Here is a 144179-nt window from a genome sequence, read left to right on the forward strand (position 1 = left end):
AAAAGAATTGTAAAATTTAAAGTTGTATTTTGATTATACGTAATGTTGACATGTAGAATTGTAAAATTATTGTAACTGTAAAATTGTATGTATAATTGTATTTTAAACGGAACTGCGAGTTGGGGGTTCGTAAGCCGTTCCATCTCATTACATCTAATTCATTTTTTACTTCATACTTTATTTTTATTTTATGTTCCCCATGTCCCGTCTTGTAATGTCCCCCTCTTCGTAGCCCCTTGTGGGTAATAAAGAAATACGTCTTAGGCTTTTAGTTCTTTTAAGAGCTAAGTCTCTGACCACACAGAGCATACTCGACCAAGTTCCAGTTCGAAAGGCAGGCGACCACCATTAATACAAGATGTTACAGATACCTCTTATACTGTTAGTGTGAAATATCACCATGAAGAACGGTTACAGGATATCTATAACTGGAGAAAAATAACCAAGCAGAACATATGATGAAGACGCAGCGAAAACCAAGCTCCAAACATCGAAGATTTAATTTGTACACAAGACGACTACAGATTCACCTATAGCGGTTAGGTGAAATTCTCGCCACGGAAAAAACGGCTACAGTAACATATCTGGAAGTATGTTCATATCAAGAGAAAGATAAACACAACGAGTGATTCAATTAATCTCAACTGCGATACGCAATATCTTGATATGGAACTCTTACGCTGTACCTCATAAACGGTAAATCAATTATCTGTTCTTGGGTTCTAGTTTCTTCTAAGAACTACCTTAAGCCATCTGTTATTACCTGTTGCCAGGCCGATACCAACAACATGAACTGTGAATCAAATTCCATCGTCATTTCACTGGTCAGTACCTTTTTACGCCTAACGAACACACAGACACAAAAACATGCTAACACTTACAAACTTCCAACATCAAGCATGATTGTAAAATATGTAAAATAAATAATGTATATATCTTAAAAAGAAATCTTGTTGTCATTCCAACCTTATGTGTATTGCCTCTGCATGTATTATATAGTCAGTAAATAAATTATTAAGAATGGGGTCGCGTGCGACTGTCTTATACGGTACGACCAAGCGTGATCCTATTTTTATAGTATACAAGAATACAAACCTACTCTCAACCGAAAGTCCGAATGGAATAACATCCAGATCCCATTCAAAAGGACTATTCTATAACCACCCCTCTCTCTCTCTCTCCCTTTTACCCGTAGTCCTTACATGCGGGTTACAGCGCGTATGTGCAGTTATATACAACGGTATGAGCAGACGTTGTTTGATACGAACAGTTGCACCTAGGCGTTGTATCCATTCACGGTTAGACGATGATGAGAGGAACAAACACACACCCACACACACATATATATATGTGTGTGTGCGTCTATACAAACATATATGTAAATATGTATACAACCTTCAGCAAAGTAAGTCATGTACACAATTTGGACGGACACATGCCAGTACACGGACATACGTTCACATACACATGTACACACTCTCACAGACACATCTGCCAATTCTCCTAGACACTCACATACATACGTAGTACATGAATACAAACATACATACATACCTACGTATGGGCATACACACGTACATACGCACGTACATGTACGCACACACATACATGGGCACATGCACACGAGCGCGTATACATACATACGCACATGCGTACGTATGTACATAATACACACATACATACATACGCACGCACATACATACATACATACGCACAATAGTAAAACAATAGTTCTGTGATATAGAGATAAAAATCTGATAATAGATTTTAGGGTATAGTTTTGGGAGTAAGCGTCATAAATTCACTTTCTAGCTTCGGCCGTAGGAAGTTGAAATTTGATAGCTTTGTGATGAGTGGTCACTCTACATCCATCCATCGCTACAGGTTTATAGCTTTATGGTTTATAGAGTGTACGTGCGTGCATATACACACACATACATATATACATACATACATACATACATGCATACACAGGCGTATGTGCGTACATGCATACGTACATACATACACACATGTATGCATACATACACACATACATACGTACATATATATGACGAACTAACTGTTACTTTCTTAGATGCAGCACGGACTTTGTCAGTGAACAGGTCGCGGATTTTAGCGACGAAAATATTTTGACAAATTAAACTTAAATGTTGAAGTGAATCGAACGGCTTTTGTGTGTTTCTTAAATGGCTTATAAACACCTTCATATATATATATACACACACACTTATATACCCATATACATACACATAGACATGCATATATATATATATATATATATATATATATATATATATATAATATATATATATACATACACACCATACATACATATACACATTTTTTTTTTTAATTTCACCGCCATTTGGTGTTGCTACATGATTTTACTTCACGAATGCTTTTTAGCAATTGACATTTGGTGCATGAGAGAGTTTGATGCAGCTGCCCTCATCATCACCTCCTGCCGCGAAGTTGGTTCATCTGGGACACCTGACAGGAAGAGGTTCAGCTTTATTTTGAAGACACCTACATCCACCCCATGCAGGTCTCTCAGGTCCTTCAGGAGGATATTGAAGGGCTGTGGACCTCTGAAGCCCAGGCTATTGCAGTATCTTGTCCTACATCTTGATGGCAAATTTGGAGTCCTTGGCACTATGCAGTGGTGCCCAGTTCTAGTATTTGTGTAACTCTCAATGCCAAAGTTTGGGACAAGTCCTTCCAGGATCTTCCAGATGTATATTATGGCATATCTTTCTCGCCTATGCTCTAAGGAATAGAGTCTTAATCTCTTGAGTCTTTCCCAATAGCTTAAATGCTGCACAGAGGCTATCTTCTTCATGTAGCTTTGTTGGATTGCCTCAAGTTCTGAGAATAATTTAACACTGGTTGGTGACCATAGCTGAGAGCAATAGTCAAAGTGGCTTAGGATAAGTTTCCTCCAGAGGACCATCATGGTTTTCTAGTCTCTTGTTCTAAAAGTTCTAAGAATCCATCCGGTCAGCTGCCTACATTTCATTGCCAATTTAGCAACATGCACATGAAAGGTTGCATCATTACTCATGAAAATACCCAGGTCTCGCACTGATTGTGCCTCTGGGATTGCAATCCCTCTAGGTCCAGTGTATTTATTAGGTATTGCATTTAGTTTTGCATGCTGATAGCACAAAGCTTGAAACTTTTCAGCATTGAATTGCATGCTAATCTTTTCAGCCCACTTGTGTATTTCATCCAGCTCACATTGCAGGTGCATAGTGTCTTCAGGGTTCTGTATTATCTGTGAAACTTTTGTATCATCTGCATAACTTGTGATCATGGCTCTCAGTGTGGCTGAGGGTATGTCTGAGAGGGCCATTATGAACAGTAGTAGTCCCAAAACAGTACCATGCGGAACACCACTCACTATTTGCGTGTCATTGGATTGGCCCCATTGGCTACTACCACCTGACTTCTATCCTTCAGAAAGTCATGAAGCCATTCTCCCAATTCTCCAACTATGCCAAGATCACGCAGTTTGACATAGCATTCCATGATCGACTTTATCAAAAGCCTTTTCAAAGTTGAGATATATCACTTCCACATTTGAGTGGTTGAATAATTGTATCAGCACCCAGTCATAGTGTTGTAAGAGCTGAGTTAGGCAGCTTCTTTCTGGTCGGAAACCATGTTGGGTGTCAGGAAGCGAGTCATTTTCTTCAAGGAAGGCGATTAGTTTTCTTCTGACTATTCATTCCATGACCTTGCTGATGTGTGAGGTTTATAGTTCTTGGCTTCCGCTCTGCTACCTCCTTTATGAATAGGGCATATTTTACCCTCCTTCAGTTTTCTTGGAAATTTGCCAGTTGCAAGGAAGCTCTGAAAGAGGAGCTGCAGTGGTCTTGCTAGGACTTGCTTACATACTTTTAGAAGGATTGCTGGGAATCAATCAGGGCCAGTAGCTGAGTTTGTTTTCATTTCATCTATAGCCCTTATTACATCGTCTTCCTTTATATTGATGTAATCAATCATCATTACCTCAGTTTTTATATCTGCAGTGGTAAAGAAGTCAGTTGGATTGCTGACTTGAAAGTGCCCTAGGGGTGGAGTGAAAATACTTTTGAACTGCTCATTTATTATTTCACTTACCCTCAGTGGATTTCCTGTGAGTGTATCATCTTTTTCAAGGAGTGGCCCTATCCTTCAGTGCACCGAATCTGTTTCTTTGGCAAACTTGTAGAAAGTTCTGGGGTTAGATTTTATATTGTCTATAGCCCACGCTTCTTTGTCTGCACTTCCTTTTTTATGGGAGAGTTGCAGACTTTTTTCAATTTCCAGCAGTTGTATTTTCAGGTGGGACTTTTCACTGCTTCCAGTTTGTTTGTTTAGGCGAATTGAAACTTTTGTACACCATCTCAAGAATTTTCCTCTCCCTGGCGATTTTGTTCATGTGTACAGTTGCCTTTCTCTCTAGGACACATTTGTAGCATATGGCTTACATTACAGACATGAATTGTTGAAGTTTCATGTCGATGTCTGGTGAGGAGAGACATTTAGGCCAGTTTTGTTTGAGGATCTCTTTCTCAATTTGTTTCCAGTTTGCCTTATGGAAGTTCAAGCTGGAAAGATTCTGAGAGTTTCTTGTAGGCTGCATGTCCATGCTTTCCTTTGGCCTGTACATGGTCAGCTCTACCATTTTGTGATCCGAGAGTTGCGTCGGTGTCACTTTCACATTATGGATGAGATCCATATTATTTGTGAAGCAGAGATCCAGTATGTTACCTGCCCTGGTTGGTTGGAGTACTATTTGTTCCATGTGCAAAGTGTTGATGAAGTTCAGGAGGGACTTCACCTGTCCTTGTTCACATCGTGTCATTCCTGTGTTGTTCTAATGTGACTAGAACTTCTTCTATTTTTGTAAGGCAGTCTTCAAACTTGCCTACATGACTTAGAGCATCTGGAGGGTGATATGTAGCACATATAACTACACCGAGTTGTCTTATATGTACAATTAGTGTGTCACATACTGAATTTGAGTGTGACAAAAGGACCTGGGGTGTGAGGTCTTCGCGGATGTACATAGCAACTCCACCATGACTCCACATATATATACATACTGTAAATCCTCAAGTATAATCTGCATTTTTTCCCAAAATTTAAAGGTCAAATTCCCTAGTGCTTACTATATACGAGGTTAAAAATGAAAAATATTTTCTAAGCAATATCTGAGTCTCTGTTTGCTGTCCGGCAATGTTTATTCAGACGCATTTTGTGATGTTGGGCATGAAAATACCTTAAGCTAAGCCTGAAAGCAATGTAGTCTTAAAAGAATCACCCATAACTTGCAGTAAGCAACATTTATTAAAATAAAAGTATTCAGAACACTGAATAACATATAACAAAAACAATTTGCAAACATATTTACATTCCCATATAACAGTTAAAAACATCACCATTATTGTATTACGCATGCGTGGAAGTGTTTGTTTGACTAGGTGCTGCTGGCTTAATTACGCACAACTCAAGTTAGAGAAGGAGTGTGTATTATACACAAGGTTTAGGCTTTTCAGAGGTACAGCCCCCTAAAAATCCTCTGCATATTATACCCAAGGGTGGGCTATACTCAAGGATTTACGGTATCATCATGCATATATATATATATACATATACATACACACACACACATACATATATACACCCATGGACATATACATATTCTTTTACTCTTTTACTTGTTTCAGTCATTTGACTGTGGCCATGCTGGAGCACTGCCTTTAGTCAAACAAATCGACCCCAGGATTTATTCTTTGTAAGCCTAGTACTTATTATATTGGTCTCTTTTGCCGAACTGCTAAGTTACGGGAATGTAAACACACCACCATCGTTTGTCAAGCGATGTTGGGGGGACAAACACAGACACACAAACATATACACGCACATACACACACACATATATATATATACATATATACGACGGGCTTCTTTCAGTTTCCGTCTACCAAATCCACTCACAAGGTGCCACGCAGTGGGACTGAACCCGGAACTATGTGGTTCATAAGCAAGCTACTTACCAGTCACTCCTATGCCTAAATGTCTACATATACACATCCACATCCACACACACATACATATATCCACACACACACACACACATATATGAAAAAATTAAATATACATATATACACAATCATCCCCACACATATGCATACAAACATTCACACATAAACATATATATATATATATATATATATATATAGATAGATAGATAGATAGATAAATAAATGGAGTTAAATGCAGGTGTTATTGAAATCTTTACACTTCCGACATTATGTTTCGAAGAAAACATTGGTATCATTCCAGAAGGAATAAAATGAAGTAAAACAATGCAATCTTCTCATCAGGCAAAATAAGAGAAAGAAAACGCATCATTTTTGGTTAAGATATCTTATTGATGCATTTTGTTCCTCTTTTTTCCCTGCTGAAAATATTGCATTGTTTTACATAATTTTATTCCTTCTGGAATAATACCAATGTTTTTTTGAAATGTGTCGGAAGATTTGAATAACACCTGTGTTTAACTCCATTTATTTATTTATCTATGTTTAACTAAAACATTTCACCAAAACCTGGAGTTTCTACATTTATATGTAGGCTGTAAATTTTTGCTACCCTGGTAACTATTTATTTATTTTTTCCGTGTTATTTGTAGACATTGAAAAAATACACATACATTTATATATATACACACACACATCAATAAGTTCCTATTTATATGCTCACATCTTTAGAATGGGGAAATATTAATTAAGTTCTATTTATAATTTTAATTATAATTATAAGTGTTATTAATTTACTTTACAATAGTTAAAGATATCTATTACGAGATATCGATATGACAGCCTATTAATTATAACTATAATGAAAAAAATCATTTATATCTAGTAAATACATATTTGTTTTTATGTAGGCAAGAAATATTTTTTTCATCTCTTGGAAATAATTTCTCATTCAAACAAAAAGGCACTTCTTATTACTTATATGTAATTAGATGCAGTCACCAAGACATCCCATTTGAAATTAAAATTAATTTTTTTATCTTTAAGTTACCAAATGAATTTACTTAGACCCGTTGAATTCCGTCTTTTCCTATTCCGAAATGTAAATAAATGTTTTGAAAGATGCTTCTTCATTTCATTTTTAGGTGATCCAATATAAATATATTTATCATTAATTTCTGTGGTAACTTTACATTGATATACTACATTTTTTAATTTACATAAATTTTTAACCATACAGCTATCTATATTTTTATAATCACATGTTTTATAAGAATAATTATTTATATATGTTGAGGAAGAGGCTTTAGATGTAACTGGTTTCTGATCATTCTTATTAATATTATGTTTATTAATGAAATACCTAGTAGTATTACTACTAATATCTTCTACATTGGCCCTGGCAATGGGAGTTATTATTAACACAATCTCTAATCAAATAAATCTAATTTTTCATTATTTATAGAAGCTATAATAGTTACTAAGTTATGAGTTAAACTATATCCTATCTTTATTCTTTTATTGTAATTAATTTCATAATACTTATTATTTATATTGAAATGCTTATTAATTAGCCTATAAATGCATTTCCCCAAATTAGTTTTATTTCCATGGCATATGGGATTATAAGCCAAAATACCTTATTAGTATCTACTTTATTATTGTTGAAACTACTAAAATTATTTTTATTCATTAAGTAGACATTATTTTTAATTCTATTCAGTTTCTTTATATATCTATGATTTTTATTATTATCATTAGTTTTTATATTATTATTCCTATTATCAAATTTACTGATTTTATTTCTGTGTGTGTCTCTCTCTCTTTCGATTACCATTCACCTCGCCAAAACTTCCTCCACCACCACCACCACCACCACCACTCTATATAAACTAGCGCACACACTCTGACTCCCCTACTTGATTTCAATACCTCGGCCGAAGAATACCAATCCCAGAAGATGCTCAGATAAGAAGTTTTGTCTTTTCAACCTTGTTCATCTACTCTTCTATTTCTGCGCAGATCATAAACCCCTTATTAGTTCTTTTCATTATTCTGTCTATTTCATTACCATGTCACCATGTAAATATAGTTTCAATAGTTTCATCTTCCTTGTTGTTGCCTTAAGAGAACCTTAGTTCACACATTTTCTTAATCACAATATATTCATTCATTCATCTATTAAAGTTTATCACACAGTCACTTATTTCTCTAATTTTGTCTTATATTGGCTCTCAGATTTTTCAATTCTATTTTACTATTATCAACATTTGCTGTCTCATTAAATTAATTATGCTGCACAAATCCCAAAAGAATATTTTTCTCCCCCTGTGTTTCTGTTCACTACCCGCCTCTCTCTGTTTGTCTGTCTCTCTCTTGGCCTCACTCTGTCTGTTTGTCTCTCTCTTTCGATTACCACTCGCCTCGCCAAGACTTCCTCCACCACCATCACCACCACTCTATATAAACTAGTGCATGCACTCTGACTCCCCTACTTGATTTCAATACCTCGGCCGAAGAATACCAATCCCAGAAGATGCTCAGATAAGAAGATTTGTCTTTTCAACCTCGTTCATCTACTCTTCTATTTCTGCGCAGATCATAAACCCCTTATTAGTTCTTTTCATTATTCTGTCTATTTCAGAACCCTGCCATCATGTAAATATAGTTTCAATAGTTTCATCTTCCTTGTTGTTGCCTTAAGATAACCTTAGTTCCACTACCACCACCACCACCCTATATAAACTAGCGCATGTACATGGATTCCCCTACTCAATTTTTAATACCTTGCTGAAAGAATACGTATCCAGAAGATGCTCTTGTCTAAATTTGTTAGTTCGCAGTACGCTCTCCCTCCCACCCATCCACCTGAACCGGAAGTCCCTATCCTTTGTCATCCTTTGGTTGTCTCCCATGAACACTTCTAAAGGCTTTACACCATCCCCACCCCTACTTAGGGTTTATCTACTATGTAAGATAGTGACAATATAGTGCAAAAATATGAAAGGGTAGTGTTATGCAGGTTGAACTTAAGGCTATTGTTTGTTTTATGAATTCTGCCAAATGCGAGCTCTCTTTTCAGGTACATGATGCTGCTGGCTCCTGTCCCAGGGTCTCAAGGGCCCATACCTCCCACACCCTCATGGTTGGCACTCTTAACGTCAGCACACTGAAAGGTAGGTCTGGTGAGATTGTTGAAATGCTTGAACGGGGTTGTGTCGATATGTACTGCATCCAAGAAGGTGGAGAGGAGGTTCTGCTAGGTTCCTCACAGGCAAAGAACACTGATGGGGTTGGGGGCGTGGGTATACTTCTTGCGGAGAAATGGGTCGATAAGGTAATCAAGGTAGTCAGAGTATGCGACAGAATACTTATGATTAGATTAGTACTTCATCATGGATTAGTTACCATTATCTCGGCAACAAGGAAGAAACCAGGCTGCTGGAGTTCTGCAATGCAAATGATCTTATGGTTTGCAACACTAACTTCAGAAAACATGCCAGTCACCTAGTCACCTACCGTTCTGGCAGACACACTAACCAAATTGACTACATCCTCACCAGAAAAAGGGAAAGATGGCTGCTTATAAATGCCAAAACCTTCCCAGGCGAACAATGTACCCCACAACATAGACTGGTAGTTAGTGATTTCAGGATCAGGGCTAAGTGGATGCCCAGAAGATGACCAGCATGAAGGAGAAGGGTCTGGAAGCTTAAAGATCCTGCGAATGGACAGAGATTTAGCGACATATTACTTGAAGCCTTTGATGAAATAGAAGGGGATATAGCTTCACACGATGTAAGACAACTGGAGGTTTCTATGGGACAATCTGCTGAGGGCCACTGACCAGATCTGTGGATGGTACAAAGTCCCCTCTTGACCCAAAATAATGTGGTGGTGGAACAATGTTGTTGACAGGGCTATCAGAGAAAAGAAACAGGCTTGAAAGGACTGGAAGAACGGTGGTAGCAAGGAATTGTATCAGACTGCCAGAAGGGAAGCTAGGAGACAGGTTTACTTAGCCAGAGGGGAAGCGGATAAGAAAAAATTTGCCAATGTTATGTGCCATGAGGACCAAAGACTTGAGATATTTCGTGTTGCAAGACAGTGTGTGAGAGAGAATCATGATGTTGTAGGAGAGAAATGTGTCCGCATGGATGATGGTTCTTTTGCACTAAATGAGGATGCAAAGAGAGAGGTTTGGAGACGCCACTATGAAAGGTTGCTCAATAAAGAAAAATGAATGGGATAAAGAGAGTCTGTCGAATGTTGTGACCCAACAAGCGGGACCAGCTATCCGAGTTGACAGTACCTTGGTAGATAAAGCAATCAAGAGTATGAAGACAGGGAAAGCCCTCGGCCCATCAGGAATGACTGCAGAGATGCTCAAAATATCTAGCAGTGTCGGCTATAGCCTAGTCACCTGTATAGTTAGCCAGGTAATACACGAAGGAATCATACCCAATGACTAGTGTAGCAACATAATAGTCAACTGCTACAAAGGTAAAGGTGCTGCTTTAGATACAAATAATTACAGAGGTATCAAGTTGTTGGATCAGGTAATGAAGGTCATAGAGAGGTCATAGCCCAACTAATTAAATAGAGAGTCAGTTTAGATGAGATGCAGTTTGGGTTCATGCCAGGGAAAAGCACCACTGATGCTATATTTCTGGTTAGACAGCTGCAGGAGAAATACCTAGCCAAAGATAAACCTCTGTGCCTGGCTTTCGTTGACATGGAGAAAGCCTTTGATATGGTCCCCCGATCCCTTATCTGGTGGTCAATGAGGAAACTAGAGATAGATGAATGGTTAGTAAGGGCTGTGCAAGCCATGTACAGGGACGCTGTCAGTAAGGTGAGGGTTGGCAACGTGTACAGTGAAGAATTCTGGGTAAATTTAGGGGTCCACCAAGGTTCAGTCCTCGGCCCCCTCCTATTTATCATAGTCCTCCAGGCAATAACAGGAATGCAAGACAGGATGCCCCTGGGGGTTCCTATATGCTGATGACCTTGCTCTAATTGCTGAGTCACTATCAGAACTAGAGGAGAAGTTTCAGGTATGGAAACAAGGATTAGAATCGAAGGGCCTAGCTAAAACCAAAGTCCTAATAAGTAGGAAGGCAGGCAAACCACAAATCCCTTCAGGTAGATGGCCTTGCTCGATCTGTAGAAAAGGCGTAGGTACAAACTCTATAAGATGTACCCAGTGTAAGCTATGGACACATAAGAGGTGAAGCAATATCAAAGGAAGGCTAACTGGGAAGATAGATTTTGTATGTGGTAGATGCTCTGGAGCAACAAACACTGAAAATGTGCAGAAAACAACTTCCACCACATTCCAGGGAGAAAAATTAGAAGTAGTTGATAACTTCCATTACCTAGGTGACCAAGTCAGTAGCCGGGGAGGGTGCGCTGAAAGTGTAGCTGCTAGAATAAGAATAACCCGGGTAAAGTTCAGAGAGTTCTTACCTCTGCTGATGACAAAGGGCCTCTAGTTCAGAGTAAAAGGCAGACTGTATGACGCATGTGTGCGAAGAGCCATGATACATAGCAGTTAAACATGACCGTGACTGCTGAGGATATGAGGATATGTGTAAGCTCGCAAGAAATGAAGCCAGTATGCTCTGATGGATGTGTAATGTCAGTGTGCATACTCGACAGAGTGTAAGTACCTTGAGAGAAAAGTTGGACCTAAGAAGCATCAGATGTGGTGTGCAAGAGAAACGACTGCACTGGTATGGGCATGTGACGAGAATGGATGGGGATAGCTGTGTGAAAATGTGTCACACCCTAGCGGTTGAGGGAACCTGTGGATGAAGTAGACCCAGGAAAACCTGGGATGAGGTGGTGTAACATGACCTTCGAACATTAGGCCTCACGAAGGCAATGACTAGTGATTGAGATTTTTGGAAATATTCTGTGCTTGAGAAGACCCAGCAAGCCAAGTGAGACCATAACTTTGTGGCCTATGCCAGGGGTGTAACCAGTCCACTTATGTGTACTTTTTCTTCATTGGACACTAAACTCTGCTTGCAAAGACCTGTTGAGGTAAGTGAAATTAAAAATTGAAATTGAAATCAAATTCGATGAATGGCATCCGTGCTAGTGGAGTGCTAAAAGCATGATTCAAGTGTGATCATTGCCAGAGATTTATTAGGACAGAGTAATCTAACCTTTGTATCTATATGAAAATTCTCCTTATGCTCCTTAATTGCAATCAGTGGTCTACTGGGTAATAATGGTTCTGTTTTATCATTTATATTATAATTTTCCATAATTTTTTTAGCCTCTATGTTAATCTGTCAAAGGGTACTATTAGGAACTACCTTGTATTTTTTTGTAATTTCTTTGTACAATAATTTATGGTATAAATTAATATCCATGTTATATAAATTCCTTGTTTTATCTGAATTAACAATAACTCCTTTTATATTTTTCAGTTCATGTGTTAACTTTTTTAGCTTCCTTTGGTGTCGGTTGTTCTGCAATGGGTGTTTCTTAAATGTTCCTAGGGGGTTATTATGTAATGGCGTCTTCCTGGTTTTAAATATTCAAGCGGTAAATTCCATGTTAATATCCTTATTGCTATTAGTGGTATCAATTTGGTCTTTATCATAATAAAAAGTTCTCCATCTTAGTCTATGTGTGAAGTCTGTTATTTTGGCAATCAGCTCTTTCATATAAACGTTTTTTGGTGGTATTGGTATGTCTTTCAGATGTGTCAAGTGTTATGTTTTCCATTATCCAGTATTATTCCATTTAAGAAAGATATATTTATAATTGTTCAATTTATTGTTTTGTTTTTCCATTTCTGATTTATATTTATGCATTAATAAACTGTATATTTTTATTTACCTATTGGAGTGACACTGTTACTGATATAGGTAATATAAACCAGTAAATTCTTCAGATATTTAATATCCCTTAGGTGTATTTTACACCTAAACTGTGTTATATATATATATATATATATATATAATATAATTTAATAAAAAATAAAGTAAAATGTATGGTTACTCACCAATAATGAATGATATTGATTTAAAATGATGATGATGAAACTAACGAAGGTAATGATTGCACAGCAAAGAAGGTTTAAAGCTCTTTAGATGACACATCTTCTTCAGGTGTTTTAGGGGATGTTGTATCTTTGTGCAAGGCTTTCTTGGTGGGCTTGAGGAACATTGTGATGGGAAGTTGCTTCATGGTGGTGTGGAGAGTTTGATATGTCTGCATGGCAGCATTGATAGCGTTTTTAAATTGGAGAGACTGAACCATATAGGGATCCTATGCTTCTACCTTCCCTTGCAATTCCTTTGCTATCCTTAAAAGGTCAGACAGACATTCGATTGCCAGGCCCACTCATCCTCCTCTTCTTCTGGATCTGGCACTCCTTCCTCCTCTTCACTGGCGAGCTTTGTCAACTCCAACAAATCTTCATCTATCAGGGTTTCAGAGTGGGCATTGATGAGGTCATTGACCTCATCTTGGGTGTAGTTGTCAAAACCTTTGACCTTTGCCACCAAGTACCTTTGCCAGTTTCACCACATTGTTGACAGCCTTGTGCTGAATATCTTCAAGTGAGAAGCCCTCATAGTCCTGGACACACTCTGGCCATATCTTCTTCCAGCATGTGATGAAGGTTTCTTTTTAAGAGCAATGTGGATGATTGACAGGCACATTGAGATTGTGAAGTTATGCCAGTACTCCTTTAACTTGAAATTTTCATCTGAATTCATTGCGTCCACAAGGTGTTGGAGAGTTCTGAGTGTAAAGTGCCTTGAAAGCATGGATCACACCTTGATCTATAGGCTGGAACTCAACTTGGACTCCGTTGTGATTGAATCCAAAGAGTGACTACCAATATTATCCATAACAAGTATCACCTTGAATTCCACGCATATGTTTTGGCTTGAGGGATGAAGCATTGGTGGAACCAAATCAAAGTTAGACTTTTGGTAATCCAGGCCTTGGGGTTGTGCACCCAGTGGAGAGACAGCTGGTTTTTATTCTTATTTTCAAAGGCCTTCAGGTTTGCGGACTTGTAGATAAATCTTGGTTTCATCATAAAGCCAGCAGCATTACCACACATAATTAGCATTACTCTGTCCTTCTGTGCCTTAAATCATGGGGCTCTGGCTTTGTATTTCATGGTGTACATTCTGGAAGGCATCTTCTTCCAGAAGAAGCCAGTCTTGTCCATATTGAAAACCTGTTCTGGCTTGTTTCCCTTGTCCTTGATGATCTTCCTGAAGGTTTCGTGGTACTTCTCAGTGGCATCTTTGTTGGCTGCTGCTGTCTCTCCATGCAAGAAAACACTTCATTTTAAACTGTTTCTAGAAATGGTCAAACCATCACTTGCTGGCTTGAAAATCTTCAGGCTCCCGTGCTGTCAATGGTCTTGGATGTGGTTTTTAGTCAGTGCCTTCTGCTCTGTCTCCTCTGTTGAACTGCTGGTATAATTTCAATTCTTTCTTGCAAATGATGATACCACTCAAGGGAATGTTTTACTTCTTGCAGTCGCCGATCCACAATGCCAAATCAGATTCCATCCTGTCGAAGTGCTTATTTCTCACTATCATTATCTTTCTGGCTCTTTCACAGAAACTTACTGCTACAGTAGTCCTGATCGCCACCTCATTCTTCTTCATATAGTGTATGGTGCTTTTGTTGATAACATAATAGGAACCTACTGTAGCATAACTTTCATCTTCCCGGAACATATCTAGCAGTTGTACCTTCTCATGGAGCATCATAATCTTTTTCTGGCACTTGGATTCACCGCCAGAAGCCTTAGATGTTAGGGGGTTGGGGCAGCATCTTATGGCTTTAATAACATGCTGTGAAAAACACAGCACTCAAAAAAATACTTGGGGTTGTGCATCCAGTGGACAGGCAGCTGGTTTTTATTCTTGTTTTCAAAGGCCCTTGGGTTCGCAGACTTGTAGATAAATCCTGGTTTCATAATGAAGCCAGCAGCATTACTACACATAATTAGCGTTACTCTGTCCTTCTGTGCCTTAAATCGTGGGGCTCTGGCTTTGTCCTTCATGGTGTACATTCTGGAATGTACACCATGGTGTGCATTCAGTAGCTACATGGTGTAGCTACTGGATGCAGTTTTTTCCCCAAAAAACCTACAAAATCTTCCTTTCGTCTAATATGTGCATACCACCAACGGGAGATTGAGCAGAGATTAAAAATAATCATGATTTTGAAAAATTTAGTTTGTATTACCACTAGATATAGTAATCAATACTATAATAATAAGAAAGAAAGAGAGAGAGAGAGAGAGGGGGGGGACCAGCAAGTAACTTAATTTCACGACCTTAAAAATTATCCTGTTGAAATAAACAATGTGTATGATAAAATGTAGCGATGATTTTTAAAAAAGTGCTGGTATAAAATTAACATTCAGTCTCGTTGCTACTTTGTGGTTCAGCTATCGTAGATTCATGACTTTGTGGATTTTTAAAATATATATATATATGAACACCTAAAATTTTTCATTAAATCCATAAAAATATGTTCTGGCAAACCTGGTTGCTGCTATAGATGCTGCCCAAGAAGACGAAAATGAAAATTTTAACTTGAAGGCATGCTGGCAGCAGTACACAATTGCTACGTGCCTCCAAAATATGCAGAAGGCATTGCAAGAAATGAGGCCTACCACCATTAACACGAGCTTCAAAAATTTGTGGCCCGAGATTATTTATGACGACAAGGGACTTACACCTGCCGAAATCCAACACTCTGCAGTACAGAAAGCTTTGCAGACATGACCATGGGAGACATCGATGCATTATTAGACTGCCACTTCCAGCCGTTAACCGACACAGACCTTGAAGACTTGATGAAGTCGGCCAGCAAAGAGGAGGAGGAGGAGGAGGAGAAGGAGAAGAAGAAGAAGAAGAAGAAGAAGAAGAAGAAATGCAGCAAAAAACGGAAGTTGTCGACTAAACTGGCTTGACTTTGGAACGGCTAGCCAAGCTCTGCAACCTAGCTAAAGAATTGAAAGAGGGGGCACAGGAATGGGGCGACGATATGATTCGTTCTGTGCAATTTTGCAACAAGGTCAAGGAAGTCATGAATCCCTACAAGATGCTCTTTGAATGGAAAAAGCAGTACCAGCAACTTCCTTTCACAATGGTTTTGCAGCCTTGCAAAAAAGAGCCAGTTCCTGCTGCTACTACTATGGTTGCACATTCAGAAGTGGAAGAGGTGTCCCAGGAAAGGGCACTGCCGTCAGCTTCATCATCAGCATTTTTACTGTGCAGCAAATTCATCGCTATTCGCATTCAAATTTTACATCAACTTCTTTCGTGTTGAGTACAGTAAGAATCTTTTATTTTTTATAAATCTAAAGTGTTATTGCTTAACAGTTGCCCTTGTTATTAATAGACTATTGTAATGGGTGGGTTGTTAACAGTACAGGGATGATTTTAACAGTCCAAATACACGTTAAATAAATACTGTAAATATGGTGTCCCTACTTCGCGGAAATTCAGTTATCGTGGCTGGTCTTGGAACCAATCTACCGCAATAAACGAGGGATCACTGTATATATCTTTGATCTGTCATCAATAGTCCAAGTAATATTGATGTGATACACTGTATATATATATATTTTTTCACTATAACAAAAGGCTTTTGTTGAGAGACAAATACAGCAAGAGAGAGTGTGTATGTGTGAAATATAGATAGATGTCACTATATTAATTAGCAAGCTTTGATTGAAAGCAGGAATAAGAGATACAATCAAGCGATGTGATATGCGGCTATTCTAATCAGAGGGAGCTTCAACTGCAAAGGGGCATCTAGTAAGCTGGCAAATATGGTATATTGTTATTAATAATTTAGCCTTAGAAAGTGTGAAAAAATATATATTGCCATGGAAAAAGCCATAAAAAATTGCAGACGATATTTACAATTCCACAAATAGGCAGTGGTTTCTGCAATTATTAGTTTCACGAATGCCAAACCGCAAATTAGTGAGGGGTACACTGTATATACCTATACCCCTCAGAAAAAATTATATATGACACTGCTACACTTACCACACACCTCATCCCCACAGAAGCACCACATTTATAATACACACTTTCCCCACTTCAACATAACTTGCTCACTTCACAGCATACCCAACCAAGGGACATAACTCTTAAACTAATCCCCTAGCTTCTTTTACATTTCACCACCTTCTTCACAGGAGCCACTGACCGGTTGTACTAATCCACCTCAGACAATAGAAAGCAGTCACTATATTCCCTTCCATATTGGCTAATTCTGATGAGCGTAAAGTTATATAATCGGTTTGTTACATAACACTCCTATGTATTCTTTATGTGAAACTGATTGGTATGACCAACAATGATGGATATTTAATACTACACATTTCGCATAATATATATTTATATAGCAGGAGTTACATATAATTTTTAATAACAGTTTGACTCAGTTCCATATGACTAAAAGTTTTGCAGACAAAACATTAAGTTATAAGGAGCTGAGTCAAATTGCTATTAAAAATTATATATCTATGTACACATACACACTTGCACATATGTGTATATGTACCTGACAACAGAAGTGGGTTTGCAGATGAATGAGCTGAGATATGTAAGTATGGATATGCATAGGTGTGTGTGTGTGTAATTATATATATAAACAGAAAGAGAGAATAATAGATAGATAGATAGAGCCATGGGGTTATATTTTTGTATTTTTTATTTATGAATTGTAGCACAGATATGAGTATACATGTGTGTTTTTATACAAAGACATACAGCTATGTGTCAGTATGCATACATGTTGCTATATCTATTTTTGTTATTCATTGTGTATATCTTCTTACAGACAGATATACCTATATAAAACTACTAGCAGTATCACCCGGTGTTGCTTGGGTTTGTTTCGACCCTTTAGAATTGGAAAATTTTGCATTATGCAATTTGTTATTCTCTTCAAGTGAACATTTTTCCAGTTGAAATACACTGAAAAATGGTGACACAGCAGTCAAAAATCGTAAAAAATAGGGATTTTCATAGAAAAAAAGCACCTTTTTGATGTAAATAATTTTTGGTGTTAACATGGTCCGATTTGAATTTTATCTTCTACAGAATGAAGAGCAAGCCTTCTTCTATAATACTCTCAATTTTGGTCAACTTGCACTGCAGGGTCTTGAAGGAGATAGCGTTAGTTGAAGGTTACCAAACCTGCCACACACAGACAACTTCAGCTTTATATATATAGATTTGCTACACACTACTTTCCATCCTTAATAATGAAACTTGGTAGATCCAAAAGTTAAACACACAGATACACACACAGACATACAAGTTGATTTTTATATATATAGATTTCTCAACGGGGATTTCAGGGGAGAGTTTCAGGGAGTTGCTGGTGATGTATCGTGATGATCAAAAATCCGGCCTGCTAAAATTTGGTTAAAGTGATTCAAACTGCAGACTTAATGCAAAATGGTCACATTTAATTCAAAGCGTTAAAAATGTTATGAAAACAATTGGTATGTGTTCACAAAGTCCAAACGATTAATACGAAAAAACCCTCCAGGCTACATCCCGAAAATTCATTTCTTTGCCGAATTTCTACAATGTTTACGGCAATTCGTTTTTATATCTTGATCTTTTATTTTTCATGCAATTTACGCATGCTTGCATGCATGGTGAACACAGTTCACGTCAAACAGCTGACTGAGTAAAGTTCACTATTCAATGCATGGGATAAGGCCTAAACAAACACATTATCGATTTTTGCACTTGCGAGATGAATTTCGGAACAGAAATAGCGCAGTTCAATTTTCATTCGCCTAGACTTTAAGTGACCCATTTTTGTGGTTCTACGATTTCTTGGCTAGGAGGAAATGTGCTGGGAAGTTAAACACACAGACACACACACAGATACACACACAGACACACAAGTTGAGTTTTATATATATAGATATCTTCATACATTCATATGGATGTAAAAGTAACATCATGAACTTATGTGTATGCATATGTCTGCCATTATACACAATAGCCATGCTAAAATGAGACTAGAAAGCCCAAATGATAATTATTTTAGTAACATAGCCTTCTCAATCCTAACCTTCCCAATACACCCAGTTTAAAATTTCTTCTTAGAAATTTAATATCACCAGCACCAATTCAATATCTGTGTGACCTATGATGTGTGACCAGCTAATTTAACAGGCTTTCTTTTATGAACCCTGTAACAGAGCAAAACCAACTTTCTATAGAAAGAGTATTGTGACCTGCACCTTTGACACCTTTACTTCCATACTGGAATGAACTTTATACAATAAGAAAATTCCTGCATAAAACCAAAATATATCTCCACATCATAACTTTCTGTTAATCTACTCCTTACAAACACATACTTTGTTCCTTCCTGCCTTTATCTTCCCTTCTTACATAACTACTACTTCCTCTGTACACTTAATTATCACTCACATAGCTTCAACTACCCAAGAAAAATGCCAAAGACTATTTAAAGCCAAGAAGAACCTAAGTAAAGCAGTCTGATGAAGGTGAGCAAGCCAAATTTTTGAAGTCATTGTCAACCTTTTCCTTGTGTTTAGAATTTTCATGAGTAAATCTCTATATTATAATTCTGAAATGCAAAAAGTTTGTTTGTCTGGTTTTGGCATTAGAACGGGTTAAAGGGCACTAGATCCCATCGGATTGACTCCAAAATTTACAGAGACATGTAAAATGTGGTGAGGATGTCAGTGAGCTAGCTTAGAAATTCCTATCTTAAAAGGTATGGTGACTAGGGCGAAAAACGCACACTTTGACAAGTCTACTCTCATTTTTTTATCTGTCTGTCTTCCTCCATCTCTCTCTCTTTCCTCCCTTCCTTTCACATTCTCTCTATAACGTCGTTTGATAGCGTCTACTATCTTTCCTCCGCCGCCTTCAATATTTTTACGCTTTTTAAACCCTTCGTCGTTATTCTCATTCACTTATTATTACTTTCTCTCTCCCCACTCTATCTATATATAGAGAGAAAGATTCTCATGATTGTGTGGTGGTGGCGATGATAATTCTCTCTATGAATGCAGACAGACATAGAGAGAAAGAGAGAGTGACAGCGCTGGCGAAGGCAGTGGAGGAAAGATAGTAGACGCTATCATACAACGTTATAGAGAGAAAGTGAAAGGGAGGGAGCAAGTAATAATGAGTGAATGAGAATAATGACGAAGGGTTTAAAAAGCGTAAAAATATTTTCTTTCTCCACTTAATCAAGATCTTTTGTTGTTTATAAATGGGAAAGAGATAGAGAGTAAGAGAAAGTGAGGGAAAGTCCGAGAGAAATGAAGAGTAAGAGAGTGGGAAAGTGAGAGAGAAAGGAGAGAGAAACAAAGAGGGAGAATGTGGCGATAAGAAACAGAAAGGAAGCAACAGAAAGTAACAACCACAACCTCACCCGCGCGTAAAGTGGGTCACCTTAAGCTAGTCTCTATATTATAATTCTGAAATGCAAAAAGTTTGTTTGTCTGGTTTTGGCATTAGAACAGGTTAAAGGGCACCAGATCCCATCGGATTGACTCCAAAATTTACAAGTATATGTAAAATGAGGTGAGGATGTGAGTGGGCTAGGTTAGAAATCCCTATCTTAAAAGGTGTGGTTACTAGGGAAAAAAACGCACACTTTGACAAGTCTACTCTCATCTGCCTGTCTTCCTCCATCTCTCTTTCCTCCCTTCCTTTCACATTCTCTCTATAACGTCGTTTGACAGCATCTACTGTCTTTCCCCCGCCGCCTTCGCCAGCGGTGTCACTATTTCTCCCACACACCCCCTCTCTCTCTCTACGTCTGTCTGCATTCATAGAAAGAATTATCATCACCACCACCACAACACAATCATGAGAACAAATATTATGAATCAGATATTTATTGGGTTAATTTATATATGTGTATGTGTGTGTTCTATATATTAATATGTATATATATACAAAGTGTATATATCTGTATTTATATATATATATATATGCATATATATATATATAATTTGTATATATAATACGTACACACACACACACACATATATATAATGCGTACATATGTACATGTATATATTTAATGCGTATATAATCCTTTAATTTTTTTAACCCCCCCCCCCCCCCGGTATGAAGTTAATTCGTTCGTTTACCGTCCCCAATCAAAATCTTCGCCATTACTGTTCTCAATCAAAACTTCTGTCTTTCCAACTCACTTCTTCCGGTCAGTCTATTTAAATTTTACCTCGTGCTCCTCTTCTACTCATTCTTTCTTCGACCACAGCGATGTCCAAAGCAAGCTAAAAATTCTCATTTCATTTCTTCCGATCCCCGTACTGCATACATACATTTGCCGCTAATGCTTAAATGTTTGAATCTATTCGCTAATCTGCTTGTTCTTTTCTCCACGAAATATAATCCTTTAATTCTTTTAACCCCCCCCCCCCCGGTACGAAGTTAATTCGTTCATTTACCGTCCCTAATCAAAATCTTCGCCATTACTGTCCTCAATTGCTTAATTCTTCTCACTACTGTCCCCAATCCAAATCTTCGCCATTCGCGGTGCGCCTGCCCTTTCCCACGCCCACCACCAATACTGGAGAATATTCTGTTTACACCATCTACACCAGATATCCCCTCTCCCACCACCATTACGTGTGTCTATTCCTCCTACCCCTCCTCCTCAATATGCTTTTGCACTATGTATTAACCCAAGACAGAAGCAGCTAGCGCCGCAGCTCATCAACCGTCCCACTTAACCAGTTATCTTACGTTTCCTCCTGTTTTGAAATCTGTCACTGCCTCAACCAGCTATCTCCTCCCAGTCCCCTCCCCCATTCGTGATATGCTACGTTTTATTCTGTCTAGAACCTGCCACCAACCCTACCTGTCATCGTTTCTCCTTACCCCAATCCTCCCCACCGGTGCTCCCCTATATTACCTGCACCCCCCCACTTTCTCTCTCTCTCCCTCTCTTCTCTCTGCTGGAACCCTTCCCCGCCGCAATGCAACCAAAAATTTTTTCTCAGCTGGAACCCGCCCCCCAACCCAACACTAGAATATCCATGTTTCTGCTACGCTGCTTAAACCACGTTACTCAGTGACCATAATGTTTGCTGAGAATGCTACTAACACCTAGAATTTCAGTATTTTTGCCACAGAGCTTACATCTACATCATCAATGACCTTAGTGTTTATGCTTACAACGCTGCTAACACCAGCTCCTACCTACGACAGGGGCCACAACCTTAACATGCCTAAATGCTTGAATGTTGTCAGGTTGGAAGAGAGATCAGATGAAAAATGCCTAAAAAACGATCACCACCACAACAACCCTCCTCTTCTTTTCAGGCGCTGAATTGCTCCCCTCCTCCCCACATCTCCTTCCCAGTTTTCAGAGTTGGCACTGTCAATGTTGGTACATTGAAAGGCAGGTCTAGTGAGATTGTAGAGATGCTTGAGAGAAGACGGGTTGATGCATGCTGCATACAAGAGGTAAGATGGAGAGGTGCTTCAGCTAGGGTCCTCACAGGCAAGGCACATAGGTATAAAGTCTTCTGGCAAGGTAACATGGATGGTGTAGGGGGTGTAGGCATTCTCCTTGCAGAGAAATGGGTGGATAAGATTGTCAGGGTTTGCGATAGAGTGCTTAAGCTCAGGTTAGTCCTACAGAGTGGCACAGCTATGATTATCTCCGCCTATGCCCCACAAGCGGGACTATCAAATGATCAGAAGGACCACTTTTATGATACCCTTCTACAGGCTACCTCAAAGACTAGTGGCAAGGACCTCATCTTTGTGGGTGGAGACTTTAATGGGCATGTTGGGCGGGAATTGGGTATCTTCACTGGGGTACACGGTGGCCATGGTATTGGCACCAGAAATGATAAGGGAACTAGATTACTGGAATTCTGTGATGCATGTAACCTTGTAATCTGCAACACTAACTTCAGGAAGCCTGACTGCCACCTTATAACCTATCAGTCAGGAGACTCCGCTAGACAAATAGACTTCATCCTCACAAGACAGCGGAATGCAGGGTCGCTCTTAAATATAAAGACCCTCCCGGGTGAAGAATGTATCCCTCAGCATAGGCTAATCATCAGTGACTTTAAGCTTGAGGCCAGAAGGACTCCAAGAAACAAACCAATCCAGAAAAGAAGGATTTGGAAGCTAAAGAACCCTTCACATGGTCAGAGATTTAGGGACATCCTCATCAAGAAATTTGATGAGAGGGAGGAGGAGCTTTAGACGTCGGACATAGAAGGTAGCTGGGAATTCCTACGGGACAGCTTGCTGAGTGCCACAGACCAAGTCTGTGGATGGTGCAAAGTCCCTTCCAGACCTAGAGTTACGTGGTGGTGGAATAGTGTAGTAGACAAAGCCATTAGTGCAAAGAGACAGGCCTGGAAAGCCTGGAGGGATGGGGGTAGCAGGGAACTGTACCAGGTAGCCAAAAGGGAGGCTGGGCGGCAGGTATACATAGCCAAAGATGTAGCAGAAAAGAAGAAGTTTGCCAATGTCCAGCGACGTGAGGACCAAGGAGCTGAGGTATTTCGGCTTGCCAGACAGTGTGTGAGAGAAAACAGTGATGTTGCAGGAGAGAAATGTGTCCGCATGGATGATGTGGCACTTGCTTTTAATGTTGGTGAAAAGAAAGAGGCTTGGTGAAGCCATTACGAAAGACTGCTGAATGAGGAGAATGAATGGGAGGAGGAGAGCCAGCCAAATGTTGACCCAGTAGAGAGACTAGCTATCTGAATAGACAGCTCCCTTGTAGTTAAGGCAATTAAGGACATGAAACCAGGAATCACTGCTGAGATGCTTAAAACAGCTGGCTATGTGGGCTATGGCCTAGTCACCCGCATTGTAAGCCAGGTAGTTCATAATGGAGTCATACCCAATGACTGGCGTAGCAGCACCATAGTCAACTGCTACAAGGGTAAGGGTGATGCTCTAGATAAAAATAACTACAGGATCAGGAGATGAAGGTCACAGAGAGGGTCATAACCCATCTCATTAGGGGGAGAATTTGCTTAGATGAGAAGCAGTTCGGTTTTGTGCCGGGTAGAAGCACCACTGATGCTATACTCCTGGTCCGACAACTGCAGGAGAAGTACCTAGCTAAAGATAAACCCCTCTACATAGCTTTTGTGGACTTGGAGAAAGCCTTTGACAAGGTTCCCCGATCCCTTATCTGGTGGTCGATGCAGAAACTGGAGATTGACGATTGGCTAATAAGGGCTGTACAGGCTCTATACAGAGAGGCTGTCAGCAAGGTTAGGATTGGCAACGAATATAGTGAAGAATTCCGGGTAGAAGTAGGTGTACACCAAGGCTCAGCCCTCAGTCTCCTTTTATTCATCATAGTCCTCCAGGCAATAACAGAGGAATTCAAAACAGGATGCCCCTGGGAGCTCCACTATGTTGATGACCTGGCTCTCATAGCAGAATCACTACCGGAACTAGAAAAGAAATTTCGGGTGTGGAAGCAAGGGTTAGAATCAAAGGGCCTTAGAGTAAATGTAGCAAAGACCAAAGTTATAGTAAGCAGAAAGGCGAACTCAGCACACACCCCCTCAGGCAGGTGGCCCTGCTCGATCTGTAGGAAAGGTGTAGGTAGAAACTCCATAAGATGCACCCAATGTAAGCTATGGACGCATAAGAGGTGCAGCAACATCAAAGGGAAATTAACTGATAAGATAGCTCTCATGTGCGGCAGATGCACAGGGACAATAGACACCACAGACACTCAGAAAACAGATTCCATCACACTCCAGGGGGAGAAACTATAAGTAGTTGATAGTTTCCACTACCTGGGTGACCAAGTTAGTCAGAGAGTATCACCACTAGAATACGAATAGCCTGGGCAAAGTTCAGAAAGCTCCTACCCCTACTGGCGACAAAGGGTCTCTCGCTCAGAGTGAAAGGTAGATTGTATGATGCATGTGTGCGAACTGGCATGCTTCACGGTAGTGAAACATGGGCTGTGACTGCAGAGGACATGCGTAGACTTGAAAGAAATTAAGCTAGCATGATCCGCTGGATGTGTAATGTCAGTGTGCACGCACGACAGAGTGTAAGCACCCTGAGAGAAATGCTGGACATAAGAAGCATCAGATGTGGTGTGCAAGAGCGACGCTTGCGATGGTATGGTCATGTACTGCGGATGGATGAGGAGAGATGTGTGAAGAAGTGCCACTCCCAAACAGTTGAAGGTACCAGGAAGACATGGGATGAGGTAGTCAAGCATGACCTCAGAGCGTTGGGCCTCACTGAGGCAATGGTGAAGGACCGAGATCTCTGGAGATATGCTGTGACTGCAAAGACCCGGGCTGCTTCCTGCACCAGTTCCGCATAGCCCCTGCCCATTCAAAGTACCCTGGATCCCAGAACGTCCCACTGTGCTTGAGGAGACCTGTTGAGTCAAGTACATCAACATAAACATCGAAATAAATATCAATGGAAATAGTAGTTGTGATACCTGTGCCGGTGGCACATAAAAAGCACCATCCGTACGTGGCCGTTGCCAGCGCCGCCTCGACTGGCTTCTGTGCCAGTAGCACATAAAAAGCACCATCCGAACGTGGCCGATGCCAGCAACGCCCTGACTGGCTTCTGTGCCGATGGCACATAAAAAGCACCGTCCGAACGTGGCCGATGCCAGAGCTGCCTCGACTGGCTCCAGTGCCGGTGGCACATAAAAAAGCACCATCCGAATGTGACTGTTGCCAGCACCGCCTTGGCTGGCTTCCGTGCCGGTGGCACGTTAAAAGCTCCAACCGATCGTGGCCGATGCCGGACCCCCCTGGCACCTGTGCAAGTGGCACGTAAAAAGCACCCACTACACTCGCGGAGTGGTTGGCGTTAGGAAGGGCATCCAGCTGTAGAAACTCTGTCAGATCAGCCTGGAGCCTGGTGCAGCCCCTGGCTTCCCAGACCCCGGTCGAACTGTCCAACCCGTGCTGGGGCGGAAAACGGACGTTAAACGATGATGATGATATATATATATATATATATACCTATATATATATATATAGGCGCAGGAGTGGCTGTGTGGTAAGTAGCTTGCTAACCAACCACATGGATCCGGGTTCAGTCCCACTGCGTGGCATCTTGGGCAAGTGTCTTCTGCTATAGCCCTGGGCCGACCAATGCCTTGTGAGTGGATTTGGTAGACGGAAACTGAAAGAAGCCTGTCGTATATATGTATATATATATATAATGTGTGCATTGTGGTAGGTTGAGCTGAAAATATGCACACCTATGTTAAAAGTGCTGGTGAGTTTGCATGGCAACTATTTTTTTCCTCAAATGAAAGGTGAGACCTCTAGGACAAAATTCCTCATCTTATAAAATGTGGCCTGAGTAGACTTGAATGAAATCTGGTTATATTAACCAAAATGTGAAAAGGTGTCTAAATGGGGCTGGAAGGGGATTAATATTTACAGGAGCGGGTGTTTAGGAATTCTCTGTTACATCAAGCTAAAAAATTTATGCCAGCCTTTAAATCGTCAATGTGTTGCCATCCATGATGAAGAAGTTTTGAATGCTTGCCATGGTGAGTCTATTGTCATGAGAAAGAATCACTTCAAAACTTGGTGTTTAGGAATTTTCTTTTACATCAAGATCAAAATTTTACGCCAGCCGTTAAACTGCCACTACGTTGCTGTCCGTCGTTAAGAAATGCCAGCCATGGTGACTCTACTATCCTCAGACTTTGGTTCCCAATATTTTTTAATTTTTATTCAGCTCACAAGTTCATCTGTCCCTTTTAAATGTTAGTGTTTTGCTGTCTGCCTTGAAGCAGACCTTTCCGTTGTCACTGCCCGATATTTATGATTGATCTTTTAAAATATTTTCTTTCTCAACTTACTCAAGAACTTTTGTTGTTTATAAATGGGAGACAGATAGATAAAGATAGAAAGTAAGAAAAAGCGAAGAAGAGTCCAAGAGAAAGGAAGAGTAAGAGAGTGGGAAAGTGAGAGAGAAAGGAGGGAGAATGTGGTGATAAAAAACAGAATGGAAGCAACAGAAAGTAACAACCACACTCTTACCCACGCGTAGAGCAGGTCACCTTAAGCTAGTTTATATTAAAAACAAAAAGGAGAAAATGCTTTGAGAATAAAAAGAAAAGATTTACATTTTTACCAAAATATGCTACCAGTTTCAATTGCTGTAAGAGAAGGGAAAATAAATTGAAATGAATTAATATTTCATGACATTAGTTTTGGAACTCCATGTATACTTACTAAAATTAACACCTGAGTTCCATGCTGGGACCCAACAGATCCAAAGACTGCATTGTACTCCAGTGTCTGCTTTTGCATGGTTTCTATAGCTGGATGCCCTTCCAAATGCTAACCATTTTATAGAGTGTACTGGGCACTTTTTTTTTCATGACACCAGCTCTAGTAAAGTTGACATTGCAGCTTGCAACTGAGTGGTGCTATAGTTGAGAAGAAGGAAGCACTATGCTAGGAAATGAGAGAAAGGGTCAGAATAGAATAGATCTTTTGCTATAGGGGTGTTATATGGCTATCTACATTATAAAGCAGAGGATAGGAGTGACCAGTGTAGAGCTGGGAAAAGATAAAAGTGATGAAGTTTCAAAGTGAACCCTCAATGTATGAGGCAAGTAGAAGTGGGGACAGGAGAACGGGGAAGGCAGATGGGTAGACAACATAAGGGTGTATGACAGAATGAGAGATGAAAAATGAGTTAGGGGCAAATATCATGAAGAGCAATGTTGGTGGGTGCATAGGGAATGTATTGGAAAGTGACAACTTTAGAAATTAGTAGGGTTAAGGAGTGGATGATGGATAAGAGATGAGTGATGAATGATACATGAGTAGGGGGAAGGTGGAGAAAAAAGAGGGGTGAAGAGTTACAGTATTGTAATAATTGTACAGTAGACAAGTGAAGGATGATGGAGAGAGGGAGAGATGACACATGGTTGAGGGTGATCAAAAGTATGGGTGGAGAGAACAGTATTAAGAATGAAGGATAAATAACAAATGGAAATGGTTCCAGGTAACAAGTATGGTAATTGGTATCAAATAAAATCTAGTGAAATATGCAGTTCTACTCATATTTAATTATAGCAGCAAAATATTGCAGTTAGAGAGATGATTCTTTCTACAATAGACACAAGGTCTGAAATTTTCGGGGAGGGGATTAGTTGATTACATCGACCCAAGTGTTTCACTAGTACTTAATTTATTGATCCCGAAAGAATGAAAGGCAAAGCTGACCTCGGTGGAATTTGAACTCAGAACATAGTGGCAGACAAATACCGCTAAGCATTTCACCCGACATGCTAACGATTCTGCCAGCTTGCCGACTTTTCTACTAGCTCACTGCCTTTAAAGAGATAATGGATGATGGGAATCACAAAAGTGGGCAGGTGGCCCACCTTCATATATACACACATTGTGATCTCATTATCTTAGTTTCAATGATTTGGGTGGATCTTCTTGAGATGTGCATATTACTAGTCATCTTGGCTGCTTCTCATTTCGAAGATCAGCCTTCAGCACTTTGTTCCATGTTTTCCTAGGTCTTCCTCTTCTGCAAAGTTCCATCCACCTTTAGTAATCAGCTTCTATCATCCATATACATCACATATCCATACCGTCTTTCTTGCATAGTACATCTGCCCAGTTTTTCTCTCAGCACATTTGTACTTTGTTACTCATACACACTTACATTGACCATCCAACAGAGTATGCTAGCGTAATTTTTACCCAGTCTTCTTAAGTCCTTTGCATTCAAGGTTCATGTTTTACCACCATGCAGCATCACAGTTCTAACATAAGTGTCATACAATTTGCTGAGAGGAAAGTGCTTTGTTGCTAGCAGTGGCAGAAGCTCCCTGAACCTTTTCCAACCTCTTCTTACTTGGCTTCTAAACTTTTGGAGTGACCACCTTCTATATTAATTACATTTCCTAGGTGATAAAAACTATTGGCTACTTCTAGCAGGTCATTCAAAGAATCTATTCCTGGTTTGTTTATTGGACATACTGATTGAGTACATCTATAACATATGAAGCTTTTCTGTTAGTCTATCTGTAATTCCATAACATCTTATGTGTCCATAGTTTACATTAAGAACGGCATATGAAAATTACACCTACTTTCTTACATACTGAACCAGGTCATTTCTCTGAAGAGTCCTGTTTTCTTTCCTTCTCATTAAAATCTTAGTCTTTGCTTAGGTTTACTTTGAGGCCTCTCAACTCTAGGTTTGGAATTTCCTGATTCTACTCTAGATTCAGCTATGAGAATTAGATCATCAGTGGATAGGAGTTCCATGGACAGCTAATCTTAAACTATAGCCTGCAGGACTATGATGAATAGTAGAGGATTGGAGATTGAAACTTGATAGACTCCTAGCTTCATTACTGAAATAATTTTTGACTCTTACTTCATTTACTGCATCTTTGTACATATCTTGTACAGCCCTCACAAGCCATTTATCCACATGTAATTACCATAATAACTACTGAATTATTGTGGTACCCAGTCATATGCCTTCTCCAAGTCAACAAATACCAGGCATAGTGGTTTGCTCTATTTCTCTTGCAGTTACCTCACTAAGAAAATTGCATTTATGGTACCTCTTCCAAGCAGGAAACCAAACTGCATCTCATTTAAGTCTATTTTGTCATTGATCAGATATGCCATAACTTTCTCCATGACCTTCATAACTTGATCCAGTAGTTTGATTCCTTAATAGCTTCCTTTCTCTAAGGCATCTCCTTTGCCTTCATAACAGTTTACAATGGTACTATTATGCCAGTTATTGGGTACAATACTTTCCTGTATAACTTCATTTATTCTAATCCTTTATTCTGCCTCACTAGATATTTTTAACATCTCTGCAGCTTTCGTTGGTACTCAAGTTTCAAGCATGATGCTAGTCGTGAGCCATTTTGAATTTGAATGACAAGTTGATTGTTATTACCATAAGGTGGGCTGCTATTGGTTGAGAAAGGTTACATGGTGTCGTGGTTTGATGTTGGTATATAGGTAACAGCTAGTTGGAAAATACGGCATTGTAAACAGGAAGTTGACAATGTGAAGAACAGGAAATAGACCACATGGTTGATGGGGGGAGTAGGAAGGGGTGGCATGTGCAAGTATATAGTTCTATATGTGGGTGTGTAGACACAATCATGGTATTGTGTGCATGTTTGTATTGATGTAAACCTCTGACTGCCGACAACCCAGATATACCATCTTAGCACCACTACCAACCAACCCCATGAGCAGGACTGCCACTTACCAACGCTCAATGCATACTAATCCCCAATACTTATCAATTCCCAATGCTTACCAATCCCCAACGCTTGTTTTGTGCATATACTCATGTATGCATGCAAATGCACATGTGCATACTGGTGTGCATATGTGTATGCACGTTCGTCCAAGTGTGTGCAGACATGTGCACCCATGAACAGATGCACATGGTTACATCAATACACACATGTACACAAAACCATATGAGCATGTCTACACAACCATATATAGAACTATAGACTTGCACATGCTTCCCCTTCCTATTTCCCCACCAACAACCTGACTGATTTCCTAATTGCCATGTGGTCAATTTCCTGTTCACTATGTGGTACTTTCCAACTAACTGTTACTCATATACCAACATGAAACCACGACACTGTGTGACCTTCCTCAACCAACAGCAGCCTACCTTATGGCAATAACAATCAACTTCTGTCATTCAAATTCAAAATGGCTGATGACTAGCATCACACTTGAAACACAAGAGTACCAACAAATTTGAATCAAACTGTTTTGATCCATGTATGTAACTCCCAATAAATTTGTTGAGTGCCCTTTTATTGTTTGTTCACTCACTTGCATATTTGAAGGTATTTCATATATATATATATATGAAATACCATCAAATATTTATTTATAAACAAAAATGCCGTTTGACATCTTAATGTTATATTAATTTTGCATTTGAGGATGTAGAATTGTAATAAAATTAGAAAATAATTTGATATGATTCCTTAATAAAGCCTTTTATTTTAAGAAACTAATTTGTCATAATAGAAAATGCTGTTTTCTACTGGCAGTGGTTGACGTGTTGACTGCAACATTACATATAACAGCATATAAGTCAACCAACTTCAGAAACAAGGCATCAGTCAAAACTGAAGCAGTTTGATGAATGGACATCTTATTACAATGTTTATGGATTGACATATGAATATGAAATTAATGATAAACTCTTATCTTAAAGGATGACAGAAAAGCTGAAGTGTTGCAGTATATGCTATTATACACATTGGTAGGTATTCACAATTCAGTCTCTGAGTAGTTACAATATTGTTTTACTTTGACTCAAGTAGCTGTTTGGATGAGGTGTAATCTCTCATGACGATTCTTGTTACTATTCTGAGAGAATGCTTTGTCACAGAACTTACATTTATAAGGTGTTTCCCCTGTATGAGTCCTCATGTGAACATCTAAGTGAGCAGATTGTTTGAAGCTACGTTCACAGTAGCTACATTTATATGGAGTTTCCCCTGTGTGTACTCGTCTGTGTGTAAGCAGTGAAGAAAAACTCTTGCAATCTTTGTTACAGTATTCGCATACATGTTTTTGCAAACCATTGTCAAAGTTAGCAGAGACAGACTTCTGGCTGCCTATTATTTTTGAATTGCAATCATCAATGTCTTGGTTACTAGCTGATGTTATATGCTCAGAGAATTTGTGTTCTACTAGAGCATCATTTGTTTGAAATATTTTGTCACACATTTCACACTGGTGGCAAGAAATATTTTCACCAAAGTTATCATATGTCATACTTTGGTCGTCAAGTCTATTTTGATTAAAAACTTCTGGCTTTAACTCTTGTTCATTGGCAAGAAATCCTTTGACTTCCATAATACATCTTTTCTTTGTGTCACTCAGTCTCTTAGATTTTCCATGTGGGACTTGGTTTTGGTTAGATTCAGCATTTTCACCTTGATGGTGCCTTTTATTTGAATTTTGATTCAAATCTAAAAGTGTAGTCCCAAGATCATAGCTTGTATCTTGATGTGTTTGGGTGTGTTCATTTAGGTCATTTTCTGTAGAAAACATAGCAAAACAAATGTCACAGCAGTAACTTTGACATGGTTTTTCAGAAGTAGTTACTGCTGAATTAACAGAATTTTTAGAAAATATTTGACTACTACTGAGTTCAAGTTGTGCTGCAGTTTCACTGCTCAGGTGAACTTTCTCATGCCTATTCTTGTTACTGTTCTGTGTGAATGATTTGTCACAAAACTGGCATTTAAAAGGAGTTTCTCCAGTGTGTGTTCTTAAATGGACATCAAGGTGTGCAATCTGTTTAAATTGTCGTTTACAATAAGGACACTTAAATGGTGTCTCCCCAGTGTGTACACGTCGATGAATAAGCAAAGATGATAAACTTTTGAATGTCTTGTTGCAGAACTCACACACACTCAGTCCACTGTTATTTCCATTCTGTTCTGAAAACCCAGAAACTTCAGTTTCTCGTGAAAGGTCTTGATCAAGTAGAGTTGTGGTAAATATTTCGTCATCATTACAGGAGTTCTCAAAACTTTTAGAGTCATGTTCTTCATATCTTTCCTTATTGCCAGAGTCAAAAGTAGAGGAGCAAGAGTGAGAATAGAAATCTTCTTTATTATAAAATTCTTTTTTACACTGCTCACATAAATAGCAGACTTCTCTAATATGGTCAACAGGAACATCGTCAGTAGAGGTGTATGAACTTGCTTCCTGATCACATGGTGTCTCGGAGATATGCTGAAATACATGTTCAGTGTATTGTGTTTTATCTGTAAAATTTTGCTGGCAAATCTCACATAAATAAAATGCCTTTTCAGTAACAGATGTTGCATCTTTCTCTGAAGTGGTGTTTAAAGTGTGTGACTGCTTATGTCTTTCAAAATATCCTTTGTTAATGTAGTTTTTACCACATATATTGCACGAGTAAGGTATGCTTGAAAGCACATTATCAGTGTTGCCTCCTGCTTCTTCAAGTGAAATTACCTTAGAACATTTATGCTTGCTTAAAGCACTGGCATTAGCAAACCGACCATCACAGATGGTACACAGGTGAACTGTTTTAGCAGCAGCTTTAGCTCTAGCTTTCATCCTCTTTTTCCAAGCCACATGAATACGATGATGACGATCACAATTACTTTTCTGACTGAAAGATCGTCGACAGTAGTTACATTTGAATGGAGTTTCCCCTGTGTGTATTCTAGAATGAGTTTCTAAGTGAGCAACTTGCTTGAAGCTTTTCAAGCAGTATGTACATTGGTAAGGTTTCTCTCCTGTGTGTACTCGCCGATGTATGATAAGTGCAGATTTACTACGAAACTGTCGTGAGCAGAAATCACATCTAAAGTGTGAATTTCTTAAGTAGTACTTAGAGTCTTTAGGGAAGGACAAGTTCACTTCACTTTGGGAGCCTTCCTTGTCAGCTGGTTGTTTGTTGTTAGTATTCACAGGTAGCTTCTTATCGTCACCAGCATCTATTTCCTCTTTTAAAACACTCATTTGCTGAGAGTCTCCCATGTAAATGGAACCAGTCAAGTCACTATTATTGACTTCTATTTTAGGCTCATTTGGGGGATGATACTCTAGAGGAATGATGTTAAGAACAGATGATTTCCTTTCCTTTTCAAAAAGTTGGTTATAATATAAAGGCTTTTTATCTTTCCATTGCTGTTCACTATTAGTCATAAGCTCATGGTCATCTGAAGAATCTCTGTTTCTAGAATCAGAGTTTGGTTCAAGTGACACATTATTTTCAGATGGAGTAATATTGTCCACAACAGCTGAACTATCCACTGTGGTAATATCAGCTAGATGCATACGTTGATGACGAATTCGGTTACTGTTTTGTGTAAATTTTTTGTCACAAAATTGACAGTGATAAGGAGTTTCTCCTGTATGCGTTCGCAAATGGACATTGAGATGAATATTCTGTTTAAATCTCCGATTGCAGAGGTGGCATTTGTAGGGAGATTCCCCAGTGTGAATTCTACGATGAACATGCAGTGCAGAGCTACTGTTGAATCCTTTCTCACAAAATTCACATATATGTTGGTCAAGAAGCAGGTTTCCATCCCCCCGATTACATAGTGTAGATAATAGCTCTGCACCAGTCACAACTTCATAATTTTCTTTAGCTTCCTCATGAACAGATATCCTGTGTTGATGTAGTTTTTCTTCATTAGTAAACTCTATGTTACATTGATGACAAAAGTATCCTGTTCGATCTGCATCAGGCAAGCAAGTTGATGTTGTTTCCATAGCAGTATCAATACCACAAGGATTTTCTGTGTCTTTAGAACTGTCTTTTGTAATAAAAGTTTTTTTTAGTTGATGTAAAGGGTTTTCATAATCTTCAAGAAGAATTTCTTTTTTTATCAAATTTTCAAAATCTAATATTTGTGAATTCTTCTTATACTTAAAGTGAGTTTGTTTTGAACTGTCTTTTTGCTCTTCATCATTGTCTTCCCTCTCTGCAACATTGTCACTGTCTTCCCCATTCTCCAGATGACCACTACAGTCAGGTTGAGGAGTAGCAAGACCTTCATCTTCAGAACAATTCCCAAATTCTTCAACAGTCATATGCAAAGAAGGTTCTTCAAGGTTTATTGAAAGTGCTCTTGGTTTATTTTGCTTAGTAACATGATCAGTAAATTCTTTTTGCTCTGAATGTGTAGCCATGTGACAATTAAGATGTATGGCAAGAGTAAATTCTTCACCACAAATGTTGCATGGAAACAGATCTACTGTTGCATCATGTTGCTTAGCTTTTGATGGTTCAACATTATTTTTTAATGTAAAATGTGAAGATCCATCTTCAGACATGACAGTAGTAATTAGGCCAATATCATCTGTTGCTACAGGAACCAGTCTTGAAGAACCTTTACACAACTTCTGATGTTTATTTAAAACAGACTCAGTTCTGAATTTAATTCCACAAAAATGACAACTGAAAAATATTTCACTTGGTTGACTTACATTTTTATCTGAGTAACTAGACTTGTCTGCTTCTTTAAGACTGTAGTTATTGTCTGAAGATAAACTTGGTATGTGCTGCAAGTCATCATTAGGGAAAGAATCTGTTTCTAATACTAGACTTACAGAACAATTTGGTACATCTACATCATTATGTGCAAGTTTATCATTAGCTGCGAAACAAATTGTTTGGTGATCAGTGAGGTCCAAACCATTTTCAAACAGTGCTCCACATACTGGACAAGTAAAACATAATGCACCATTTTGCTCAGCTGATGAACCAGTTGCCCCATTGCTGTCATTCTGGAGCTCAGCCCTTGGAGAATTTTCATTGGATTGTGTAGTAGTATTGTTGTCTAACTGATGAGTTTTTTCATGCCGAAGTCTGTTGTTGTTCTGAGAAAAACTTCTGTCACAATACTGGCACTTGTATGGTGTCTCACCCGTATGTATTCTCATATGAACATCTCTGTGTGCTGCTTGTTTAAAGCTTTTTTGACAAAAACTACACTTGTAAGGAGTCTCTCCTGTATGTACACGTCGATGTGTAATGAGAGCTGAAGTACTATTGAATGTCTTCTGGCAAAACTCACAACTCTTCTCAGATGGGCCTTGACCAGCAGAATCTTTCAATAAATTCATGCTGGACTGACAGTGGGTAGAATTTCTATTGCTAAACATTGTTGAAGGCTGGTCCATATGATGAGACACTTGGTGTACATTAAGTTCATCTTTATTCACAAACTGTACACTACATAACTCACATTCATTATTCCCAATAACTTTCAGACTATTCTGGCAGTTTTTCACAAAGTAACCACCATTATTTTCACAATCTGATACACTACACCCATTTAAAGGGGTCTTGTCACAATTACTTCCCATCTGTAGGTTACACTCACCAGCATTTACTGAATGTGGATTACACTGTTTACATTTATTATTAGATCCAGTCAAACCTCTCTCACAACAGTTCCAATCTTCAGGAGTTCCATTTTCAGAATAGAAACTCTGTGAAACAGACTGCAATTTTCGTTTTTTCTTATATTCTTCTGGTTGTCCATCTTGTAAGCAAGGAGTGTTGTGGCAGTTAAGATGATCTAAAAACTCTTCATAGTTGCTGAACTTTGAAATACAAAATTCACAATTGTATATATGATCTCCAGCCTGGTGGCTAGCTGACTGCTCATAACTACCATCTAAATTTTGTGGTTGCAGGTGAATCTTCTGGTGTCTTATTCGGTTGCAGTTTTGACTGAACTTCTTACTACAAAATGCACATTTATAAGGTGTCTCCCCAGTGTGTATACGTAAATGTACATCAAGGTGAGCAACTTGCCTAAAACCACGATGACAGTATTCACATTGGAATGGCATTTCTCCTGTGTGTATTCGTCGATGGATCACCAAGGCAGAGTGGTTACGGAAATCTTTCTTACAAAATTCACATATGTTTGAATTGGTGGAAACCAAAGGAGAATCTGATTTATTCATTTGGTCAGCCACTGCAGCACATGTATTTGATGGAGTTAAAGCTGCAGTCATATCCTGATTACACTTTACTGAATGATTAGTTGAAACAGTGTGACACAATTTATGTTTAATCAAGTCTTGCCGGGAATTAAAATGGAAGTTACATGTTTTACAACTGAAAAGTTTGTTGTTAATACCTGCCAAATCTTCTTTATTACTTGAAGTTATGTTGGTGCTTCCTGTTATTAAATGTCCTTTGTTGCTGGGACTAGATGTGAAGGAGTTATCTCTTTCTTCAAAATCACCATTCTCAAGTTGATGACAAGATCTAGGTTGATTAAAATTATTCCTGGCAATAACCTCTTGTGAATGTTTGACCTGTTGATGATAATGGAGGCTCGCAATGTCAGGAAAAAACTTCCCACAAAGCTCACATTTGAAAACACCTCTGTCAGAGAAGTTGCTATTATTATGAATAAATTCATCAGAAGCTGATTGAGATTTTCTCATCATCTCTATACAGTTATTATGAGAGTTTTGGTGATCCATAAAACTTGTATAATTAGTAAACTTTGAATTACAGATCTGACAGTCATGAGTTCCAAGTCTTTCAACAGGGGTATAGCTCATATCACTGGAAACAAAATTTGTTGAAATACTATGCTCACTGGTTTTTAAGCTTGCTGCTTCAATCCAATTATTTGTTTTGGATTCTTTGTTTTGAGAATTTTCTATGTAACCAGCTTCATAAAGCAATTCCCCAGATTGTGACCTTGACTGAACTTCAATGTTGCAATTGTTTGGTTGGAAACTTTTGGAACTTTCATTTCCTAAATGGCCTAATGTACTCATATTGTTATTCAAAACTACAAGAGAATTATTAGCTGATGAAGATATGTAAGGGATTTCACCTGGTATTAAGCCCAAAGGTCTCTCCTGTATTTTATTTGCTTCAGTTTCACAATTATCTTTGGAGACAGGGAATGAGTTTTTTCTATGAGATGAAGCTATATGTTGGTCTAAGCCAGCCTGATCTGTAAATGTCTCATTACAAACTCTACACTGACTGTCTTTAATACTAGCTGTCCCAGAATTATTGCAGTTTATTTCAGGTGTGTGATTATTATGACTATTGCTTTGACTTAATAAATCAGGTAGATTGTCATGTGATAATATATGTGTTATGAAACTATTAGGTTCTGAAAATTCATTCCCACATGTACATTCAGTTAGAGACTGAAGTTTTTCAACCTGGTTGCCAGAATATACCTCATTCTTGTCACACTTATCCTTTGATTCAGTAGCAGCTTCATTCATATGTGTATTCATATGCCGGTTTCTGTTGCATTTCTGACTGAATTTTTTGTCACAATAGAGGCACTGAAATGGCATTTCTCCTGTATGAGTTCTCATATGGACATCAAGATGAGGTACTTGTTTAAAGCTTTTGTTACAGTAGTCACATTTATAAGGCATCTCTCCAGTATGAACCCGTCTGTGGACAGCTAATGATGAGCTGCTTTTAAAATCTTTATGACAGAATTCACAAACAGTAACTCCCTTATGACACTGCATGTGCCTTTGAAGTTCAATGTTAGTGACAAACTCTTTTGTGCACATTTTGCAAATAAATGATGAATGGTTCCTTGATGAAGTATTGGAATTTAACAATTCACTTGAAGCTGACATGCATGTGTTGTCATTACATATTGTTTGGGCTGAGAGTTTACTTCTGGAGTTGTTATACTTCTGAATATTTGTTGCCTCCGCTGTTTGATTCTCTACAGCCTCTCTACTGGTGTTATCACTTAAAACAAACTGTTCTGTAGTCTTCTGAAAAGGATATGGTTCTGTATTTTGCCGGAATGAGGAAGAGTGAGTAGCTGCACAAGTACAATCTTTGATGGGGCTCTGGCAAAACTCACAAATAGCTAGATTACTTTTATCACTATAAACATTGTCTGCATCAATATTAACAAACTGTTTGTAGTTTATATTAATTCTGACTCCCTCATGATCAAGCAAAGTTTCAAATTCACAACCAATAATACTGTTTGTGTGACATACTTCTCTGGTTGATGGCAGTAGTGTATTTACTTTACCAGTATCTCCTTCTTTGTTTAAAAAGTGAGTACGCTCATGGCGATTTTTGTTGCCTTTCTGTGAGAATCCTTTATCACAGTATTGACACTTAAAAGGAGTTTCCTTACTATGCACCCTTAAATGGGCATCCAAATGGGCACTCTGTTTGAACCTTTGGTTACAGATATGACAGATATATGGGCTTTCTCCTGTATGTGTTCTGTAGTGCACTTGTAATGCTGATTTGCTGTTAAGAGTTTTGTTGCATAAGTGACATATATGAGATGTTTGTGGTGTCCGTTGTACAATCAAATCATTAGATCTGCTTTGATCTGTTGAAATGGAAGGTGTCAAAGAAGATTCTTTCACATCAGAAACAGTGAAACTCTGAGATGTGTTAGGAACACTGGAAGTATGAATTGGGGATGTGGCTGCGTTTGGGTCAAAGTTTATTCCAGATATAGTAGGATTTTGTTCTATGTTACCGTTTAAGTGGATTAACTCATGTCTGTTTCTGTTGTTCTTCTGGTTAAAAGATTTATTACAATAATTACATTTAAATGGTGTTTCTCCAGTATGAATTCTCATATGGACATCTAAGTGTGCAGTCTGCCGAAAGTTCTTGCCACAAAACTCACAGGAATAAGGAGATTCACCAGTGTGACTGCGGTTATGAATCAGCAAAGCTGAGTTTGTTTTAAATGTTTTGTGACAGAATTCGCAGGTAAAATTCTGTGACATCTTTACAGTATTTATATTAGAATTATCTGTCAGTGATTGATAAATCTTTTGAGGAAAACCTGTGTCTAATATGGCTTGTGAAGTAGTATTAGTTAAATGGGTACACCTGTGTTGCATGAGGCTGCTCTTTTGTGAAAAATTGGTACTACAGAATTCACATAAAAACACTCCATTTGTAGAATGATGAACAGAAAACATGTGTTGTTCCAAGGAAGAATTGCTGTCAAAGATTTTGCTACAGATCTCACATTTGAAAATATTTTGTGAATTGTGACGTGACCTAAGGCTGTAACATCCCTTGTCAGATATCTGATTGACATTAAGCGAACCATTATTACCAGATAATGGCAGCTGGTTCTCTTTGGAACTGGAGAACATCATCTTATCAGAAGAAGCTTAGTTAAGCTTGCAACAAAATCCTGAGCTGCAAGTAACATACATGGACACTTCACTATTGGTGCCATGTATATTTCTGTAAAGTATAACATCCAATCAGAATGAGTCCAACTCAGGTAAAGTACAACAGGAATGGTCAAATTTGCAGGAAAATCTGTAAAATAACAGGAAATAAAATCAATAACTTAAAAAGTAAGATTTCAATTTCAGTTCTTTTCATTTTTTAAAATATTTTTTTACAATGGTGGTGATTTTAATTACAGTTAGAATATCTTTCATCATAGATCTCAATCAGAGCTGACCTGGGATTAAATAATAACAATATAGTAAAAGGGTCATAGACATCCCCTACTGAACAAACTGTACTTTACATATACCACTGATTGTCCAGTGGAACCCAGAATAAATTGGAGCATAAAATAATACGATAGAGTTGTAGGTTCTCTTGAGCATTTTCAAATTTCTACATCCATACTAATCTGCTTGTTTTATGTTGGCAACTTCTTTATACACACCCCAAAGGTCCCAAACAATGGCATAAAAACATGACAAAACTTAAGTACATGTTCATTAGATGCACAAATTTAAATGGTAAACTATTTCTCAGAAATCTCTGCTCACCTCCATTGAAGTACCTCTTCATTTTGAATATGACCTTTTTAGGTAATGACCATCACTTTTCTCTGTTAAATATACATAGTGTTTGAGAATTCCCAGTCCAAATCTTGAACTCTGTCAGTCAAACTGAAAAGAACTGCTCTCACTCTGTAATTGAGTGGTTACAGATGGGAGAAAGGATTTACTTATAAATCAAAAGTACTCCTCCAATATATGATTGCAACCCTAACATGTCTTACATAGAAAACATCTGCAAATAAACATCAAGCCATGCAGTGTTATATGTTTTAATTTCTAGATTATTATAGAATTTCTAGATTATTATAGAATTACAACCAGTTAGGTTAATTACTGGTAGAATGATTAATTATGTGTGGTTTTTAATGACATAAAAAGGTGGTGACCTTTTCCAGAGCCACCAACATGTCATGTCCAGTTCATCACCAACTGTCCCTTATTTGCAAAGAACCATAATACAAGGTCTACAAAATCCCTCCAATGAGTTACAGCATATTCAGCAGCATTAATTCTAAGTTCCCATAGAAATAAGTTACATGCATTCATTCACCACAATGCAGTTTCAGAGTCTCTTCAAATACTCTTTACATGATAATTCAAGTTGTGCAATAGGATTTCCAAGTACTATACATGAACTTCCTGAAGCAAACTCAGAACACCCAACATCATACCCAGTCATCACTACATCAGTACATTTTTACATCTCTGGCTTCAAATAAACATGAATTGAAATAAGTGTTAAAATTTCCAATTTCACAGATACCAATTTGAATTTTTTATTGTATTTCTCTTTCATATATAAAATGTGTTTTTAATAAATTTTGTAAGGCTAAGACTGTGTTAATACAAGGCATGAGAAGTATGTGAAGACATTTTTGGTAATTTGATAAAACAACTCTAATCTAGTACAAATCAAATGTATTTCGAAAAAATTTATGCACAAGTTCTCAACAAGCTTTTTCATAAGATTATTCTATGAATCCACCTTCAACTTCAATGACTGCTTCAATGAAGGATTAGAATTGTTGATATGTCTGCACCAAACGGTCCTAATTCATTTTGGACATCAGCTGGACAATGCTAGTATTCAATGAAGTATTGTGAAGATGTTGATTAGTTTCCCATTCAAAAATACTCCAAATGCAGTAGTCTATGGAAATGAAATCTGGTGAGTTTGGAGGCTACAAAATCATAAATGTTGTCTGACATCCATTCTTGGGTTATGCAGGTATTGTGAAAAGGCACCGAGTCTTGTTGAAACACATATGGCCTTCCACTGTGTACTTCATCCATCTTGGTCTTAACAACTGTCTCAAGCACCTCAGCATATTCAGCAGCATTAATTTTAAGACCCTGGAAACTAAGTGCGCATCACACTGGGGATATCAGAATGATCTGCATATAACCATCTGTTATTTTAGTTAGACATATGGTCTTGGTCAAAGTATGCCATGTCTGTGATAGCTTTTAACTTTCTTAAGTAAGTACTTAGCATAGGTCAAACGGTTTCCCTGTGACTTTGCAAACATGAATTGGCCTTTCCTCAGTACATGACTTATATTGAATGTCCTTGTGCACCACACTTTTGATAGTTCACTCCAAAGTTTTTTGGCAATGGCCCTCATTGATTTTCCAGAGTCATCTATACTATAATGGAGAAAGCTGCTTATTAATCAGGTATGTAAAAATTACTAAAAGAAAGCAATTATTAAAGAGTTGACTGCCTGGAAATATTTTTATAAATTCATGTTCTAAAAAATTTCCTATGATTTTGATTTCTCAAGTTCATCGAATTTTTTAAACACCAATTTCTTGCAAATTTAAATATTTACTGCGTCCAATTCTTCATGAATTTAAATATTCATTCCATTCACTGCAGAGTATTCCATTTTTATTTGCTAAGTCTCACTTTCTCTTTTAAGTTTTAATTCGCTATTAATGTATATGTAATGTAAAAACATTATTTATTGAATGACAATTTTTAAAAATACCTGTATAATTTTTGAACACCAGATAGCTGTGAGAAGAGCCTAGAATGTTGGGTAATTACTATTAGAAGACAAGGAAAAAAAACAAAGAGTTACTGACAAGCACTCGAAACTTGCACCTTATTCACAGTTTCCAAACACAACTTCAACAGTGACACACACACCAATACACACTCAAGCACACATTTAGATACACATACACACAAATGAAAGGTAATGTGTGTGTGTGTGTGCTGTTCACTGACAAAACTTTGTGCTGCATCACTTTTGTGAAGTTTTGTCAGTGAACAGGTTGCAGTTTCAAAGCGCCAAAAATATTTTGACACATATGAAGTTTTAATGTTGAAGTGAAACTAATGGTATTTGTGTTCTTGAATGGTTTACAAACATCTTCCATGCTGCAATTGTTTTTGTTTCAGCACTTGATCTCAGATCAAATCACTTGCTATGCAGGTACATCTCTGTAATTTTTTTATATCACTGTTGATAAATGCCAGCAATGACCTCAAGCTCTCCAATATTTTAATTTTTAAACAGAAACAATCAGGGGCAGGGATTGAGGTTGTAAAAAATTCATAATTTCTCAAATTTTCTTTTTTATACCATGTAAATATATTTATGGGGAAAAAATATTGAAAAACATCAGTACATGTGAGAGTGATAAAGAAATGAGGAGAGTTGTCTTTGGATGTGCTACAAACAACAGCCAAATTACCCTTAAATCACTTTTCCCTCTGAAAATATTAAAAAATTTTTAATACTGAAAATGCTTTTCCCATAGTTTTGAAGTGAAAAAAAAATTGGCCAAAATAGGTCTGGACTGAGATGATGAGGGAGGGGGAGTGTAAAAAAAAAGAGTTTTCAAAACATTTTCATACAAAGATGCCCCCCCCCCCACACACACACAACCCCATCATTTTGAAGGCTGGGGAAAATCCCTGAAAAACTTTTCCCCACAAATTTCTTTATAATCATAATCTATGCCGTTTGAAAGGGATTTGTATAAATTTTCATTAAAAGATATGCATCTTCCTGAAAGTTATGAGGGGAAAAAATCAGATTGTGTGAATTTTCTGAAACTCCTCTCTCAACCCCCTCGCAAAAATTCTTTCCATAAATCCCTATATATTCTGAAGCCACAATATCTATGTGGTATTTGTAGAAAATTTTGTTAAAAGTATTCATTTTTCAGGATGTTATGAGGCAATAAAGTTGGGGACATATACATCTGTAGTAATGCCCTTTTACTTATACAATTTTTTTCATTTCATTGTTTGCAATGTTCTCTCTCTCTCTCACACACATACACACACACACATTGCAAAGCTTACAGACAGGCTGCTGAATTGAAATCTCTATGTTGCTTTGAGGGGAAGGTAAAAACTTGATAAACTGCTTCTCCCTTTGTTGTAGGACTACCGTGATGTTTGTTTAAAAATGAGAAATTATGACTGTGATAAAATAATGAAAGCAATATTTACTAAGCAAGTGAGCATTATCATACAAAGAAATAATTAGACGTAAAATATGAAAATTATTAGCAATTGGAATCAAATGTGAAAATATTATCAAGGAGTGGTCTTTCTACTAGTCATCAATAATATTTTGAACCTGATGGATGAAATGCAGTGTCCTGATAACATACAAATGTTTCTTTTCACTTTAATATACTTGAAACATTCTAGCCAGAAGCTTCCAATTCCACCTGTACAATAAAATCTTGCAAAATTTAGAAAGTTGATAATTTCTAAATTGCTCATTCCATACATGGCAGAAATAACTACATGCCTTTTCAGTTCTTGTGTTAGCATTTTATCTACCATGGCAGATCAGGAAGAAGAAAGTAATGTACTGATAATTAAGTGTCCCCAAATACCCCTTGCAACTTGTATTAAAAAATTCTTTAATCTTGAAAAAAGGTTTTATCTACTCAACTAAAATGGACATATTTGGTAGTAGGTAGTGACTTAAATTGTTACTATAGGGTATAATACAGACAAACTTTGACCAGATTTCTTGAGATGTTGAAGGACAGTTTGAAGCTTCATGAGAGGGTCTGATCATGAGGTCAGCATATCAGGTGCCAATGAAGCATTTCCACAGCCTTATGGAACCTGATCAACAAGAGGAAGGAAGTAAAAACCCATAAGGAGAAAGTGATTAATGTGTGCACATGGAAACAAGACAATACATACATAAGTGTGTGATAAAGAGTTGTAGGTGAAACAAGAAGATATGGTTCAAAGAGAAGGGTGATGAGAAAAAGAGCTGACTGGAATAAATAATTCATGTGGCCAATTAAGGGTAAATGTGGTCAAATGGTAGTAATGAGAGGAACAATCAGTCATAATGGTGGAACGTTTTCAAGAAGAGCTGACCTGGTCAAACTCAGTGGACCTGTTCAACTTCAACAAAGAGAAGCCTTTGGTGGATCATCTGTAGGTGAAGTGACAAATGAGGACATGTCAATAGAGGCTGTTCAAAACCGCTTTACCTGAAGAACAACAAAGTAGTAGAGCTAGATGAGGTAACAGTGAAACTGCTTAAGCAGAGAGAAAGTGATGGAAGGATGGATGAAGGGAGAGAAGGAAGAAAAACATGGTTGGAAGGATTGAAGAAAGTGAATGAACAGATGGATAGAGCAATAATAATCAGGGTGTGTGATAGAATAACCAAGTTCAAGTTAGTTATTGACAACAGTATGCACCACACTGAGACCTGGCATATAAGCAGAACTATTTCTATGAGGCTATCTCAGTAATGAATGACAGCAACATCACTATTACAGCTGGTGACTTTAATAGACATGCTGCAATGCAAATGACCTAAGCATTTAGAATATTAACTTCAGAAAACAAGCCAGCCATATGACTGCCTATCAATTAAGTCAGATAGATTTCATTCTCTCCAATGGAGATAGCTGACTGATGCTGAATCTTTCCTAGGTAAAGAATGTACCAACCAACATGGGTTTATGATAACTGATTTCAGAACTAGAACTAGACAAACCCAGACAAATAAGGCAGTTTGGAGAAAAGATATGGAAGTGATGGAAGTGCTTTGCCAAGCATCTGATGAGAAGGAAGAAGAAATAAAAACTCATAGAGAAAAACTGAGAATTCTATGGGACAACCTGCTGAAAACTACAGACTGGGTATGTGGTTGGAGCATGGCCTCAACCTCAGAAAAAAATGACATGATAGTGGAATAATTTGTAGATAAGACTATAGATGATAGGCCTGGGTAAAAGAGAAGAAAGAGGATAGCCAAGAAAAATATCAAATAGCTAGAAGGGAAGCAAGATAACAGGTACATTTAGCAAGAGGAGAAGCAGAAAGAAGTGTATTCGAAACACAATGACAAGAGAGTGTACTATCTTGTTAACTTGATAAAGAGAAGTGTATATAGGCTGCTCTTAGTGACAATGAGAAGAAAGAGGCATGGAAGTGCTACTATGAGAGGCTGTTGAATATGGAGAACATGAGAAGAAAGTTTCCTTTGAATAGACCCAAGTTGACTGCAGTATTGGAGATAGGGTAACTGGCATAGCAGCATAACTTTAAACTGTTACAAAGGTAAAGGAGATGCACCAGAGGGGAGAATCAATAGAGACATCTAGTTGATAGACCAGGTCATGAAAGTTGCCGAAAAAATAATTGCAAAATTCATTTGGAACAGAAGTTGCCAAGAAGGTACCATGGATGCTGTTTCTCTAGAAACTGCAGAAGAATAGTTAAGAGTAAGCCTCTAAAGCTAGCATTTGTAAACCTGGAGAAAGCTTTTGACAGAATTTCTCACTCTGTTATCTGGAGTTCTCTAAGAGAGCTAGAAGTAAATGAATGGTTTGTGTATGCTGTGCAAACTATGTACAGTGATGTAGTAAATAAGGTGAGAATTAACAATGAGCACTGTGACAGGTACAGAACCATCAAGGCTCAATCCTGAGCCCTTTCCTGTTTATTATAGCCATCCAAGTCATAACAGAGACTGGCTGTCTGTGGGTACACCTGTGTATACTGATGAATTTGTTCTTATAATATCAGAATTTATGGAAGACTGGAAGAAATTTTGAACATAAAAGCAAACTGGAATTGAAGGGTGTTAAAGTAAACTTAACCAATATTAAAGTTATGCAAAGTAGAAAAGGTGCCCTCAAGAAAATGGCCATATTTGGTTTGCAAAACGTGTTGGTAGAAATTCCATACAGTACAGTATTGCCGATTTAGTGCTGTTTGCACTAGTTTTAGTGCTTTTTTACTATTTTCAGTGTGAAAATCTGAGTTACATGCTCACACAATTCAATGCTGAAGTTAGTGCTTTTACATAAAAGCAAAATCAGAATTTAATTTGGAATTTTCTGTTCAAAATTCAGGTAGAAAAATTTTGTTAGAAGAAAAACCATTTTTCTACTCTTTTTCAATTAAATTGTTTCTGATGTTGAAAGAGTTAACAAAAGATTTGAAGCAGAAACACAAAACTCTGCTAAATTATTGAATGACCTTCAGCATCACATTGATTTACTCAGCTCAATAATTATAACGCTAGGAAAAGAATGCTAAATGAAAATGATTCAGGGCAGGATTATTTAGATCTGAAGTCATATCTTGATTCTCAGCTTAAAGAAGAAATCACAGAGTAAATTTACTGAGGAATAAGTAAATGAGATAAGAGGCTGATGTTAAAGTTTTGGAGCAAATTAAACAGCATGTTCCAGAGAAATTTTGATTTTTACGATCAGTGAGTTATTTTAGTGTAACAGAATGTTTCTAACCAATAAAACCTGGAATTACAAACTGTGCAATGCATGAAGATTCAGAGATTCTGATAAAATCTGACTTTCAGTGGAAAAATTTGTTTAAATGTATGATGGACACAAGTTTCAGACACAGTTTCTATCTAGATTGAAATATCATTGTATAGTGATTCAACTGGGAAAAATCCATTAGAACATTTGTCTAAGTTAGCTTTAACACTTCTTATTTTACCACATATACATACTGATGTGAAAAGAATATTTAGCCATATGTATTTTATGAAATCAAGAGCATAATTGTCTAGGCATAAAAGCACGAAGAGAAATTTTAGGCATCAAATATGGACTTATACAAAGTGGTAGATGTTATTATGATTATAATCTACTTAGCAAACTGTTAAAGAAAATTGGATTCATGGATCCTTATTAAATTGTGTGAAACTGCAGCTTGTACATCAAAAGAAATTGATAAGGAAAAGTTTGAAAATCTTATGGAGTAAAAATAAAAGTAATTCTAAGTGCAGGCATAACTGCATGGTAAAAAGTTTGCTTCCCCAGCATGAACACAGTCTAATAACTGAAACAAATAAAAGATAAAAGATGTAATTTCAATATCATTTAAATAACTAAAATTTTTTATACAAAGCTTTTGATATTTATACCAATTTGTGGGGCCTTTTGCTTAGGTGTTTGGTACTTTTCACTTGTATTTAGTGCCTCTCAGCTACTGAAATAATGCTTTTAAAATTTTGAATTGACAACCTTGGTACAGGGTGCCCAGTAGAAGAACTCAAGGTATTGTGAAATCGCAGGTAGTCTAACAAGAAAAATAAAACTTTATATGTGGCAGGTGCTCAGAACCATTAAAGACAAAGAACATGCAGAAAATAGGTTCTCTCAACTGCTCAAAAGGCTTCCAAGATGTAGTCAGTAGTTTTTATTTCCTATTTGACCTAATTAGTAAAGTGAGTGGATCCCCTGAAAGAATAATAGCCAGAGTAAGAACTGGGTGGTAAAAGTTCAGGAAGTAATAACTACTTCTGTTGACAATGTAGAGCCTGTCCCTCTCACTGAAGGGCAAATTGTAGGATGCTTGCAGACAGAATACAAAAAAAAAAAAAAAAAAAAAAAAAAAATCAAAGACCTATTAAAATCATAATTCTAAATCTAATAAAAGAATGATGATATATAGTAGTGTGACTTGGGCCTTGGATGCAGAGAATTTGAGATGGTTAGAAATAAATGAGGCAAGTATGTCCTGCCAGATGTATGTCAGTTTTGGTTGAATTACAGTGTGTAGCAGAGGAAAGTATTGTGTAACCTTTCCTAATGAGTTATCTAGTGAAGGAAAGGTCTACTGGTAATTTCAAATCTAGGCTACTTGCACATCTTTATCTAAAATTATTTGGAAATTGAAAAAGGATTTAGTTAACTACAATATCGAATGGTTAATTGCTCAACATGCAAAACCCTATAGTGATTATAATAATAGGTGTTCATTATGCATTACAGAAATTATGATGATCATGTACAGTGAGGACAACTCTCTTAATAGATTTGATGAATTTATGAGATGTAAACATAAATTACACCACAAACCCTAATTCCCATTTAACATTACTAGTTAATTCCACCTCATTTGTTGTTAAAAAAATTCACATTCCTTCTCTAGATAACCTGTGTATGCACAGATTACATAACACTTTCATCTGCTAAAAACCCTTATTCTTGTGAAGCAATTTCTGTCAATTCCTATTTACTTGTAGTTACTGAAAATTTTATAAGGAACCTTGCCTCAAGTTCTGTACTTTATCTATTTAACATTATTTAGCATAATTATGTTTCCTGGTAGACTTTTCATCTAATTTTATTAACTGGTATATTAAATGGATTCTAAATTACCAAGTAGCAATGTTGGGATCTGGCTGAGATTAGTATGCTCCCCACATCTTTTGCACCTGATTGCCATGTTACTTTCAAACTCCTACTACCTATATGTTTTCATGTTTTGCTTTTCAACATATCCAACCTTACATATACATATTGTGCATATGAATTTATGCGTTTATAACTATCTCATTTTAGATTTTTTGTTGCATAATTTCTCATTTCTGTTGTTACCTTTAATTTACTTCCAGCATATGTCTGTATGTTTGTGTGTGTTTACATATACACTTGTTATTATACCCTTATTTTAATATTGTACAATTGTATTCGTCCATAGAGATTTACCTATATCTACAGTATATTTTATTCTTTTATTTTTCCTGCATGTGATGGGCATAAATATACATATTTGTATATTGGGCCATATGTATATAGCTGTATGTATACACACACACACACACACATATATATATGTATATTTGTTTACATGTTTATGTGTGCCCATAATTATAGGTTTATAGTGATATGCTTTGTAAGCGTGTCTATGTAGTTTCTCTTTGTGTGTGTGTGTGTGCATGGACTAGTGTATCCATGTGTGTACATATAAGTAACTACTCTCAACTACTTTGTCTTTATTCTTTTTTCCCTCTTACCTGTTCCTCCTCCCACCACCTGATATGAGCGTTTATGACTCATCTATCCTTAGCAATATATATCCCAGCTTTTGGTGTGCTGACTGCCCATTAATGAGATGCAGTCATTACTGCAGCCACTACAATAATTTGAGTATGCCGATAATGAAATGAAACTACACCCTATCTCACAAGGTGATTAGTGAATAAGGCACACCATTGGTTCTTTACTAATTCCAATCTTCACTCCCATTTTTTAAATTCTTTCCAGTAGCCTTGCTTCCTTGAGCATTCTCCATTATCTTCAACTAAACAGTTGTATGTATCTGATGAAAAGGTACACCGAATAGTTTAATATACATATAAAAAGGGGAGTTGACAATATAATGAAGGTAATGAAGGTTACGGAGAGGGCCATAGCCCAACTAATTAGAGAGAGAGTTAGTTTAGATGAGATGCAGTTTGGGTTCGTGCCAGGGAAAAGTACCACTGATGCCATATTCCTGGTAAAACAGCTGCAGGAGAAATATCTAGCCAAAGATAAGCCCCTGTACCTGGCTTTCGTTGACATGGAGAAAGCCTTCGACAGGGTCCCCCGATCCCTTATCTTGTGGTCAATGAGGAAACTAGGGATAGATGAATGGTTAGTGAGAGCTGTGCAAGCCATGTACAGGGACAGTGCTAGTAAGGTGAGGGTTGGCAACGAGTACAGTGAACAATTCCGGGTAGAGGTAGGGGTCCACCAAGGTTCAGTCCTCAGCCCCCTCCTATTTATCATAGTCCTCCAGGCAATAACGGAGGAATTCAAGACAGGATGCTCCTGGGAGCTCCTCTACGCTGAGGACCTTGCTCTAATTGCTGATTCACTATCAGAACTGGAGGAGAAGTTTCAGGTGTGGAAGCAAGGATTAGAATCGAAGGGCCTTAGAGTCAACCTAGCTAAAACCAAAGTCCTAATAAGTAGGAAGGTAGACAAGTCACAAAAGCCTTCAGGTAGATGGCCCTGCTCGATCTGTAGAAAAGGCGTAGGTAGAAACTCTATAAGATGCACCAAGTGTAAGCTAAGGACACATAAGAGGTGCAGCAATGTCAAAGGAAGGCTAACTAGGAAAATAGTTTTTGTATGTGGCAGATGCTCAGGAGCAATCAACACTGAAAATGCGCAGAGACCAACTTCCGCCACATTCCAGGGAGAAAAACTAGAAATAGTTGATAGCTTCTGTTACCTAGGTGACCAAGTCAGTAGCGGGGGCGGGTGTGCTGAAAGTGTAACTGCTAGAGTAAGAATAGCCTGGGCAAAGTTCAGAGAGCTCTTACCTCTGCTAGGGACAAAAGGCCTCTCGCTCAGAGTAAAAAGCAGACTGTATGACGCATGTGTACAAACAGCCATGCTACATGGCAGTGAAACATGGACCGTGACTGCTGAGGATATGTGTAAGCTCGCAAGAAATGAAGCCAGTATGCTCCAAGGGATGTGTAATGTCAGTGTTCATACTCAACAGAGTGTAAGTACCTTGAGAGAAAAGTTGGACCTGAGAAGCATCAGTTGTGGTGTGCAAGAGAGACGTTTGTGCTGGTATGAGCATGTGGCGAGAATGGATGAAGATAGTTGTGTGAAAAAGTGCCACACCCTGGCGGTTGAGGGAACCTGTGGAAGAGGTAGACCCAGGAAAACCTGGGACAAGGTGGTGAAGCACGACCTTCGAACTTTAGGTCTCACCGAGGAAATGACCAGAGACCGAGACCTTTGGAAGTATGCTGTGCATGAGAAGACCCGGCAGGACAAGTGAGACCATAACCCGTGGCCTCAGTCCACTTATGCATACCTTTCCTTCTTGGGACACAAAACTCTACTTGTGAAGACCTGTTGAGGCAAGTGAAAATCAAAATCAAAATCGATCAACATCAATGGAAATTGTAGCTGTGATACCAGTGCCGGTGGCACATGAAAGCACCATCCGATCGTGGCTGTTTGCCAGCCTCGTCTGGCCAGGATTAAAGGGGCAAAAGAAGGATGGGTGTTATGAAAATGATTTGTTGGGAAAGCTTGACAGGTGCAAGAGCATAGACGTAAACGATATGCTTTTAGGGCATAATTTTTGCTGAGATAGGTGGGTCTTCTCAAATATGGCAAATCACCAATCAAATAGGTCCTTTGTCATCCACTCTGTGAGACTGAAGGACAGCCTTCACTATTTTGAGCCATGTCTTCCTGGATCATCCTCTTCTACAAGTATCATCATCTATATTTAATGATCAGCACTCCTTTATTCAGCTGTCATCATTCATATACATCACATGACCATACCTGTGCAGTCTTCTTTGTTGAACACTACATCTGATAACTCTTATACCCACTTTTTTTCTCAACACATTTGCATGCTGATGAACAACCACACTGATGTTGCACAAGCAGCAGAGTGGCTAGCTTCATTTCTTTCAAGCCTTCACATGTCTTTTGCATTCACAGCCCACATTTCACTATCATTTAGCATTACTGTTGTACACAAGCGTCATACAGTTTGCCTTTCACTCTGGGAGTTAAGAACATCCATGCTTTCACAACATCCTCTTCCACTACTAATTAGGTTACCTAGGCAACAGATGCTATCTCCTACCTCAAAGGACCCTCCTGAGCATATGAGAAAATCTAATTCCTGTATATTCTGTGTTTATTTTTCTTGTAGTTTTGCCCCTCACAAAAACTACTTTCTCTGCTAACCTTCCTGTGTTTCAACTGCACTTATGTGTCCACAACCTGCATTGGGTACTCAATATGGAATTTCTACCAACACCTTTCTTATGTATCAAACAGGATCATTTTCCAGAAGGGATTAGTGGTTTGCTTGCTTTCCTAATTACTGTAACTTTGGTTGTTGCTAAGTTAACTTTAATGCCCTTTGATTTCAGATTTTGTTTCCACACTTGGGATTTCATTTGTAATTCTATTACAGATTCATATAAGAACAACATCATTGGTATAGAGGAGCTTCCATAAGTAACCAGTTTTATAGTCCTCGGTTATGGCCTAGAGGACTATGCTAAACAGGAGCCATCCAAGCCTGTACATGGCTTGGATGGCTCTCACAATCACTCATTTACTCTTAGCTTCTGCAGTGACCACCAGATGAATGAGCACGGGAATATATGTATGTATGTATGCATGTATGCATGCATGCATATATACATACATACATACACCATTCTTTATTCTTTTATTCTTTTACTTGTTTCAGTCATTTTGACTGCAGCCATGCTGGAGCACCGCCTTTATACACCATATATACTTATGTAAAAGTAGAATGCTTTAGACCATTTTTTCAGGTCAAATTTATGAGATCGACTATTACATGGATACTACTTTTGAGGGACTGAAATTCAAGCTAGAATCTGAAGTACCATATCAGCAGCAAAAGCCCAACTGATCTCTAAGTGAATAAAAACAACAACACAATGAATTACAGTAATATTACCAATTCTATACATCAAAACACGTGTCCTAGCTCTTATGTGCAGTTACCAGTAAATGTTCATAATGTGGTGTAGAGTTGTTAATCTGGAGCAGGGATTCTCAAAATGTGTTCCGCAAAACCCCAGGGTTCCCTGAAAGTTATTAGGGGTTCCACATTTTAAAAAATAATGTCGAAGGATTCTGTGGCAAAAAAAGTTTGGTAACCACTGATCTAGCGATTAACTAAATGTTTTTAAGTTCACGGAAGTCATGTCTCTGTACGAATTCATACAGTGGTGCTTGCTGTTGTTCACCGATAGTGCTGTCTGTGAAACACGTTTTTCACCATGTAAACAGATGAGTGTATGATGCATGTGCTTATTGTATTTGGAGATGAGGAAAATGTAAAGGTTATGAGGGAACCACTGATCTAGTGATTAATTGAAAGCTTTTAGGCTTACCAAAGTCATGCCTTTGTACAAATTCAAACAGTGGCATTTGCCAGTGTTTGCCAATAGTGCTGTCTGTGAAACATGTTTCTCACCATGTAAACAACAAGTGTATGGTGCATGTGTTTATTGTGCTTCAAGATGTATGCAGGCTCGCAGCATATCCTGTGCATACATTTTAGTAATGTAGCACCCATCAACAGATGTGTAGTGCTCACTATTATAAGCACTGAGCATTCCATTATAAGCACCAAGCATTCCACCTAAAGATCAGGCTACAACAAGGTAGCCACACAATTTTGTAACAGTGTTATTTCTATGTACAAAATGATATAGTACCTTGGCCCACAAATGTTGTCCTGTTCACAAATACTAGGGTTGACTTTTATACAGGGTCTATGGAAAATTTTGCTTTTTGGCCCAAAATAGCGGGTTGAACTTTTACATGAGATCAAGTATATACGGTCATCCAAAATTGCGAGGATGATCTGGTTCTTGACTAAAGATTAGAGGCTTCAAATGACCCGTCCGTTTTTTGAATGTTTTGCGTTCTTGTCCCATTTTGTATTTTTATATATATTTTTATATATATATATATATATATATATATATATTATATATATATATATATATATATACATATATATATATATATATATATATATATACACACACACAAAATATGGGAGTTTAGTTCACAGGTGTTCTAAACGACTAGGTATGCTAGGTAAAAGCTGTAATGGATTACTAGGGCTCCAAGGTTATAGCCAAGGCAGTAGATATGGAGTCATTGCAGATTTCGCATATAGCAGATATATAATTGTTAAAGAGGACAACAAGCGTTAAGGCAAGGCAAACATTTCAAGTCATATACATTATTATTATTGGAAAAAAGATTCAAAGTCTTGCAGCTGTTCCTGGGCTATTCCATCATCGGAGACAGATAGGGAAAATGAGAAGGGTATAGATTAATGAAATGACAACATAGAGGACAGAAGTAAAGGAATAAGATGAAGAAAGAGAAGGAAAAAAAGAACCATAAAAGTTCACAGTTAGGCTTTCTGATCTTGTAGAAATAAGCACATTTACACTATCAGGACTTTAACCCACGTGGATTTACGCAGGATTACACCTTTATTTCTACAAGTTCGGAAAGTTGAACTGTGAACTTTTGTTTCTTTTTTCTTCTCTTTCTTTCATCTCATTATTCCTTTTCTCCTGTCCTCTATGTCATCATTTCATTAATCTATACCCTTCTCATTTTCCCTGTTTGTCTCTGATGACGGGATATCCCCAAAACAGCTGTAAGATTTGAATTTTTTTTCCAATAATAATAATAATAATGTATATGACTTGAGATGTTTGCCTTGCCTTAATGTTTGTTGTCCTTTTTAACAATTACACATGTATATATATATGTATATAGGCACAGGCATGGGTGTGTGGTAAGAAGCTTGCTTCCCAACCACATGGTTCCAGGTTCAGTCCCACTGCATGACACATTGGATAACCAAAACCTTGTGAGTAGACAGAAACAGAAAGAAGCCCATCATATATGTGTGTATTTGTGTGTTTGAGTTTGTGTCCCCCCCCCCCCCGCCATTGCTTGACAACTGATGCTGGTGTGTTTATGTCCCCCATAACTTAGCAGTTCAGCAAAAAAGACCAATAGAATAAGTACTATGTTTACAAAGAATAAGTGCTGGGGTTGATTTCTTCAACTAAAACTTATTAAGGTAGTACTCCAGCATGGCCACAGTGAAATAACTGAAACAAATAAAAGAATAAAAGAACATGTACATATTGATTTGTTTTTCTGATCTCTTGAGTTGCTGTACCTATTTGCCTTTTGATCAATTTCCTTAGGAATTCCTTTGTACATGTTTTGTTTTTAGCTGCCATATCATAGAATTTTGTTTGTGACTGCTGATGCATGATGCTAAGTATGAAAAAAAACCTTTAGCAGTAAAGACTACAAAAATTCAATTCTTGAAATGTCAGACATGGATTTAGGAACACTATCGCTTCAGACAAACCATAAAAAGTTAATAAAAAATATGCAAAAACTAAAATAAAAAAGAAATAAACTTGAATATAGTTGGTGTTTTTAATCAATGTGTGTGTGTGCGTACACACATTTATGTAAAGACAGAATAGCCATAGCAATTCTTTTCTTAAATTAGAAGTATTTTTAATCCCATATTTTTTATTTAAGAAAAGTAATGCTCTGGCTGGCTGTTCAGCCTTTACTGTTCTATAAAATATTTGAATGAAAGATCTCCATTTCCAAAAAGCTTCAATGATTGCAAATGCTTTCTTCTTTTCAATTTAGTTAGAGAGAGAAAGCTGATGATCTATGCTTTTCAGGATCTCTGAAGCAGGTGGAGGAAGAGAGGACATTATAGCCAAAAAGGAGACCTAGCCTGAATGCTTGCAACAGGTGAACTTCACTAAAGGCAACCAAGGACTAATTGGGTGTTAAACTGAGTAAGTTTACCACCCATACTTCTAGCTCCTTGGCAGGTTGTTTTCATTCAGTTTGCAAGAATGCAATTGACTCATATTATGGAGAAAGCAACATACAACTGGCTGTACTAGAAGCATATAACTGAAGAATTAAGTCTTTTATCATTTGGTGTGGCTAGATATGCTGTGGCAGCATCTGCCTTTAAAATGGAAAATAACTTTTAAGAGCCCTTACATCCAACTGAAATAATTTTTCTTATGAAATCGAGAAAGGTTGACTTTATACAAGTAATTTTTAGCTCATTTAACATTGTAAGCAAAAAAGATGTCAAAACTGAGGAAATATGGTTGGTATATGAAAATCCATCAAATGCCTCAGGGCCAGATTACTTGCTACAATTTTCAATGGTGTGACTTAAGCAAAGCAGTTTCCTTATCACCAATACATGTCATAACTGAATGTAAAATTTCTTTAGCAACAATTTTAAAAAACAATCAGATTTGAATTATGTTCCTCCTGTATCACATCATCAATTATCTCATTAAGATAAAGAGGTACTTTCTTGATTTATACTTCTCAATTTTTGGGACTACATTTGTAACGCCAATGCCCAATCAACAAAATTGGTAAAGATTCTCATAAGCATTAAATGTAGTAAGGACTTTATTTTCAATTTTGAATTTATATTTGATAACATGTTGATTTCATGTTTATATCATACAAAATATCTTGTGTAATTGTATCCAAAATGTGTGAAATTTGACTGGTGACTGCTGTTGCTGCTGCCATCTGCAGTTATTTTCAGCTTAAGAAGCAGAGAAATAGGGTTTACTAAGAAATAGAAGAGGGGAAGAAATTTCCCTCAAGGGGAGTGAATTGTTGAGAGAGAGATTTTATTTTTATTTTTTATATACTTATTTTATTATGTAAGTAGATATTTCTATACAATTCATTCTTATTTTTTATGTTTTGGTTGTCCTAGTAGATGCATGTATTAGAAATGTTGATGATATTTGAAGATAGATAGGCATTAAGTTGGGGGGAATCTATTGCCAATTTGGGCATAATCTATTGCCAATCATAGTTTGTTAGTTCCTGTGACAAGAACTTGTGCATTTCATGGAAAATGAGAAGGCTCAATTAAACCTTCTTTTATGGAAGATTGACTTCCATATAGATGATTTCAAAATCTGTTGAAGATAGGTTGCATAATTTAATACACTTTGGTTGATAAGAAAATTAGAAAATATGGAAAGTGGGTCAATCTTCATTACTGAAAAAAAGAAAATAGTACAGCATTAATGTGTAAGATATCATAAATAGTAGTTTTGGTCATTCTCTTCTAGGATCCATCTTTATTGGCTGGTAATGAGCTAAGAAACTCGTTTTTACAATTAGTTGTGTTTCAGGTACAAACTACCTTCTGTTGTACATTTTAATTTTGACATTGGATTTGTATTCTAATATCAATGTAATCATATATAGTAAAAGGAGAATAGTCCTCAAACTCCATAGTAGACTAATGATAAATTACATACAGTTACAATGAAGCAAACAATTCCTTTGCAATAAAACTGTTTGTTGATCCAAAATCAGTCAAGGTACAAAGAGAATTTCTATAATTTATTTTGATTGTTTCAGATGCTGATAACGTAGCTGATTGAGAGGCTGCACAAAATAAAGTCCTTTCATCATCTTGGTTCCGATCCAATGCTGTTTATCTTACAAAGTGAATAAGATTTCCTTGGATGAAGATGAAGACCAAAGACTTGGCATGGAATTGTATGAGAAATATTTCACTGATCACACCTGAATTGACTTATATCAAAATGTGCTAGTTTCTGGTACCTAAATCTGCCTTACCATTAGAGTTGGGTTTTGTTGCTGCTAGTGTAGATGAAAATTCATTTAAATAAGATATGAGTAGTAGTAATCAACTGAATTCTTAATGACCCTGGCTAAATAGAGGCTTCTAAGCAGGTATCACTTATCCGACTCAAGTGGACATGCTCAAACAACTTCACAAGGTGCATCCTTTATGATACACATGAGCAAGTTGTGGGATTCCAGTGTGTTTATATTTCTAAATTATTTTGAAACATTTAGAATAATCAACTGTATCATCAGATTTCTGTTTACATGCCTTGCAAAAACAACAGTCTTATAAATTGAGCCTCCAGAGGAGCTACAGCTCAACAATCTACGCTTTAATTCTAATAAAGGAACAAATAAATCTGAGGCAGCACATATGAGGCCTCCAGCAGTTAGGGTTGGCAATATGTCTGCACCTATATGTACAGGCCTGGACAAGTTTTTTTATTTCTTTTCTTCTGTGGATGACTCTTAGTTGGCCTTGCATATGACTTTCCCTCTGGATGCAACCAATGTTGCTCAAGGGAAAGGCCATGATTTTTAAGACCAACACAAATTGAAACTAGTGTCATTGCATCTGACACTCTAATAGGTCCATGAATCTACAGCCTTGGATTGGTACCTTTTTACTGACCCACAGAAGAATGAGAGACAAAGTTGACCTTGGAACTTAAAGTGCAGAGAGTCAGAACAAAAACTGCAAAGCATTCTATCCAATGACTTTAACAGTATATAACCCAAATCTAGCATGTTTTAGATTAATTTGCTCTTTTGTTCAAATCAAAATATTCTAATTATGCACCCCATCTCCATTTTAATACTGAAGCATCCTCTATCAAGTTTTTGGGCTTAAAACATTTTTACAACCATTTCAAAGATTCTAAACAGTTCATTAGGGGAGATTTAATTGCTGTACTAAGCAGATCAAGAGAATACTGCTATTGTTTAGTATGGAATGATTCCAGAAGCCTCAGCTTTATCGATGCCTTGTGATAGAAATTTGGTGAATGGAAATTTTGAAGAAACCCATCATGTATCAATTTAACTTTCTTTCTCTCTATACACACACACACATATCCTACTCCCTCACTTCCCCTATCTCATGCATCATTGGCCATCAACCATTCACTACATCCATCTTTCAACTCCATACAATCTTCAGAGTGGTTACCTACCTCTCAACACCTCACCTTTATCCCATCTCTTCCTCTACATGTACTTTCATGCAATCCTCACCTATCCACACTCCTGGTTGCTCTGTCCCATTTCTACTCACCTCACACCTTGGGTGTCCACCCTGATACCTCATCATTATTATTTACATCCTAATCACTCCAACATTCTCTACCAAAAAGTGAGTAAGCATATAGCCCCTCTGGAGCAAGAAACCTCTTCTGCTCTTGCCCATTGACTCACTTTTACTCCTTCATCTCCTGGTATAAAACTGCACCTTTAGGATTCATAGTCTTGAAAGCTACATGGCGAGCTCACTAGTGCCGGTGACTAAAAAAAAGTACCTTGTACACACTGTGAAGTATTAGTATCAGGAATAGTGTCCATCCATAGAAATTATGCCAAAGCAGACACTGGAGTATGATAGAGTCCTTGGGAACATCAGATCTCAAACCATCCAACCCATGCCAGTATGGAATATGGATGCTAAATGATGATATATATATATATGTATATATGTTAATATTGAACACTGAGAATGAGAGCAACACCACATTGATGTACAAATATACTTTATTCGTGGGTTAATAGGGCAGCTAACAGTTATATGCAAAGATTTTTTCATATGAAACCACTGGTTGCCTTATTAACCCACAAATAAAGTGTATGTGTGTGTGTGTGTGATAAGAAGCTTGCTTCCTAAGATGGTTCTGAGTTCAGTCTCACTGTGTGGCACTGTGGGTGTCTTCTACTATAGAATATGTACCAGGCTTAAAAAGGGAATTTAATGACTGAAATAAGTAAAAGATAGTATATATATATATAGACAGATTTAGATATACATACATATATATATAGATAGATAGATTTAGATATATATATAAGTGATGCATACATACACACATATATATATATATGGATACAGACATATATAAGCGATGCGACTGCGTGTGTATGGTTGGCGATTTTTTTTTCCTATGTTTCCGACGAAGAGCTCTGCTCGAAACGTTAAACCCTCCTTCTTTCCTTAGTGTCCAAATATTACTATATTTGTTCCACGTCCTTGTGTTGTTGTGCTTTCATGTTTGGATTAACTTTATATATATATATATATATATGTATGTAGGATTTCTTCCTCTTTGTTTTAAAAAATGTATATGTAAGGAAACAAGGAAAGCATCCGAATAATATATACAACTCTTTATTCGGGTATATTGTGAAATGTACATTTTGGTCAGTCAGCAACCACACAGCAAATCTGGAGTTAATCAAAAACACGTCTACAGTGTTCAACGGCTGCGTCCCGAGTCTCCGCTGCAAGCAAGGAACACGACAGAACTTTTTCCGTCAGTCTTTTAGTGCATGTGCATGAGGGAACCTTCGCAGGCCTTCTAGAAGATTCCAACCCCGCACGTGCGCACTGAAAACTGTCAAGATGATGTCACTACAAGGCTCCCCCTCAAGAGTGGAAGCACGAAACAAAACAAAAAAATTGTAGTGGCTCCAGAAAATAAGGTAGCTACCAAATCACCAAAAACATGTGGCCCACAACATGACAACACAAAATAAAATTTACAACACAAAGAAGCATGCACCAAAGAAAGAGAAAAACTACAAAAAAAAAAACAAAACAAAGTTCAATAAGTATTGTAACTGTCACTGGAAACACAATTGAGAATGTCAAACATAAATAGTCTTTGAAAGTTTCTTTGGCCAGTGAACAGTTCTGCCTGACCTTGTAACATAAGGTTTGTTCGAGGCAGGTTGCAACGACGAAGGTGGTGTTGCCAAAGTTGGTGTTGATAAAGGTGCATGTGTAAGTGGTGGTGTTGTCAAAGGTGCATGTGAAGATTCAAAGGTGGTTGTGGCAGTGGTGTCATCAAAAAATGGGGACACCTCAAAATATGCCCTTTTAAGATGATCTACAGAGACGGTCTCCAAACGACCGTTAATGTCAAGTTCGAATATTTTCGGTGTGCTGGAAAGCACACAAAACGGTCCTTTATAAGGAGAAACAAGAGGTCCTTTGACAGAATCATCTCGAACAAAAACATGTGTCCAAGAGTCAAGATCTGATGGCACATTAGAAGGAGGATTTGGTGTCACGGACCCATAGGAGGAAGGGCAGAAAAATAACTGCGTAGTTGAGCCACATAAGACTCTAAATTAAGATACTGTGACTTGTCTGGCACCAACATCGTACCAGGCAATGCCAGTGTGGTACCATACAAGAGTTCGGCAGAAGAAAAACCAAGGTCTGCTTTAACCGCAGTCCGACATCCAAGCAGGACGATAGGAAGAAATTCAGTCCACAACTGTGGATTTGACGAGGCATGCAACGCATCCTTAAGTTGCCTGTGGAAACGCTCCACCATCCCATTAGAAGCGGGAGGGTAACTAGTGGTGCGTATATGATGCACCCCCAGGATTCGTGATAACTCACGAAATAAAACAGCTTCGAATTGTTGACCACGATCTGTGGTTAAACTGGACAGTACACCGAACCTAGCAATCCAGCTAGACATAAAGGCTTTCGCAACAGTTTCAGCAGAAATGTCTGCTATAGGAATGGCTTGCGGCCAACGTGAGAAACGATTGATACAAGTTAAAATATATGAGAAACCGCGACTCACAGGCCATAGTCCAACCAAATCAAGGTGGACATGGCGAAAACAGGCCTCAGGAGAAGAAAACTGTTTCAAGTGGAGCACGAACGTGTCTATGGACTTTAGCCCTCTGGCACTTCAAACAAGAGCGTGCCCAAGAGGTAATCGATCGCCACATATTGGGCCAGAAGAACCGAGCAGTAACAAGCTTTACTGTGGCAGAGATGCCCGGATGAATGAAGGGCATCAAAAACAGAACGTTGATGGTTCTTAGGTACTAACGGCCTAGGAGAACTGGTGGAGATGTCACAAAGAATAGAGACTTCAGCTGAAGGGTGCGGAAGGTAGGCAAACTTACAATTGATAAACTTGGACGAAGTTAAATCCAACTCCGCTAAAGGTGGTTGATTTGCGAAATAGCAGTTAAGTCAATTGCTGCAGGAGAGGAAATGGAATTGACAGGGAGCCTAGAGAGAGCATCAGCTGGGACATTCTCCTCCCTGGCACATGTCGAATGTCACTTGTAAACTGAGAAATATAGTCCAGGTGACGGAAAGCACGACGGGAGAGTTTGTCCGTTTTGGAAGATGGGTCAAACGTAAGGGGCTTGTGATCAGTATAAATCACAAACTCCCATCCCTGGTGCTGAAAATGCCGAACCAACAGATAGATCGCTAGTAACTCCCGATCAAAAGTACTATATCTGTGTTCGGCAGGCTGCAGTTAGCAAGAAAAGAAAACCAAAGGTTTTGTTTCACCATCTACGGCGTGCAGCACCAACTGCAGAATCTGATGCATCCACAGATAAAGAAAGTGGAGCATCAGGAGCCGGATGTGCTAGAACAGGAACTGAAACTAGTTCCTTTTTTTACCAACTCAAAGGCAGACAATGCTTCAGCTGAAAGAGTGGGCGTTCTTTTTAGAATTGCCCGTTAGTAGCTGCGTTAAAGGAAGCAGCTTGTCCGCACACTGGTCTATGAAGCATCGATAGAAATTAACTATACCCAAAAAATGGCGAAGTTGACGTAAAGAAGAAGGAGGTGCGATGCGCTGAATTGCATCAGCTTTAGACGAGAGAGGTTTGATTCCACTCGAATCAATACAATGACCGAGAAAGTCAAGAGAAGATTGCCCGAAAACACACTTGTCTGGATTAAAGTGAACACCATAGTCGCGAAGACGTTGAAAAAGCTGAGACAAGTGCTGGAGATGATTTTCATGTGTATCACTTGCGGTGAAGATATCATCGACATACGCGAAAACAAAATCAAGTCCACGAACAACTTCATCTATAAAACATTGGAACGTACTAGTAGCGTTCTGCAAACCAAAACTCATGTATAAAAATTCGAAACAACCAAAAGGAGTGGTAATTGCCGTTTTAGGAACATCAGCTGGGTTGACTGGTATTTATGATAAGCACGTATGAGGTCAACCTTAGAAAAAATTGTACAGCCATGAAGATTTGCCATTGGATATCTATCAGGAATCGTCACAGAATTTAGATGCCCATAATCTCCCACTGGGCGAAAATCTGTATCCCCTTTTTGGACTAAATGAAGAGGTGATGCCCATGGGCTGGTGGAGGAGTGTATCAGACCAAGCTGGAGCATATGCTCAAACTCAGCCCTAGCCGTTTTAAGACAGTCAGGTTCAAGATGCCGTAGGTGCAAAAAAACAGGTGGCCCAGTAGTTGTAATGAAATGGAGTGTTGAGTGTACGGGTTTTGCCATTTTAAAAGTAATATCGGCTAGCTCTGGAAAAGAAGTCAAAAGAGAATGAAAAACATCTCCAGATGTAGCAACAAAAAATGTCGGGCTAATAGCTGAATTGGTAGATCCTCTAGTCGGCGTGGAGAGTGTAGTCGAACTGTCGACTTGCCTCTGATGCCTGACATCTACTAATAGATCAAAGTGATTTAGAAAATCCGCACCTAAAATAGGATGCGGAATGTCAGCAATGACAAAAACCCATTGAAAATCTCAACGAAGATTTATGTTGAGGCGTAACAAAACCTGCTCGAATGTGGCTATTGGTGACAAGTCAATAGCGTGCAAAGTAACATTAGAGCGTTTTGGCCTGTCGTTAGTAAGACGCAGAGGCCAAATACTACCACAAGAACCAGTGTCTACCATGAAGAATTTCTTCGACACTAGATCTTTTACAAAAAATGTACGATAACCAGAGAACGAAGAGGAGGAAGTTGACGTGTACAACTCCTCCAAAGCTAGTTTAAATGTTTAAAGGTGCATGGCTGTATGCACTTGTGTGCTTTGTCTCCAAATTTGGAGTGGTACCAACACAGTCCGGACTTTGACTGTGAGGAACGAGATGCAGAACGACTACGAGTACGCGATCTTGAGAAACTCTTGCCATCACAACACATCACGTCCATCCTTTTGGTAAGAATGTAAATTTTTTTAGAAAGGCCATCAATTGAGTCTGCAGAAGATACCTCGGATCAGACGCAAGCAGCACGTGACAATGGCTGCATGGAGAATTCAACAATTTTATCAGCCATGGTGGCTATTTGGTCCACAGTATTTGACTCAAGTGCTGTGGCAAAATTGTTTGTATATTGGAAGGTAATCTTGAAAAGAAAATCTTCCAAAGTAGAGGAGAGTCAGCGGATTTACCGCTTAACTCTCTCAAACGGCGCAAAAATTGTGACGGCGTTCTATCCCCCAACTCTTCGTCTGCCATTAACTCATTAAATGTACTCTCCTCACTTCTGGTATTTCTACATAAAATCTCTGCCTTCACAGATGCATAAGTAGCGTCTGGACTAGGATCTGTAACGAGATCTCTAGCAGTAATTGCAAGTTGCAGAGGCATACAGCTATAAAGAAGTTGCAATTGTTGCTCAGAAGAAATACTATGAGCTGAAAAATGTGCCTCTAGTTACGCAAACCAAAGTGTTGCATCTCCAGTAAAAACAGGTAATGATGCAAAAGACATTTTGTTTTTAATTTTACCAGATGATCCTGTCAAAGGAAGGGAAAAAATCGAATGAAAGTAGAAACTGATGAAAAAGGAAAAGAAACAAAAATAAATTGAAATTAAAAAAGAAGAAAACCAGCAATTGAACCAACAAATGTTTGTGTGTGTCCTAGCAGAGTTGAGTGTGTGAGTGCATGCGACAAGTGTTTGTGTCTATGTGTTCGTGTAAGTGTGTACAAAAGACCAAACAAGGTGTATGCGTGTAAGACAAAATACAGAGCATAGAAAAAATGTCTCAGCGTAGAGTTAAAGATGGAGTTAGTTTACCAGTTCTTGAGGTACACAATATTAAGAGTTCTATAACAAGATGTTGTGGGTCACGTGGCAGAGCCGGTTACTACCCGTGTAGAAGTTGTGGCTATGATGCTGTGCTGAGTCTCTTGATATAGATAGGTAGACTGCAACTGTTTTCCTCTCAGTGAAAGATTCTCACTCTAACAGCGTGAGTAAAATTGGTCATGTTGGTGAGTACGGGCGACAATAAACTATGATGTCGGTGTTGATGGTGGCGTCAAAGATGGCGATGGCAGAGAAAGGCGTCATCGAGATGAAGGCGACAGTAGTGGAACACGTCCTGAGTTGCTGGGGTATGTTGGCGTTGTCGTTGACTGGAGCAGGAACATGGCTGGATCACTGGAACTGTGACAGGAACATAGCTGGGTCGCTGGAACTGGCCTAGTGTTCTTGTTTTCGGGGTTACCACTTGTAGGATTTCTTCCTCTTTGTTTTAAAAAATGTATACATAAGGAAACAAGAAAGGCATCCGAACAATATATACAACTCTTTATTCGGGTATATTGTGAAATGTACATTTTGGTCAGTCAACAACCACACAGCAAATTTGGAGTTAATCAAAAACACGTCTACAGTGTTCAACGGCTGCGTCCCGAGTCTCTGCAAGGAATGCGACAGAACTTTTTCTGTCAGTCTTTTAGTGTGTGTGCATGAGGGAACCTTTGCAGGCCTTCTAGAAGATTCCAACCCCGCACGCGCACACTGAAAACTGTCAAGATGACTTCACTACATATATATATATATGTGATGCCTTTTAACACTTCTGTCATTCTTTTTCTTCACCTCATCCACATCTGCAAATTTTGTAGCACCAGCTTTTGTCACCAGTGATAACCTTTGGAAAAAGGTTTGAATCAATTCCAGCTGCTCTTTCAGTTCACAACATGCATTCAGTTGTGACTGCTTTTGATCTTCCATGAGCAAGCAAGGCACAAATTTTGCTGCAACTCTTTTCATTTGCAATTTCTTGCTCAGAATTTGTTGGTAGGAGCACCAGAACACACTAGTCATATCAACAAGTAGTAAATTGTTTGGTGATGTGTCCACTAGGATCAGTTCATGAATTTTCATTCATTCAGAAGGTTGATGGTCACCCTGATCAAGGTTGGTCCTCAAGCGACAATTCCTAAAGCATGAAAACTACTTCTAAACTTGTGTTTTGTCATGGCAGTGGCATTGTAAGCTCTTTGAAGCATGAGAACTGTTTCGGCAGCTGGTTTCCCCAGCAAAAAACAGAATTTCATGGAAGCACACTGTTCCTTTGTTTCAGCTATAGCAAAAATCGATGAACAGGGGAGAAGCACTGCAAAACAAAGACACACCATGTGACAGTACAATCCCACACAATGACGCCAGTCAGCAGACTGTTCCCTGTAAGTCACATCAAGTGCTTTCTAGTGGCAGAAGCCTGAAATATGATCTTGTCCCACAAAGGATGTTTCTGGTTACTTTTGGGTACTCCCTTGGACATATACTCATATTCTGAGTTCTACTTTTCCTTTTTGCATGATACCTGTATATGTGATATGTGTATACATTCTGTGCTCCTCCAACAGCATTAAGAGTATTTTTAACTCTTATTTCTAGCCATGTAGGTGCTCTGGCATCCTTAGTCACACTTAGTGACGATTGAATTTTTCCTTTATGGTATCACATTGCACCTGACTGATTATATCACATTGAATAAAAAAAGTAAGCAACATTTTGAATCATGAAGAATTTGTACCAGATTTTTGCAGAGTTTTGAAATTTTTTAAACATTTTTTGCAACTGTCTGATAAAACAGAGACTTCCCCAAATGCATCAATAAATTAACATTGATGTTTTTTTTTCACCATTGTTATAACCATCTGAAATGGAACTGTCAAAGCGCAATATTCAAGCAATTTTGCTAGTTAACTTCAAAAAAGGATGTAAAGCAGCTGAAACTGCTTGTGATATTAATGAAACATTTGGGAATGAGTGGGTCAGATTGAAAATGGTTTAAACGATTTCGCAATGGAGATCTGAGCCTTGAAGATTGTGAGCATAGTGGATGATGGTCAATTAAAAACCGTCTTTCAGATAGATCCATGTAAAACCACTTGGGTGCTGGGAAAAGAACATCAAGTTAGCCAGAAAACTGCCTGCAACCATTTGCATGCAATCAGAAAATCAAAAAAGCTTGACATATGGGTACCATACGGTTTCAATGAAAATCAGAAAATGTGCAGATATGAAATTTGCTCATTGCTTCTTCTCCATAACCAGACCGATCCATTGATTGTATTGTAACTTGCATTGGAAAGTGGATTCTGTACAAGGATAAAAAAAAACATTCTTTGCAGTGGTTGGATCAAAACGAAGCACCAAAAACCCTCCCCAAACCCGAGCTCTTCAAAAAGAAGGTTATGGTGACTTTTTGATGGTGTACTGCTGGACTCATCCACTATAATTTCTTAAAACCTGGAAAAACCATTATTGCAGAAACATATTGCCATGAAATTGCCAAAATGAATAAAAAACTGCTACTCCTCCGTCCCAGACTGGTCAACAGGACCAATCATTCTTCATGACAATGCTCAACCACACATTTGACTAATGATGCTCCAGAAGTTGAAGGAACTTGACTATAAAGTTCTTCTCCATCCAGCTTATTCCCCACACATTTCTCCTACCGACTACCACTTTTTCAAGCCCCTTGATGGTTTCCTGTGACAGGAGTTCAAAAATCAAACAGATGCTAAAAGTGCATTCAAAGAGTTCATCAGCTCTAGAACTCCAGATTTTTATGTTACCAGATTAAAGAAACTCGTGACTTGTTGGCAAAAATGTGTTGATTGTAATGGTACTTACTTTAATGAATAACATTTCCACATAGTTGAAATATATTGTGTTGAATTTCATGTTACAAAATGTTGCTAACTTTTTACTCAGCCTGATGTTAATTTTTAGTATACGCATTAACATTTTGCTAAATCCTCCATAACTTTTTATGGTAAATACATATATGCTGGCACATATAATTAGCAGATCATGTGCCATTCAAGCAGTCCTCACTAAGTCTGGCAAAACTAAGTCTGGTCTGGAGATCCTTGAATTTGTCATGGGGTGGTTGCCTTCCCTCTCAGCATGTGTGTATACATTCTGCACTCCTGCTATAGCATTAACCTTTTTGTTAGCAACCTGGCTGAAACTGGCTCTGGTTCTGTATTACAACTGTCTTGTTTTCATAAGTTTTGAATTAAAATCTTCCACTAAACATTAGCTTAATGATAACTAAGTTCTTTTACTAAATTCTTTGTTATATTTAAAACAATTGAAAGAAACACAGAGCATCTCAAAATAAATATGGTAAATAAAGGGTTAAGAGTATTTTAACTCTTATTTCTAGCAATGTAGGTGCTTCGACATCCTTAGTCGTCACACTTAGTGATAATTGAATTTTTCCTTTATGGTAATATCACATTGTACCTGGCTGTTTATATTAATTTATGTAAGTGTGTGTGTATATATATACTAGCAGAAACACTCATCATCAACTGGGTTAAAAAAAAGCTGCCAAAATTATATTATGAATATTGAAAGTTATTCACTTAGGTTGTATTGAATGAGGACCATTGGACCATTATGAATAGCAGTGGCTGCAGGATAGCGCTCTGTGGAACACCATTCATTATTTGTGATTTCTTGGAGGTGGCCTTTTGACTTCTGTCTTTTAGAAAGTCATGTAGCCATTCTCCAAGTTTTCCAGATATGCCAATATTTCGGAGCTTGTGATAAATCATACCAAGGTCGACTTTCTCAAAGGTCTTTGCAAAGTTGAGGTATATCACATCCACATTGGAGTTGTTGAGCAACTGCTTAAGCACCCAGTGGTAATGCTGCAATAGCTGTGTCAGGCAGTTTTTACCTGGTCAAAAACCATGCTGGGTATCAGTCAGTAAGTCATTCTCTTCAAGGAATGCGATTAATTTCCTTCCAACTATTCATTCCATGACTTTGCTGATGTGTGAGGTGAGAGAGATAGGCCTATAGTTTTTAGTAGCTCTGAAAAAGTAGCTGCAATGGTTTTGTAAGGACTTGTTTGCTTGACTTGAGGATAATTGCTGGGAATCTGTCAGGGCCAGCAGCTGAGTTTACGTCTATTGCTAGCATTACAACCTTTTTTCAATGTTGATGTAATCAATTCTTACTACCTCCTGTTCAGCTTCTGTAGCAGTAGAGAATTCTATAGGTTTGTGCATATAAACTTCTGATCTATGATCCGTAGTATTTCAGTCTTCAAAGTTATTATTCATTCTGCAAATTTTGGTTTGTTGATCCCATGCCCAAAACTTCCTTATAGACAATGTTTCAGGTTTTATCAGTAGGGATAAAAATGAAGATTGTCCTTGCCCCCACTATGGGGCCCCAACATATATAACTGACTGTCCTTCTCTAATTGCAAAGCAGTAACTTTCAAAGTCAGATGTTGGGACTTATTAATGGACATCGCAAAAGACAGTTGTATTATTAATTAAAAGTTGTTTGAATTGGAAGGGCATATTGGAAGATATTAAAGGTAAGCAAGGAATAAAAACATCTTTGTCTTTTCAACAAGAAAGAATTTATTGTGGACTCTATGACGTTTCTTGCTAATTTCTTCACAAGTCTAGTGCCATTGCACAGTTTTGTTTGAGGAAGTCCTGCAGAAGCATGATTGGAGTGCCTATTTTCAATGAAAAGTAATGAGGAGGAGCTCCTTGTGTCTCAAGTGAGTTTAAAGAAGTCAATGGGGTAACTGACAATTTCCGAGTTATCAACAACAGAGTTTATAGATTTGTATGTTAATTTCCTGGAACATTCTCGAGTCTTTCTTTTAAATTATTCACAGTAATGTTCTTTAGTGCCAGTTGTTTTATTTAGTTATCTCCCTAAATAAATGACAGAAGCTTAAAACCTGAAAGAGTGGTAATCTATTTGGGAACTGCAACATCTACATTTTGGAAAAGGGCCACTAGCTCCCTTCAGGACAAACTTCCATTGTCTTCGGTGTAAAATTTTACACAACATGTAGCTTTAATTTTTATATAGATGGTGTAGCCTTTTCTTGCTAGAGATGGTCTGATAGACAGACAGAAACAAATTTTCATCTTTATTATATACACACACATATAATATATCCTTATATTCTTTTATTTGTTTCAGTCATCTGACTGCAGCCATGCTGGAGGATCGGCTTTAGTCGAACAAATTGACTCCAGGACTTATTTCTTGACTTATTCTATCGGTCTCTTTTGCTGAACAGCTAAGGTACAGGAATGTAAACACACCGACATTGATTGTCAAGTATTGGTGGGGGAACAAACACAGATACATAAACACACACACATATAATATATATATATAACTAGTAGAGATACCCTGACTTGCTCGGGATTAAAATGGCATAGTTATTTATTGTTTTACTTTATTATTTCAGTTAGGTGACTGCAGCCATGCTGGAGCACAGCCTTTAGTTGAAAAAAATCGACTACAGGATATTCTTTTTAAGCCTAGCACTTATCTATCAGTGTATTTTGCCGAACAGCTAAGTTATGGAAACATAAACACAGCAACATTGGTTGTGAAGCAATGGTGGGGTACAAATAGAGACACACATACACACACACAAATACATACATACATATGACAGTCTTCTTTCAGTTTCTGTGTAATCCACTCACAATATCATCATCCTCATCATCGTTTAACGTCCGCTTTCCATGCTAGCATGGGTTGGACAACTTGACTGAGGGCTGACGAACCAGATGGCTGCACCGGGCTCCAATCTTGATCTGGCAGTTTCTACAGCTGGATGCCCTTCCTAACATCAACCACTCTGAGAGTGTAGTGGGTGCTTTTACGTGCCACCGGCACGGGGGCCAGTCAGGCGATACTGGTAATGACCTCGCTCGAATCTTTTTATATATGCCACCGGCACAGGTGCCAGTAAGGCAATGCTGGTAACGATCACGCTCGAATGGTGCCTTTTACATGCCACCGGCATGGAAGCCAGCTAGCCGCTCTGTCAACGATCACACTCGTATGGTGCTCTTTGCACCCTGCTAGCACGGGTGCCAGTCATCAAATTTCACTTGCCTCAACAGGCCTTCGCAAGCAGAGTTTAGTGTCCAAAGAAAAGAAAAGGTACGCATAAGTGGGCTGGTTACGCCCCTGCCATAAGCCACGAGGTTATGGTCTCATTTGGCTTGCCAGGTCTTCTCAAGCACAGCATATTTCCAAAAGTCTCAGTCACTAGTTATTTCCTTGGTGAGGCCAAGTTCAAAGGTCGTGCTTCACCACTTCATCCCAGGTCTACCTCTTCCACAGGTTCCCTCAACCGCTAGGGTGTGGCACTTTTTCACACAGCTATCCTCATCCATTCTCATCACATGTCCATACCAGTGCAGTTGTCTCTTTTGTACACCACATCTGATGCTTCTTAGGTTCAACTTTTCTCTCAAGGTACTTACACTCTGTTGACTATGCACACTGACATTACACATCCATCAGATCAAACTGGCTTCATTCCTTGCGAGCTTACGCATGTCCTCAGCAGTCACAGCCCATGTTTCACTGCCATGTAGCATGGCTGTTCATACACATGCATCATACAGTCTACCTTTTATTCTGAGGGAGAGGCCCTTTGTCACCAGCAGAAGTAAGAGCTCTCTGAACTTTGCCCAAGCTATTCTTATTCTAGCAGCTACACTTTCAGTGCACCTTCCCCCGCTACTGATTTGGTCACCTAGGTAACGGAAGTTTTTCTCCCTGGAATGTGGCGGAAGTTGTTCTTTGCGCATTTTCAGTGTTTATTGCACCCGAAAATCTGCCACATACAAAAGCTATCTTCCCAGTTAGCCTTTCTTTGATATTACTGCACCCCTTATGTGTCCTTAGCTTACACTGGGTACATCTTATAGAGTTTCTACCTATGCCTCTACTACAGATCGAGCAGGGCCATCTGAAGGGATTTGTGGTTTGCCTGCCTTCCTACTTATTTGGACTTTGGCTTTAGTTAGGTTGATTCTAAGGCCCTTCGATTCTAATCCTTGTTTCCACACTTGAAACTTCTCCTCTAGTTCTGATAGTGACTCAACAATTAGAGCAAGGTCATCAGCATAGAGGAGCTCCCAGGGGCATCCTGTCTTGAATTCCTCTGTTATTGCCAGGAGGACTATGATAAATAGGAGGAGGCTGAGGACTGAACCTTGGTGGACCCCTACCTCTAGCCAGAATTCTTCAGTGTACTCATTGCCAACTATCACCTTACTGACAGCGTCCCTGTACATGGCTTGCACAGCTCTCACTAATCATTCATCTATCCCTAGTTTCCTCATTGACCACCAGATAAAGGATTGGGGGCACCTATCAAAGGCTTTCTCCATGTCAACGAAAGCCAGGTACAGAGGTTTATCTTAGGTTAGGTATTTCTCCTGCAGCTGTCTTACCAGAAATATAGCATCAGTGGTGCTTTTCCCTGGCACGAACCCAAACTGCATCTCATCCAAACTCATTCTCTCCCTCATTTGTTGGGCTATGACCCTCTCTGTGACCTTCATTACCTGGTCCAACAGCTTGATACCTTTGTAATTATTTGTATCTAAAGCGCCACCTTTACCTTTGTAGCTGTTGATTATGCTGTCACACCAGTCATTGGGTATGACTCCTTTGTGTATCACCTGGTTAACTATATGGGTGACTAGGCTATAGCCGACACTGCCAGATATTTTGAGCATCTCTGTAGAAATTCCTGATGGGCTGGGGGCTTTCCCTGTCTTCATACTTTTAATTGCTTTATCTACCAGATATCTACTCAGATAACTGGTCCCAATGTTGGATCAACATTCGGCAGACTCTCTTTCTCCCATTCATTTTCTTTATCCAGCAACCTTTCATAGTGGTGTCTCCAAACCTCTCTCTTTGCAGCCCCATTTAGTGCAAGAGAACCATCATCCATATGGACACATTTCTCTCCTACAACATCACGATTCTCTCTCACACACTGTCTTGCAACATGAAATACCTCAAGTCTTTGATCCTCACGGCGCAGAACATTGGCAAATTTTTTTTCTTATCTGCCTCCGCTCTGGCTAAGTAAACCCATCCCCTAGCTTCTCTGTCTTCCAAGACTGTCTCTTTTCTCTAATAGCCCTGTCTACAAGATTTGTTCCACCACCACGACGTTATTTTGGGTTGAGAGGGGACTTTGCACCATCCACAGATCTGGTCAGTGGCTCTCAGCAGGTTGTCCCGTAGAAACCTCCAGTTGTCTTCTACACTATGTGAAGCTATATCCTCTTCTATTTCGTCAAAGGCTTCGAGTAATATGTCTCTAAATCTCTGTCCATTCGCATGATCTTTAAGCTTCCAGACCCTTCTTTTCCATGTTGGTCGTCTTCTGGACGTCCACTTAGTCCTGATCCTAAAGTCACTAACTACCAGTCTATGTTGTGGGGTACATTCTTCGCCTGGGAAGGTTTTGGCATTTATAAGCAGCTATCTTTCCCTTTTTCTGGCAAGGATGTAGTCAATTTGGCTGGTATGTTGGCCCGATCAGTAGGTGACTGGTATGTTTCCTGAAGTTAGTATTGCAAGCCATAAGATCATTTGTATCGCAGAACTCCAACGGTCTGGTTCCTTTCTCATTGTGGGAACCATAGCTGTAGCCTCCATGTATGCCATGGAAGCCCCCTGTATGTTGTCCAACATGTCCATTGAAGTCACCAACCACAAAGAGAAGGTCCCTGTCGTTTGTCAACGAGGTAGTCTGCAGCAGGGTGTCATAGAATCAGTCCTTCTGTCCATCGAGTAGCCCCGATATAATGGTTGCTAACCCATGGTGAAGCACTAATCTAATCTTAAGTATTCTGTCACATACTCTGACTACCTCAATTACTTCATCTACCCATTTTTCAGCAAGAAGTATACCCACGCCCCCGACCCTGTCAGTGTTCCCTGCCCAGAAAATTCCATCAGTGTTCTTTGCCTGTGAGGAACCTAGCAGAACCTCCTCTCCACCTTACTTCTTGGATGCAGCACATATCAACACATCTCCGTTCAAGCATCTCAACAATCTCACTAGACCTACCTTTCAGTGTGCCAACGAGTGCCAACCCTGAGGGTGTGGGAGGTATGGGCCCATGAGACCCTGGGACGGGGGACAGCGGCTTCAGGTACCTGAAAAGAAAACTCGCATTTGGCAGAATTCATAGGCAAACAATACAGTAGCCTTCAGTTCAACCTGCACACACTACCCTTTCATATTTTGCACTATATGATCATTACCTTACATAGGAAATAACCCTAGACTAGGCGTGGGGATGGCATAAAGCCTTTTGAAGTGTTCAGGGAGGCAACTCAGGGATGACAAAGGATAGGAACGATAGGAACTTCCGGTACAGGTGGAGGGGGTGGAAGGGCGGGAGCACCTCAAACAAAGCATAGTTTAAACAAGACAGCAAATGTTGATAATAGTAAAATAGACTTGAAAAATCTGGGAGTTCTCCGTCAGACATTCTAAGACAGAATTTAGGGGATAAATAAGTAACTGTATGATAAAACTTTAATAACTGAATGAGTCAATGAATATGTTGTAAGGTTATCTTAAGGGAACAAAAAGGAAGACGAGACTATTGAAAACTATATTTACATGATGGCATGTTACTGAACTAGACAGAATGATGAACAGAACTAATAGCGGAATGGTTTATGATCTGTGCAGAAATAGTAAGGTAGATGAAATGAGGTTGAAAAGATGAAAAAATTCTTATCTGTACATCAGGCATCCGTTATTCTTTGGCAGGGGATTGAAAGCGAGTGGGAGTCTGTGTGCGTGCGCTAGTTTATATAGGGCGGTGGTGGTGGAGGAAGTCTTGGCGAAGCGAGTGGTAATCGAAAGAGGGAGACAGAGAGAAAGAGAGACAGAGTAAGATAGAGAGAGAGAAGGGGGGAAGTGGTCATATATATATACACACACACATATACATACATACAGACATTTCGCATATATTATTAATTTATCAGATATATGTGCTTAATTCCATATATGTAAAATACTCTTTGGTTTAAACCTGTTTAATTCCTTATCATTTATCTCTTATCTTAATCTGCATTGATAATATTTTATTTACAAATTTTTTTCTTATATTATATCATATTATACCATGCATTTATCCCTGTATTGTATTATCAGTACACCCTTTCAATAGCATATTTCTTCTTTTTTAGGTTTAAGGTTAACTCTTTTATTTTATTTTATTTATGTAACTTATTCTTTCATCTATTTATAATCTTTGTATGAAATTACATTTTGCATGTAAGTTGATCTACCTAATTAAATGTATGTTAAGTCTTATAATATACTCTAGTTAGCTTATGATAATTTAGAACTTTTGGTAAATCTCATATTAACCCCCACCCCCAACAACTGTTTTGCACAGTGTTCTATGATTCATGCTTATATATATATATATATAAAAAAGAATGACGGATTTTATGAATTGGCTTCATTGTGTTATTTTGGTGTATAATTATGCTTATTTCTCAGTTTTATTATTTCGTATATAATACATTTACTTATATATGAACTACATAGTTATGTTTATACCTATTTATTTCCCCCCACTAATAAGGAATCTATGGTAGAAGGAAGACATGGGATGAGGTGGTGGAGCAGAGGCAATGGCGAAAGACTGAGACCTCTGGAGATATGCTGTGATTGAGAAGACCTGGCAAGGAAAGTGAGATCACAGCCATAGCCTACACTAGTGTCGCATAACCAGCCCATTTAAAAAGTACCTTTGAATCTAGTTCTATATTTAAGAGATGAGGAATTATGTACATTATTTACATTTGACAGATATTTGCCCTCATCTTGTTTGTTGTTAACACGTTTCAGCTGATATACCCTCCAGCCTTCTTCAGGTGTCTTGGGGAAATTTCAAACCTGGGTTTTCATTCCTAAGGTATTTTTCGTTGTTGTTGTTATTATTGTTATTATTATTATTATTATTATTCAGGTCACTGCCTGGAATCGAACACAGAATCTTGGGGATAGTAGCCCGCACTATTAACCACTACACCATATGCCAGTGGGCAATTATAGAGTGAATTTTAGGGCTTATAAATCTATTTTCCTATCCTTCCTTAATACTGGTTCCCATATGCTACTCATATCTACACCACTCAGTCTGATTAGGAGGTTGTTGTGTCCTAGCATATGTGCTGCTTCTTTTAGTTTGCGTATTTTCCAGTAGTGTTCTCTGTCTATTATTTTAACTTCATCCCACAATATCTCCTTGTGTCACAGCTTTGCAATGTTTGTCTACCCTTATCTTGAGGGGGTGGCATGTTTTGTCTTTGTATAACTGACTACAGCTGCATGGGATGGAGTATACACAGTCTTTGGTCATATTCTCTTCTATTGGTGGTTTTACTCGAAGGTCGAAGGAGATACTTGCGAAGTGTTGTATTACTCTTGAATACAGTTGTTATGTCATATGGGCCACATATATTTGGTATCTTTTCAGAGGCCTTTTACATAGGGTAGACAAACTGTGGACAGTTTATTGGTTTCATCTTCTCTTTTCTTCATAATTGGAGTGGATAGTATGTTTTTGGGGTAGCTGTTGCTTAATAGATTGTTACTTAACTTGATCATTTCTTCGTGGTGGGTATTACAATCACTTCTTATATTCTTTGCTTGATGTTTTAGGCACTGAGCAATCCCTCTCTTTACACTGTATGGATGGTGGGAATTAAAGTTGAGGTATTGTCTAGTGAAGGTCAGCTTGCAGTATATGGTGCATGTTATTAATACATCCAGGAATGCTAGCTGATTGTCTTTTTCCTTTTCCATTGTGAACTGTATGGGCAGCTTTATTTAGTTTACATGATCTAACAGCATTTGGACATCTTGGTGGGGCCAGAGTATAAAAGTGTCATCAACATATCACAGCCATATGGTTGGTTTTAAGTATTCCGTGTATATATTGGCTATTATCGGTGATAATGGTGAACTTATAGCTAAACCCTCTTCTTGTCGATTTATATCAGTGTCCATACTGAAGTAGGTAGTTTCTAGACAGAAGGTTAACATTTCCATCAGGTTTCTTATTGGTATACTAATGTGTTCTTATAAATGGATGTCTGTCACTAGTTTTTCTTGAATCACTGATAGTGCTTCACTAGTTGGGACTTTGGTGAACAGACTTATCACATCTAGACTCACCATCTGGTTGGATTCAATGGGGGTATCCTCGATCAATTCTGTGAAGTGGGTGGAATTCTTCACATACGATGTTGACTTTCCTGCTAATGGAATGATTATATCCACAAGGAAGCAGCTTAGTGGATGACATGCTGAACATAGGTCTTAATGGAATACCATCCCTGTGAATCTCAGGGAGACCGCACATGTGTGGTAGCTTACTGTAGTGTTGAGTCAGTTGTCTGTACTTTATTTGTGTAAAGTGATCCTTGTTCTTGATCAAGATCTCTGACAACTTCCTTTCTGTTTTCAGAGTTGGGTCTTTCTTTTCTTTGCTGTAGCTACCATCACTTATAAGATTTGCCAATTTTTCAGAGTATACAACAAACAAGATGAGGACAAATATCCGTCAAATGTAAATACCTTTGAATTGTCAGGCAACATCCCATGCTTGAGGATGCCTACTGAGTCAAGTAAATCAAAATCAAATGGAAATTGTAGTTGTGGCTGTTACCAGTGCTGGTGGCATGCAATAATTCATTCATGTGTGGGTTGCTGCCAGAGATGCCTGACTGGCTCCCCATGCTGGTGGCACATAAAAAGCACCATTCCAATGTGGTCGATGTCAGCCCCCGCCCCTACTGGCTCCTGTGCTGGTGGCACCAGCCAAATGTGGCTGATGCCAGTGCTGCCTGACTGGCGCCTGTGCAGGTGGAACGTAAAAAGCACCCACTATACTCCTCTCAGAGTGGTTGGCATTAGGAAGGGCACCCAGCTGTAGAAACATTGCCAGATCAGATTGGAGTCTGGTGCAGTCAAACTGTCCAACCCATGCAAGCATGGAAAAACGGACGTTAAACGATGATGATGATGATGTTATTATTGCAACCTCAAGCAAAAGATACTCTTACACAATCGGCTACAAGCTACAAGTGATTGAATATGCCAAACAACATGGCAACAGGGCTGCAGAGAGGCATTTTGGAGCACCGCCAACTGAGAAAATGATCTACTACTAGAAGAAACAAAAAGACCTGTTGAAGTCTACATCAAGACTTAACATAACCTGCATCAGACTGCAGCTAAGTAGCCAGAATTGGAACAAGAGATGAAGGAGTGGATAGTTGTGGAGAGAAATTTGGGTCTTGCAGTTACAATAAAAATTATTATTAATGAATCAAAAGTGAGGGCAGCAGCACAAGGTCTGGATGATTTTTGAGGCACATCAAGCTGGTGCTACAGATTTATGAAGAGGCAAGGACTGGCAATGGGAATGAAAGCAATGAGAATAGCACAAAAATGCCTGAAGATTATGATAACAAAATAATTGAATTTCACAGGTTCATAATCACTGCAAGAAAGAGAGACTTACTATGAATTGGGTCAGATTGGAAACATAGATGAGGTGTCACTAATGTTTGATGTGGTATCAAAGAGAACAGTGGATATTAAAGGGTCTAAAACCATAAGTATAAAGACATCTGGACAAGAGAAAACCTAAGATACTGTGATATTATCGTGTTGTGCTGATGGAACAAAACTGCCACCACTGCTTATTTTCCCGAAGAAAACTTTACCAAAAGACAAAATTCCATGTGGAATTTTTGTTCACATCCACCCAAAGAGGTGGATGGATGGAGAGGGTGGCTTGATAAGGTCTAGTCAAGGCGTTCTGGTGGCCTCCTTAAAAAACCATCTCTTCTTGTGTGGGACCAGTTTTGTGCCCACAAAACAAAAGAAAGGGTGCAGAAATTGAAAACAAAAATGGCAGTGATCCCTGGTGGTTTAACAAGCCAATTACAACCACTGGATGTATCAGTCAACAAGTCTTTTAAGGCATTTATGAAAGAAGAATGGAATCAGTGGATGAGACCCAAGGACTATGACCTAACACCAACAAGTCATTTGTAAAGGCCAACAATTCCTCGGGTGTGTGTGGGTCCTGAAATTATGGAACACTGTGAAATTATGGAACACTGTGAAAATTGTAGTAGTAGTAGTAGTAGTAAAATCATTTAAAAAATGTGGCATCAGTAATGCATTAAATGGTACAGGAGATGACATTCTGTTTGAAGATAGTGACACCTGGGGTAAGATTGACAACCCTGATGATTTTTCTGGTTTTGAGGCTATGGATAACTGCAGTCAGTTTTCAGGATTTGAAGAGTGAAATATTTGCGTGATACTCATATGTTTAATATTTGCACACTTATTAGTCTTTTTCCATTGTAATTTAATTGTAACATTTGTTTTGTCATGTCTATGCAAAATTTTACAAATGGTAATAACATGAAATATTACAGTGGGTACATAATGGTAGGTGTAAACTTTGAGAGTAAACTTATCATACCAAGATCCGGTCCCACAAAACAAATTGGTAAGGTAGGTGAGTGCTGCTTTTGCTATTTTTAAAGACACAAGTGTGGGGTCACAAGACAGTCGCAGTTAGCCAATATAAGGGATAGCACAAATAAATATTAGATGAACAGCCAAAATAAATGCTGGAGGTTACAGTGATGTTTTTTTTTCATTGCATCTGTAAAGGTAACAAGACCTGAAGTCCTGAAACCTTATTTTTATGTTTATTATTTTTTTGTTTCAAATTTTTGGTTGTCAAAATTAGGGTGTGTCCTCGAAGATAAAGTGTCTTTGATAACAAGAAATATGGTATGTAAGTTCCACATCTGCTATGTAACATTCTTTTATGGAGAATTCTGATTCATTCTCTGATATGAATTTTGCTTTTGTGAAGTGTTTTTTGAAATTTTTTTGGTTGGTGCCTACGGTTTTGTAAGGGGTTTTTATCAATCAGATTTTTCATTTTGGGACTTTGTAGAAGTATAGGTAGGTTTGATTTTATGATATGAAAGATGTTGGCTACCCCAGGATTGTGCCCATTAATAAATAGAATCGTGTGTTCAGTAATTTTTTTCCTTTGGAACATGCAACAACAACAACTTAAAATACTTAGAAAGTGGTTCCCATATAAAATTCAAGAGCAGATTCTCATTCAAAGTAAATGCAGATATTAACTGCAAGGATAATTACATTGGCGAAACAAACAATTCCCTCTGCCAATGTGCAAGAATCCACAAACAACACACCCAACAGGAAGAATTGTGCAAGATTCCACTGAGCAAGCATCCAGAAATAAGTGGGAAAGGAAAGTTCAAAATCTTTCCCTTTTTCAAATGTTCAAGAGATTACCCAAAATTCTGAAAAGCAATGGAGCTACACTTCATCAAAAAATTCTCTCCAAAATTAAATGCTTGAAAGAGAAGCAGAGGAACTATATATATATATTTTTTTTTTTTAATAGTAATGATGATGGCTGAAGAGAAAACATTTATATTACAATATTACAGTTGTTTCCGAATGTGGCTCCAATGTTAATAGCGTGATACTCATCTCTAAAACGATCAGATATATATATAACATTGGGATTTTGACAACTGTTGGTCTTGATAGATTTGATAGATAGAAACTAGATAGAAAGAATACCAGAACCATTTTGATTGGGAAAGACATCTAATGTAGCTACTTCGCAAAGTAATTCATGAAAAAGATCTTCTTATTTATGATGTTTGATTAAATGTATATAGGGAATAGATTGAATTATAAACAGTACCAAATTATTTTTTTTATTTTCTGACTTTATTTTCCTAATTTATGATTATTGTACTAATATTTAATATTTGTTTATTGAAAAGCATGGAATTACACAGAATATGGCACTTGACTATACAAGTGTAAAGGAATATGCATTTTCATAGGACTTAGAACTCTTTCTTATTTTTCAGTGATGACTGCATCCCTCCCCTCTTTTATTTTTCCCATGCTACTTCCTAAACTTGACATCTTTGATAGGTCACCAGCCCTTGTGAGAAAATGTGTTTATTTACAAATATGTTGATAGGTATACAATAAAAAAAGGAGAAAGAAAAATGCTTTGTAATGAAATTTCAATTGACCACATCAAATTGAAAAGAAACCTCTCTCTATATATCTCTCAGTCTGTCTGTCTATCTATATACCTACCCTTTCCCCATCCTTTATTATTTTTTCTTTTCTTTCTTGATTGCCCTGAAACCTCTCCCTCTGTCTATTCACCACCCTCTTTGCTTTCTTTCTCTCTCTCTCTCCCCTACCCCCATAAAAGAAAAACGATATTCTCCTCTTCTAAACAAAGCAAAAAAGCATCTGATTCATAAAAATTAACAATGAAACACTCTGTTTTTACCATTTTGATTTTGATTTTGTCTTGAGTTCGAAAAACAAACGAAAGTGTTAATAAAGAATTACCCAAAATTCTGACTGCCTTCATTTTCTCAAAATACAATATCTGTACACCACTTCAAACACTCAATACACACACACACACAACACACACACACACACGTTATCATTATGATTGTTTTAATGTCCATTTTTCCATGCTCACATAGGTCAACCAGAATTTGTTGAGGTGGATTTTCTACAATTGGATGCATTTCCTGTCCCTAACCCTCACTTGTTTCCATATGAGGTAATATTTACTCATGACAAGGGAAGTTTCACAGAGTATTGGAAACAAAAGACATTACTTGCATTACGGTAACAAACACAACAAGCTGCTTTCAGTTTCTATCTATCAAATCTATTCACAAGCCTTTGCTCAAGGTTACAGTAGAAGACACTTACCGAAGGCGCCATGTAATAGAACTGAACCTGGTACCAAGTGGTTGAGAAGTAAATTTCTTATCACGTATCCATGCCTGCACCTACATGATATAGATATACACACACACACACATTTATGCATACATATATATATATATATATATACTATGTAGATAGGGTTACAATCCAAGCAATGGTAAATAAATAATACCAAATATATATATTAATATATATATATCTCTCTATATATAAACGGCAGTTTGTCTGTGTGTGTTTCTGTGTGTCTGTCAGGTTGTACCCTCACCCTGACCACGGCTTTCAACCGATTCTGATGAAACTTGACACACACATAACCCAATGTCATAATTCAAAACTAACGCAGCGAAAATTTTGAAAAGTTCCCCCAGTTCTGAAAAAAATCGATAAATTCGACATGGGGTCGAGAATCAGAAACATAGACCACAGACTGTCTAGGGGACGCATCTCGACCTTTTTAACAAAAAAAAAAAATTTACCATCATTTTTTTTCCAGTTTTTGGCTATAACTCTCTAAAAATGCTTTATAGTTATTTCCCTTACAAACCCGAGCAACGCCGGGCGATACTGCTAGTATAATATATAATATATAATATATATATATATATATATATATATATATTAATGGATCAAGAGTTCTCAAGTTTTAGCTCATAAGGCCAGTTTATCAAATTCTGTGGTATATATATTTCTCTATATCTTCCTTGGATGGGATGCTGGTCCATTTGCAAGATTACTCATTTTTGCCAGCTGAGTGAACTGGAGCAATGTAAAATGAAGTGTTTTGCTCAAGGAACACAATGCATTGCTCAGTCCAGGAACTCAAACCACAAACTTATGATCATGAGTGGAACACACTAACCACTAAGTCACACTCACACATCAGAGTTGTGTACAGGAAATAAAATTCCAACATAGTCTGAGTTTCATGTTTTATTTTTATGTGCTTTACAGTTTCACAATATTACATATAATAATACCATATTATGATAATACAAGTACTGTCATGCTTTCTGCAATTTTCAGATTTATGTTGTAGCAGTATTAAGTTATTTTTTTTTCACAATTGATAACTGTAGTGAAATGACTGAATTTGTCCTTTAAATACCTTCCAATACTGGATTTGTACTATGAAGTGGTTTGCTCAAGAGCACAACACACCACCTGGTTTAGGAATTGAAACCATGGTCTCGTGATTGTGAATGCAACACTCTAACTACTAGGCCATGCATCCTCACTTAATAATAATAATAATGGTTACAAATTTTGGCACAAGGCCAGCAATTTTGAGTGAGTCAATTATATCAACCTAGCTCTCTACTGATACTTATCTTATTGACCCCTAAAAGGACGAAAGGTAAGGTCAACCTCAGTGGAATTGGAACACAAAACACAAAAACAGATAAAATGCCACTAAGCATTTTGCCCAGCATGCTAATGATTTTGCCAGCTTGCCACCTTTGAAGATGATAACAACAACAACAATTATTATTATTATTATTATTATTATTATTATTATTATTATTATTATTAGGCGCAGGACTGGCTGTGTGGTAAGAAGCTTGCTTCCCAACCATATGGTTCTGGGTTCAGTCCCACCGCATGGCACCTTCAGCAAGAACCTTCTACTATAGCCTCAGGCTGACCAAAGCCTTGTGAGTGGATTTAGTAGATGGAAACTGAAAAAAGCCCATTGTATATATGTATATATATGTGTATGTGTCTGTGTTTGTCCCCACAACATCGCTTGACAACCGATGGTAGTGTGTTTGGCAAAAGAGACCGATAGAATAAGTACTAGGCTTACAAAGAATAAGTCCTGGGGTCGATTTGCTCAACTAAAGGTGGTGCTCCAGTATGGCTGCAGTCAAATGACTGAAAAAAGTAAAAGTAAAAGTGTATTATTATTATTGTGAAAGTCTTGCACAGAAAGAGTACAAGAGTAGACATGACATGGTAGCCCAAAACCTCCACTGGCTACTATGCTGTAAGTATGGATATGAGGTTACGGGTGCCTGGTACCAACATACACCGGAAAAGGTAATGGACGAAAAGGGAAAGGCAAACATCTTCTGGGACTTTGACTTCCAAACAGACAAGGTATTAGAACACTGAAGGCCATATATAGTAACCTTTAGGAGTGACAAACAAGAGTGCCTAATAACTGATGTAGCAGTGCCAGGAGATAACATATCATCATGAAAGAAAGAGAAAAGGTTTGATAAATATGGAGACCTGAGAATTGAGATCGCTAAGATGTGACGGCTACGAGAGTCAAACAAAGGTTATCATTGCTGCATTAAGTTCAATACTACCCAATCTGAAAAAAACAACTGAAAACTTTAGAAATACCCTACAATCTAGGCGTATTGCAAAAGTCAGCATTACATGGAACTTCATGCATATTGCGTAAAGTACTGTCTCTCTGAGGTCCTTGTTGTGACTTGACAAACAGTACAAACCCTTGGTAGACACAACCTCACAATATTGTATATTGTGTGATGTCTATAATAATAACAATAATGGTTTCTTTTATTTGCCACCAGGGTGAAAGATGAGGGAGGGGGGCACTACAAAGACAGATATAAAGTGTGGAGGTTTACATATAATGGAATGATAATAAAAAAGGAAGAGTATACATAGCATATATTTAAAGGAAAGTATACATAGTATATGGCACAAGAAAAAAAAAGAAAAAATGTGATAGTAATGGCGTCCTCCTGATATAGGACAACCTCTAGGAACCCCACCATCCAAGATCGCTCTGAATACCAAAGACAAGTGGCCTCCTGAACTCCTTTCCTCCTACTCACAGGTAGGTACCATCCACTCTTGCTATTTTAGCATCTTTTGATAAATTCACTTGAGGACAGCACCTCCCTCTCCACCCCTACTTTTCTTTTAAAGCCAAACTTGTAACAGTCAAGAGGAATGTTTCAGTCCTCATTCCTTTCAGCCTTGTCCACCAAACAATCTCTTTTGCTCCAACCTAATAAAGCAGTAACCGGGGCAAGGCATGATGGTCAGAGGATAAATGATGACAGAGGCAATGTAGGCATTCACCACATCTGACTGACCTTTCAGGGACAACTTCCTCTCTGCCAATTTCTGGGTAAGACAGGCCACCCTGTTTGTCACCTTATCACAGTTCTTATCCACCATAATTGGTTGTTTCTGTGATTTCATGCTGTTGTTGATGATATTGCTGTTTTTGTTTTTCTTGGAGTGGTTGTGAATTGGGTTGCAATTGCAGATTTTGTGTATCTTTTTGCTGAATTCTTGGAGTGGGGCTATGTACTCTCCTCCTCTTTTGCCTACCCTCTTTTGTCAGTGGTCCATTATTCAATCAGTTCTTCTTTCTCCATGTCATTGCTGTTGATGTTGGTTTGGGAGGCAGAGCATTCAGGAGAAGTTTGCTTTTTTTTATAGCAACTGAGGGTAGACTCCATCTTTGACTTGGTGTTGGTGTGGGAGTTTTGAACATGTCATGATTTTGCAACTGTGGTGTTTAGTGTTGGCAGCAGTGGGAGTTTAGTTTTTCTTGTTTCAGGACAGAAATCCTTTAAGTGAGCCACAGATCTACATATGTAGCATCTTGGTTTTCCACCCTCCACTTACACTGAGAGGTACCATCCATGAGGCTGATTAGATCAGGCAGCTGATTGATATAGGCTTGCGTTCATTGTAAGGTCAATTCCATACTTATACCTGACCAGTTTTGTTTAGGTATTTTCTTGACCGCCAAGATCTCTTCTTGTAAAAAACTATCAAGACAGCCTAACCATAGCAAGGAGTTGGCTGCAATAGCTGGGGATTAAGAAGAAGTTTTTATTCTTCAAAGTCATTGCAGAATGACACCTGGTTTCTTCTTCAGTCCGAAATCTAACTTCAATAGTTCCAAATTTCTTCCCTCAAGTGATGTGGGTCTTCTGTTCCCATATGTACCCAAGGCATTTTTGTATTTGGCTCTCAGAAGCATTTTCCACGCTGGGTGGGAACAGCGATATGTGACTATAATATTCTCAATCATGTCAGATGGAAGGTTTAGGACTACCCTTCTCCTCCCATTCCTTTCATCAATTTTCCTGGCCATTTTTAAATCTCCTTTATCTATTCTCTTTTTACACTTTTACTTGTTTCAGTCATTTGACTGCGGCCATGCTGGAGCACCGCCTTTAGTCGAGCATATCGACCCCGGGACTTATTCTTTGTAAGCCCAGTACTTATTCTATCGGTCTCTTTTGCTGAACCGCTAAGTGACGGGGACGTAAACACACCAGCACCGGTTGTCAAGCAATGCTAGAGGGACAAACACAGACACACAAACATATACACACACATACATATATATATATACATATATACGACAGGCTTCTTTCAGTTTTCCGTCTACCAAATCCACTCACAAGGCTTTGGTCAGCCCAAGGTGCCACGCAGTGGGACTGAACCCAGAACCATGTGGTTGGTTAGCAAGCTACTTATCACACAGCCACGCCTACACCTATGCGGAAATCTTCTAAATTTCTCATAGTAATTGCAAAAGAAATCTCCATTGCAGTGGAGGTGGTTGTGGTGGTGGTGGCAGTGATGATATTTGTGTTTCTAAGTTTCACTCAGTTGGTATAGTTGCTGCTGTTGCTGTTGTTGTCATCACTGAAAGTTTTGATATAGCTTAGAGACAAAATTGTATTCACCTCGATTATGTCATTAAGTGTAGTCCATGCTATGTTGATATTCTCTCTTTTCTCTGAAAAGGAATTTGTTGTTGACCATTATGATGACTTCTTTATCAGCCCTCTTTAAATAAATATGGAAAATGGCAAAATATTTGCTTTTTCTGTAAGTTTTTGAAATTCAAAAAATACCGATTTTCACTCTCTGCAAAACAGGTGGTGTTTCTAAACAAAAAAACTATCAGTGCAGTCCAGACAATGTCAAAAATACAATGGTAACAATAAAAATGAAAACACAGGGCCTTAGAAGGCCAAAAAGGTTATAAATATTATTACAACTTAAGGAGCTTCGAGTTTCTGTTATTTCACAATATGGTGGCCATAATAATAACTAGTGGGACCCGTGAATATTTCACAGAATTAATGCAAAACTTATTGGGTTATTTCTGAAAACTTTAAAGCCTGAAAATGTAGCCTGTGTCTGTCTGTATCAAAAGATAGTTGCTGGTCTGCTAATCATTGAAAAGTGAAGGAAATTGGAATATGGTGATTACTTAATGCACTTTATATATACACTTTATATACTTTATGCACAATCTTATAGACTTATGCACAATCTTATAGACTTATACACAACACTTTCCCTCTTCACCATACCATCTTTTCTCTCTCCTTTTTCTTTCACTCATCATCTTTCCCTTCAATTAATCATGTGTAAGTGTTACACATTGTTAAAAAAAATTACACATTTCACTTACCACCACCTCACTCTCCTCCCTTGCCCTTCAACTAATCACATGGAAGTGTTATGAATGGGTTAAGTAATGGAGTGACAAGCAGAAGCAGCAGCAGAATAATAATAATGTGCCAATTATTGTTGGGACCTAGAGGACAGTGAAGAGGTATTGAGAGGAATATAAAGGAAATGTGAATAGAGTGCCCAGCAGAGCTGTTGTAAAAAGCTTGCCTCTTAAGCCTGGCCAGAATTATCAGGAAAGTATTAGATAGTTGAAGAGAACAAATAGCATGATACAATAGGCTGCATGCAGCAGGCTCACTACTCATGCAAAATTTCAGGAGTTCCAACAAAAGAATAATAATGATAACAATAAGAGTAAGGGTAGTAATAATAATAATAAATGATAATACTACCATCATAACAACACTACTGATTTTATCTAAATGTAATTTTACAAAAAAACTCTAAGAAATTTTAACAGTAATATTAAATTCATTTAAGGCAAGAACCCTGTTTATATTATTAGGTGTTTCTCAAAATCTGAATTTAGACAAATCCTTTACAGATGACTGACTGATGAAAATGTTTCTATGAATGAGCACTGACAATGTCTACTATGTTGGTGTGTTCACCAAGTCAAGTTGTCTAAGTCATTTGCTGATTAGTTAAAATGTTCCTATGACTAAGACAGTGACAATATCAACTGGGTTGGTATGCTCACCAAACTGTGGCATGTAAGCCATGCATTGATTTCTTAAAATACAATTCATAAGATTCAGTCTGCTGAAACCTATTGGAAAGCATCTGATGGACAAATTCAGTCATTTTACTAGTTATTAAATGTGAAACACAGAAGTTGGTTAATACTGCGACAACATAAACCTGAGGATTGCAACAGAAAACATGAAAGTGCTTGTATTATCATATGTCATCACCATTTAAAATCTGCTTTCCATGCTGGATTGGGTTATACGTTTAACAGGAACTGGTAAGCCAGAGGGCTGCACCAGATTCCAGTTTGATTTGGTATGGTTTAAATGGCTAAATGCCCTTCCTAATGCCAAGAATGTAATATTGTAAGACTGTAAAGCATGTAAAAATATCATAAAACATGAAACTCAAAATATATTAGAAATTCATTGACTGATTATATATATTTATATATATATATATATATATGTGTCATACATATACATACATACATAGTTATATGTATAATCATATTCATCATCATCATCGTTTAACGTCCGTTCTCCATGCTGTACATATGTGTGTATGGGGTATGAAATGTTTTAGCACAGTCATTTTAGTATTGCATGTTTGGCATTGCTGATTTGATACTGACTTATTTGACATCAGACATTTTCTCTCCAGTACTTTTTAGCACCATGAAGATTTGGGTTTTATTCTAGTTGAAATCACAACTATAAACTATAAATTCCTGTTTAGCTTTCTACATCACTGCATTAAGATGATGGTTAACAAAATATTGACAGAATATGGAAAAGAAAAATTTTCTCAAACTGGGTTTCTGAACATTTTTTACAAAATTGAACTGACAGTAAATTTAAACTTTGGTGCTATGAACAGAAAAATTAGAGAGAAAGAGAGAAACATTAAAATGGAAATAAATGCCCCACCTCCACCAGATTGATACAAGTATATCTCTCTTTCTCTCTCTCACTCTATTTGTTATGTACGTTTTTTTTTATGTGTAATGTGAAGAGGAGACTTATCAAAATTGAGGTTAACTTTTAAATTTTCTCTTAACCCTTTCGTTACTAAACCGCCCGAATTTACCTATTCATATTTAAATGAGAGTATCAGAGCAAATCTCTTTAGTACATTCGTGAAAATACGTATTATACTTCGTAAAGAGTTCAACTACAGTTTTGTACAAAAATCGAAGTGTAATTTTAATTCCGTGAATTTTGGGAGATTTTTTACCGAAATTTGTTCCTATTGTGTTTTCAAAATTTGTAATTCTGACAAAAAATGGATACGAATTTCATTATATCAAGCAGCGAGTCAGAATTCGAAGGATTTTCTATGAAGACCTTCATAAATCTAACTCTATGACTGAAAAAAAAAAGCACGTGGTATTTGATAATGAATCTGATGTTTCATTTTCCGAAAGTGAAAACAGTGAATCCGAGAGCTCCGACAGCGATAAAGAAAATGAATTGGCACCTGAATGGAGTGAAAATTTAAAAACTGTTTCTTTCGGTGATTTTTCTGAAGAAACTGGACCAAGCTACAGACTTTCCCAGAAGAGTAAAGCCTTAGACTATTTCTTTTTACTTTTCGAATGAGCCTATTTGATATCATTACGGCGGAAACAAACCGTTACGCTAAATGTAAACAAAACAAAAGAAAAGATAGTTAGTGGTTTCCCATAACCTTAAATGAAATTAAGACTATTTTGCCATAAATATTATTATGGGTATCAGAAAGTTACCCAGAATAACAAATTCTAACGTAAAATTTTGTTGTATACCCAACTGGGCGATCTTTCATTTGTAGTAGCACGTTTCCGTCGATGATTTCCGTAAAAAACTTTTATTTTTTTACATATGGGCTTGCGGGAACATTTGAAGTAATGAGAGCGAAAGAGACTAAGAGGAAGCGATTTTATGACGAGGGAATTTCTTTTGAAGTAACCGAAGCATTGATGTACATGTGTGTGTTTGATGGGGTGTGGGAGACAGACAGTATGTTGTGTAAGTGAAGTGCTTCTGTTAGTGTGTGTGAAGAGACAGAGAGAGTAATGTGTGAAAGAGAGAGATAACTGAAATTTTACTCGGTGTATGTGTATATGTATGTATGCATGTATGTGTGTGTATGTATCTATGTATGTGTGTGTGTGTAAGTATGTGTGTGTGTATGTATGTATGTATGGCCGATTCAGTGTACACTGAATCGGCCATACATACATACATACACACACACACATTCAGACATACATATACACATACACCGAGTAAATAATTACACTGAATCGGCCATACATACATACATACACACATACTTACACACACACACATACATAGATACATACACACACATACATGCATACATACATATACACATACACCGAGTAAAAAATTTCAGTTATCTCTCTCTTTCACACATTACTCTCTCTGTCCCTTCACACACACTAACAGAAGCACTTCACTTACACAACATACTGTCTGTCTCCCACACCCCATCAAACACACACATGTACATCAATGCTTCGGTTACTTCAAAAGAAATTCCCTCGTCATAAAATCGCTTCCTCTTAGTCTCTTTCGCTCTCATTACTTCAAATGTTCCCGCAAGGCCATATGTAAAAAAATAAAAGTTTTTTACGGAAATCATCGACGGAAACGTGCTACTATAAACGAAAGATCGCCCCCAATTGAATATTAGCTAATAACCCATTTTCTATAGCGATGTTTGAACAAAATTTTAATAATTTTATATTTTGTTGAATTTACCTGTATCTACCTGCAATTAGAGTCACTTTGTGACAAAAATTATAGTATAGAATTGGTTGAGAACATTTCATTAAATTATCTTCCAAAATTCACGTTAATATATTGATAAATAAAAAAGTTATAGTTGTTTAATGAAACCAGACTAAATTTATGATTATGTTAGAAATTAATTGAAACACATAAGGGGTGTATTTTGGTCAGAAATATAGTAACGAAAGGGTTAATCTCTTCATGTTTATGTGTGTGAGCATATTTCGCTATGTGTATGAGTTAAGAAAAAGAGTTTCTATTGATTGGATTCAATACGTTGTAATGTCTTTCTTTCTCTCTCACGGTATGTGTATATTTTTGCATATGCATGTATTTACATTGAGTACCAAAAAAATACTATAGCCAAAAGAGGCATCGCCAAGACAGGTTCAATTTCTGGTCAACAGTTCCAGATCGTGAGCTTCCAAACTGTCAAACAATGAGAAAATGTGTGTTTGAATGCAAGTAGGTGCATGGGTGGGTGCCCTAGTACAAATGTGTGTTTATATGTGTAAGTAATATGTAGTGGCTGTGTGTTTCAGGGAGACAGCAAGGTGAGAGAATGGCAAATGATATTTGTGTGTGTGTACATACATGGGTGGAGAGTAGATATGTATGGGGATATATGCCTTGATGAGATGGTGTAAGAGGGCATGTGGATGTGCTGGTGTATGTAGGAGTGTCACAGATGCAGGAAGGTGAAAGAAGGGGTGTGTGTAAGTATGTGTGAGAGTTGTAAATGTGTGTAGGGTGGTGGGGTGGGAATGGTGCAGGTATTTTGAGAGTATATGGTAGGTGACAGGGCGAGATAGGGTAGTTGAGAGGATATAAGTGGGGAGAAAGGATAGAAAAATTGAGGAGGTTGAGACTGAAAGGACTATAGGTTCGGAGAGAGGAAACCAAATCCTCTTCTCTCTGGAGGTGAAGTGCTGGAGATACAGAAGACCTAGAGGTGTTGGATGGAATGGCTAGTGGAATATAAAATGTTAAGAGACAGGAAACCTACTACCAGGTCATACGTCTCAGAGGTGCTCTGTGAGCCTATCAGCCAGTTAGAAACTGGTTTGCCCAATGGAAATGAAATTGCAGAGAAAACATTGGAGCGCATATACTAGAGGTGCAGTGGAAGAAGTCCTTAATTGGGGAAGTACAGTAAGGGAGGTGGTGATGGAAAGCAAATAGCAGGTATGAAAGTGGGGATGGGAGCAGCAAAAGGATCTGGGAAGATGGAACTATGGATGAGGTTGTGGGAGCTGTAGGCATGCTTGAAGAAGGGATAGATGTGAGAGGGAAGAAGCTGGAGGAGGTGGAAGAGGGAAAAAGCCGGAGGAAGTGGAAGAGGTTGACAATGCTGTGTTCTAGGGACAGGGTAGTAGATAAGAGAATGTGGTGGAAAGAATTTTGAACATAGGGTGTTCAAAACTGAGGTATGATCAATGGATAAGTGGGTGGGTAACCACATAAACCAAAAATGAAAAATGATAAAACTAGAGAAAATCTGTGGAAGTTTCATGGGGAAAAATTAAGAGAGAAAAAGGTGGTGAGTTGTGTGCATATAAAGGAAAGCATCTGTGTAAGGAGATGGGTATAGGAAATATGAGCAGTGTTTGGGGTGCAGGTTTTGGCTGGGGGTAAGTGGAGTGAGATGTGAATAAGGTAAAGGTTAGAGGGAAGCAGGAAAATGGGGGAAACAGTGGAGAAAGTGGTGTGGTGAGACAAAAAAACCTAAAGCAGGTACGGGTAGAGGAAAAGTTACAAAAAGGAAAAATACATATGTAAGAAGGTATCACTACAGAGCACTGTACAATGAAGACAAGCACAGTTTGAACATGGAAAAACATGTTTTTTACTTTATCATTTTCGTGTCAAAATAATTATATATCATTTGAATTATATATTATTTGAATGCTTTGAATTATATATCATTTGAATGCTTTCACAGAGTGAAAGGCAGATTATGTGATTCATGTGCATGAACAGCAATGCTACTGTTTTACTATCATGCAAAGACTAAAAAGAGATTAATTGAGTATGCTCCACAGGATATGCAACATCAATGCACATGCTAAACAAAGGGCAAATGTGTTGGGAGAAAAATTGGGTATAAGAAGCATCAGATGTAGCATGCAAAAGAGATGATTGCACTGATATGGTCATATAATGCATATGGGTGAGGACAGTTGCAAAAAGAATTGATCATGAAATGTGGATGAAACTTGTGGAAGACAGAGACCCAGGAAGATATGGAACAAAGCAGTGACATTCAACCACAGGTTGTTCAACCTTACGGAGACTTTAATGAACTGAGATGAATGTCAAGAACAATCGTTCATCTCAGTAAAAATATTGAAATATTTCATCATCATCGTTTAACATCCGTTTTCCGTGCTAGCACGGGTTGGACATTCATGTCTATACAACTAATCTTTATATGTCAAGCCTTCCCAGCAACTCACCTTCATAACACACAGTACTATTTCTCAGCTGTTATAATTATATAAAAGCAGAACTGCACATATTTCTTTCCCCTTTTTATGTTACCAATAATCCCTCTTCTTGGAACCACTTCCATTGCCACCTATCCCATACTCACATCATCCCTTACCACTATATGTCCACTGAATGCTCCTTTCCCTTGAACATCTGATATCTGTTATTGATGCCTCTTTTTGTAACTCACTCTATCCACCCCTCTGTACCTTTGCATCTGACACTGTGCACCTTCTATATTCCCAACACTTTACCTCATCTCCCTATTTCTCATCTATCTATGGTTTTATTTTACTGTTGTTCTCCACCTAGCTTTTTTATGTATGTATTACTACCTATTGCCTCCCACTCAATGACCTACTCTTAATCTCTTTACATTCCTTCAAAACAAGACACACCATTGCGAACACTTCCATCCATGTTCACTGTTCATGGCTTCCATATCTCTCTTCCTCTCTGTCTGTCACTCTCCATTCACACTCTCGCAATGCTACCTACCTACCAGAATAAAATGGAAAGAAAAATTAAAGTGAATTAAACTAAATTTGTATAATATCACATCTGGAAGTTCATTTATTTCAGCATGAAGAGGTCATATCAAACAACTGAAACAGGTACATACTTTCTTTTCATGATAAAGTTCACTAAGCATTTTCATTTTCTTAGTTTTTCAATATATATTTACTCATGTAACTTCTTAACATTTTAAATATCATTTACCACAAGAGGAACAGAAAATGCCAATAAAATGAGACATCAATCCTAAGTATTAACGAAGAAAAAAATGAAACAACTAAAGAAAACTAACACAAACCTAATAATGATCATCAACACGCTCAATACAGATAAAAAGAATGAGGAAATTGAAAACAAGAAACACAATATCCAAAATCAACAAAAATCTTGGAAAATTATGCAAAACCATTAAAATGTTTTATTGAAACAAAGTAGACAAGGATATCAAAATGACAAAACACATGACATAAATACAATAAAAACAACTACATGTTACAATAATGGAAAATAATGAAAAAAATTCCTTGGGGAGAGAAAAATTTGCATTTTGGAAGATTATTAAAAGATAAAGCAGATATACAGGGTGGCCCAAAAGTAGGTTTACAGTTATCAAGTAAGCACTTTAAATTTCTTTAAAAACATTTTAATACATTTAAATTTCTATCTTACAAACTGAAAAGAAGTTTGATAAAAGTAACTAAATTAGCATAGAATAATGGTATCATATTTTTTTATAATTAAGATCTAAACTGTTAATATATGAATGTGAAAGAGATACATTATTTACATTTGATGGATATTTGTCTTCATTTTGTTTGTTGTTAACACAACGTTTCAGTTGATATACCCTCTAGCCTACATCTGGTGTCTTGGGGAAATTTCGAACCTAGGTTCTCATTCCTAAGTTATTTTTTGATGTTATTATTATTATTCAGGTCACTGCTTGGAATCGAACTCGGAATCTTGAGGTTATTAGCCCACATTCTTAACCACTATGCCATATGCTGAATAATAATAATAATAGCATCGAAAAATACCTTAGGAATGAGAACCCAGGTACGAAATTTCCTCAAGACACCTGATGGAGGCTGGAGGGTATATCAGCCAAAACGTTGTGTTAACAACAAACAAGATGAGGACAAATATCCATCAAATGTAAATAATGTACATAATTTTTCATCTCTTAAATATAGAACTGTGAAAGAGATAGTTGAATAACTGTAAACCTTCTTTTGGGCCACCCTATATATATGAAAAATGGGTCAACTCAACACCAATAATTCTACCCCACAAGCACCAAATAAAACCTATCCTAGAAAAACCAGAAGCACAAAACCAGCTTAGGGAAAGAAAGGCGCTCTCAAAGTTGACATTACAACTTCCTTCCCATAAAGAGAAACAATTAATGAAATTATCAGGATACATACCATCAGAACTTATATTTAAAAAAAAATTGCTGTACAATCTTTTACAACAAACCTATGCCATTCATACCAACAAACTCTCCCCAAAACACACCAATGGAATGTAAAATTCAGACTCACAGAACAATCCTATACCACAAATCCATGCCATAAATTACAATAAGAGACACATTAATCACATCAACCAAACTGGCTACGTTAACCATTTTTTAGACCCCATCCACAGAAATTCAAGATAGGCCAAAAATATTTAAAATCATTAATTTATCAAGCAAAGAATTAACAACACAACAAAGTAGCATACTCTTTAAAGGGCTCAAATTCACAATGACCCAACTATAATGAAATGAAAGATGACATTTCTGAATTCTGTAGAAAATTAAGACTCACCAAGGAACTGTATGACAAAAACAGTGACGATGAGTGAATAGTAAGAAACAACCGTAACTTTATCACACCAAGGTAAGAACAAAATCCTTGACAATTTCTGTGGATACATTTTGAATCACCTATATCAACGCACACAAGCAAAAACACAACCAAACTTCAGTAAGAGTGAATGTAATGAGCTAAACAAATTAAAAGATGATAAAGAAATAACAATTAAATAGGATGATAAAAATCTTGTGTTAACCATATTAGAAGATGATGCATTACTACAAAAAGGCCCAACAAAAAATAATGAGGCACATTAGAACATTAATAAGCTTATATTGAAAAAGACTCACTGATAAGGAATACAATTATATAACCAATTTCTAATGTTGATCTAGTCTGTTCTATGGCATACCACAGGTACACAATAATGAAAAAATAAGAGAGGCATGCAAAGGAGCCACTGACATACACTTTAATGTCCCCTCACCTAACAATCTGAAATTAAGACTAATAATAACTGGTCCTGTTTGCAAAACTTATTGCCTGAGTAATTTTTTGGATATCTTGCTCAAGCCATTAGAAGTTTCATAAGAGATGACTTAGACATGCTCAACCATCTTCCAAAAAAAGTCAATGAGAAAACTTTAATAGTATCTTTCAAACATCTCCCACAACTTAGGCCATTAAACTCCGGTGGGGATAATTATACTAGTGAACTAGAGAATAATTATTTCATATTCAATTACAATTTTTTAGACAGAAATGTAGGATTGTGATGGGAACAAAAACCTCTCTCATTTGTGAATCTAGTTATCAGCTACCTAGAAATCAGGCTATACTAAAGAGCACTAGAAAAATACTGAAACTGTTCTGGGAATGGCCATACATCAACAAGAACAAATGATGTAAGCTTTGATTGGTCAAAAGAGCAAGAATATTAAAAACCTCACATGACCTGGAGTTCTTTTTAAACTCCAAAATAGAAATGTTTAGTCAGTGTCCTTATCAGGAGAGATTTGTGTTGAAAACATTGGAATTCACCTTTTGCTAATAAGGAAATGCAAGCAGCCTCAGGCACCTCCAGCAGGACTATCATGAACATAACCAGTACTAGTCTAAGAGGGATAACTCCACCTCACCCGAGGCTTTGCTGGTAAAGTTTTGTCCCAGAATTTGTTTGCTTACTAAATAAACTGACCATGACATTTTTCTCCCTCCAGTTGTAGAGTGGTTATGTGCCTCTGTCTATTTGAGCCTGATAAGTCGCCTATAAAGCTAAGCACCTTATAGGTATGAAGCCAATGGTCACTCTCTGACTGGCCATGACAACCTTCTAAATATATATATATATATATATATATACACACACACAGACATGCATGTGTCTGTTAAAATAACTGGAAACATGAAATTCAGTTACAATTTAAGCAGTTGCAGCTGACACATAATAGACATATACATACATAAACATGCACACACACATAATTGTGAATATTTATAAATGAGGGGAAATACTCAAAATACAGAAGTTCGTGTGTGTATGGTGGATTCTCTCATCGAACACAATGAATGAGGGGTCAGTAAATAACCTTCAACAACTCCTAAGCCCTGTGACACCATATGTGTATCTTCAAAAAAAACCAAAAAAACCACACATCGATGCGCCAAACCTCAGGTGTTATTGAGTGAAAATGGTTTACTGAACAACCGGCACTTTGACAGAGGTACAAGATTTTCTGGTTTGGGAATACTGACGGGGTCGGGAGTGTGGGTATACTTATCGCCGAAAATTGGGTATATAAAGTAATCGAGGTAGTCAGAGTATGTGACAGAATACTTAAGATTAGATTAGTGCTCCATCATAGACTAGCAACTATTATATCGGCCTATGCCCCTCAGCCAGGGCTACCCGATGGACACAAAGACCATTTCTATGACACCCTACTGCAGACTACCTCATTGACGAACGACAGGGACCTTCTCTTTGTGGCTGGTGACTTCAATGGGCATGTTGGACGACATGCTGGGGGCTTCCATGGCGTACATGATGGCTACGGTTATGGTTCCCGCAACGAGGAGGGAACCAGGCTGCTGGAGTTCTGCGATGTGAATAGTCTTATGGTTTGCAACACTAACTTCAGGAAACCGACAAACCACCTGGTCACCTACCAATCGGGCCGGCATACTAGCCAAATCGACTACATCCTTGCCAGAAAAAGGGAAAGATGGCTGCTTATAAATGCCAAAACCTTCCCAGGCGAAGAATGTACTCCACAACATAGACTGGTAGTTAGTGACTTTAGGATCAGGACTAAGAGGACGACCAACATGGAGAAGACCCAAAATAATGTGGTGGTGGAACAATATTGTTGACAGGGCTATTAGACAAAAGAAACAGGCTTGGAAGGACTGGAAGAACGGTGGTAGCAGGGAAGTGTATCAGACTGCCAGAAGGGAAGCTAGGAGGCAGGTGTATTTAGCCAGAGGGGAAGCAGATAGGAAAAAAATGCCAATGTTCTCTGCCGTGAGGATGAAAGACTTGAGGTATTTCGTGTTGCAAGACAGTGTGTGAGAGAGAATCATGACGTGGTAGGAGAGAAATGTGTTCGCAAGGATGACGGTTCACTTGCGCTAAATGAGGATGCAAAGAGAGAGGTATGGAGACGCCACTATGAAATGTTGCTGAATGAGGAAAATGAATGGGATAAAGAGAGTCTGCCGAATGTCGACCCAATAGAGGGACCAGCAATCCGAGTTGACAGTTCCTTAGTAGTTAAGGCAATTACAAGCATGAAAACAGGGAAAGCCCTAGGCCCATCAGGACTCACTGCAGAGATGCTCAAAATATCTGGTAGTGTCGGCTATAGCCTAGTCACTCGTATAGTTAACCAGGTGATACACGAAGGAGTCATACCCAATGACTGGTGTAGCAGCATAATAGTCAACTGCTACAAAGGTAAAGGTGACGCCCTAGATACAAATAACTACAGGGGTATCAAGCTGCTGGATCAGGTAATGAAAGTTACGGAGAGGGTTATAGCCCAACAAATTAGAGAGTTAGCTTAGATGAGATGCAGTTTGGGTTCGTGCCAGGGAAAAGTACTACTGATGCTATATTCCTGGTAAGACAGCTGCAGGAGAAATACCTAGCCAAAGATAAGCCCCTGTACCTGGCTTTTGTTGACATGGAGAAAGCCTTCGACAGGGTCCCCCGATCCCTTATCTGGTGGTCAATGAGGAAACTAGGGATAGATGCATGGTTAGTGAGAGCTGTGCAAGCCATGTACAGAGACACTGCTAGTAAGGTGAGGGCTGGCAACGAGTACAGTGAAGAATTCCGGGTAGAGGTTGGGGTCCACCAAGGTTCAGTCCTCAGTCCCCTCCTTTTTATCATAGTCCTCCAGGCAATAACGGAGGAATTCAAGACAGGATGCCCTTGGGAGCTCCTCTATGCTAATGACCTTGCTCTAATTGCTGAGTCACTATCAGAACTGGAGGAGAAGTTTCAGGTGTGGAAGCAAGGATTAGAATCGAAGGGCCTTAGAATCAACCTAGCTAAAACCAAAGTCCTAATAAGTAGGAAGGTAGACCAATCACAAACGCCTTCAGGTAGATGGCCCTGCTCGATCTGTAAAAAAGGTGTAGGTAGAAACTCTATAAGGTGCACCAAGTGTAAGCTATGGACACATAAGAGGTGCAGCAATGTCAAAGGAAGGCTAACTAGGAAAATAGTTTTTGTCTGTGGCAGATGCTCAGGAGCAATAAACACTGAAAATGTGCAGAGACCAACTTCTACCACGTTCCAGGGAGAAAAACTAGAAGTAGTTGATAGCTTCCGCTACCTAGGTGACCAAGTCAGTAGCGGGGGTGGGTGTGTTGAAAGTGTAACCGCTAGAGTAAGAATAGCCCGGGCAAAGTTTAGAGAGCTCTTACTCCTGCTGGTGACAAAAGGCCTCTCGCTCAGAGTAAAAGGCAGGCTGTATGATGCATGTGTACGTACAGCCATGCTACATGGTAGTGAAACATGGGCTGTGACTGCTGAGGATATGCGTAAGCTCGCAAGAAATGAAGCCAGTATGCTCCGATGGATGTGTAATGTCAGTGTTCATAATCGACAGAGTGTAAGTACCTTGAGAGAAAAGTTGGACCTAAGAAGCATCAGTTGTGGTGTGCAAGAGAGACGTTTGCGCTGGTATGGGCATGTGACGAGAATGGCTGAAGATAGTTGTGTGCAAAAGTGCCACACCCTAGCAGTTGAGGGAACCTGTGGAAGAGGTAGACCCAGGAAAACCTGGGACGAGGTGGTGAAGCACGACCTTCGAACTTTAGGTCTCACTAAAGAAATGACTAGAGATCGAGACCTATGGAAGTATGCTGTGCGTGAGAAGACCCAGCAAGACTAGTGAGACCATAACCCGTGGCCTCTACCTGGTATGTAGCCAGTCGACTTATACATACCTTTCCTTCTTGGGACACAAAACTCCACTTGTGAAGACCCGTTGAGGCAAGTGAAAATCAAAAATCAAAATCAAATTTAAACCAAATCAAACCAGATATCAGAAAGCAGAACTAAAGTAGCCAGTCGACTTATACATACCTTTTCTTCTTGGGACACAAAACTCCACTTGTGAAAACCCGTTGAGGTAAGTGAAAATCAAAAATCAAAATCAAAATCAAATCAGATATCAGAAAGCAGAACCAAAATTGAAGCCGATCAACATCAATGGAAATTGCAGCTGTGATACCAGTGCCGGTGACAAGTAAGCGAACCATCCGATCGTGGCCGTTGCCAGCCTCACCTGGCCCCTGTGCCGGTGGCACGTAAAAGCACCATCCGTCCGTGGCCGTCTGCCAGCTCTGTTTGGCACCTGTGCGGGTGGCACGTAAAAAGCACCCACTACGCTCACGGAGTGGTTGGCGTTAGGAAGGGCATCCAGCCGTAGAAACACTGCCAGATCAGACTGGGCCTGAAGCAGCCTTCTGGCTTCACAGACCCCAGTTGAACTGTCCAACCCATGCTAGCATGGAAAGCGGACGTTAAATGATGATGATGTACAGGTGCACGGTGTGCCACATGTCAGATGATAAAACGATCGCAGGATTTTCCTTGTTCTGTCTCCTAGATTAGTTGTGAGAATCAACACTAAAGGGTTTGATCCACCCTGGTAGGCTTTCTGCATGCCTGGGCACCATACCAGGTATTTCTAGGTCCTCGCATGATACAGCCCTAAGACATTTATTGGATGGCCATTGACTCTCAAGAGTTCCTCCGCCCTTGACGGGTTTTGTTTTTCATCCCGCAGGGTGTCCAATAAACACCCTCCTCACCAAGCAATCTTGGTAGGGTTGCCAGTTTAGTCGCCGATGACCCGACCATGCAACAGATTGTACTGGGTTACATGTTACCAGTAGCACTCGAAAGTGACCTGACATATGTGTGTGTGTGTATTCGTTGTTACTACGTTTATTCATACATTGTTACGAAAATTTAACCTTTTAGGCTACTTTCAAGCCTTCGCCATAACTTGATTTATCTTTCCTATCTCTCTCTCTACAAAATTTAACCTTAGGCTACCTCAAGCCGTAATCCCAACTCTTCCCATCTTTCCGCCATTGGCGGTCTTTTTCCTCCTCTTCTTCTTCTTATGCTAAAACTTGAAAATCGCCATTACCATTACGATTCTGCAATTTAAATTCCCAATTCAACTTACTTTCTTCTTCAATTTCAACTCTCGATCGATGCCCGCAGCAAGTTCTTAAAAATTTATCTTACTATTTTTATTCGTTGTTACTACGTTTATTCATACATTGTTACGAAAATTTAACCTTTTAGGCTACTTTCAAGCCTTCGCCATAACTTGATTTATCTTTCCTATCTCTCTCTCTACAAAATTTAACCTTAGGCTAACTCAAGCCGTAATCCCATCTCTTCCCATCTTTCCGCCATTGGCGGTGCGCCCGCCCCCCCACCCCCACCACCAATACCGATGAACACTGTTCTCACCCCCACCACCAATACCGGTGAACTCTGTTCTCACCACCACCACCACCAATACCAGTGAACACTGTTCTCACCCCCCACCACCAATACCAGTATACCCTGTTCTCACCATCTACACCGGATACGCCTTACTCATCTACACCGGGTACGCCCTACTCCCTCCCCCTCCCTCCCCCTCCCCCCACTACCCCTTCTCCTCATATGCTTTCACTGTGAAAAGACAAGCTGCTAGCGCCATAGCTCATCAACTGCCCACCGATCTTACGCTTCCTCCTGACACTGCCTCATTCCGACCATCCCCTTTAGTACCCTCCCGCCTCGTAATATCCTACGTTTTTATTTCTTAGGAACCTTCACCAACCCCTTCCTGCCATCGTTCCTCCTTACCCCAACCTTCCCCACTGGTTGCTCCCCTATATTACCCGCCTCAACTGGACCCCCCCTCCCCAACTCAACTCTAGAATATCTGTATTTCTTTCCTCTACCTAATTACGTTACTCAGTGACGATAAATGCTGTGACTACAAAGACCCGGGCTGCTTTCTGCAGCAATTCCACATACCCCCTACCCATTCTAAGTACCCCGGATCCCCAAAGTACCCTGGATCCCCAAAGTACCCCGATCCCCAAAGTACCCCGATCCCCAAAGTACCCCGGACCTCGTTGCCCCCGTGCCGCTGACACGTTAAAATGCTCGAACCGATCGTGACGATGCCGGACCCTCCGGCCCCTGTGCAGGTGGCACGTAAAAAGCACCCAATCCACTCACGGAGTGGTTGGCGTTAGGAAGGGCATCCAGCCGTAGAAACTCTGCCAGATTCAGACTGGAGCCTGGTGCGGCCCCTGGCTTCCCAGACCCGGTCAAACCGTCCAACCCGTGCTAGCGCGGAAAGCGGACGTTAAACGATGATGATGATGATGATGATGATATATAAGGTTGAGTAAAAAGTAAGCAACGTTTTGAGATTTTTGGAGAATTTTGAAATTTTTCAAACATTTTTTTGAAAATATCTGATAATACAAAGACTTGCCCAAATGCATCAATAAATTAACATTGATATTTTTTCACCATTGTTACAATCATCTGAAATTGAAATGTCAAAGTGTTATAGCTGAGCAATTTTGCTATTCAACTTCAAAAATGGAACGTAAGGCAGCTGAAACTGCTTGTGATATCAGTGAAACGTTTGGTGAGGAAAAACCAGAGGGTGGTCAGCTTGAAAATGGTTTAAACGATTTCGCAGTGGAGACCTGAGCCTTGAAGATCATGAGCATAGTAGACACCCATCTGTCATTGATGACGGTCAATTAAAGACCATCATTGAGGAAGATCCACATAAAACTACTTGAGAATTGGCAAAAGAACTTCAAGTTAGCCAGAAAACTGTCTGCAACCATTTGCATGTGATTGGAAATTCAAAAAAGCTTGACAAATGGGTAGCACACAATTTGAATGAAAATCAGAAAATGTGCATATATGAAATTTGCTTGTCATTTCTTCTCCATAACCAGACCGATCCATTTCTTGACTGTATCATAACTTGTGTTGAAAAGTGGATTCTGTACAATAGTAAAAAACGTTCTTCACAGTAGTTGGATCAAAATGAAGCACCATGAATTCTCCCTAAACTTGAGTTCTTCAAAAAGAAGGTTATGGTGACTTTTTGATGGAGTACTGCTGGACTCATCCACTATAACTTCTTAAAACCTAGAAAAACCATTACTGCAGCAACATATTGCCATGAAATTGCCAAAATCAACGAAAAACTGCTACTCCTCCGTCCCAGACTAGTCAACAGAAGAGGGCCAATCATTCTTCATCATAATGCTCGACCACACGTTTCCCTAATGACGCTCCAGAAGTTGGGGGAACTTGGCTACGAAGTTCTCCATCCAGCTTATTCCCCACACATTTATTTCTCCTACCGACCACCACTTTTTAAAGTACATTGATGGTTTCCTGTGACAGAAGTTCAAAAATTAAACTGATGCTGAAAGTCCATTAAGAGAGTTCATCACCTCCAGAACTCCAGATTTTTATGTTACCAGAATAAACAAACTTGTAACTCATTGGCAAAAATGTGCTGATTGTAATGGTACTTACTTTGGTGAATAAAATTTCCGCATTGTTGAAATATAATGTGATGAATTACATGTTTCAAAACGTTGCTTACTTTTTACTCAGCCTGATATATACACACTCACACACACACATACATATACTCACAAACACATATATACATACATATATATTTATATATATACATATACACTAACTCTCACACATATATATATCGAGTGGGAAGAGAAAGAAGATCTTACATAACACGTACACATGTATTAATTCCGACAATTAGGTTTAAAATTGATTATTTTAGAAACACGAGACAAGAATATCAGAAAAGTTTGAAAAAAAAAGCATTTAGTAAAAAACTGCAAAAATTTGCATCAGTTGATATGGTGAAATCTTGAAACGAAAAGAAAAGAAGTTCAAATATAATTAAAGTCTGTGTCTAGTCACGGAATTTTCACATCCAATTGCCTAATTCCGTCGTGACCTACTTTTAAAATAACTCTTCCACATTAGGGGAGCATTAAACATTCCCAGTGAATACTGATCAATGGTAAAAAAAATATAGAGTTCCAATTTTTAATTGAAGTCTAGAATAAAGTATTCTTAGTGAGAGAGAGAGAATTGGAGTAGAATATGCATTTGAAATCTTTAATTCTCAGTCTCAGGAAGAGACATAATTAACAATTGTCGAGCGTAGATGTGTCTTTGTTTTGTTTCTTTGTATGTATCGATGAACGATAATAAAGAATACCTTAGCTGGAAATTTTTCCCAACTCGTGTATTGTTTTATCAATTTACTTTCAGATTGCAAATAAAGAAAGGAAAAGAACAATCAAACTGACTGCTTTCTTTTCCTGTTATTTACAAACCGCTTTCTCCAGACTCTCACATATACACCTAACATGAACATTTTCAACAAAAAATGATATGCATGAATAAAGGTTGAATGAGACTTCAATACTAACGATAGGAACAGATGTGAGCCTTGAGATCAATCAGAAATAACAATCATTATTAACGATTCTTTCGGGGACGATACCAACCAGGTACTAGGGTCGATGTAATCGACTAATATCTTCCCACTAAAATTGCTGGCCCTGTGCTAAAATCTGAAACCATTGTTGATGTTGTTTATTGCTATTTAGTGATTTGAATATCACAAAATATTAGCAGGTATTTTAAAAATTTTCCCATGAAGATTTTTTCAGCTAATGGGCTTTTCAGTTGTTCAATACTTCAGTATATGTTATAAAGTAGCAACTATCTCGCGTTTTTTTTTTAGTTGTTGTTCTCGAAGTAGATGGCTTGTATACTAATCATAGCATAAATGTTAAGGACATGTTTTGATACAATCTTTGTCAATTAAGATGTGCAAGAAGAGGAAAGATAATGTCAACAATAACAAAATGGAAGTAACAGAATTCGTCTGCTTGGCTGTGTTAAACATGATATGGGTACAGATAGACACTCACATAGAAATAAAACGACAGATAGAGAAAAAAAAAGAGGTTTGCTGGAGACATCTGTGTTGTTTTATACATCACATTTAAATAGTTATAGATATAATGCAACCAAATATGCGCAGCGATTAATGCAGCATTTCCTGAGTTTGTACCTCTAGTAGTAAGTTCACTGCAAACAAATGACTTACCCGTTCTAATGAATCAGAAAGCTGAACCATTTTCCCCAATATGTACTTCTCAAAAGCATTTGTCGGCCATATTCAATCATAACTGAATAAGACATTCAAAAATAGGAATGGAAAAAATTAACAAGAAACGACACGAAAAAGTTGAATTCGTGGATGTTTCAATGGAAAAGAATAAAAAAAACAAAAAACAAAGAAAACATCGACATTTAATTATTCTTGATATTTGAAAAATATCACTAAACTTAAGAATTTTATAAAATATATGAAAGAAGTTATAAAATATAGAACTATAATTATCAATTAACGAAAAAAATAATGGAACAAATGTTAATAATATTCCAAACATTGTTCTTGTATTTGGATTCGAAACCAGACACATTAGACATTGTCGCTTTTCCACCAATAAATCAGTCTTCGTTTCATATTGCCTTGTTTCTCGACTACTAGGTAAAGTAAACCAAGGTTATTCAGTGCACTGCTTAGTAGAATAGGATGTGGTGAGATGAAACTCAGGAATCTTCGACTGATTTTATCAATTCAGATAGTCAACTGTCTGGTACGCTTTTATTCTTTTGGTTTGCTATCACAAATAGGAAGTGGAAATATAGATACTATTTGGTAATGTCTAGGTGGACGTGTTGAATGGTACCCCAAAAAAATAAACAAAAAAAAACTGCTATTCAAACTTTTCATTCCATCCCATCTCCACAAATTTTTGCTTTTAACTCTTTTTCGGAAATATTTTAGACACCACCCCGCTTTTAAAAATACGGAGATTACAACTCTGATTTTTTTTTTTTTTTTTGTTCTTATCCAAAATTTCAACGTTTGGGATAATTTTCCACTTTGTGATCATAAACTAAAAAAATACCGAAAACAAATTAAAGCAGGCTGTTCCTCTTGTGATTGATTCAAAGATCTTTAATAATGTAACCATGACTCAAACTGTACTCTTAACAGTAAGTTTTTATAAAGTGAATACAACACAAACGTAAGTCAAAGGATGAGGATATGAGCGATCACCAGACGTGCTAAAAATAGCAGTCTCCTTTTCCTTAAATCACACCCTATATAAAGCTGAAATTGTCTGTGTATGGCAGGTTTGGTAGCCTTCAACTAACACTATCTCCTCCGAGACCCTGCGGCGCAAGTTGACCAAAATTGAAAGTATGATAAAAGAAGGCTTGCTCTTCATTCCGTAGAAGAAAAAATTCAAATCGGACCGTGTTAACACCAAAGATTATTTACATCAAAAAGGTGCTTTTTTTTTCTATGAAAAACCCTATTTTTTACGATTTTTTGACTGCTGTGTCGCCATTTTTCGGTGTATTTCAATAAGAAAAATGTTCACTTAAAGAGAATAACGAGCTACATAATGCAAAATTTTTACTTTTCAAAAATTCCAATTCTAAAGGGTCGAAACAAACCCAAGCAACGCCGGGTGATACTGCTAGTTTAAAATATATCTAAAAATATTACATTGCATTTGTTATATGATACCTAAAAAATTTAAATGATGAAATGGGATACTTTTTATCCTAGCTCTGTTCTTTGAGGGTTAGCTTAATAGAAACTCTGTTCATTGAATAAAAGCTTTGTCATAATCAACTTTTCTTCCTCTAAATGGGACACTTGTATATCGATATCATTGGTCAACGTAGCTGCTTCCGCGTCATGCAATGTGTCAATGACAAGTGAAAGTCCACCCCTTTCTGAGTACTCGTTACGATGAAGACAAAGAAAGGAGAAATGGTTCTTCTATAGAAGTTAATGAGATTGAGAAATTCTCACAGCTGGATGAACAGGAATATTTGTAATGCCATAGACTTCTTCCTTTAACAGAAGAATCCTATCTTTATCAATATGTCCCAAAAATGTAATAGAAGAAAGGCCAAAAAGGACATTTACTGGGATTACACCCACCTATGACAATCTAGTAAAAAGTGCTGTTCATGCTGTTTTTGCTTAGGACTAGTAATCAGAAAGTTGCTGCAGGCAAAAAAAAAAAAAAAACTAAAGTCAAAACCACAAGTGACTTCCTCGCTAAATTTTTGGATTTCAAACACCAAAAGACATTTGAAGAAATTCAAAAAGGATCCACAATATGTTAATATTTGATCCCTTACATTGTATGAAAAGCTGAGTAATTGTGACTGTTTTAGAAACATCAGCAGGTTTTATGGAAATCTGATTATAAGTGTGTACTAAATAGATTTTAAAAAGTACAACAATGTGTGGTGTGAATAATGAAGAGGACAACAGAAAAGGAGAAAGGAAATATAATTAGGTCTTACCTCGGCGAAGATTAGTCTACCAAACTCAGCGTCCAGTCGCTTCCGCGTCTCAGCTCCAACTGCCCCGGCTTCGTTGATGCCCCACGTGCGTCGTCCCTCACCGCTTCCGCTTCCTGCCGCGCATGCGCCCTGCAAGCCCTACTTCCGCCCTCCCCTATCTGTCGTCCTCTCCACCGACACCACACGCCCCCCTGATCTACAGATCACTGAACCGGCTTTCTCACTCGCTCCCCGCTCCCGAACTCACACCTTAACTGGTTTCATAATCAGCCAACCAGGGAGGAGGGTGCCGTTCCCTCTGTGGTCGCAGTGCGACCCTAAGACTGGTTCCTGGTATGTTGCTGCTGGCCTCATCATCCTGTCTACTGGTGTTGTTTTCATCTTGCCCACTGCTGCTGGTCCCATCCTCTGAGGTATGGACAATCCTCCGTATATCCAAAACGTGGCATGGCATACCATCGACCGAGATGTTATTCTTTGAATTTACAGAGGTTATTGTCCCCTTTCCCCATTGTGATGTACACCGTGCGTTTGGGAGTTTTACCCAAACTTCTTCCCCGTCCTGCACGAAGGCGTGCTCTTCCTCTGCCCCGGGTCGCATTGATGCAGTACACGGATGCCTCTACTCGTACCTGAATATTGCCCTGTGTGGCACCGACTCTTCAGCCTGTCCTGATCTGGGCGACATATTGTACCAAAATACAACCTCGATTGGTGAAATGTGACCCCTCTCTGCCATGGCCTTGATGGTGCGATGATGCCTTTCCACTACCCCATTTCCACTTGGCCGGTATGCCGCCCTGAAGAAGCGGTTGACTTTCCACCCATCAAGCATTTCTTTCAGCACATCTGAGCGAAATGCAGTGCCATTATCCAGAAGCAGTTCATCCACGGGGCCTCGTTCCAGGAATATCTCATTCAACACTTTCACAATTTCTTCTGCGGTCCCCGTCTTCATCTCCCTCCATATGGCCAACCGCCCCGGTTCGCAGTCAACCATTGAGAGGTATGTCCCCTGCCGGTAGTGTGTTATGTCCACCGCCAGTCGTTTCCAGTCATGGTCCACTGGAATACTTCCCGCTTCATGTACGCCCGGAGCAGGGTCGATGGACTGGCACCTGTCACAACTGCTGACCATCCTCTGCACGCTCTGTCTTGTTACATCGGAGTAAACTTTTCTGGCTAGGAACAATGTCCTGTCCACACCCATGTGATGCATGGTATGCAGTTTCTGCAACTCCGAGTCGCTCAGACGGCATACTGCAGCTACAGCCTGCTTCGCATCCTCTGGCACCTGCAACCAGGCTCGCTTTACCCTGGTCAGGACGTCTGCCCTGTTCTCGGAAGGCACAAAGATCATGCTCAGCTTCAGATTGAACTCAGTGGTTAGTTCACGCAGTATTCCCAATCGACGCTTTACCAGCATCTCTGCAGCCCCTTTGGTCCGCACCCTCCGCTCATTGGTGATGACTGCTGTCACCCAGCCAAGTACAGTGGCCAAATCAGTCCTGGTTTCTATGGTGTGCAACCCCCACTTCAAGGCCAGGTTCACCCCCTTCAACACGGCATCCAACTCCGCCACATTGATGTGATTGCAGTCATCCGTCTTCCTGAGCCAGGCTGCATCTTCCACCATGACACCTCCCACTTCTAAGACAACCCGTGTTGCGATGCTGCTGGCGTCACACCATACGATCCCGCTCTTTGATTTGGGAACATACTAGCTGCCCCTCACTGGGTTCTCTGCTCCTACTCTGACCAAGACTTCCTGCATCATGTCTATCGTCTTCTCCCCCACTCTATCATTCCACTTCACTCCTTCGGCTCAACTCTTGATGAAGCTACATGCTGTCCGGAGCCAACCTGCAATCGGGTAGTGTCCCACCAGCTTCCCACACACAGAGAACAGTTCCCGTCTACTCATGCTGGCGCCCAGTTCAGGGACCTCATTCCCTCGCCGGAACACCAACGCACCGGCCTTGTCTCTCCATAGCTTGAGGCCCAGTGCAGCACCTCCCTCCATTGCCTCTGGTGGCTTGGCGATCAGTCCCAAACTCTTCAGGTGGCCTATGACCTCCGTTGCTGGTATCACGGTTTCATCCACCAGAATGTCATCGATGTACGAATTGGTGGCCCTTTTTACCCTGTCCACCTTTCCCAGGATAGCCTTGAGAATTGTTGCCATAATCTTTGGCGCTGAATTCAGCCCGAACCCCAACCTGGAAAGACAGTAAGTCCGGCCCTTATACCTGACGAGCTGTTACTTCCACAATTTCTCAGCCACATGCACCTGTAGGTATGCCGACTTCAAATCAACAATCGTGGAGGCCCCTGTCATCTGTCTCCACTCTCGCAAGGTGTCTCCGCAGACATCCGTGGCCTCGCCGCCTGTATGACACGATACGTGGTCATTCAGCTCTCGGAAGTCAAGCACTGGCCTGACCTTATGCTTTGTGGGCTGTATCACCGCCATCAGTTGCAGGACTCCGCTCTCTTCTTTTTCCCAAGGGATTAATATGCCCTCCTTAATCCACCGCTCCACCTCCCCCTCAAACTCGCTTCTGGCATCTCCTGCTGATAGCAGCCCACTTTATTCTTTAACATCGGGGGCTCTCCCTTCCAGTGCCACTCCACTGTCCACCTCTTGCCATCAAAGACAGCTCGAAAATCCTGGTCTTCAATGGTGTGCACAGCATGCTTTTCCTCACGGTTGTCGCCGGTGCATGGTCTCGCCCTACACGGTTTCCCCGCTATCCCAAATGTTACACCAGCCTCGTTAACGGTGACACCTCCCAAGCGGGTGATTGCATCCATCCCCATCACCACGTCGATCACGTCCACCAAGTGACCAACCACAATCGCTCGCAGCGTCAGCTGTAGTCCCTGCACCACAATCCGCGCATCTGTAACCCCTTCGCAGTGTACTTTTCTTCCGTCGACAGCTCTAACACTGCTTCCTCCACTTCACGTCTCTGCCACTTCTGTAGTCATCAGGGTTGTTGTACAGCTCGTGTCCACAAGGGCTCGCGACATCTTCCCCTCCACCAGAATGTCGATCACAGGTAGCGACGATAAGCGCGCCTCTACTGATCCGAAGGGACAATTACCGGCGCAGTAGTCTCCCGCAGTCCGTTTCCCCGCAGACACTCGCTGGCTATATGCCCCGGCTCTCGACACCGGTAGCAAATCACCGCTGCTACCAACGTCATCCTACTGCACGAAACTAGTACGCGTACCCGAGATATGATGTCCGCCATCGGCATCGAATGCACATTCGGAAGCTGCTGTAGCTCGACCGACATGTTGTCGGGAAAGCCAGTCACGAACGCCAACCTAACCGTCCGGTCCAGCGACTCTCCCTCGTAACCCGCCAGTTTAGCCAATCTCCTAAGTTCATTGGCAAACACGTCCACCTGTTGCCCAGTCCATCTTGTTCTACCCAGGCGAGCGTATGCCTCGAACATTCCCTCCGAAAAGGCCTCCATCAACCGGACTTCCACTTTCACCGCGCTGAGTTGGTCTGTCTCTTCCATCTCTAAATACAACGCCAACGCCGGACCATCCAAGTACAGCGGCATGAAGCTCGCCAGGTCACTTATACCATGGAGCTTCGCCACTAACTTCACTTTCTTCAGCCAAACGACTACATCCGTGTTGCCGCAAAACGGTTTTATAATTTCGTGCGAAATACGGGCACTCATCATCATTTTTATTTATAAAACCGTGTGAGAATTGTTTTTGTTTATATGCCGAAATAGCTTGTGGTGTGAATGATGAAGAGGACAACAGAAAAGGAGAAAGGAAATATAATTAGGTCTTACCTCGGCGAAGATTAGTCTACCAAACTCAGCGTCCAGTGGCTTCCCCGTCTCAGCTCCAACTGCCCCGGCTTCGTTGATGCCACACGTGCGTCGTCCCTCACCGCTTCCGCTTCCTGCCGCGCATGCGCCCTGCAAGCCCTACTTCCGCCCTCCCCTATCTGTCGTCCTCTCCACCGACACCAAACAATGTAAAGAAGCCGAGAAATGATTATTATGTGGAACTGAGTAAGTATGTAGCAGAAGCGGTTACCAGAGGCGTGTGTGCAAGGTTAAAGCTTCAACTGTTTAACATTAAATATCTTCAGTTAGATTATACAAAGCTTCCTCTTTCAGCTGTTACGTGATCTGGTGATCGGGCGAGTTGGTTGGTCAAGCACAACTATCAAATCGTGTCCCTACAACAAGTCATTTCCCCCATTAGTGGGAAAATCAAGCACCAGGCCACAGAATATATAAATAGCAGTTTATTCGACTGTCCGGCCTCTTTTTCCTCAGACCAGTGCTTTTCAAACTTTTTGCTGGTGCGGAACCCCAAGGAAACATTTTACTGGCTCGAGGAACCCCTGTGCAATAATTTAGTAGTCTTATGCACGCATATCTGCACAAGAGAATAAAAAATTACTGCCGATTTTAGCAGTTTTGTAACTTCTTGCGGAACTCCTGGACTGTACTGGCGGAATCCTGGTTGAAAACCACTGCCTCAGACCATATGCAGTTACCGTCGTTCTAATGACGTTTGCCTAGCAGATTACAGACCACTGTCGTTTTCACGACGAATATTCAACGGCTATCATTATATCCTGCGTTATCATGGCGATTTGTTCAGCAGCTAACTCTACCGCCACAGCCTACTCGACATTGGCCTCCTGTCGTATTACTAACTCTACTCTACATTGGACAGTCATGTTACCAATTTTGTTGACACCTGCTATGAACTGAATATGTTTTCTGTCTGATCCTCACACACGACATCGCACACACGTTTCTGATACCCTTCTAATTTTGTCTAACTAGTTAGCATTTACTTGGTATTCAAAAAGGATTCACGACATGTTAATATTTGATCCCTTACATTGTATGAAAAGCTGTATTTGTATAATCTATCCCAAATAAATTATTATTGTATAGAGTTTAATCTTCCTTTTATGACAGAACTAGCAGCATAGCCCGGCGTTGCCCGGGTATGTAAGAGCCCCTAGTAGGCAACGACTAATCCCAATCTAGTCCTTTCCCTCTAGGGAACGAAGGCGCATGTGTCGGTTGCAATGTCTTCTCTTCACTCCTAAATAACTATCAAACAGCTATCGATAATTCAACCCAACCAATTCCTACCAGGAAGAAATAACATTCGAGACTTTACCCCCAACACCGCCACTTCTGCTAATAGCTGCTGCAGCCGCAAGTTATTCGAATACTTTTTTTGTTTACACTTTCTTTATAACTACCACCCCAAACGTTTTACCTTAAATTTTTGATGTACCCTAAGGGTCCTCGGACGCTACTTGCAAACTGTTGGTTTATTATAAACCGCTTTTGTCGTGTGCATCAAAAAACCTTTTCCATTCGTTTGTTCAGTTTGGTCACTTTTGACTTTTTCGTTGTTGTCACTCACATTGCTGCCCGCTTTTTTGCCGGTTTTGTACATTTTTATACATTTTGGGATACTTACCCCACGTGTTCCGAGAGTTAAAAAGGTCGAGTCGCGTCCCCTAAACAGTCTGTAGAAAATGTGTTGCATATAAAAAGTTTAGATTCTCGACCCACGTCGAATTTATCGATTTTTTTTCAGAACTGGGGGAACTTTTCAAAATTTTCGCTGCGTTAGTTTTGAATTATGACATTGGGCTACATGTGTGTCAAGTTTCACCAGAATCGGTTGAAAGCAGTGGTCAGGGTGAGGGTACAACCTGACAGACACACAGACACACAGACAGACAAACTGCCGTTTATATATAGAGAGATACTGTTATAGTGAGTTAATCACTACTTCAATGAAAGATCTAATGGTCGCCAGTGTAGCTAAAGTCACTTCGTTGCTTGTTGATATAACTCAATGGAGTGTCCAATCTAGTTGAAGTGACGACGTCGGCACTGGTAGCTTGTTGATAACTGTCTCTGTGTGTTCGTTCAATAGTAATTGGTATACAGCGACAGACAGACAAAACCCAACTTGTTCAATAGCAAAGTTTATTCACAGCAGTGGGTTACGAACAATGTAAATGCCTTGTATAAGATTTCTGTTAAGAAGTAAGTTGAGTTTTATAGAGATGTCTATAGTGTGATAACAGTGAATGAATGCGTAAAGACATTAGATGTACATTGGGATCTTTTCGGTTTGAACGGCATTTTTTAACATAATTTCTAGGTAACTAAAAAATGTTAAACTTCGTATACCGGTAGAATGTGTTTATAAAACATTATTTTCTCTTGGCTCTCTTGAGAAAATTTTGTAGTTTGTAACATATCTCGTCTTTAATTTCTTGTATTTCGGCAATTTTAACCAATCACTGGCGTCTATTGAGTTAAAAAGCATTCTGTGCCATAAGAATATGTCCCTCATTTTAGAAACAGATTGGGTTTATTTACATTTGTGAAGAAATAAAGATACCCTTCCCCCACCCCTAACCCTAATTTAGGGTTAGTTAGGGTTAGGGGTGGGGGAAGGGTATCTTTTTTTCTTCACAAATGTAAATAAACCCAATCTGTTTCTAAAACGAGGGACATATTCATATGGCACAGAATGCTTTTTAACTCAATAGACACCAGTGATTGGTTAAAATTGCCGAAATGCAAGAAATTAAAGACGAAATATGTTACAAACTACAAAATTTTCTCAAGGGAGCCAAGAAAAAAAATAATGTTTTATAAACACATTCTACCGGTATACGAAGTTTAACATTTTTTAGTTACCTAGAAATTATGTTAAAAAATGCCGTTCAAACCGAAAAGATCCGTACTTTGTGTATATAGAAAGAGACTCGATAGAAATGTTTCTAGTAAACATGAAAAATAACAGCAGTGAGTTCGGTTCGATACTGCTGGCGCATGTGGACGAAGAATTGTTCTTGTGTGAGAGACACCAGTGCAAACGCAGTAGAACCAAACTACAAACCGGGAGCCCTTAGAGAAACGAAGTGAAGGAACTCGATTAAACAAGGCCGCAGCCACATTTATACATGTGACAATTGGACGCATGTGACAATTACGGTGTTGTTTAAGCCTACTTTGAGATTACAAATGTATGTGTTAAACTAATGCTAGTACAGACATGTTACACTATTATACAACTTAAATTAAAATTAGGAAAAGTCCAACTTAAGAAAGCGATGGAGATGTGCTGCACTAGATGAGAAACCTGGCCTTGCGCTGCTGTATAACGATTTGAAGAGGAAATGTCGTTATGTGCAACGACATATCCGCCGATATGAGCGTCGAAAGGAGAGTAAAAGGACTCGGGGGCAGTTTCTGAAGGACCCGTACGGGTTTACTAAGAAGCTGTTCACTGAACCGAAGAGTGGTACTTTATCGTGCACTAAAGAAGAATTGGATGCTCATATCAGCGATCCGCACTGTAACCAGCCGCTGCCACCTCTACATGGGCTAAATCATCTCTCAGGACCTGATATCGAATTCCAGATTGGGGACATCAGGGAGAGAGAGGTGAATGAATTCGTAAGAAAAGCTAGAGCAAAGAGTGCCCCAGGAGGTGATGGCGTCTCATATAAAGTCTACAAGTACTGCAATCGTCTGCGAAAGAAGCTCTTCGTCCTACTCCGACAACTGTGGCGCGAGGAGACTATAGTAGAGGATTGGTGTAAGGCAGAAGGTATATACCTGCCGAAAGAGGCCAATGCAAAGACCATAAAACAGTTTAGGCCGATTGAATGTGGAAGGCAAGATCTTTATGGGAATTCTGTCGAGGAGAACAGTGACATATTTACAGAGTAACGGATATGTTGATGAATCTGTTCAAAAGGCCGGAATCCCCAGGATCCCCCTGGATGCGTTGAACACTGTTTTTTGATTTGGAAAGCGATCCAGGACGCCAAACAGAACAAGAAAAGTTTGAACGTGGTATGGCTCGACCTAGCTAACGCGTATGGTTCAGTACCACACGAATTACTAATAACAGCCATGGACCACTTCCACATTCCTGACAAAGTGATCAAAATAATGAGGATGTACTATGACAGTTTCGAAATGAGGTTTACAACTGGAAATTTTACACCGATTCGAGGTTGGCATTGCAGCTGGCTGTACAATATCTGTCACGTGGTTTATCTTAGTCATGGAGTTGATTTTGAAAGGTGTAGATTTTTCGGTACAATCGCCTAAGAAAGCCTTCATGGATGACATGACACTTCTAGCTACAGATAAACAAATCATGCAGAATGCCCTCTTGAGATTAGACGAACTTGTAAGATGGTCAAGGATGCGATTTAGAGCAAAAAAGTCGCGTAGTCTGACATTTGTTAAGGGAGTGCAGAAAGAATTTAAGTTTCGAATATCTGAAGAAAGCATTCCAACAGTCAAGGAAGAGCCCGTCAAGAGCTTGGGACGAGTATACGCTGGAACATTGTCAGAAAGAAGTCGTGGGATTGAAATTATGAAACAGGCCGAGGCTGGGTTATCAGCGATTGATAATTCGAAGTTAACTATGTCAATGACAAAAGTGTAGAAAAATGTTTAAGGCCAATTTGGAATAACATCAAATATTTGGCCAGAGGAAAAAGATATGCAACTGTTGAAGTGAGGATGTCAACATTGGAACAGGCGCAAAAGTATTCTGTGGAGCCGCTGCGAACGGATGAGGTGGTACTGTTGCCGATTTATATGGGGGGGAGAACCTCCCGAATAAAGATAAGCTGTGTACCACCGGAGGTGGACGCCAAATGGCTTGTAGTGGCAGTACTGTATGACCTAGAGGAAGAAACCACACTTCTTTCATCTGTACGAAGGCTTACTTAAAACGACTCCACGAGCTCGAGAAAAAGAAAAAGAGGCGGACCCACCACCACCTTTTAGCGAAGACACAGGAAATTGAGGTAAGACTTATGGCAGTTCACGTTGGATGTTTAAATGTGTGTGGCCTGACGGCGGGATGGAAGCAAAGTCGCTTCTTAAACGACGTCAGGTCACATAATTTGGATGTCATTGTTGCTACTGAAACCCGGTTAAAGGGATCAAGAGGACTGCTCCCACTCCTGGACGGATACGAGAAATTTGTTTCTCCAGGTCCGCCGGCAGGTGGGGGTGGGGTGTTGGTCCTACTAAAAAGAAACCGGGTTTCAGAGAAGAAGTTAATTTTTTCGGACCCAGAAGGTAGGCTGGTCGTCTTAGACCTGACTTTCAGATGCGGTAAGAAAATCAGACTGGTGGCAATTTACGCCCGCCACAATGGTCAGTCTGAGTATTTCCGAGACCTAGAGAAGTTTCTTGGTACGGCGTACCCATTAGTTTTGTTAGGGGACTTTAATGTTATTCACGATGCGCGCATGGATAATGTTGACTCGAACTCAAATAGGATACCTAATGCCGGCTTCTGGGATCTACTAAGTCGCTTTCAGCTTGTAGATCCATACAGACTTGAATTCCCGAACACCCCAATGTGGACATGGTTAAGTGGTGACGGGTCTTTTAAGTCCTATATAGATAGGATTCTAATTAGAGAAACAGATAGATCCATAGCTAAGTGTCCACATTTCCACTTGGTCAGCTACAGTGATCATAAATTGGTCACTTGTAAGCTGAACCTAGATAAGTTACAGAGTAGAGGATCTGGTTACTGGAAACTCAATAAGTCTCATTTGGCGAACGAAGAGTACAGAAGCCGGATTAAGTTACTGATACTGAGGGCTTTAACAGGTACCATCATTAATAATAAATGGTAGTACACCCTCAAAAGAGCCATTAAATTTGAGTCTGTTAGACATAGCATAGGTTTAGTGGCTAGAGAGCGTAAGAGAACTGGTTAAGGAATTAGAGGAAGCCGTGTTGACTGGTAGTGCTGCTCAGGCGAAGGCTAAGAGACTGGAATTAAACCAGCACCTCGAGGCCAAACACATGGGATGCATTATCAGGGCTAGACTTCGTGCAATGGGGAGTGAGGGGATCAATGCTGCTGGATGGGCTCGGGTGGTGGAAACCCAACGTGGAAATGATTCCACAATTCGATCTGTGGAGAACCTACAAGGCGAGATTGTGAACGAACCCGATGAGATGTGTCAGGCTTTTCAGGAGCACTTTTCACAGCTTTTCGGGAAGGGCGATGGACCGGCTGGTAGGTTGGACCTTTCGGACTTCCTTGCCGGGCTGCCGCGTCTCTCGGGGCAGGATGCTGAGTGCTGTGAAGGTCCGATAACACCTCAGAAGGTGAGAGAGGCTATAACGGACTGTAAAGCTGGTAGGGCGCCGGGACTTGATGGTTTGCCTTGTGAATTATACAAAAGTATGCCAGATCTGTACGCAGGGGAGTGGTGACTCTGGTCAGGAAGGACCCAAACAAAGGAGATAAGATAGACAACTTTAGGCCCATCACTCTGTTAAACGCAGAGGTGAAGATTTTGGCCAAGGAACTAGCAAAAAGATTAAGGCGGGTCGTGAATACTCTGATCGGCAAGGCACAAACCTGTGCCGTCCCCGGCAGAAGCATTCAGGACAATCTCCATATTCTACGCTATACCTTAGAAGAGTTTGGTAGTGATTCTGGCAAAGGTGGGGCTTTGGTCCATTTAGACCAGTCAAAAGTATTCGATAGGGTTGACCATCGATACCTGGTGTCCGTGCTGGGTCTTGGCTTTCTTAAGTGGATAATCCAATTATATGATAACATCGATTCGATCGTTCGGGTGAACGGCTTTCTTTCTAGGCCGTTCTCTATTAAGCGCTCGGTTCGCCAAGGATGTCCGCTCTCGCCGCTTTTGTATGTGATGGCCCTAGAGCCGTTACTGCGAAAGTTGAGTGGCAAACCGAGGGGGCCGGCTGTTGGAGAGTCGGTTTCAGCATATGCGGATGACATCACCATTATCGTAACCAAGATGGAACACCTACAGAGGGTAGGTGAAACCATTAACGTTTACGAGACGGTGGCAAGAGCAGAGATTAATCGGGAAAAGTCAGTCGGCTTGCAACTCGGCACCTGGAGGGGCAAGTCGATGCCTTCGGATAGCGTCGTGGGACGTTGGACGGAGGGCTCGGTTAAGCTGCTAGGGGTATGGTTTGGACCAGACCTCCAGGTAGAAAAGAACTGGGCAGAGGTATTGAGCATGGCGGTGGCTATCCTTGAAAGGGCGGGCGGAGATGGCCGATGTGTTTATCGCATCGGTCATCATTTACCGCCTAACCGTCGTGCCCTGTCCCGGTTCGTGGTTGAGCAAGCTGGAGAGGCATATCTTCCGCTTTTTGTGGAAGGGCACGACTCCTCTCGTGAGGCGTCCTATTTGCTGCCAGAAGCCGTTGAATGGAGAACTGGGGATGCTTCGGCTGCTGATGCGCAAACATGCGCTGAGGTTGAGGCATCTCTGGCTACTCCTGAATGGTGAACAGGTGTGGTCTCCGCTCGCGAAACGAATGTTTCCCAGGTTCACTAGTTTTAGTGGACAAGAAAGCTGGTTCCTTCGTAGATCGAGGTTGGGTACATGGTTTACGGAGTGCCGTAAAGCACTCCTACAGTTCCATCGCTCGGGTAATGCTAGCGGTTTTGGTACCACCACATTTTTCTATAGCAGGTTGGTAGAGGCTGGGAACGACGATACTCTAGAGGAAACCCTAGGTCTCGGAGATAACCAGTTAGACAGTCTGTTCCGAAGGACGTTCGGGCCAGGGTGTTTGGATAATTTCCAAAAATCCCTGGCTTGGCAATGTTACCGAGGAGCCTTATCCGTTCGGGATAAGCTCGCATGACACGGTCGAACTACCACTGCCGACTGTCCAAGATGCGGACGGGAGAGGGAAACTGTCCTGCACGCTATTGTTCAGTGTCCGGGAGTGTCTGAAGTGTGGGCTGATACAGAACATCTGCTGTCAGGTTCAGGAAGAGTACAGCTGTCGTCTGAGTTAATCGTAAAAATTGACCCGCCGGATTTCCTCACGAAAGAAAGTAAGCAATGTTTTCTCGCAGTAGTAGCAATAGCGAAAGAGGTGGTATGGAAATCGCGAATGAAAGGTTTGGCGACAGGCAACCTCATCTCCGGTCTCGGGTTGGTGAGATTTTTTATTTTCCACCTTAAAAGGAAGGTGAGGCTGGAAAGAAGATGCCTGTCAAAGAAAATGTTCAAAGAAAGATGGTTGCATGTTGCGAGGGTGCTGGGAATGAAAGATTCCTCGTGAACATGTCATAAGTCTGCATACAAAAATTCAGTAGGAGAATGGGGCTCGCGGGGTCGGAGCGTAAGCCATCTCTCTGCTTCATCTCATGTTTGTATTTCGTCCTTGTTGTATCTCATTCGATTTCATTCGATTTCATTATATTTTGTAAAATTTTAAAAGTCATATAATCATTGTGTGTCTGACCCCAATCAGGCTGTATTGTCCCCCTCTATGTTTGGGCCCTTAGGATTTCTTCAATTACAATTTACCTAGCATTTTTAAGAGTAGAATGCATCGGGTCATGCCAGGTCCAGTTTTTAAAATTTAAACTCCAATTAAGCAAAATTTACAGAAAACTCACATTCTGGTGTGTATGTCAAATGTTTTTCTTAATGTGGTTTACACCACACGCAAACGCACACACACACAAAGGGAGCGAATTGTTTCACTGACGCTATCACCCTTCTCCTCCTTTGTCTTTGCAAGTTTGCAGCTATTAAAGTGAAAACAGTGAATCCGACAGCGATAAAGAAAACGAATTGGTACCTGAATGGAGTGAAAATTTAAAAACTGTTTCTTTCGGTGATTTTTCTGAAGAAACTGCACCAAGCCACAGACTTTCCCAGAAGAGTAAAGAGAAACGAACTGTTATGCTAAACGTAAACAAAACGAAAGAAAGGATAGTTTGTTATTTCCCACAACCTTAAATGAAATTAAGGCCTATTTTGCCATAAATATTATTATGGGTATCAGAAAGTTACCCAGAATAACAAATTCTATCGTAAAATTTTGTTGTATACCCAATTGAATATTAGTTAATATCCCATTTTCTATAGCGATGTTTGAACAAAATTTTAATAATTTTATATATTGTTGAATTTACCTGTATCTACCTGCAATTAGAGTCACTTTGTGACAAAAATTATAGTATAGAATTGGTTGAGGACATTTCATTAAATTATCTTCCAAAATTCACGTTAATATATTGATAAATAAAAAAGTTATTGTTGTTTAATGAAACCAGACTAAATTTATGATTACGTTAGAAATTAATTGAAACACATAAGGGGTGTATTTTGGTCAGAAATATAGTAACGAAAGGGTTAAGAAAAACCAAAAAATATTTTATTCTTTATAAATGTTGTATTCAAAATAACATTTTCTTTTAAGAATGTGTATATAACAAAGTATGTGTATATAACTACGTGACTTATATCTTTATATATAAGAGTGAAGTTGTGTGTCTGTCTCCTACGATTTAGATTCCTAACTACTCCCACATTTTGCGGTGCAGTGTAACCAAAACCGGGTATCTTATAGTCGTGAGTCATATCGAGCCCTTCTGGGTATTAGCGCGCGTCTACGATGAGTCTACGATTTAAAAAAAATTACCATCATATTTTTCCATTTTAATGCATTTTTTTCGCTATTATATAAGGGAAGTAACTCTCTAAAAATATCTACGATGTGTCAACGATTTAAAAAGAAATTTACCTTAATTTTTTTTCCATTTTTAATGCATTTTTTTCCTATTTTTTGGCTATAACTCTCTAAAAATGCTTATATAGTTATTTCCCTTACAACCCGAGCAACGCCGGGCGATACTGCTAGTAACATATAAACAAGTACATCTTTTAGAACACTGTCATTTTATAAAATTTTGCTGGAAAATTCTTAAATTAACATAAAAATTTATTTACATGAAAGAAAATTACCGGAGAACTAATTCTTCCAAATCTTTCTGTTAAAACTGTATTGAAACCATATGTGAGGAATTTTTTTTATCACAGCAACTGGTCGCGCATCATACGGTTCAATGGAACCTACTGAAGCAAGGCAACACGCTTCCAGCATTAGCACGGGTGATGGCGAGGCTAAGGCGTTAGGAAAGCCAAGCGCCCTCACGGACATCACCTGACACCTCGGTGAAACGAGCTACGAACGTTGACAAGAACTTCACGATTAGTGACCTAGTCCTTCCAAACATCTCAAACGCCACAGGCTGGAAGAGATAGTTCACTGTCAGGTCCCGATACTTCAGGGTTTTCTTCCGTTCAGCTACGGAAGCAGTGACCCTCCCATTAACTGCAGCGTCCAAGATGTGGGAGGGAACAAAGAAGTCACAGACTGTGGCATCCCAAATGAGACACTTACCTCTAACCCATGGACAGAGGGTAAGACCATCTGGTTTCTTTTCATCATTTCTAGATAACCCTGACGGTTCCAGAGACCTGAGGGGATATTAATCCGAGCTTGGTGTGGCGAGCGAAGCGACCAGCATTTAGGCGGCAAGACAGACCATAAAGACCTGTGGGGTCGGAGGTTTACCACAGCGGCATCTCAGTCCCCCACAAACGTTAGCTCCCACTCTGAGTGCAATGGAGATCAATCCAGTCTCCCAAGAATCTTGCACTAGCTGAAAGTAGGCGACACCTTGAAAATTGATCAGATTGATCAAGGAGAGAGTTGAAAGTGGCACCTGAACACAGATTGTCCCATACTTTGTTTCCGTCTATCCTCCACTGTAACAGGAACTGACGAATCCAGCTCTCTCCACTGTGATAGAGCTTCATCCTTCTCCCTTTTGGAATTGGTCCATGTTGGCGAGGAGAAGATGTTGCTTACCAAAGGGAAGCAAGCGTGGATGGAGGAAAGAAAACAGGGAAAAGATAAAGACGAGCACTTGCGCAGACTTAGACACCCCCACCAACCGTTTGGGCAAAGCAGTTTGCTCACGTTGGTCTGGGGGAGAGTTTGACATTGACTAAGCATTCGAGTTTCCCGAAGATTAGGGCATCCAAGTATTGGAGAGACGACAGGAATCTATTTGAGAGACTAACTTTTAAAAGATACAACAGCTTAAGAATTTATAAGTATTAAAAAAAACCTTGGTGGGGCTCAATTACCTCGAGTTTTTTTCAAAGTTGCTCGAGGTTAGCCATTTTGAATTTTAAAGATGGACTCGAAGGCTAGGTCAGTAACTAAGGCTCCAAGGGAACACCATGCTGATGAAGGAGGAATCGCGATTGAAGGGAGAGAGTCAGAAAATAGTTCAGTAGTCTGCTCATGCGAATCGGAGTGGTTGAAGAGCTAGAGCTCGCTTTTGGAGTTGTTAACGATAAGATCTCTACGACCAAGTTCCTCGATCATCACCAACTGAGCATCAATATTAATTCATGGTTTGTCGAGAGTGTATTTGGTCTTCACTATATGCGCGGCATTCAATCATTGTGTAAGATGGCTGTCGAGTGTGAATAGTCATTGTGACGGTGCGTACAAGGTCATCAGTTTTTGTGGTGGTTCGGTCAGGATCACCGGTTTTTGTTCAAAGGTCTAGTGTCTCCCTTGGTTTTTTCGAAATCTGGTGAATTGGTGAGTTGGTTGGTCAAGTACAACTATCCAATTGTATCCCTACAACAAGTAATTCATAAACAGTGGAGTATTGGAACCTGTGCATGTTGCTTATTGAGCTGTGTACGTAGAGAGATGGTATTGACGACGTTAAGAAGATGATGGTGGCGACGAAGAAAGAGATTGCCGTAATGCTATTGGACGAAGTTGGTAAGTCTTAACATGGCTACTGTTATGTTGTCGCTGGAACTGGCTGTGTCTTGTGTGGTCAGTAATAGACCTTAAAAGGTCTGGAACCTCGAGACGAGGAGTAGCTGGGTTTTTATAAGGAGCTGTAGGTTCAAACTGGGTTGAGAACAGGCTGTCTCACGTGATCATATTTAGAGGCTCTGATTGGCACTGCATATTGGCGCGGTAGAGTAAGAGACAAATTGCGCCAATACCAACCAATCAGAGTAGTTAACAGAACGGGGTCCAAATAGTGGCCAAAGGCTAGCTGTTACTTGCTATTTTCGAATGCACGTATATATAATAAAGGGGAGAGAGGAATTTCACTCGAGTGTTCGCTACCCCTCCACTTTTCTATTATCTCACTTCTGTTACACAATGGCTTGGCTGGACTTTGCATGGGCGATCTGTTAAAGGGGAGGAAAACAAAGTAAAGTAAATAAATATATAAATTTAAAAGTTTTGAGCCATGCGACGAGTAATCAGGAGACCAGCATGGTTAAACTATTTCGTCACACCCTACCAGCCTTCGTCTTCTCGCTTCCCATCTCCTCCATCACATTCTAGGGGAGTTAACTCGTATCCCGTCTCTCCCCAACCCCTTCCATCGGCTGATATTAGTCACGCTCGTCCTTTTATTCACCCCACAATTCCCGTGATAGTCAGTTTGCCGTATCCCTTCTGTCTCTCTCCCAGCCGAACCCCACTGCCAGTATTAATGCTCTTCATCCAGCTCCCTTCTCCTCCATCGCTAACCTTCATCCACCTCCTCTTATTCACCCCACCCCACCACTCCTGTTACAGCCAGCCTACTTGCATCACCTCCTGCACCCCACCCGAGTCTCACCACCAGAGTTAATGCTGGTCACTCAGCTACGCTCTCTACCTCCAGCGCCATTCTTTCCCCAACCACCCCTCCCTTCTAATTCTAATACCGACCCCAGTGATACTGCAAGTTCACTTCCAAGTTGTGTTCTCTGCACCCATACAAGTTGCTATTTGAAGACCATCAAATGTCACTTGTGTAGTCTAAGTCCCCACAGGAGCTGTGTTACATTACTAAGGTTCAAGCCAAAAGTTTTTTTAACTGGACATGCACCCGATGTCACTTCAGCTCTGACAGCATTAGTAGGACAGAACCTTGCTCTGAAGTCCAGATCTTTGTTGAGGATTTTGCTGCCGCCCTCCAGGGCTTGTCCAAGCTGAAGCTCATCAATCGGATCTCTATGGGTGACGGACTCGATTCGCCTGTGTTCTCTCGAAACTGCTGAAGAACGTCTGCCTATCCAACAACACCTCAGATTGGCAGAAACTGTTCCTGTTCCCTTTGGTCTCCTTCCATGTAACAAATGGAAATAGTGGACCCCTCACTTCTTCTCCGAAACAGTAGTTTGAGATGTTCGAATCTACCCCAACCACTGTTCATCTCAGGTCGCTGATCACCTCAACCCCGAATAATGGTCGACCACCTAACTTAAAGAAGGCTGTTAATGCCAAATTCAGCGAATTTGACTTTAAAGGAGCTGTTTGCCTTCTTTCTTTTCTGTCCTCCTTCGTTCCGTGTACCACGGACTCTCTCAACCATCTGAAGAAGAAACATTCTCTGGCCCTCCCAGATGATCACCTACACTGGCCTGACCCAACATGTTTTCTACAACCCATCTTCACCTCTGACAATATCACAAGGGCAATTGCCTCTTTTCCAGTGGGTTCTGGTGCTGGGGTCGATATCTTCGTTAGCTGGTGATGCTGGGCTCAAGGATGATATCTCCCTGTTAGCTGGTGATGCTGGGCTCGAACTCCTGGAGAACGTAACACAGTTCATAAACTTGTTCTCGTCCGAGAGTGTCCTTGCCTACATTTGTCCACTGTTCTTTGGGGCCAAACTATTTGGTCTCAACAAGCCCAATAGTGACCTCCGCCCATAGCAGTTGGTTGTACTCTGCAACGGCTCACAGCAAAAGTTCGCAGTTTCTAACTGCTTGCCCAAGGAATTTTCCCCTATTCAGCTAGGATTAGGTACTAAGATAGGTTGTGATACTGCTGCTCATGTCACCAGGGCTTTCACCAGCTTGCCCTCTGAGTCCTCGAAGATCATCCTCAAACTTGACCTTAAGAATGCTTTCAACTCCATCAGTCAAGACATCATTCTCCGTGTTGTAAGGGAGAATGTCCCATCACTTAACCACTTTGCTTGGCAAGCCTATCGGGAGCCCTCCTACCTTTCATTTGGTGATCACCTCATCCCATCTGCCTCTGGGGTCCAACAGGGTGACCCAATTGGTCCTGCCCTATTCACATTGGGTATTGATGATGTTACCAAGATGGGAACAGCTAAATGTCTAGAACCCCAATGGTGCTTGTTTGAGAGCCCCCCCCCCCGACAAAGTGCTTGCAACTGCGAGGATGATGATCGTCTGTTTTTGTGGTGGTTTGGTCAGGATTACTGGTTTTTGTTCAAAACTATAGGGTCTCCCATGTTTTTTTTTCTTCTAAAGAGTGCTGTAAATACAAACACAAACCACACGATGGATGCAAATATATTTCTTGGATTGTGTATAGAAGTAATTGAACAACACTGGGAAACATTTAACAGAAGATTTCATTATCGCACACTAAGACAACTGCGTTGGTCTTTTACAAACAACAACAACAACTGGGAGAGAGATTATGCTTGAAGTTTACGGCAAGTTGTTGATACAGCAACCTGCGGCTTGCCAACATAATTGGAAACAATTGTGCTATATTCATGGCGGCGGAAGTTCCTGTTATAGATTAGTTAGGCTAAACGTAAATATAATCCGGGACAACAGTATATCGGTGTATTGTTTATTTTGCTTCAGTCACTTACTCACTGTGGGGACGAGTACGATCGGCTATCTCAATTCCCAGACTTCTCTCCCATCTAACCGGAAAACCCTTTTCTGCGGACTGGCTCACTAGCTAACCCGCAGTGAAGTTCCTGTCTACAGTTCGTCTGTTATCAGCCTAGGGCAGTGCCCTACATATAGGTGTAAAAACTAGCATTTCATTTTCTGAGCTGAGATTCGAAACCGAATCTAAGGATTCTCACTAGCCTGATCCATAACTGGCCGAACAGGCACGAGAGAAATTTCTTTGTCTTTATTTCTTTAATTAGGCACAAGGCCTCAAAAGAGAAGGGACAACACAAAAACAGACAAAACAATACAATGGGATACATAAAAACACATATCGAATGAATTATGGTTATAATGGAAATGAAGATGGAATGGCTTACCTACACCCCATAAGCAGGTAGTTCCATTTTACTGTTTTTAAATGAACAGTTCAATATCAATCTTGTATTGGTTGGTTTCCTTTTTTTAAAATTCACACAAAGTCACTTTTTATAACATATACTCCATTAAATCTTCGAAGACCATCACCTGTGGCAATTCATCGTAACCAATTTCCATCCCTGTCATCTCTATTCTTTCACCAAACAACTCCTTCAGTCCTCTTTCTTTTCCCAGCAAAACAGCTTTCAACCCTTCATTATTCTCTTTGGCCGCTAATTTCACTCTTATAACGTCCTTCATCTTGGCAATCTTTTTCTATATCTCTACACTTTTTGGGTATTGCACCATTGTTCTCAGGTTCCTCCCTTTTGGGTGTCACTCTCCTTCTCTCCTCACCAATCCCCTCCTCTACCGCAGGCTTTTCTATCTCTGTCTGTCTCTTATTCTGTGTTGCTATTATCTCTCTTTCATTTTCCTTTCTCTTTTGTACTCTTTCCTTCTTGCTAGTTGATGGTCTCTGCGTTCATTCCTCACTTACTTTTGTTGACTTTTCATTTTTCTCTTCTCATTCGTATTCTCTTGTTTTTCACTCTGTTTCGCCTCTCCACTCGCCTTTCTTTTCTTCCTCGAACTTTTTGGTGGTGAGTCTGTACTCTTCTTTCTTTTTACCACTGTATATTGCTCTTCCATTTTCTCCTCCTCCAAGGTTGCATCCTCTTCTTCCTGATATTCCTTCTCTACCTCCTCCTCTTTGTATTTCTGGAGAAACTTAGCTTTCATGGTCCCCTTACTCCACATAGAAAACATACAGGCGGTCTTTCACCACTATTCTTAACTTTGTTTCATCTAGCAGTACTAGTTCTTCCACAATCTTGTGGAGGTCTGGGAGGCTTATATGGACCAATACCTCCACCAGTTCACCTCCATAGTTTTCGAAATTTTCAATATTTCAGTATTTTCTGTATTGAAGAGAACGACTGCCACCAGCCATGCCTCATCAATTTCTGGGGGCACACTACCTATTCTTACTCTGGCCACACGTTTGCCACAGTAAGTCGGCAGCAGTGCCCACTTCGCTGATCTAAGGCACAGTGGAGTATTTTCTCGCTTCTTCTTCACTCATGAAGTGTACCTCCATTGTGCTGTATTTCCTTCCTCTGGTGTAGTACGTCGTTACATTCTTAATTTCTCTCAGGCACTTCTCGACTGCTGCTATTTCCATCTTTTTCGTTACAATATTCAATGTTCTGTATACAATTATTTTCTTTACCATTTATCCTGTCCCTTCCTTGGGAGGCATCAACCTCAGGCTATCTCCATCCTTTCTCAATAAATCATTATATTTCTTGAAGCTTTTCTCCTGCAATTTAATTTCTCTAACTTGCAGTACCTCTGCAGACAGTGCCCGCTTGCACTGGTGTACCTTCCATCACAATATTGTTCACAACTTCACTCATAAATGGGAAAGAAAATTAAAAAAAAAACAGGTAACAACAATCCAACAATTCAATGAATAACAGTTTAACAATAACACTACTCACATGGAGCGTGAAAGAAATTTCTTTGTCCTGTCAAAAAGTGATTGATGGATTTCCATTCGACCTCCGACCTGAGCTGTGTCACCGAAGGTTCATCTGGACAGCAAGTGACCTAGATAGGTAGAAACTACTCCTATGGTATGCCTGTTCTTCTAGCTAAGATTACTATTATAAATACAGTTAGATACACGATAGATAGGCAGACAGCTTGCGACAGTGAAGCAGCCAACAGTCACAAAGTCAGCATTAACGACACACTACAATAGCAGTCGCAGAGCACAAACAGACAGGACCCGACCAAATGACCAATGCACACACGGACACAAAATATGCTCGTAGCAGTTGGTAACTTCATGTAACGGCTTTCATTGATATTGTAAATCAAATTTTGTGTATCCAACGCATAGATGTAATTATTCAAACTACAGTCCGATGCTTTCCTCATTGTTTTCCTTTGATGTCGTCCAATACGCCTATCTTCATCTGCAAGGGCCCGGGAACAGGGGGTACACTTGCACCCACTAGAATTTTTAGGTGTGCAAAATCAAAACTTGCATCCCCTACATACCCTCGCCAGATTCAGAAAATAGTGTCTAAAAATTTATCTGTGAAAGTTGCTTTTCTCAAAATAAAAACAAAGCTCAAAAGTTATTAAGAAAATGAAACTAGCCGTTAAATTCCCAACGGAATTTATGATCTGCTTCTTAACTAAAGCAGTGTAATGGTTTTAAATTGATTGATAAATATTATTATGAAATGTCGGTGGAGGCAGTGGTAACGATAATAATTTGTGGTTATAATTGTTTACTGTGGGATGTGAAAGATGAACAATACATAAAGTTTTAAGGAAGTATTTATTTACCGTTACGTTACAATACCTTGCCTTGATGGGCAGGTTTTGATAAATCCAAAAGCCTGCGAAGTAAAGTTTGTATTTGTCTCCTCTTCATTGTTTAGTAGTAAACAGAGAGAGACAGAATGATGTTGTAAGAGAACAGAATTAGAGCTAGAGAGAATTGTAGGGTGTTTGACAGTTGCTGGCAGTAAACTTCATTTCTCCCTCTGACCAAGGTTCTAGCTGGTCAGCCAGACTACGTTTTCACTGAGTTTGTCACCAACTGGTGACTAACTCCGTTGAGTCGCCACGACAGTGACGAACTGATTTTTGCTTGGGATGTGCTTGCTTATATAAAGATCCAGAAGGATAGATATATCACTGAGAACAATAGATTTAGTTGGTAGTCTTGTTATCTCTATTCTAGTTTTTGGTGAAGTAGAAGAGGTTAGAAAGGGTCAAGTGATGAAGACATTATTTCGGCCTAGCTAAAGGCATCTGAAAAATGTAAAACTGCAGCCAGAGAAAAACCATTGTTCAACCATGGGAACAGTTCTATTGCAGTGAAAAGTAGTCCAAACGAATCAACACTTAGAAAATACTATGTAGACAAATATTACGCAGAAACTATGAACAAAATCAGGGAAGCTGTCAGAGATAAGCAAATTTGGAACTCGATTGATGAAACCGCTGATTTGTTAACATCAGAATTTCTTACCGCTACTAATCTACTATCACTTATCTATTCACTTCTTCTTTAGCATTACTGTATTTCAAGTATAACAATGTGTTACTATTTATGACAGATGCTGCACCTTATATGAAAAAGATGCTAAAACATTACAGGTGTAGGCGCATTTACCTCCCTTGACAGCGAGTGTTATGTAGTCTTTTGTTTTGTGTTAAGATAATAAGCAACTCATTGAAGGCATTATTATGATTCTACGAGTTTATTTACTTGGCATGTTTACAAACTGCATATGTATAGCGGAGTAATACACACTGTGCGTATCCGCCTTAGACACAGTTCATACTGTTTACTAGATGTGCTTAACAAAATATTAGTGGGATGTATTCATATATACGTGTAACATCCCTTCTTGTAAAAGGGTCTTTTGGCAATGAAAAAAATAGAAGTAATCTCCCTTACACTAATGGATTGTCAGCGCAAGGGTGGCAATCCTGCAGCAGAAATCATGAGATTATTCTGCCCTCATACGTGGTTTTCTGCTTCCTTATCTACAGAAATAGTTATTTATTATTTTTTTTCTTTTAACGGTATCGAATCGGTGGTAAAATATTCGGTCTCCATCTGGTGGATCACTGATGTCTGAGGTGTGTTGTTGGGCTGCTGATGGGTGGTTGGTGCCTGTCGGGGTGATGATTCTGTGGAATACGGATTCTGTGTGTGCTGTCATCTGCTGTGCGTGTTGTGGTTCTCGTTGGTGTTGTCACTGATGCTGCAGGCCTTGCGCATGTTATCCTCAATAGCTTTGATGTTGGACAGATGTGGGCCCTGTTACGTCTCAGCTGCCTACCAGATTCAGTTTCTATAATATATGATCTTGGAGTTTCAGCTCCACTGACAACTTGTGCTGGGATCCATGTTTTAGTTATAGGATCTTGAGTATGCACATGTTGTCCTCCAAATATCTCAGGTAAGTATTGTGCATGTTTGTTGTAATATTTCTCTGCTTGTTCTTGAGTGGCTGCTAGCTTTGCCCTTGTGTCTTCCTGGTCAATAGGAAGTTGGATCTTAGTTGGCAGGGTGGTTTTGTATTTCCCGCCATTCAGCATTTCTACTGGGGATTTCATGTCAGCCCTCTGTGGTGTCGCTCGTAGGGACAGAAGTGCCAGGTTTAGGTCTTCCTTAGTTTCTCAGCATTTGACTAGTGTTCTCTTGACTGTTTGCACCCGTCTTTCTATTAATCCATGACCTTTGGGGTAGTGTGGAGATGAGGTTATAATATTGAACCCATACTCATTGGCTAGCCTTTTGAATTCCTGAGATGTGAACTGGGTTCCATTGTCACATATGATTTGCTTTGGTATTCCTTGCTCTGCGAGAAGTCCTTGATCCACTGTAGTTATTGTTTTGACTCTCAGGTCTTTAACTTTTCTCACAAATGGGAATTTGGAGTAGTAGCAGACCATAATCAAGTACCATTCTTGGTTTTCTGTGAACAGATCTACTCCAATAGCTTGCCATGGCCTTCTAGGGATGTCACTGGATATCATTTCCTCCTTTTGTTGTGAATTTCTGTACTTTTGACAGATGTGGCATGTAGAAACTATATTTTCTATGTCTTTGTATATGCCTACCCAATATACTGCTGACTTGGCTCGGAGCTTGCATTTCTCCATTCCTAGATGCCCTTGGTGGATCTTGTCAAGAATCTCTTTTTGCATTGATTTGGGTATAATTATTCGGGATCTAGCCATCAGGATTCCATTCTTCACTGATATGTCATCATGGCTCACCCAATATTCACGAATGAGGGGCTGAACCTGATGTCTCTTCTCTGGCTACCCCTGAATCACCATCTGAGTAAGGAGCTGGAGTTCTTCATCTTTGCTGGTCTCCTCTTTGATTTGTTCCAGTTTTGTATTTGTCTCATTTACAATGTGATGGACCTTTACACTTAGTCCTTCCATCTCCTGTTTATCATATGAGGATAGTCTGGAAAGAGCATTTGCCAATATCAGGTCCTTTCCTGGCTTGTACCTGATATTGTAGTTGTACTTTTGGAGCCTCAACAGTAAACTTTGCAGTCTGGCTGGTGTTTTTGTGAGGTTTTTTTCTGTATATTTGTTCTAGCGGGTGATGGTCTGACTCAATATTGAAATGTCTGCCATACAGGTATGTATGAAACTTTTCACAGTCATATACTACTGTCAGGAGTTCCCTTTCAATGTTTGCATACCTTGTCTCTGTGGGTGAGAGAGCTTTTGAGGCATATGCAATAGGTTTACCTTCTTGTATCAATGCTGTGCCAACTCCTCTCATAGAAGTGTCAACTTGGAGTGTTACTGGTTTGCGTCTATCATAGCACTGCAGAGTTGTATCCTTACTGATGAGCTTTTTGATTGCATTGAAATCCTGTGAGTGTGAAGCACATCAATCAAACTCTACGTCATCTTCTCGGGCATTTGCAGTGTGATCGGCCAGCTTGGGTATGAAGGCTCCCATATAGTGGATGAATCCCAGGAAGCTTCTGAGTTCCTTCTTATTTTTGGGTTCTTTACTGTCACTAGTGACTTCCACTTTAGTGGGGTCTGGTTTCACTCCCTCTGCAGAATCATTCCAAAGAATTTGTACTCTTTTGCTTTGATCACACACTTGTCTGCATTGAGTTTGATACCTGTTTGTTGGGTTCTCTCTATAGCTTCATGTAAATTGAAGTCATGTGTGATCACATCCTTGCCATGCACTTGGATATCATCTGCTATTCCAATTGCTCCCTTGCAGCCTTGGTAAGTCTCATCTATTTGGCACTGCAAAACATTTTGGCTCACCTTCAATCCAAATGGGAGTCAGTTGAATCGGTATCTGCCAAATGGTGTGTTGAAGGTAGTGAGCATCGATGATTCTTTGTCAATCTTTACATTCCAGTACCCATTACTGGCATCCAGTTTTCTGAATATCTTAGATCCAGCTAATGATGGTGTGATTTCTTCGAGGGTTGGAATTGGAGAGCAATCTCATTTTAATGCCTTGTTCAGATTCCTGGGGTCAAGGCATATTCATAGGGTACCATTAGGCTTTTCTTTGATTATAATTGAATTCACCCAGTCGGTTGGCTGTGTCATTTTGCTGATTAAATTTTTTTTTCCATTCTGTCCAACTCTGCCTTCAGCTTCTCTTTTAATTCCAGCAGAATGCGGCAAGGTGGGTGAACAATTGGTTTGGCATTGGGGTCGACTGTTTTATGGTATCAACATTTCTCAAAACACCCGACTGTATCGTCAAAACATTCTGGGTACATGCTTATCAGTTCTTCTTTATTTGTGATTGGTGGTTGGTATTTGATAGGCATACCTCTGTCAATCCTGTTTGAAGCTGCCTTCACTTCACCATTGATTGACACAATATTAAGCTCTTGACAGTTTGGTCCGAGAATTGCAGGTCCTTCTGTTCTTGTGACATAAAAAGAACACTTGATTGTTTTTCCTTTGTGTGTCCCTGTGATTGTAGTTTTGCCCAGTTGTGGAATCCTGGTACCTCTGTATGCAGTGAGGATTACATCACTTGGTGTGATGATTTCTTCTTTGACTTTGTCCTCTTGTGTCATGTGTTCTGGGAACATCTTTTTGTAGTGGTTAACAGGCAAGATATCACTCTGGGCTCCAGTGTCAATCTTTAGCAATAAGTCAATGTTTATTCGTTTCTTGCCTGACTTCTTTTGGATTTGTTGTGTATGCCTCATTTTTTTTTCTGGTTGTCATTTCCTATCTGCTGACTCCCAAGAATTCCTCCACTGAGGTGTTTTCTTCCTGTTGTTGGACATGTATATCTCTTTGTCTTCTCTTTGAAAATTGGGGCTTGTATTTGTAAGATTTTGTTTTCCACTGGTTGGGCTTTCCAAATGCTTTGCAGGACATTTCATTCAGTCATTGAACTCATGCTCTGTACCACAGTACTGGTATGTTCTCTGTTTGTGGGTATGTTTCGTCCTATATCTAGATACAATCTACACTGCTGCCTATTGTGTTTGTTTGTAAAGTAAGTGAGGCCATTTGTTTGGTAGTGGCTTTGAATGCTCTTGCAGTGTCTACTGCTTCTATCAACTGGAGAGCGTCCTTACCTATGAGGAATTTCTGGACTTCTTTATGAGCACACTCCCATATGAGTTGATCAACAATCCTTTCATCCTTGTTTTTGAATTTGCATTTTTCGGCAACATTCTTTATTCTGGACAGGAAGTTGTCAATTGTTTCTTGTGGGTCTTGTTTCAGGCCCTGGAATTCATACCTATGAATTCTATGGTTTTATCTGGGATCTAGGTGCCTTTCAAATTTCTCTAAAAGTGTGTCTGGATTATTGCAATCCGATTCTGAATGTCCCAACTATTGAATAGGTCTAGGCCCTTCTCTCCCGTACATAAAAGGATGTAGCTTACCTTTTCATCGGTGGTTGTACCTTTCAGGAAGCTTTTGAAAGCCAGCTGAGTTTTCTGTTTGAATTTCTTGAATGCTTCCATGATATCATCAGCGTCCCAGTTCATGGTCGGATGTAGATTCATCTGTATGGCAACAGGGGCCACCATTTTGGATCCTTGTATATGTGTCCGAAGACGAAGCGATATTCAGTTTGTTAAATTTTAGGTTTGTTGTGTTCCTGTTTTGTTGTAAAAGGCACGGTTTTCAATTAAGTATTTATTGAGTTGGGATGATAAACAACTCATTGAAGGTGTTATTATGATTCTACGTGTTTATTTACTTGGCATGTTTACAAACTGCATATGTATAGCGGAGTAATACACACTGTGCGTATCCACCTTAGACACAGTTCATACTGATTACTAGATGTGCTTAACAAAATAGTACTAATAGTGGGGATGTATTAATATATATGTAAACCTACGCATACACATAGATATGAACGTGTAACAGCGGGTTTAAACAAACTGGCACTACATGGCACTAGAGCGTGATATTCTGACACGAGGCCTTGCAACTTTCTCTTTCTTCATCAAGATATCAGACCATAAAGACATAATCTTGTTGGCTCTCTCACAACACATGCGGCAACTAGCAGACAGGAGGTAACATACAGGAGAGGAGCATGGCCTCCACACATCAAGCCATTTCCATTTATCATTCAACTTGTATATATACGTGTGGCTGACATTAAAAGCATTTAAAGTTACAGCTTTGTTTTATGTATTTCTTTGAACCGTGTTCCTATCAAATAATATTACAGCCTTCTGAATAGAGTCATGATACAAACACACCATCATCATCATCATCATTGTTCGACCGTGGTCGAGACAATGGAATTTACTATGCTACGTCAGACTTCACGGTCCATCATGGCATTACGGAGGTCCTGTTGCTGGATGCCTGTATCCCTGGAGATTACATCAGGGTAGGAGAGTGTGCATCCTCTGATATCGCGAGTAGATGGCTTCCAGAGGAGAAGAGTAGATATTGCCTTGTTTTCAGCTCTACAACAATGTCCAGAAAACTGGACTCTCCTATCTTTCACAAGAGATGATACAGGTGGTAGTTTCCCATATATTTGTACTTTGGTTGGATGATGCTTCCACAAGAGATTTTGAGCTTGCATACGGAGGCAAGTGTAAGTTCCATCCAACCACCTCTCAAGCTTCTTTGATAATGTCCAGGTTTCCGAGCCATATAGTAGAATTGGTTCAACTGTGGCTTTGAAGATTTTGAGTTTGAAATCTCTACTTAGATTTGATGACCAGATCTTATGCATATCATTACTGGCTGACCAGGCCATACCCTTTCTAGTTAGAAAATCTTTTCCAAATGATGATATGTATGACCCAAGATATTTGTAATCAGAAACCATATTTAAGGGCGTATTGTTGAGAGTATGGATGATGAAATCACTGTTGGACAGGCACTTGTTTACATATTCAGTCTTGGCCTCATTGAGGTAAAGACCTACACAATTTGAGGCTTGTTCAAGAGATTGTAAAAGAGACTGGGCATTGGAGAGAAAATCACTGATAAGAGCGATGTCGTCAGCAAAGTCAGTGTCTGTCAAATATTCAGCTGGGTGTCTGGAACTTCTTCTAGGTTTTATTTCAAAGCCCTTGCCAGAAATGGTATCAACTGACATACGTAGCACATAGTCAACGACAATGATGAAGAGAAATGGGGCGAGTGTGTCTCCCTGCAGTATTCCGACTTTGATTGAGAAAGATGATGTTTCTCCATCAGGGGTTAAGATGGTTGAAGTCATATCTGTGTAAAGGACCTTGATGGCAGAAATGATTTTGTCTGGAATCCCATAGAGCTTAAGGATTTCAAACATCTTGTACCTTTCTACAGAGTCAAACGCTTTAGAAAAGTCTACAAATACCATTGCAAGATCGCGATTAAATGCTTTTGATTCTTCAATAAGTCTGCGTAGGCATAGTATCTAGCTCAATGTTGAGCGCCCATGTCTGAATCCATTTTGGTTCTTTCAGGGCAAAGGTTCAACAAAAAGGATGAGATGGTTTAGAATCAGTTTGTTGTACAAATTGAAAAGTCTTTTTCAAGACTAAAACATCTGCTTTCAGATCGAAGGTTGAATTTAACTTGTGAAAATGTAAAAAGCTTTCAGTGGCATCTTGTAATAATACCTATAGTAATGGTGGTGATATATAAACGTTTTTGGTTGCTGCTGTTTAGCTTAGTTTTGCTAGTTTTATTTTACTTCTATTTTTAGAAAAAGTGTTCTCTTTTCTATCTATATGTTTTCTTATTAAAACTTTTTTGTTTCATATGGATTATAAATTCCATTAATCAAATAGTACAAAATTATTTTACCTTATTTAACGTTGTAATAAATATTTTCAGTTTCAACTAATTTCATTTTATTGCCTTTCTATGAAAAATAAACAGGTGTAGCGGCACAAGCAGTCAGCGCCATATTGGATGAGAACTCGCGGCAGCCATTGCCCTAAAGTCCAACCCTTCCTCAAAGCGGTAGGGTGGTGTAAAAGGGCAGTGTCAGAGTTATGCCGTCGAGAACTTCGGTTCCTGGTAGGGCCACCTAAGGCGGATTGGTATTAGGGCCACAGCCTGGCCAACTGGTGAAAATTCCAAGAGGCGTCTGATCGGCAACCGGCGGCTTCGAGGTCGTTCTGTCCCTGTGTCTGTGGAGACTCCGCAGCAAACAGGGCGTCCCATCACTCGGGATATGCATGCGGGATGTCAGGGACAGCTTGTGAATTCAATATTTCCACGAAACTTCTTCTATGAAACCTACTACTACCATGGCAATAAATACGAACTATCTACCTACTACAAACTTGCAACCAATCAACAACTCTCAAACTGCTATGGCTCTTCAAACTACTTCTGGAGTAGTCCCACTCCTTAAACGTAGGACAGAGCTGAAGGTAGCATGCTGGAACGTCAGAACCCTTCACAACAACGGTGTCCAGGCGCTAACAATGAAGGCTTTGCACAAGTACTGCATGAATGCCAATCGTCTCATCGTTACCAACACCCAGTTCCAACATCCTTCACGCTACCTCGTCACTTGGCAGTCCAATGACGGGAGAACAGCCAATCAGATCGACTACATACTGGTCAGGTCCAGCTGGGCTAGCTCAGTGGTGGACTCTCATGCGTATCACGGGTCTGATACGGGCAGCAAACATGGGTCAGACCATACTCTTGTTCGAGCAACCCTTCGTTTGCGGCTGCAGGCGAAGCATTCTCCTAGCCGCAAGAAGAGAATTGACATTTCGCAACTCAAACTTGATGCTGGTGATGGTTTCCGGTTGGAGCTTCAGAACCGATTCCAGTTGCTTGGTGACGTGGTGGAACAGTGGCCAGAGCAGGAGTGGTGCGCGCTGAAGGAGGCAACGGTTGAGGCGGCCCAAAAACATCTCGGGTCTACTCGCCGCCGTCATAGGGACTGGATCTCCGGCGACACTCTTGAACTCGGGGAGAGGTTGAGAGTGGTTCGGCTTGAAGGGGCTCCAAATCTCTGAACTCTTCGACGTCAAGCCTCTCAGGCCATCCAGGCCGATAGAAATGCGCACTGACGTGCATTTGTGGAGTGGACGGAGAGAGCATCCACGTGTGGCAACTCACACAAGCTTTACCAACTGGTGAAGCAGGCCAGCCGAAGCAACCCGGGTGTCAGCGAGATGATCTGTGATCAGTACGGCATAGTCATTACCAACCTCAGTGACTGGCTGGGCCGATGGCGGGACCACTTCTCTGAGCTGCTCAATCACCTGCCTCCATCTACAACAACCGATGCACAGCCGCCTTGAGAAGAGTACAGGTGCAACACTGCCCCTCCAACGGTCGAGGAGGTGTGCAGTATCCCGAAAAATCTCCGGAACAACAAGGCCCCGGGTGAAGACGATGTCCCAGCTGAGATCTACAAGGCTAAGCCGATGTCTTCGTAGCTTGGCTCCAACGTGTCTTCTGCGCTGTGTGGGTGACGGAGCATTTTCCTGATGACTGGAGCGAGGCAACTCTTTTACCTTTCTTCAAAAAAAGTGATAGAAAGATGTGTTCCAACTACAGAGGCATCAGCTTGATCAATGTGGCTGCCAAAACCTTTGCAATCCTTCTTCTGAAGAGGTTCCAAGCCATCCGTGATGTCCGTACTTGTCCTTCTCTGTGAGTGTGTGTGTTTCTGCGTTCATTACATCTATAGGAAAGAACATTTTACGCTGTTTTAATGAGCTCATATCTAATGAAGTAGCCATCCTTATGGTTGGTGATTCCCATGAAAATCATGATATTCTCATTCATGTTCGAGATAACAACCTTAAACGTGTTTAACAGACACATCCTTCTTATGATGCTCTCCAGTATACTCTTATTCTGTGGAATGGACAAGATAGGTATCATTTCAACTTTTCACGAATTGAACCTGCAACAGGAGAGCCAATTACAAAAAAAAGGTGTCGTCAAATGACTTCTATTCTTACCAAGACCAGAAAAATCAAACCAATTATACATATTAAATAAACTTTATTTTCATTTACATATTTTCTATGTTATCTCAACAACCAGCTATAGTTATTTGAAATACACTTCTCTACAATGACCAGGTTTCATTAGAAAGTGAAAATAGTTTCACACTTTCAATTTGAACCAAAATTACAAAGTGTTGGATTATGAGAGTGATGACGTGTGTATAATGAAAATAATGTTTTTCTGAATTAGTCACATCTGTATTATAATAAAGAAAGCTGCTTATTATCTATCTACCAAATAAACTATGTTTTTGACTCAACAACTCATTTTTTACAACTAAAATAACCTTTGGCAACTAGGTTGGGTTGAACAGTTTTGAAGTCATTTTCGGACAATATTTCGATTTGCTTCTAAAGTTTCACTTTTGTCCAATGTGCCATGCATGCGTAGAATTCTACTCAGACAAGCATTTATGAAATTGTACACATAAATATTGTATTAAAATAAGCCACAACCAAAATAAATTGCATTAAAAGACATCCTTTTCTCTATATGTTATGAGGAAATACAGTTACACACACTCTATCTCTCTCATACACACAAAAAAGATGTATGTATATGTATTTATGGGCAAAGGTAAAAAATATGCACACCCGATATTTAGGGTTAGGGTTACACCGAAAATGGGTGGTGTACATATTCTTTACCTCTACCAATTTATGTACATGTATACGAAAGATAATGTGTGTGTGTGAAAGGCAGAGTCGACCTCGGCAGAATTTGAACTCAGAACATAAAGACAGATGAAATGCTACTAAGCATTTCGCCTGCTCGCTGCCTTAATTTTACAGATATTAACGAACAGTCATATGATCCCATATATGTCGAGTTGATAGCTTTGCTTTGTAGTGATCCTACAACGGCGCGCGCTCGCGCACCGACCATTTGTATTTCGCGCGTGTTGGTGCCTTCACCAAGTGAGAGGAAGGGCCCTCTCGCGCATGCGCGAACCACCGGAAGAACGACCCTGGCCAAGGCAGGGGGATCGTAGAACGTTTGACCACTAGCAGCAGCAAGCGGTGACTTGGGACCCAGCGATTGAAGGCGGCGGTCACGCATATATTCTCTCCGGTTGATAGCAGCAGTCGGCCGAAACCAAATTGTTGCCGACCACATTCAACTTCCCTGTTCGACGCCATCTTGAATCCGTTTCTGTTTTTGGGCTGGACATTGTAAATATTACAATCTATTAACTTATAGCGGTGCGCGCCCAGAATCAAGGACATCAGATAACACGCTTATTGTTATTGTTACCAAGAAAGAGAATAAAGTAGTTATATATATATTTCACGTCTGCGTCTTGTTGTTTCTGACGGGCAGAGATAATGGATTATTATTAACGAACGAGTGAGTGATTGCTTTGTGCACCCCAAAAGTGCACTAGGATATTCACATTCACACTAAGCTCGTTACAGTGGTGACCCCGACGTGATTCTGGTCTAAAACCAGAGATCACTGAACAACAAAAAAAAATCCAGTTTTTCTGCGAAGTCGGAACACGATTTAACTCTACGCATTCAACTTTCGACGATTTGTTTCCGGTCACCACAAACAGTTGTAGAAGGAGCCTCTTTCTTATTCTACAGCCATGATGACGAACGCCATCACATCATCGATGCCTTTTCTCCACCTTCGTCATCATCATCGTCGTCTGTCTACTTCACGTCGTCGCTATCTTCGTCGCCATCATCACTAAGAACGATGTTGTCCCAAGTCCACTACAGTCGCCTTCCACTACCAACGTCGCCTTTCAACACCGTCGACCTCCACAAGATGTACATAGCATCTCGCGGAACTTTAGTGTGCACGCTGTATTGTGCATATGCACACCAAGGATTCACAGCACCGTCTATCTACGAGATTCTTCTGTTCCAGTTAACCTGTCACAGCATCGAAGCCACAACTGTTACACGATATGTGTTCAACCGGCATCTGCATTTTGTGATTTCAACATTTCTGTTACAGAACGAACTGCTATTGTACATCAGGCTATTATAGACTGGTAAACTAATTCCATTGTCTGGAATAGCCCGAGAGACATTTTTTCTATGCGCTGTATATTCTTTTATATTTTTGCTCGCATTCACCTTGTATGTATTCCTGTCGCACACACGTACACACACATAAATGCTCTCTCTCACATACATACGTCACACATGCTTTTCTCGCTTGTTTGTTCCATGCTAAATTTGCCTTTTGTGGACACCCCTCATTTCTATAGACCCTAGCGGTCACGTATACATAGAGAGGGTTGTTTGTCCATTATAACGCGCCAGCATGTCATACTTTTGTTCCTATACGAACGAAGCATATAATCGCTTAACCACTGGCATATTCATTTGCTGTTTTTCGGTCTGGCAAGCACCATTGCATTTCATGCGTTTTTTGCTTCGCACGTGTACTTGCCTTGTTTTTGCAACACGTGCGTTAGCCTAATTCTTTTCCCGACTCATAGATCGGATGTTCACATGCGCTGCGCCGATTTATAGGCGTAATTATTTTTCCCTGTTAGACCACTGTTTGGTCACGTAATTAACAGAAAATTATCTGTGTCGCGCATCACACCAGCATGTTTGCACTTTTGCCTTTTGTGTTACTAGCGAGCTTCTGCCAATTCCATTTCCTCTCCTGCAGCAATTGATTTAACTGCTATTTCGCAGGATCAACTACCTTTAGAGAAGTTGGATTTTAATTTCGCCTAGGTTCAATAACTGTGAGTTCTGCCTTTTCTTCCGCTTCCTACAGCGGAAGGGTTCTATACCTTGTGACGTATACACTTTCATGCATGCACTCTTGATTTTTGCTCATTGAGTATTTTTTTTCTCTTTTTCCTTTAGTAAATTTCTTGTGTATGTTATAAATTTTGCCATTATATTATTGTGTGCTATTTGGTTATCTGGTGTCCACCTTGAGTTTTGCAGTCACTACAATAAGTTTCCTTTCGTGCGTACGCACTGGAGGGGAGCCTGTAGTGATCCTACAACGGCGCGCGCTCGCGCACCGACCATTTGTATTTCGCGCGTGTTGGTGCCTTCACCAAGTGAGAGGAAGGGCCCTCTCGCGCATGCGCGAACCACCGGAAGAACGACCCTGGCCAAGGCAGGGGGATCGTAGAACGTTTGACCACTAGCAGCAGCAAGCGGTGACTTGGGACCCAGCGATTGAAGGCGGCGGTCACGCATATATTCTCTCCGGTTGATAGCAGCAGTCGGCCGAAACCAAATTGTTGCCGACCACATTCAACTTCCCTGTTCGACGCCATCTTGAATCCGTTTCTGTTTTTGGGCTGGACATTGTAAATATTACAATCTATTAACTTATAGCGGTGCGCGCCCAGAATCAAGGACATCAGATAACACGCTTATTGTTATTGTTACCAAGAAAGAGAATAAAGTAGTTATATATATATTTCACGTCTGCGTCTTGTTGTTTCTGACTAGTAGAATTCTGGATTATTAAAGCAACGGCTAGTGAGTGATTGCTTTCTTGTACCCCGAAAGTACAAGATCAGATGTTCACATCACTCACTAAGTTCGTTTCAGCTTCTTCAAGCGAAAGAATACCATAAAATAACTTCCTTTGACACACACATGTATACACACACATTCACACGTATACACACACTCTAGGTAAAACTTCTGTGAGAATTATGTTATTTCTTGCAGTGTGCACACGTAAATTTACAGCTCAAATTGAAATGATCTTTTTCTGTTGTATAATTTGCATTTGTGATCTTTGATTTAAACTTAAAAGGAAGTTTTCGCAGAAATCCTTTCCTTTACCTCTTCTTTCTAGAATGTTCGAGGTGACATTTCCTCTCCCCACCTTATTTTTTCCTAAATTTCTTCCAATTCCCTTGTTTGTGTAACAAGGATGAAGGTCTCTGGAACACTTGAGGGGTGCCGGTCTTATCCTGTTACATTAAATTATTTGTTGAAAGGAAAACCAAGACTTCAAATATCTTCAACAGCAATAAATGATATTAATTTTTCTGGATTCGCAATAATATATATACATATATTTCCTTTAGGGCAAACCGGTAGCCATGGGCCATGAAAACTAGTCACATTAGTTAACTCGTGTGAGCCAAATGCTGTCTCGTTCCAGCGTAGAAGGGCTTCTCCACATGTTGGCTAGCTTGGGAGGCCTCCGAGGACATGTCCATTCAATTCAGCTGCAGCTTCGAAAAGACAGATCCAGCGGGAAATCTTGCTGTTGGTACTTCTCTGCGCATGCACATGAGGGAACTTCCGGCTGCATGCGTGCTGAAGACTTCCAAAAATGGCGTCACTACATTTGCAATACAGGAGATTGGGATTCACCCACAAAATATGTTCTCAATATTTTAATTTTCTTCCTCTCCACACCAAATTCATTTTTTACTTTTTTCAAATTATTTTCTTGATAATCCATGGAGAAAAAACAGAGAGTACGAATCTTTAAGAATTTTATCAATCACCTCAACACTTTCAAAAAGCTACACACTCCCAATGTTTCACTTTTAGCTTTTTAGAAAGCGGGGAAATTTCTTCTGAAATAATATCATTTACTTGTTGTTTCTAGCATGTCATGTTTTCTGGTGGTGATCTATTTCAGTAGAATTCTACGCATGCGGGAAGCATCAAGAAAAGTGAAAGACTGGGAGATTTTAGCTTTTTGAAAGCCGGTAGGTGAATTAAAAAATTAAACTTTAAAAAAATATATTTGGCAGATTTGTAATCTCTGTACTTCTCTATGTAGATAACAAGACAAACAAACAAAAAATTGCCGTGGGGAAAGCACTTTCATGTAAACCCATGCAAATTGTACCCTATCCCTTCACTTTTAAACAAACAATAACTTCCATTATGCCATTAACTCTATATCAGCTGTACCGATTCTGCCCATAAGACAGGCGTAAATAATACAATGTGCCTGTAGGTCATAACACCCAGGCAACACCGTCATGCATTATATATATACTCTTTTACTTGTTTCAGTCATTTGACTGCGGCCATGCTGGAGCACCGCCTTTAGTTGAGCAAATCGACCCCGGGACTTATTCTTTGTAAGCCCAGTACTTATTCTATCGGTCTCTTTTGCCGAACCGCTAAGTGACGGGGACGTAAACACACCAGCATCGGTTGTCAAGCAATGCTAGGGGGACAAACACAGACACACGCACACACACACACATACATATATATATATATATACACACATATATACGACAGGCTTCTTTCAGTTTCCGTCTACCAAATCCACTCACAAGGCATTGGTCGGCCGGGGGCTATAGCAGAAGACACTTGCCCAAGATGCCACGCAGTGGGACTGAACCCGGAACTATGTGGTTGGTTAGCAAGCTACTTACCACACAGCCACTCCTGCGCCTATATATACATTTTCTCGTTTTGTAATTATTTGTATTTTTTGTACATGTATTTTTATTTTTGCAGTTTTATTGTTTGTCTATACCAGAAAAAAAAGGCTTTTTCGTTCGTCCTCTTGTGTGTTTGATTTCC

The 144179-nt window shown here is 39.4% G+C and overlaps 3 protein-coding genes across 5 annotated transcripts; all 3 read right to left on the bottom strand.

Moving 5' to 3' along the window:
- Positions 1–31085: 31085 nt before the first annotated feature.
- LOC115211127 lies at positions 31086–105439 on the bottom strand. 3 transcript variants are annotated; one of them, XM_029780063.2, is made up of 3 exons: positions 105358–105439; positions 36934–39940; positions 31086–36903 (listed from the first exon to the last, which is right to left on the bottom strand). In XM_029780063.2, exons 2-3 carry the CDS (start codon positions 39769–39771, stop codon positions 31429–31431), a joined length of 8313 nt encoding a protein of 2770 aa, XP_029635923.1. In that variant the 5' UTR covers positions 39772–39940; positions 105358–105439; the 3' UTR covers positions 31086–31428. The 3 variants fall into 3 exon arrangements, with proteins under 3 accessions (XP_029635923.1, XP_036358060.1, XP_036358059.1); XM_036502167.1 differs by adding an exon at positions 40408–40551 and having other exon boundaries at positions 31086–39940; positions 105358–105431; XM_036502166.1 differs by having other exon boundaries at positions 31086–39940.
- Positions 60775–63038, bottom strand: LOC115210493 (uncharacterized protein K02A2.6-like). The gene is made up of 2 exons (XM_029779096.1): positions 62705–63038; positions 60775–61166 (listed from the first exon to the last, which is right to left on the bottom strand). Exons 1-2 carry the CDS (start codon positions 63036–63038, stop codon positions 60775–60777), a joined length of 726 nt encoding a protein of 241 aa, XP_029634956.1.
- A 24635-nt stretch (positions 105440–130074) lies between the features above and the next one.
- On the bottom strand, positions 130075–132098 carry LOC118763015 (uncharacterized protein K02A2.6-like). The gene is made up of 2 exons (XM_036502171.1): positions 130948–132098; positions 130075–130577 (listed from the first exon to the last, which is right to left on the bottom strand). Exons 1-2 carry the CDS (start codon positions 131431–131433, stop codon positions 130542–130544), a joined length of 522 nt encoding a protein of 173 aa, XP_036358064.1. The 5' UTR covers positions 131434–132098; the 3' UTR covers positions 130075–130541.
- Positions 132099–144179: the final 12081 nt, after the last annotated feature.

This window comes from Octopus sinensis, linkage group LG4 (assembly GCF_006345805.1).
Source record: "Octopus sinensis linkage group LG4, ASM634580v1, whole genome shotgun sequence".
NCBI classification, from domain to species: Eukaryota; Metazoa; Mollusca; class Cephalopoda; order Octopoda; family Octopodidae; genus Octopus; species Octopus sinensis.

Excerpts from the sequence above, each read along its gene's own strand:
- LOC115211127 (XM_036502166.1), bottom strand. The coding sequence starts at position 39,771 with ATGATGTTCTCCAGTTCCAAAGAGAACCAGCTGCCATTATCTGGTAAT.
- LOC118763015 (XM_036502171.1), bottom strand. The coding sequence starts at position 131,433 with ATGGCTAGATCCCGAATAATTATACCCAAATCAATGCAAAAAGAGATT. Across the intron at positions 130,578-130,947 it reads GGTTCAATATTATAACCTCA|TCAGTGGAGCTGAAACTCCA; the intron begins TCTCCACACTAC and ends CAGCACAAGTTG.
- LOC115210493 (XM_029779096.1), bottom strand. The coding sequence starts at position 63,038 with ATGAGTTTTGGTTTGCAGAACGCTACTAGTACGTTCCAATGTTTTATA. Across the intron at positions 61,167-62,704 it reads TCAACTTCGCCATTTTTTGG|ATCTTGACTCTTGGACACAT; the intron begins GTATAGTTAATT and ends ATGTGCCATCAG.